At 40.2% G+C, this 111,559-nt stretch overlaps 1 protein-coding gene, 1 non-coding gene and 1 pseudogene across 2 annotated transcripts; 1 reads left to right on the top strand and 2 right to left on the bottom strand.

Annotated features, from left to right (window-relative positions):
- Window positions 1–29,980: 29,980 nt before the first annotated feature.
- DNAI3 (dynein axonemal intermediate chain 3) lies at window positions 29,981–106,574 on the bottom strand. Its single transcript, XM_068965393.1, has 22 exons — window positions 106,511–106,574; window positions 106,073–106,111; window positions 95,005–95,186; window positions 93,554–93,658; window positions 91,028–91,177; window positions 89,461–89,660; window positions 84,374–84,490; window positions 80,535–80,725; window positions 79,647–79,771; window positions 76,625–76,714; window positions 74,907–74,993; window positions 71,492–71,620; window positions 68,673–68,746; window positions 65,817–65,964; window positions 64,437–64,524; window positions 53,471–53,601; window positions 48,124–48,187; window positions 39,836–39,966; window positions 37,821–38,025; window positions 36,723–36,814; window positions 35,382–35,504; window positions 29,981–30,124 (listed from the first exon to the last, which is right to left on the bottom strand). The coding sequence occupies exons 1-22, from the start codon at window positions 106,572–106,574 to the stop codon at window positions 29,981–29,983; spliced, it is 2,679 nt and encodes an 892-aa protein (XP_068821494.1).
- LOC138073569 (heterogeneous nuclear ribonucleoprotein A1-like) lies at window positions 55,675–56,618 on the top strand (annotated as a pseudogene).
- LOC138074778 (small nucleolar RNA U13) lies at window positions 86,241–86,345 on the bottom strand. Its single transcript, XR_011144587.1, has one exon. It is a non-coding gene; the product is annotated as a small nucleolar RNA U13 (small nucleolar RNA).
- Window positions 106,575–111,559: the final 4,985 nt, after the last annotated feature.

The following is a 111,559-nucleotide window of genomic DNA, read 5'->3' on the forward strand; positions in this document are numbered from 1 at the left end:
ACTTCTAAGGTTCATATAAGTTATTAGCCCCTCAAGACTTTTGTACTTTATAGAAACTGCTTTTCTGAAACAGACATTCCTTCCACTGGAAGGAATGCAGCTGCTCCGTCTGATTTGCAGTATGAATCCATGCACACTGCAACATCGTTCCATCACATTTGGTTCATAATGCAAATGCTGCTGTAAGAAAACCTTTTTATAAATTTTTACTTTTTATAAAGTAAAATTATACAAATATTAATGTATTCTGTGTTAACATTCAGTAATTATTTAAACTTAAAAAATAAGTATTTTTGTAATCCCCAATATATGTATATATTTATCAGCACATATATGTATAGACATTAGAATGGGGGGAAGGATTGGCTGCAAAATCACGTGTATCTTTAAAGTATATGTCATGAGGCCAAAATCATTAGCTTAAAAATGTCTTTTTCAGGGAAAGAACATTTAAGTTAAAGGAGGAGTTGCATAGAAACACTTGAACCAAAACACTAGGAACATCTAAATAGAAAAAATAAGACTCATTTTTGACTTACAGAAAGTCACAGTATCCCCAGTGAGAAGTCATCCTTTAAATTGAAATCTTCTAACATTTTAAAGGATTAAGTGCCAAGATTTCTGCACTGGTGACTTAAATTTAAAATTTTTTACCTATTTATGCATTTTTATCGTCTGCTTTTTAAAACAAAGTAATTATACTTAGAACATATTTATTTGTAATAGTACATATATAACTTTGACTTTATAATTACCTTCATTTATTTCTAAAGAAATCTTGCCAGGATACTATGTTATTGATTTTTAAAAATTAACTTATTTTGACTAATTTTATCTACAAGATAGTCATTATAGCAATCACAACAGTGTTTGAAAATGTAAATTTAGAAGTCTTTTTTATTAAATTGGAATGTATTTTTTGTAAACTTTTATACCTACAGAATGTATAATTTAAAATTATTAACAAAATTTGAACTACCAACTTAAAGATGTAGCAACCATTAAAAAAACTGACTTCTTGATGTTTTTTAAAATATTAAAGTATTTAACTTTCTATGCAATATACATTGGTAAATGGAATACCAAGTAATTTAATTTGGAAATTTACTTGTTAAAAGTCAGATAAATAACTATTTTTATATGAAACTTTCATTTTTAAAGCTTTATATAATAATTCAGAAAAATGCCAAAAGAATATGTGACAGATATATATTATTGAGTAAATGGTCAAAAGAAATGTACCCTAAATATTTTGTAAGAAGACTGTCTCAGTCTTCTTTTTTTTTGAGTGCTATATCACATACTTTATATAAATTGGTGCCAGAAATGTAAAAGCTTTATTAAAACATTATAACCTCGGTGTCATGCTATTATTATGATGATTTTTAAGGATCATTTATTTCAAAGTCATTCTTTTTAAATGAACATGTTAAAGTATTGGACCATCATATATTATCCATAAATATATGTAATAACATTTTTTTTCCAAAATTGAGTTTTCCAGAATCTGCAGTACTTTAAGGGCCACACATTATTTTGGATGCCAACAATTTTAAAGTTAATCTCTGCCATCTTAAGTATTAATGGAAAATACTAAACATTTGTTGTTTAAATCAGTCATAATAAACCTCTTTTGTTGACTGTGCTGTTTTAGAAGTACTCCATTAGGTATATACCTTTATTTAAGATGGCCTTTTCAAATCTTTTTTGAGTTTTTATACCTGCTTTTTATAGTCTCCTGGAATCTTCCCATACTGTTAGACAGTCAACTCTCATTCCCCTGCCAGCCCTAATGGTTTTCAGGATTGAAAACAAATTTAATTTTAGTGCAGGTACCTGAACAAAGATTTTAAACAATTCAAGTAGATTGAAAATAAAAAATAAAGTGCTCCTCCCTGCCATCCACATCAATCTTACTTCTCAGAGGTAACAACCACTATTTATTCTTCAGGTAACTGCCTTTGTCACTCTAGGCTTCCTGCTGCTGTTTCTTGATTTGTCATTTAAGCGGTACCTGTTGACTGTCCGTTTTGAGTGATAAGCAATTTATTTCACTCTATTCCTCCTCATTTATTTATTTAATTTTTTGGTTTCTCTTTTGGTTGCTTCTGTGACTTTAATAAGTTATTTCTTGATCCATCAGTTTTAAACAGTATCTCTTGACCTCTTACCATTGTGGAAATGACCAACCCGGTACTTTCTTTCCAGTTCATTACTGCCCTTTACCTCCCCAACTTCTGTGAGTTATACTATTAGTTTATATAATCAATCATTAATAGATGTGTATTATTTGGGGAAACTATATTTTTGATTTTCCTTTAGTATTGATTCTAAAAACTGCTAGTCAATAACAAGCAGTTATGCTAGATTATGCAGAAATATTCATGGGTGATATTACCATGTGATGGTATCTCCAGTCTTACAGTCTTGAAGTCTGTATACTGATTTAAGCAGAATACAAACTAAAGGTCAAATGGATTATTTTATCTTATAGCCATCAGTTTCTCTAAATCATGTATTATTTGCTTCATAATGGCTTTTGAAGATTTTACTGTTTCCTGGAGTAAGTAATTACCTTTATTTTCTTGGAGAGAAGATAAATATTTTCTTTACTATTACACTTCCTTTGTCAGTAAATTACCAAATTCGTTCAGACTACTTTTAGCTTTCATTCTGGATTCCTGAAGGGTATCATTACCTTTATTTTTCTTTGACAGAAGAAAAATATTTTCTTTACTATAACCCAGGGATCATTTTAAGCTTCTTAATTAACTTTATCAAACTTGTGCTTAGCAATTTTTAGCTGTTTCCTGGGATATATTTTCTTTGCACTCCTATGTGCTACTTTTTTTGTTTTTATTCTAAATTTCATTTTTTCCTTTTTGATTTGTTTGCTGAAGTATATTTATAAGTAGCCCTCTGCCCCACCACTTCCCAAAATCAGGCACATGGGAGATAAACTTTGAGTCCTTGCATGTCTGACAAGGTCTTTATTTTCCATACTTCACTTTGATTGGACTTGTCCTAGGTTCAAACTCATTTTCCTTAGAACTTTGAAGACATTTCTCTATTATCTTCTTGCATCCAGCTTTGCAGTAATCCAGGTAAGAATGATGGTGGTTCAGACCAGCAAGGAGACAATAAGGTGGTGAGGAGTGATTGTATTTTCAATACATTTTGAAGTAGGAGCCAAAGAAATCTGTAAGTGGACTGTGAGCAAAAGGAGTAAATCCTGAGCAACTGAAGGATGGAGTTGCTATCAGATAAGATTGACATGACTCCACTGTGTTTTTTAAATGAGTTCCTTGTAGTGGATGCTGCTGTTATAAATACAGTGGTTATGGAAATGCTATATAAAATCCTTATTAACTCTTAAGTACTAATGCTTCTGTACCTGGTGATGGTCCCCGTAGAGTTACTGTAAGAATAAGAATGCAAGAAAGCAAAGTCCCACATGGTAATTGTCTTTGGAAATTTTCAGATTGTGTAGCTTTATATCAGGGACCCTAAAGAAACAGGTTTGGGAGTGATACAGTTCCTGGAAAGAATTTAATTCCAGACCAAAGAATGATTTTGAGGTTTAAGATTTTATAATTTAAGAATATCAAAATTTAGCTACTTGGACAGTGATAAAGCTGTTTTATGTTTAAGTCCTAATTTGAGTCTCACTGACCTGAGGAATTTGGTACTAAGAGGAATGTTCTTTTCTCTTTTCCCTGTCCCATGTTTGCTTTGAATTCAATAAGGCTCAGATATGATAAACATCCCTGACAGAAACATCAAACTGTGCCCCAGCTTCCAGGAGACAGAGAGCAGTTAGCCAGCATTGTTTCTCTGAATCTTACATGAAGGTAAATTCTATGAAAATAAAAAAGGGATTTAAATGCTGAACAGCCTGAGCAACAGTTCCCTAGACTTCATCTCACCCTGTTGTCCCAAACTTGGAATCATTCTCTTAGCCCTTATACACAACCTGTCAGCAGTTCTATGCACTGAATTTTGTGACTACCAACACCCTCGTCCAAGCCACCAGCATCTCTGTCTCTTCCTAGTTCATCTCTTTACTATCACTCTGCACTCCCCACACCCACAATCCATTCCTACCACAGAAGCTAAAGTAAACTTTAGAAAAGATAGCCACACCCTCTCCTGGACCTTTTCCCATGGTCCCTGTGCTTCAGCAACATGGAGGACCTCAGTCCTGTAAGGATCTTTGGACTTGCCATTCCCAGTGTCTAGAAAGCTCTTCACCCAGATCTCACTTGGGTGCCTTTTTTTAATCGTCTCACATCTCTGCTTAAATGTCAACCTAATCAGTAACTGTTTTGAGAATGGGGGAGGAAGAAGACAGAGATTTCTATTTCTTGTAACAAGCCCCAAATAGTTATGCTACTATATGATTAAACTACAGATATTTATAACTTTGGGAAATGTTTCCTGCCTTACTTTCATCAAGACGTTTATCATTGAAATTACCTTCTGTATTTGATCATTATCTGTGCCCACCCTTCTTGAATGTAATTTCCATGGCAACAGGGACCTTGTGTATCTAGTTCTTTGCCATAGGCCTAGGACTTATAACATTGAAGATGTTCAGTTAATTATTAATAAATGAATGAATAAAAAGGGATTCTTAGAGAATGCTTATCTTTTGTCAGGAAAAGACCAAGCACTATGAGGTGCAACGTGTATGTAATTTTTCAAATATTCACTCCTGATCAATAAATAATTTGTGGTTAAGAAAATAATGTTTCCTTTATTTTTTCAATGATTTGTCTTTCTTTTGGAACTAGAATGACATTGGTAAAATTTAGTGACTTAAAAAATAAGGGGGTTGGCAATTTTAGGTAATTTTGTGCTGCAGAGTTCAGTGGAAACAATTATTTAAATGATATGTGTGTGAAAAGGTACATCTCACCATAAGAAAAAAAGATTTCTAAGAAAGCTTTTGTTAAAATGAATCATTTATTTCTTTACAGAAATTGTGATGAAAAATATCCTGTTAATTTTTGTGCACTTTTTAGTAGAACTGGAAAAACCTACTTTTCACTTTGTTAGAAAATATTTTCATAGTTAAATGAATACTATAAACAATTCCTTTTTTCAAAAAAATTAGAATAACAGAGACCATTTTAGGGCGAGGAACTACATTTAGTGTTTTCATTTTTCTCAAATGAATGTTTGTTTTAAACAAGTGAGAAAAATACCTAAATATTGCCCCTGAATTGGGTTAACTTAATCCTTATTTGTTTGATAAGGCCTTTGGTATGCTTTTAAGTCAGTTGAGTTAATCTTTCTTTTTTGGCTTAATGGATGTATTATGTAGTGAAAACTTGGTATTGGCCTCAGTATTCTACATACTTCTTTGACTGGAAATTTTATTCTTCAAAATAAACTCTTCCAAGGAGAGTTTAAAATTCCAGCTTTAGACAAGTACAATGGATATTAAATTAAGAAATGGGAAAGTCCCTCACATCTAAGATGTTTTTGTGAAAGTGATGAGCCTGCAGCTTACATTTTTTCACAGCCACAGATACTGAACAGCGAGTGAACCCCTTGTTCCTGACCTTTGTTCAGGAAAATGGATCTATTTGTGTCTCTTCTTGACTGACTCCCAAACCCCATTCCTCCCCTCCATCCCCACCCCACCGCCTTCCCACCAGTATAAGTGCACATTTTAACCTAAGAGCAACTCTGAATCATGAGATTAATGAAAACAACTTGTCTAAACCTGGGAGATGAAAATTGTCAGAGCATAAAGTGCCATCTGTCCTGGGTTATGAGTCTATGTTTGATCTGTACATAATCTCAAAACTCACCTGTAAAGTCAACCAATCTATACATAAAAGAAGGCCAGTTAATATCTCTTTCCATCAACATTTTATTATAAATACTTTAAAGCATAAAGAAAAGCTGAATATCATATAGTGAACATTCACATATTTCCCACCTAGCTTCTATCACTGTTAAGCATTTTGCTGTATTTGCTTGATCATGTATCCACTCTTTTTTGTCTTGATTCTTAGTACATTTTAAAGTAAGTTGCAGACTTCCAGTACATGTCACAATGTGTCATTTTGGACACCACAAAAATTGAGTTGGAGATAAATTTTGTGTGATTATAATTAACCTCTAAGAGTCATATGTGAATTCACCATAAATCCTAGGTTTCATCATCATTAGAAAAATCCATTGCTATGAAAATCCTCTAAAAATGCATATTTTGGGTATCCTGTGTTCCTTTCCATGTTACTTTTAGTTATCCCAGACCTCCATCATACAGACAACCTTTACAATTTCTGCCATATTCAAGTACCATGTGTAATATTATTTTCTTATGTTCTCTAAACATTTTTCTATTAAATTCATTTATTATTTATTTTATAATTTTAATATAAAATAAAATTAAAATTTATTATTATTATAAACTTCATATTAGTACCATAAAAGGAAAACCAGTGATCATTTGTCATAAGTTAACTTCATATGTTTTTTTCAATACACTAAAACAGATTTATAACATACACCTTGGCATATAACCACACTTGGGGAAATACTGAATGACAGCCCCTGTTCTTTCCAATTTTCCTACCAGAAATACTGGGACACAAGCAGTCAGAATTGCACTGAAAGTTGGACACATAGATAACCCCAGGGAGGGACAAAAACATCACATGCAGATTTGCACAAGTCTCATCTTGATGATGGAGAGAGCTGAAGGGTTTCCCAGCAGCGCTATGGAGGGTCTGTCAGCAGCCTGGCTGAGATATGTCCTGGGTGGGGTCCATTCTTCCTGAGCCCTATGCTGCCAACTCCAGTGGCCCTGCAGGCCCCACACTGGCAGGAACAGAACCAAAGTCAATGCTTGCAGCTGGGGTTCCTACTTTAGGGTCTTCTCAGGGCTGTGGCCCTGACCACAACCACAGTTTTCATTTTGTTTCCTCTTTTAGCCCTCTCCTGCCAGCGTCTCTTCGCAACTATGTCTGTGCTAGCATGTGTTGTAGGAGACCGACACCACGCCCATCTTTCCCTCCTGAAATTAGAGCCTATTACAGGAACCAGACACATGGAGATAAAAATAGCAGGTAAGGTAAGCTGGAGGACTTCCCTAGTGGTCCAGTGGTTAAGTATCTGCCTGCCAACGGGGATCACAAGTTCAATCCCTGGTCTGGGAAGATTTAATATGCTGCAGGACAACTCAGCCCGTGTGCTACAACTACTGTGCTCTGCAACAAGGGAAGCCACTGCAATGAGAAGCCCATGCACCTCAGCAAGAGAAAGCTCACGCAGAGCAACAAAGACCCAACACAGTTAAATAACGTTTTTAAAATTTTTTAATGTATACACACACACACATATATATATTCTAGTATTAGTAAGCTAGAGAATGTGACTTTGGTCTGTGGTGAAATGGGCTTCTTTCTACATCCCTGTGATCTGATCCCCTCAGCCAGTCACTGGCAGCATTGGTAAGAAACAAGCCTCTCCTGGCAGAGGTGGAAGCTGTCAAAGATATAAAAACATATGCATATTACCTACTATCCACAGGCTGGCTGTGTGAGGGAACAGAGAAGGCACCCAGCCAAGCAGGCTCATGTCCTGCTCAATCCCACTCAGATGAGTCTGTCTTCTTGTGACTTCAACAGTAAATTAGGGGCAGAGAGAAACTGAAGCATTCCTCCTGTGCCCTGTTCCCTTGAGAGGTGGGAAAGTTCCCTCCGTTTCATGGAAACAGGAGAAGAACAGGATGTTATTGGCCAACAATTACCTCCTATTGCTTCCTCCTCTAGTGACCAAATGTCACAGGATGAACTTGGGGACCCTTCATTAAATGCAGCAGGAAATAGAAATGCTGAATGGCATGTTGGCAGCCAACAACAATATGCAAAGCTTTCCCAGGCAATTGCTAGGAAATCATTGTCATTCGGCACCCTGGTGGCCAAAACTGGGCATATTCTCGCCTCTCTTGATCAGTCCCTTTCTCCTCAAGCCTCTCAGGCCATGTGTCAGCTCTGGTGCCTCAAGCCTCAGGGGCCCAACCAGTCTTGCCCTCCCCTCCCATACCCAGCACAATCTGCCTCCTTCTCCTCTGCCTCCAGTGTCACCGGAAAGTGTGCAGTCCCCTCGTCTGATTAAAATGCTTTGGTGTTGATGGCAGGGTTATCTGTACTTTATTTTAAAATGAGAGCCTCTATTTTAAAATTAAGCCTCTTTTAAAGAATATGCAAAGAAAATATCAGGGGAACTCTGAGTTTCTCTTGGTTCTTTCTGTTGACTGTGGGCTCCCTTGATGCTGCTGCTACCTTGCAAGGTCACATTCACTTCTGGGAGATTGTCAGCCATTGTATGAGCCATCTCCACTTCCCAAATCTGCTTACATTCTTAGCCACTGCGGAACAGTACTTAAGTCATCATCAGCTCTGTTTTCATGCACTTACACAAGGCCCAAGTCATAAAGGGGCTGAGCTTCTAGGAAATCACTTAATGGAAATTTTATGAAAGCCAGAATTGCATATGTAAATTAATTGCATATGAAAAGCCTAGGCTAGCCAAAACAACACTGGAGAACCAATATTACCTGATTTTAAGGTGACTTATAAAGTGATACTAATTTAGACAGTACAGTATTGGCACCAGGATAGACAAAACACCCATGAAACATAATAGAGGTTTAAGAAAAAGATTCATATGTATACGGACAACTGATTTTTGACAAAGGCAATCCAGGGTAGAAAGAATAGTCTTTTTCAACAAATGTTGCTGGAACAATAGGATATTCATTTGGGAAAAAAGCCTTCAATAATATATCTTATACCATATAAAAATCAACTAGAAATGGATCATAAATCTAAACATAAAGCATAAAAGTACAAAACTTCCAGGAAAAAAAAAACCTTGGGTTATGCAAAAATTTCTCAGGTCACCAAAAATGTGATCCATAAAAAAACAAATTGCTTAATTGAAGTTCATCAAAATTAAAAGCTTCTGCCCTTTGTAAAACACTGTTAAGAGAATAATAAAATAATCCAGAGTGGGACTAAATGTTTGTATATATGTGATAAAGGACTTGTATGCAGAAAACTCACAAATCTGAATAGTAAACAAACAATAAAATCTTCCAAAATAATGAGTAAAATATGTGAACAGACACATATTTTCATGAAAGAAGATATGTAGATGGAAAATAAGCTCAACAGTGTTACTCATTAGGGGAATGCAAATTAAAACTACAGTAAGATACTACTACATCCTAATTAGAATGGCTAATTTTAAAAGACTGACCCTGGTGGTCCACTGGGTAAGAGTCCACGTGCCAATGCAGGGGACACGAGTTTGATCCCTGGACCGAGAAGATTCCACATGTCATGGAGCAACTAAGCCCTTCACAGCTGCTGAGCCTGACCTTCAGAGCCCGAGGCACAACTACTGAAGCCCAGGCAACTAGAGGCTGTGCTCTGCAACAAGAGAAGCCACTGCAATGAGAAGACTTCACATTGCAACTAGAGAGGAGCCCCAACTCCCTGTAACTAGAGAAAGCCTATGTGCAGCCATGAAGACCTAGGGCAACTCTCCCCCCACCCCAGAAAATAGACTGACCCTACTGGTGAGAATGTATAGGACCTAGAACAGCCATCACTGCTGGTGGCAGGGTAAAATGGTTTGTAAACATTTGGCAATATCTTAGAAAGTCAAACATACCCACACCATATGATCCAGCCATTCTACTCCTGTATATTTATAAAAGAGAAATAAAAGCTTATGTCCATTAAAAGGCTTGCACAAGAATGATCATAGGAGACTAATTTGTTATGAGCCCAAACAGGAAATAACCAATTCAAGTGTTCATCTAATAAATTGTGATATATCCATACAATGGAATATATCTCAGCAATAAAAAGTGATGAACTATTTATACCCTCAACATGGATGTATGTCAAAAGCGAAAGAATAAGACAAAAATAAGTACATATCATATGATTCCATTTATATAAAATTCTAGAAAAATACAATCTATTGTAATAGAAATAGCAAATCAGTGATTGGGAATTGAGGGGAAATGCTTAAGGGAACTATTGAAAAACGGCATGAGGAATATTTGGGGGTGATGGATATGTTTATTTCTTGACTTGACATGCCCATATACATATGTCAAGACCTAAAAATTTGTATATTTAAATTATAGACAAGACTTCCCTGCTGGTACAGTGGATAAGAATCTGCCCACAAACTCAGGGGACATGAGCTGGATCCCTGGTCCCGGAAGATACCACATGCCGTGGAGTAACCGAAGCTCTTGCAACACAACTACTGAGCTGGTGCTCTGGATCCCTTGTGCTGCAACTACTGTAGTCCACAAGCCGTAGAGCCTGTGCTCCACAAGAGAGACCACCGCAATGAGAAGCCTGTACACTGCAACGAAGAGTAGCCCACTCACCAAAACTAGGGGCTTCCTGGTGGCTCAGCGGTAAAGAATCCGCCTGCAATGCATGGGCCTCAGAAGATGTAGGTTGGATCCCTGGGTCAGAAAGATCCCCTGGAGGAGGGTATGGCCACCCACCCCAGTATTCTTGCCTGGAGAATCCCACGGACAGAGTAGCCTGACGGGCTACATTCCTTAAGGTCACAAAGAGTCAGACACAGTTGAAGTGACTGAGCCTGCACTCACTGCAATGCATGGAAGATCCAGTGCAGCCAAAATTTAAAAAAAAAATTAATCTTTAAAAGAATAAAATATATACAGTGTATTTCATGTAAATTATACCTTAGTAACACCCTTAAGTGTGTACATGTGCAATTGTGTATTGTACCTATGAGACTCGTGTAGCACAATATTCTAAGATTCACAGTATAACGTTGCCTGTGAGAGCAGGAACTCTGAAGCCAGTCTTGGTTTGTGTCTCACTACATTTCTTGGGCTAGTAACATGATTTTTCTGTCTCAGTTTTCTTAACTGTAGTATGAGGATGCTACTCACTACCTCTCAGAATTGTTGACAGGATTAAAATATATTAAAGCTTTTAGAAGAGTACCTGATGCTGTAGTAAGAGCTCATGAAACGTTAGTTATGATTATTAGTAGTGTGGCATCAATTTATAGTTTTCAGCAGTAAATATAATCACTGTCAAATCATAAAGGCCCCCTATAGAATACTCAAGTAATACAGACCTCTTACAAGTGAATGTCCCTTTGCTTCAAAAAAGTCTCAAGTGATGAATAGAATAGATTCAGGATTAGCCATGTAGTGATGTTCACTAAGAGCTTCCCAGGCGGCACTAGTGGTAAAGAATCTTCCTGCCAATACAGGAAACATAAAAGATGCAGGTTCGATCCCTGGGTTGGGAAGATCCCCTGGAGAAGGAAATGGCAACCCACCCCAGTATTCACGCCTAGAAAATCCCATGGACAGAGAAGCCTGGTGGGGTACAGTCCATGGTGTTATGAAGAGTCAGACACAACGGAAGCAACTTGGCACACAGCACGATCTTCATTAAAGTAGAATGCTAACTCACTTCTTGTCTCCTATTCCACTCCTGAAAAAGATTTGGAATGGGGAGATTTAGGGACCAGACTTATAAAAGGTCAAGGGAGGTTTGACTGCATAAGTAGTGAAGGGCAGTGAGGGTAGGTGGGGCGTCCCCTGTGTCTCAGCGGTAAAGAATCTACTTACCAATGCAGGAGACCCAGGAGATGCAGGTTGGATCCCTGGGTCAGAAAGATTCCCTGCAGAAGGAAATGGCAATCCACTCCAGTTCATGCCTGGGGAATCCCATGGACAGAGGAGTCTTACGTGCTGCGGTCCATGGGGTCACACAGAGTTGGACACAACTGAAGCAACTGAGCACCCAGCACAGCAAAGGTGGGAGAGGGGATGAGTGACGTGCTGTGAAAGAGGGATGCCTGCAGCCTTTCAGAGGAACGAGGAGCAGGATCTCCACTGCATCCAGAAGGAAGCAGCCCTGCCTGGATTTTAGACCACAAGACTCAGTTCTGACTTCTGGCCTCTTGTTCTTTTTGTTATTGAGTTGCCAAGTCGTGTCTGATTCTTTGTTACCCCATGGACTCTAGTCCGCCAGGCTCCTCTGTCCATGGGATTTTCCAGGCAAGAATACTGGGTTTCCATTTCCTTCTCCAGAGGATCATCCTGACCTGTAAAAGAACAAATTTTCATTTTTTTTAAGCTGCTAAATTTGAGAAACCCTCTTTAGCTCCTCAACTTAAACCTGCCTAAATCTTCAGGCCTCAATTCAAAAGGTGCTTGCTCAGAAGCAACTAGAATAGATGCCCTCCTGTAATTGCTTGTTCTCCTATGTCTGCTGCTCTTGACCTATGATTCTTAACCCTGGCTATGCATCTGATCTTTTATAGTCATTGCAGGTCATTGTGACATGCAAGCCAGACTGAGAACCACTGCTCTAGATGTGGGTTCTTCGGCTAGTTGGTAGTAAGAATACAGCAACCTGGGCATGCGTGCATGCATGCTCAGTTGCTTCAATCATGTCTGACTCTGTGACCCTTTGGATTGTAGCCCACCAGGCTCTGCTCTCCAGGGGATTCTCCAGACAAGAGCATTGGAGTAGGTTGCCATGCCCTCCTCCAGGGGATCTTCCCAACCCAAGGACTGAACCCTCGTCTCTTATGTCTCCTGCATTGACAGGCAGGTTCTTTACCACTAGTGATACCTGGGAAGCCCAACCTGGGCATATCCAAGCTTAGAAGATGGTTTTGCAAATGCTTGCAGGTCTTTGTTCCTTTCTAAGACACATTTACTTGAGCAAGAATTTTGATCCTACAAAATAAAATATTCAAAGCCATCAGAAATATTTCTCTAATATCTTTTATTCTTATATATTTGTTTAAAGCTAATAGATTTTTAAAACTTGGCTTTATTTCTTTTAAATGAGACAGTTTTTAAAAATTCAAACAATATGAAAGATACAAAGATGAAAGTAAAAATCAAAACTCTGAACATTCAAAAAGTGGTTTGATAACATATCAGTGACTATCCTTTCAGACATCTCAGACTCTATATAATATTTATGTAGTTTTGTGTATGAAATGCTACAAAAATGAGACTGCATATGTACTATTCTACACCTTGCTTTTTAAACTCAGTATCATATTCTAGGTCTTTCATGGTCAATAAATAAAGTTACACATCATCATTTTAGTGAATTTATAGTATTACTTTTTATAGCTTCTTAATGATGTACATGGTCTTCCCAGGTGGCTCATAGCTAAATAATCTACCTGCCAATGTGGGAGATGCAGGACACACAGGTTTGATCCCTGGGCTGGGAAGATCCCCAGAGTACGAAATGGCAACCCACTCCAGTATTCTTGCCTGGAAAATTCCATGGACAGAGGAGCCTGGCAGGCTACAGTCCATGGGATTGCAAAGTATCGGACACGACTAAGCAACTGAGCATGCACACATGACTGATTTACAAAATCAGTCCTCATTCATGGATATGAAGGTTATTTCCAATGCTCCACTGTTATAAGCAGTACTGGTATGAACAATCTTGAGCACAGAGAGGCTTTTTAAGATTTAAGAGCATAGGGATTCATGTTAGTGAATGAGGGAGTTAAGTCACTCAGTCATGTCTGATTCTTGGTGACCCCGTGGACTGTAGCCCACCAGGCTCCTCCGTTCATGGGATTTTCCAGACAAGAATACTGGAGTGGATTGCCATTTACTTCTCCAGGAGATCCTCCCAACCCAGGGATTGAACCCAGCTCTCCCACATTGTAGGCAGACGCTTTACTGTCTGAGCCACCAGGGAAGTCCACTGGGGATGCATAGGGGAGGGACAAATTGGGAGACTGGGATTGACATTTACACACTGTTATGTATAAAATATGTAACTAATGAGAACCTACTCTATAGCACAGGAAACTCTACTCCAGTTCAGTTCAGTTACACAGTCATGTCCAACTCTTTGCAACCACGTGGACTGCAGCATGCAAGGCCTCCCTGTTCATCACCGACTCCCAGAGTTTACTTAAACTCATGTCCATTGAGTCGGTGATGCCATCCAGCCATCTCATCCTCTGTTGTCCCCTTCTCCTCCTGCCCCCAATCCCTCCCAGCATCAGGGTCTTTTCCAATAAGTCAACTTTTTGCATGAGGTGGCCAAAGTACTGGAGTTTCAGCTTTAGCATCATTCCTTCCAAAGAACACCCAGGGCTGATCTCCTTCAGAATGGACTGGTTGGCTCTCCTTGCAGTCCAAAGGACTCTCAAGAGTCTTCTCCAACACCACAGTTCAAAAGCATCAATTCTTTGGCACTCAGCTTTCTTCACAGTCCAACTCTCACATCCACACATGACCACTGGAAAAACCATAGCCTTGACTAGACAGACCTTTCTTGGCAAAGTAATGTCTCTGTTTTTGAATATGCTGTCTAGGTTGATCATAACTTTCCTTCCAAGGAGTAAGCGTCTTTTAATTTTATGGCTGTACACACAATGGAATATGATTTAAACTTTAAAAGGAAAGAAATTTTAATACATTCCCAGGTAGCTCAGTTGTAAAGAATCTCCCTGCCAGTGCAGGAGATGTAGGAGACACAGGTTTGACACCTGGGTCAGGAATATTCCCTGGAGTAGGAAATGGCAACCCACTCTAGTGTAATTGCCTGGAAAATTCCATGGACAGAGGAACCTGGAGGGCTACAGTCCTGTGGTTTAAAGAGTTGGACATGACTGAGCACGCGTGCCACGCCACACCACAGCAACTAAACAACAACAGCATGGATGAACCTTGAAAACACTATGCTAGGTGAATAGGCCCGTCACAGAAGAACAAATACTGTTTGATTGCAGTCAATTAAGATACTTGTGTAGTAAATTGTAATCAGTTCCAAAGACACAGAAAGTGGAATGGTGGTTGCCAGGGGATGGAGAAGGATGGAATGGCGAATAATTGAGTAAGAGGTTTAGAATTTCAGGTTTGCAAGATGAAAAAAATTCTGGAGATGCATGGTGGTTGTAGTTGCACAACACTGTGAATGTATGCACTGAGCTGTAGACTTTAAATGGTTAAAATGATTCATTTTATGCTATATGTATTTTAACAAATTAAAAATTAATTAATTTAAAAATGGTATATACAATGTGATAATGATCAAGGGATCAATCCAAGAGGAAGACACAACAATCATAAATACCTGTGCACCCAACATAGGAGCACCTCAGTACATAAGACAAACACTAACAGACATAAAAGGAGAAATTGACAATAACACAATAATAGTAGGAGACTTTAACACCCCACTCACACCAATGGACAGATCGTTGGAACAGAAAATTAATTAGGAAACACAAGTCTTAAATGATATATTAGATGAGATGGATCTCATTGATATCTTCAGGACATTCCATCCAAATGCAGAAGAATACACCTTCTTCTCAAGTGCACATGGAACATTCTCCAGTATAGACCACATCTTGGGTTACAAACCAAACCTCAGTAAATTTAAGAAAATTGAAATCTTCTCTGACCACAATACTATGAGACTAGATATTAATTACAAGAAAAAACTGTAAGAAACACAAACACATGGAGATTAAACAACACATTTCTAAATAACCAACATGTTACTGAAGAAATCAAGAGGAAAATAAAAAAATTTTAGAAACAAATGACAATAAAAACATGACAATTCAAAACCTACGGGATGCAGCAAAAGCAGTTCTAAGAGGGAAGTTTATAGCAATACAATCCTACCTCAAGAAACAAGAAAAAAATCAAACAGACAGCCTAACTTTACACCTAAAACAACTGGGAAAAGAAGAACAAAAAACAAAAACCAGAATTAGTAGAAGGAAAGAAATCATAAAGATCTGAGCAGAAGTAAATGAAAAAGAAAGAAACAATAGTAAAGATTAATAAAACTAAAAGCTGGTCCTTTGAGAAGATAAACAAAACTGATAAACCTTTAGCCAGACTCATCAAGAATAAAAGAGAGAAGAATCAAATCAAAAAATTAGAAACGAAAAAGAAGAGATTACAACAGACAATGCAGAAATACAAAGGATTGTGAGAGACTATTATGAACAACTATGTGGCAATAAAATGCATAACCTGGGAGAAATGGACAGGTTCTTAGAAAAGTTCAGTCTTCCAAGACTGAACCAGGAAATGGAAGCTGTGATCAAAACTCCCCCAAAAAACAAAAGCCCAGGACCAGATGGCTTCATAGGAGAATTCTATCAAACATTTAGAGAAGAGCTAATGCCCTTCTTCTAAAACTCTTTCAAAAAATTGCAGAGGAAGGAACACTTCCCAACTCATTTTATGAGGTCATCACCCTGATACCAAAACCAGATAAACACAACACAAAAAAAGAAAACTATAGGCCAACATCACTGATGAACATAGATGCAAAAATCCTCAACAAAATTTTAGCAAACAGAATTCAGCAATACATCAAAAAGCTCATACACCATGATCAAGTTGGGTTTATTCCAGGAATGCAAGGATTCTTCCATATATGCAAATCACTCAATGTGATACACCACATTCACAAATTGTGAGATAAACACCATATGATAATCTCAATAGATGCAAAAAAGCCTTTGACAAAATTCAGCACCCATTTATGATTAAAACTCTTCAAAAAATGGGCATAGAAGGAACCTGCCTCAACATAGTATGATAAGCCTACAGCAAACATTCTCAGTGGTGAAAAACTGAAAGCATTCCCCTCAGATCAGGAACAAGACAAGGGTGTCCACTTTCACCACTATTATTCAACATAGTTCTGGAATTCCTAGCTACAGCAATCAGAGAAGAAAAAGAAACAAAAGGAATCCAGATCAGAAAAGAAGAAGTAAAGCTCTCACTGTTTGCAGATGACATGATACTGTACATAGAAAACCCTAAAGATAGTATCAGAAAATTACTAGAGCTAATCAGTGAATTTAGCAAAGTTGCAGGATACAAAATCAATACACAGAAATCACTTGCATTTCTATATACTAACAATGAAAAAATCAGAAAGAGAAAGAATCAATCCCATTCACCACTGCAACATAATTAAATATCTAGGAATAGACTTACCTAAGGAGACAAAAGAACTGTGTACAGAAAATTATAAGACATTGATGAAAGAAATCAAAGATGACATAAACAGATGGAGAGATATTCCATGTTCCTGGGTAGGAAGACTCAATACTGTGAAAATGACTATACTACCAAACACAATCTACAGATTCAATACAATCCCTATCAAATTACCAATGGCATTTTTCATAGAACTAGAACAAAAAATTTCACAATTCATATGGAAACACAAAAGACTCTAAATAGCCAAGTAATCTTAAAAGTAAAAAATGTAGCCCAGGAATCAACCTTCCTGAATTCACACTACTCTACAAACCTACAGTCATCAAGATAGTGTGGCACTGGCACAAAAACAGAAATATAGACCAATGGAACAAGAGAGAAAGCCCAGAAATAAACCCATGCACCTATGGGTACCTTATTTTTGACAAAGGAGGCAAGAATGGGGCAAAGACAGCCTCTTCAATAAATGGTGCTGGGAAAACTGGACAGCTACAGGACTGGAATGCAAAAGTATGAAGTCAAGAAACACCTGGAGTAACAGGCAGATTTGGCCTTGGAATGTGGAATGAAGCAGGGCAAAGACTAATAGAGTTTTGCCAAGAAAATGCACTGGTCATAGCAAACACCCTCTTCCAACAACACAAGAGAAGACTCTACACATGGACGTCACCAGATAGTCAACACCGAAATCAGATTAATTATATTCTTTGCAGCCAAAGATGGAGAAGCTCTATACAGTCAGCAAAAACAAGACCGAGAGCTGACTGTGGCTCAGATCATGAACTCCTTATTGCCAAATTCAGACTTAAATTGAAGAAAGTGGGGAAAACCGCTAGACCATTTAGGTATGACCTAAATCAAATCCCTTATGATTATACAGTGGAAGTGAGAAATAGATTTAAGGGCCTAGATCTGATAGATAGAGTGCCTGATGAACTATGGAATGAGGTTCGTGACATTGTACAGAAGACAGGGATCAAGACTATCCCCATGGAAAAGAAATGCAAAAAAGCAAAATGGCTGTCTGGGGAGGCTTTACAAATAGCTGTGAAAAGCAAAGGAGAAAAGGAAAGATGTAAGCATCTGAATGCAGAGTTCCAAAGAATAGCAAGGAGAGATAAGAAAGCCTTCCTCAGCAATCAATGCAAAGAAATAGAGGAAAACAACAGAATGGGAAAGACTAGAGATCTCTTCAAGAAAATTAGAGATACCAAGGGAACATTTCATGCAAAGATGGGCTTGATAAAGGACAGAAATGGTATGGACCTAACAGAAGCAGAAAATATTAAGAAGAGGTGGCAAGAATACACAGAACTGTACAAAAAAGATCTTGACAACCCAGATAATCACAATGGTGTGATCACTCACTTAGAGCCAGACATCCTGGAATGTGAAGCCAAGTGGGCCTTAGAAAGCATCACTACGAACAAAGCTAGTGGAGGTGATGGAATTCCAGTTGAGCTATTCAAATCCTGAAAGATGATGCTGTGAAAGTGCTGCACTCAATATGCCAGCAAATTTGGAAAACTCAGCAGGAGCCACAGGACTGGAAAAGGTCAGTTTTCATTCCAATCCCAAAGAAAGGCAATGCCAAAGAATGCTCAAACTACCGAACAATTGCACTCATCTCACACGCTAGTAAAGTAATGCTCAAAATTCTCCAAGCCAGGCTTCAACAATATGTGAACTGTGACCTTCCTGATGTTCAAGCTGGTTCTAGAAAAGGCAGAGGAACAAGAGATCAAATTGCCAACATGCGCTGGATCATGGAAAAAGCAAGAGAGTTCCAGAAAAACATCTATTTCTGCTTTATTGACTATGCCAAAGCCTTTGACTGTGTGGATCACAATAAACTGTGGAAAATTCTGAGAGAGATGGGAATACCAGACCACCTGACCTGCCTCTTGAGAAATCTATATGCAGGTCAGGAAGCAACAGTTAGAACTGGACATGGAACAACAGACTGGTTCCAAATAGGAAAAGGAGTACGTCAAGGCTGTATATTGTCACCCTGCTTATTTAACTTATATGCAGAGTACATCATGAGAAATGCTGGACTGGAAGAAACACAAGCTGGAATCAAGATGCAGGGAGAAATATCAATAACCTCAGATATGCAGATGACGCCACCCTCATGGCAGAAAGTGAAGAGGAGCTAAAAAGCCTCTTGATGAAAGTGAAAGAGGAGAGTGAAAAAGTTGGCTTAAAGCTCAACATTCAGAAAACAAAGATCATGGCATCCGGTCCCATCACTTCAAGGGAAATAGATGGGGAAACAGTGGAAACAGTGGCTGACTTTATTTTTCTGGGCTCCAAAATCACTGCAGATGGTGACTGCAGCCATGAAATTAAAAGATGCTTACTCCTTGGAAGAAAAGTTATGACCAACCTAGATAGCATTTTCAAAGGCAGAGACATTACTTTCCGTCTAGTCAAGGCTATGGTTTTTCCTGTGGTCATGTATGGATGTGAGAGTTGGACTGTGAAGAAGGCTGAGTGCCAAAGAATTGATGCTTTTAAACTGTGGTGCTGGAGAAGACTCTTGAGAGTCCCTTGGACTGCAAGGAGGTCCAACCAGTCCATTCTGAAGGAGATCAGCCCTGGGATTTCTTTGGAAGGAATAATGCTAAAGCTGAAACTCCAGTATTTTGGCCACCTCATGAGAAGTGTTGACTCTTTGGAAAAGACTTTGATGCTGGGAGGGATTAGGGGCAGGAGGAGAAGGGGATGACAGAGGATGAGATGGCTGGATGGCATCACTGACTCAATGGACGTGAGTTTGAGTGAACTCCAGGAGTTGGTGATGGACAAGGAGGCCTGGCGTGCTGTGATTCATGGGGTCGCAAAGAGTCGGACACGACTGAGTGACTGAACTGAATTGAACTAACACCATACACAAAGATAAACTCAAAATGGCTTAAAGACCTAAATATAACACCAGAAACTAGAAAACTCTTAGAGGAAAACATAGGCAGAACACTTGATGACTTAAATCAAAGCAAGATCCTCTATGACCCACCTCCTAGAGTAACAGAAATAAAAACAAAGTAAACAAATGGGATCTGATTAAACTAAAAGGCTTTTGCATAGCAAAGGAAACTATAAGCAAGGTGAAAAGATAACCCATCAGAATGGGAGAAAATAATAGCAAATGAAACTGACAAAGGATTAATTTCTGAAATATACAAGCAGCTCATACAACTCAATGCGAGAAAAACAAACAACCCAATTAAAAAGTGGGGAAAAGACCTAAACAGACATTTCTCCAAAGAAGACATACAGCTGGCTAATAAACACATGAAAAGATGCTCAACATTGCTCATTATTAGAGACATGCAAATCAAAACCACAATGAGATATCACCTCACAATGGTCAGAATGGCCATCATCAAAAAGTCTACAAAGAATAAATGCTGGAGAGGGTGTGGAGAAAAGAAAACTGCACTGTTGGTAGGAATGTAAATTGATACAGCCACGATGGAAGACATATAGAGATTCCTTAAAAGACTAGGAATAAAACCACTATATGACCCAGCAATCCCACTCCTAGGCATATACCCTGAGGAAAACAAATTTGAAAAAGACACATGTAACCCATTATTCACTGCAGCACTATTTACAATAGCTAGAACTTGGAAGCAACCTAGATGTCCATCGGCATATGAATGGATAAAGAAGTTGTGGTACATATACACAGTGGAGTATTACTCTGTCATAAAAAGGAACACATTTGAGTCAGTCCTGATGAGGTGGATGAACCTAGAACCTATTATACAGAGTGAAATAAGTCAGAAAGAGAAAGATAAATATCATCTTCTAGTGCATATATATGGAATCTAGAAAAAGGTACTGAAGAATTTATTTACAGGGCAGCAGTGGAGAAACAGACAGAGACAATAGACTTGTGGAGATGGGGAGAGGAAAGGAGAGGGTGAGATATATGGAAAGAGTAACATGGAAACTTAAATTACCCAATGTAAAGTAAATAGCCAACGGGAATTTGCTGTATGCCTCAGGAAACTCAAACAGGGGCTCCGTATCAACCTAGAGGGGTAGGATGGGGAGGGAGGTGCAAAAGGGAGGGGATCTATGTATACCTATGGCTGATTCATGTTGAGGTTTGACAGAAAACAACAAAATTCTGTAAAGCAATTATCCTCCAATAAAAAATAAATACATTAAAAAAGTGAAAACAGTACATACGATGTGAGATTTAGATTGAGTTTTATATTTTTCTTTATGGATGGTAACTGTTGAACAGAATTTGTTGAAAAAAGCTATCATCCCTTCATTGAACTGCTTTTGCATCTTTGCAAGAAATCAGTTGGACATATTTGTGCGGATGAATTTCTGAGTTCTCTATTCTGTTGTATTGGTCTGCGAGCTTCCCTGATGGCTCAACTGGTAAAAATTCCTCCTGCAATGCAGGAGAAAGAGGGGACACCTTCAATTTTCTCTGAAAAAAATAGTCATGCAGTGCCTTTTCTGCTGTATTCTGTTCTTTGAGGCAACCACAGAGCCCCACCCAATTTCAAGGGAAGGGGAAATAGAGTCTATCTTTTGAGCGGGTGTGCCAAGGGTTTTGAAGAGTTCGTGGGACCAGATATATTGCTGTAGCCATTTTTGAGAAGTCATTCAACCACAGCAGAAGCTTGTCATGGTTAAATCTCTAAAGCTTGTAAGTGGTTCAGAATTCTTTCTGACTCCAAAGCCCTGATTCTGATTCTGATATTCCTCTTACTTTGTGACTGAAAATTATTAACAGCAGATTGTCAATTCCTTTTTAGTCTCTAAACAAGTTCTTATGAGCACTGTTCATTTTCCTATAGGAAGACCACACATGAACTACTATCTTTAAAAGGTATGTAGATACTATCGTTGGAGAAGGAAATGGCAACCCACTCCATCCAGTGTTCTTGACTGGAGAATCCCGGAGATGGGGGAGCCTGGTGGGCTGCCATCTATGGGGTCGCACAGAGTCGGACACGACTGAAGTGACTTAGCAGCAGTAGCAGCAGATACTATTGTGGCTTCCCCAGTGACTCAGCAATAAAGAATCTGCCTGCAATGCAGGAGACACAGGTTCAATCCCTGGGTCAGGAAGATGCCCTGGAGGAGGAAATGGCAACCCACTCCAGTATCCTTGCCTGGAGAATCCCATTGACAGCGGAGCCTAGTGGGCTACATGCATGCAGATACTCATATTGGGCTGCATTAGGTAACGATTCATTTTAAAGCATTTTTGCATTCTTGGTAGCTTTTTTTTTTTTTGTTAAATTTAGCAGTGCCGGTCTTAGTTGCAGCACATGGGATCTTTCATCCTCGTTACAGCTGTGGGACCTTTAGTGGCAGCCTGTGAACTCTTAGTTGCAGCATGTGGGATCTAGTTTCCTGACCAGGGATCAAACCCAGGGCCCCTGCATTGAGAGTGCAGAGCCTTAGCCACTGGACCACCAGGGAAGCCCTTCAGTGGTTTTTACTCCATGGAAGGGGAGTAGCGTTTTCCAGGAAGCAGACATCAGAGAGAACACAGCACAGGAGGAGAACCGCATAGACGGCAATGTCTGGAGGGGAAGATGGGAAGGCAGATCTGTGAGAGATGGGCTTAAAAAGTAAGCAGGGCTGTGCCATAAGCAGGCAAAGAATTTAGACCCTGTCCTGAAGCTGATGAGCACCAACCATCGAAATATTTTAAGTCAGGAAGTGATGGGGTCCAGATTTGGTTGACATGGATGAGGGTGAGAGGAACATATGAAATGTCTTCTGACCTATTATCTCTTTCCCAAGATAAACTCTAATTTTCCTCCTTTTCCTAAATTTCAGACTTTAAGACCCCTTTAATTGCTGTTGTTCATTCGCTAAGTGATGTCTGACTCTATGTGACCCCATGAACTGCAGCACTCCAGGCTTGCCTGTCCTTCACTATCTCCTGGAGTTTGCTCAAACTCATGTCCATTGAGTCGGTGGACTGTTAAACCAAATTAATTGGCTACTAACACAGATAAATTGTTTACATCCAGTGAGGTAACAGAACGGAAATCTTGGCTAGGTGAATGTTAATGAAACACTGTAAAGAGTTATAATGCAATAAAATACACTATAGTAAGCATAAGTGAACTTGTTTTGATGATTCAAAAATCACTTTAAAATCCCAAAATAGTTCACCATCTATTATTATTATTATTCTACATACTCATGTTTAAAGCACTTAAATTTTATAAGGAATTTTCATATGTTTTATCTGACTATAATCTTCACGATCATTCTGTGCAATGGGCATTCTCATCCTTACTTAATAGATGAAGAAATGGAGGGTCAGAAAGGTTATTTGCTCAATATTACAAAGCTTAAGTGTGGCTGAGCTTAAACTCTACATAGCTGTCTCTATACATAATGACAATCAGAAATTATTGTTCAGTCCTAGAGAGACAGCCTGCAGGCTGTATCCTACTGATATTTGAATGAACCTTGAAACTGGTCCCTAATAAGCCTCGGAGAAGGCAATGGCAACCCACTCCAGTACTCTTGCCTGGAGAATCCCAGGGACGGAGGAGCCTGGTGGGCTGCCATCTATGGGGTTGCACAGAGTCGGACATGACTGAAGCAACTCAGCAGCAGCAGCAGCAAACCTCTAATAATAAATCCCTAATAACAAGACTTTTTTCATCTTTTGTTGTCAAAAGTGTTCACTGCAGAACTAGAACGCACTGAAGTTCTAGTTAACGGTTGTTAGGATTCTGGATAACTGAGTTTATTCTGTTTTCTTAATTTGTTATATTTAGATCCATACAGTCAAGAAACTTCATGAAAACTGAAAAATTATTGTCAATCTCAAAGGTTAATTTAGCTTCTTTATTCAGGCTGACATAAAGTGGGCACTTGCCATATATTAGATTTGATTTAGAGTTGTTTTCTTTTTTTAGGGTGGTTTTTTAAAGATAATTGTTTTTCTTAAAAATATGATTTCACAAAAGGACTGGAAATGTATCTTAGTTGACAAGGAATAATATGAAATCTCTTTCACATCTTCTTTCCTTTCCCTCTTTAATAAAAGATTAAAAACAGTTTAGAATATCACATGTACAGGTGACAGAGAAACCTTATTTTTTGGAACATTGGCATTGTTGCAGAAAAACACAACCTCTATTATTTACCACCCATGCTGCATATGTTCTTAATGTCGTGTTTGTGAACAAGAAAGCATTTGGAAGCAATTACACAATTTTTTAAAATCATTATTGTCTCCATATACTTCCATGGCTGGTTTCTTTGATGTCTGGGGTTCTACTCAGTGCGAAGTGGTTTTTCATGAGCCTGTGACCCTCAAACAGCTCAGCAGCTGTGGAAGGAGTGAATTCATCACACAGGGTTTAATTTGCCCTTCACTGAGATATTCAATTTCCGTTGCAAGGGCCTTGTTCAGTCACATAGTATCTGACCTGGCAATGGCAACTTAGCAACCAGGTGGAGAGAGCCTACCCCATGCAGGCTTTGGATGCAGGGCACAGGGAGTGTTAATTATTTACAGTGGTGGATTACCACTGAGGCTGCGGAAGTGGGCCTGGGCCATGGTCTGCTGGAGCCAACGGCCTTTTCATGCGAAGCGCACCCAGACTGTATGTTTATCTGAGGGCCTGAAAATACACTGGATTAATTATGCAACATTTCTTGGTGGGTAAAAAGCAGTTTGTACAGCTGAATGATAATTAAATGTAATCTAATAAATCAATCCTTATTCAAATGATTAATTTTCAGAGTAGTCATAAGCATTTTAAGTTCCACAAAAATAAAGCTACTTTCAAATTTTAAATACTACATGCAATATGTCTGGTCTCCTACTAATATGATCAAAGGCTAATATTAAACTAGGCATGCAGAGCCCCCACTTAAGTCATACTTGAGAGTGAGAGACATTTTCATTATAATTAATAACAAAAATGTTAAAATCAGAGAGTATTACCTAGGACAAAGAGGAAACACTATGGCTTCTCTGGCGCATGAGTGTATGCACCTGAGACTAAGCAAGAAAAAGAGGCAACATTTATTAATCACTAACGACATGCCAGATGTTTTACATCTGTTTACACTGCCTTTGTAGGAGGTAGGTATGATTTTTAGCCCAGTTTTACAGATGATGTAACCCACTCTTGGGGGACAGAACAGCTGGATGATAAAACTGAGTTTAGGACTCAATTTTGCTAGGCTTTCGAGACTCCCTTTCTTTTCACTACACTGTACACTAGATCAAAAGATCTAAGTGCAGAAAAAGAAGACTGGGTTGATCCACAGTGGGGAAGGAAGGGGCAATAGGGGAAAGGGCTGGAGCCGTAAGAACTGGAAGGAGCTACAGCAGGGAACTCCATTTTCACTGACACTCAATATTTCTACACCTTCAGTCAGAGTTCCCAGCTTGGGAACTGAGCCCCAGCTGTATTCTCTGATGGGATTCAGCAGGTCTGACCTTGTCTGCTACGTGGAGAGTCTGAGCCAGAGGTAAAAAGCATTTGCTGGAGAAGTTGAGGAGTCTTGGAGAGAAGGTATCCCCAAAATGAAGAAGGCAGCACAGTGAGTCTGGGCAAATTCCAAAGTCTCAGAGGCAAAGGGAAGAGAGCGTGCTGGGTGGTCTGAGACTCACTCTGTGCATCCTCTTTCCTTCCCTCTCCTCTTCCATGGGTACCAGACCTGCATCGAGCTCTGAAGGTTCTCCCTCGCGTCTCCTGCTCAGCCTCCCAGTAAACCTCTGGCACATCTAGTCTTGCCTTGGTGTTCACTTCTTGCTGGACCTGAACTAACACAGGTCAGTAACCTGAACTAACAATAGGCATTGACCCAGCATTTTCCCCTCTGTCACAGGCCATCAGCATCTCTAGCATATTGGGAGAAGGGAACCTTTCAGGGCCTGGTGGTTGTGAGCTTGTTTTTAAACATACGACTCTACCTTCTTCCCAGGGACTACAGAACACACCTGGAGGGGCTTCACAGAAGGGTGAAATACCTGATAAGCAGGTGGGGCAGGATCCCATGAAAAGTGGGCAATAGCTGTTTATGTGACTCCATTGGAGGCCTTAGGCTGGTGAGATAATGAGATCTGGAAAACTGAGGTTATAAACACACAATAAAAATTTCACATTGAACTGATAATAACTGCTTTCATAGGCAAGATGAACCCCATGTTTAGTTTCAATAGCATGAATATTAATAATCATATTGTATTTAAAAATTAGATAAAATAGTAGCAAAACATTTACTGCTTGCTGTGTGCCCTACCATGCTAAGCTTTTTACTTGATAACCCTAAGGGAGACACTTATTCAGTATCTTCTGTGCTAAGAAAACCCCACTTTTGTTTGAGACAACAATATGCCAGCTCCAGGCAATGGATTTCGTCACGAAACCACGACACTCCTGTTTTCTCTGCAGTCCCACCTTCTTCTTTTGTACTAAGAGGTGACCACAGGAAACTAAAGCAAAAGTCATCTGGGGTTGAAGAGGGGGCTGGGTTAGGAAACACAGTCTAGAAGACTGCAGGGCACAACCCTTCACCGTCTTCAGATCCTTGCTCCAATGTTGCCTTCCCAGTAAGACTTACCCTGAACACTCTGTTCAACTCTATTTGTTGTTTAGTCACTAAATTGTGTGCTACCCCATGGAATATATAACCTGCCCCGCTCCTCTGTCCATAGAATTTCCCAGGCAAGAATACTGGAGCAGATTGTCATTTCCTTCTCCAAGAGACCATCTTGACCTAGGGATCAAACTCACGTCTCCTGCGTTGGCAGGCAGATTTTTTTACCACTAAGCCTCCTGGGAAACCCCTTTCAACCATATACTTCAATTTAAAAAAAATTTTTTTAACGTAGAGCCTGGTACATAGCAAGTACTCAAGATATTTTTTTCCCCCCTTTGAGAGAGCATATGAAAATAAAAATGGAAAATTACTACAGAAAGCACAGACTATTGAGCACAAATACCTGGGTTAGGACCAAGCCTGGCATGTTGGGTGGAAGGAGGCTGCCATGATGGTGGGGTGACGAGGGGAGGAGAAGGAGAGACGAAACCCAGATGATAACAGAAAGTCTGACCACATGAGCACTTGCAGGTCCAGGAAAGCCTTTGGCTCCTACCCTGAGTTAGCTGGGAAGCTGAGGAGGAGCTCTGAACAAAAGAATGACAGCCACTGGCTTCCATTGAAAACCACCACCTGACCACTGTTGAGAGAGATTGAAGAGAGACCTGTTAGGAGATCAGTGCGACAATTCTGCCAGCGATGCAGGTGGCTTGGACCATGGTGGGAACAGTGGGGAAGGAGAGGTGTGATCAGGTTCTGGGCGTATTTTGAAGGTGTGCTTGAAAGAATTTGCCCATGGATTGGCCATGAATTGTGAGAGAAAGAGAGAAATGAAGGATGACATCAAGACTTTTGCCCAAGCAACTAGAAGCAAGGTGACTAGAGGACAGTGGGAAGGAAGCATGGAGTTTGGAGAGAAATTCAGGGACTCAATTTTGGACATGTTTAAATATGAGATGCCTACTATACCCCCAGCCTTCCTCAGTGGCTCAATGGTAAAGAATCTGCCTGCAATGCAGGAGACATGGGTCTAGAAGATCCCCTGGAGGAGGAAATAGAAACCCACACCTGTATTCTTACCTGGAAAATCCCAAGGACAGAGAAGCCTGCTGGGCTACAGTCTGTGGAGTCACCAAGAGTCGAACATGACTGAGCAACTGAGCCTGCACGCATTATACACCTAAGTAGAGACATAAGTACTCAAGTGAATATACAGCTCGATTTTATGGGGAAAGTCCCAGCCAGGTATGGAGGTTGTATGTAAAGCTATGAGACTGGATAGATTCAGCTAAGACCTAAGTGAGGATTAAAAATAAAAATTAAAAAAATGAAAGAAAAAAAATTCAGGCACAAAGCTGAGTCCCTGGGACATTCCAATAACGACACTAACATGTGCTGGACACCATCACTTATATGCAGGTGTTCATTTGCTCTTATAAAATGTTACTCCACAGAAAGAGAATGTTTCACAGCAGTAAGTCATCTGGCCAAAGGCACTCAGACATGTGCTACTACTTACCTGACTTTTGGTAAAAAACTTTTGAGTTTTACTTCCTGTAGCAATTTAACTTATAAACCTTGGCATCATCCTTTGTCTTCCCTACGTCATCCAATCAGCCTTTCATTTTTATTTTAAGCTTTGGGACAAGGTGTCCTAATCTTTTACCTTGAACTATTATGACTGTCTCCTGTTAGGATTTCCTGCCTCAAGGCTCTCCCACTCTAACCTGTTCCTTATTTTCCTGAATATAAAGCTGATCATGTCACCTTCTTGCTTAGCCCTTCCATTAATTCCCCATTATTTGCAAACTCTAATCCAACTTCCTTTGCTTAGTTTAAGGGAGCCTTCACCATCTGGCTCCAAGTCTCAGCTCCAGTCTCATCTCCTGCTATTTTCCCCGCAACCCACCTCCCACGCTGGTCACTTTCCTTTGATGTTGAACCTGTTTTTTTTTTTTTTTTGCAGGGGGAGGGCACTTGGCATGTGGGAATCTTAGTTCCCTGACCAGTTATCAAACCCGTGCCCCTTGCAGTGGAACTGTGGAGTCTTAACCACTAGTGTGTTCAGTCACTCAGTTGTGTCCAACTCTTTGTGACTCCCTGAACTATAACTCGCTAGGCTCCTCTGTCCATGGGATTCTCCAGGCAAGAATACTGGAGTGGGTTGCCATTTCCTCCTCCAGAAGATTTTTCCCACCCAGGGATTGAACCTGCATCTCTTGTGTCTCCTGCATTGGAAGGTGGATTTTTTTTTTACCACTAGTGCCACCTGGGAAGCCCTGGACCACCACAAGGGAAATCCCGTGTGTGTGTGTGTGTGTGTGTGTGTGTGTGTGTGTTGAATCTCTTATTGAGACACATTAAGCTCTTTCACAGCTCAGTTTAACCAGATACTAATTAGAAGACAGGACAGTGCACACCATCTCATTCCACACTTCTGAGGGAAACTTTCAACTTTTCACCATCAAGTATAATGTTTGTTTTAGGATTGTTTTAGATACCCTGCATCCAGTTAAGGAGGTTTCCTTCTTTTTGTAGTTGCAAAGAATTGACTGTTTTATCATGACTGGCTGTTGAATTTTAGTGACTGTTTTACTGCATTTATTTGGTATCATAAATTCTCTCCTTCGGTCAATTGTTGATTTATTTTCTACTGTTACATTGGGCTTCCCAGGTGGTGCTAGCAGTAAGGAACCCATCTGCCAAAGCAAGAGATGTAAGAGACGCAGGTTTGATCCCTGGGTCAGGAAGATCTCCTGGAAAAGGGTATGGTAACCCACTCCAGTGTTCTTGTCAGACATGACCAAAGCAACTGAGCACTACCGTTACACTAACTTCCTATTTCCTAGATAAGCTCAATGTGATCTTCATACGTTACCCTTTTTCAGTGTATATTTCAGGATTCAATTTACTAATATTTTGTTTAGCTCATGGCCTGATAATCTGTGCAGTGGCCCAGTGGGAGCATTTTGTGGAGATGTGACCAAAAACAACCTGATAATTAGAAGCAAAGTTTGATTTCCACTTCTGGTCTGGGATCTGGGCTCTGAATAGATGCTGGCTGAGAATTGAGTGTGGATGTCTTAAGCTCTGTAATACTACAGGAAAATGAAAGCTTCATTATCAACACCTTTTATATTCAGTACAAAGTTTAGTACGTATTCAGTCCCCAAAACTGAAACAGATCTTATTGGCTAATTCAAAAGTTTTAATTGTAGTGAGATAAAAATACGTGCAAGTAAATCTTTTTAATGTTTAGTTTGCTAGTTCACCTTACATGAAAAATAATGAGCAAAAAGAAAAGTCCCACAGACCCCCAAAACACCTCTACAGAAAACTTTTCTATATTAATTCCATGTATGACATTGATTCTTTCTCTTTGTTTAAACCCAGATTGCTGAGGATGTTCTTCTCCAGTTCCAAATAACTCTCGTAGTCCATTTTCAACTCAGCCTCCAATTGTTCTTTTGACTTCTGAAACGTTTTCTGGGGGGGGAAAGCAAATCATTTGTATAAAACTCTGACAGCTAGAGATACCAAAGGCTGGAGGAGGCTCTTTCCTTTTAAGATTTTGATGTAGACTTTTTAAAGCCCTTATTGAAGTTGTTACAATGTTGCTTTTGTTTTACCTTTTGGTTTTTTGGCTGTGAGGCATGTGGGATCTAGCTCTCCAACCAGAGACAGAACCCCACACCTCCCTCCATTGGAAGGCAAAGTCTTAACCACTGGGCCACCAGGGACGTCCCATGGAAGGGACTTCCATTATTTCTGTAGGGCTGGACTGGCTGCTGTTCTCCAGAAGGGCTCTGTGGGGCAGGGGGCAGGAGGGCATCTCTTGCATAGTCGGGGAGAGGGGCTGCTGACCCTGAATAGGAGGGGCACAGCTCAGCAGAGTAGTGTGTGCAGTCTCAAGGTATCTCCTAGTGGTGGGGCTGATCAAATTTTGTGATGGACTGGATGTGGGCTCTCAAGGGCAGAGGGAATCCAGGCTGGCCTATGAGCTCGGCCACCAGGAGAGGGAAGAGCATGTTGAGAGGGGAGGGGAAAAACAACAGAGCATTTATACAGCTAATTTACCCAACACCACTTGCTGAGTAATCTGAGTCATCTGTTTTGTTCTTTGATCTGTCAATGTTTGCATGAGTACTGTTCTGGTTTAGTTAGTATTTTAATTTTAATTTAATTAATTTATTGCAGTATCTGCTAGGGCAGTCATTATGATTTTTAAGATTTTGTTTCTTCTCATCTGTGTCTCCTTTCAGAAGAACTTACAGTTACTTCATATTGTATGTCATCCTGTGATTTTTTAAAAAAAATAATCGTATTTATTTCTTTTTGGCTGTGCTGGGTCTTCATTGCTACACAGGGTTTTCTCTGCTTGTGGCAAGTGGGTGCTGTTTTCTAGCTGCGGTGCCTTCTCTCTAGTCATGGTGGCTTCTCTTGCTGCAGAGCACGGGCTCGAGGGCACAGGGAATTCGTGGTTGTGGTGAGTGGGCTCAGTAGTTGTGGCCCTGGGGCTCGAGGGCACAGGCTCAACAGTTGTGCTTCAGGGCTCAGTCGCTCTGTGACACGTGGGATCTTCCCAGACCCGGGGTCGCACCCGTGTCTCCTGCACTGACAGGCACACTGCCACTGAGCCCCCGCAGAACCCCCCTGTGTTGGCTCTGTTTCTCCTCCTCTTGCCCTCTCCCCACCCTAATGTCTTCCTGTGCCCTCTGCTCTCTTGTCACAAAACTCTGTCTCTGAGGATTCTATCGAGGGCACCACTACCATATTTTATTCCAGTTTCTTGAGAATCATTTGCAAGAGGCATTTTCTTCTTTTCACTGTTCACCATGCCTGAAGTTCCCTTCATCCCCTGCTGTATTTGTGCCTTATGTTTGCTTTTTCCCTCTCTTAATATCTCTGCTTCCTCAGATTGTTTGAAGATCTAGCCCAGCCCAGTATTTAAGTGAAGAACTGCAATGCCCACTGCGCACTTCCATGGGTTGCCTCCACAGGTTGCCTCACTCCGTTCAGAAAGTCCTTTGAGGCATCTGATTTGAGCCTAGCCACTTTCAAGTTTCCACCTGACCCCAGGACAACTCATCCCCTCACTCTGCCATTAGTACAAGTTCTTTGCTCACTGGTCCTCTCTCCACTAGTCTGTCAGAGCTGTTCAAGCCAACCTCTTGCTTGCAGACTTTCCAGCCATAGGGCTCAGGTCCCTGTCCCTGGGTTTCCTATATTCTCCCTGGACAGTCTGCTCTGGTCCCTTGGCAGTTTCGGGCCCTTGGATTTCTGTGGCTCAGTGAGCCTCCTGACAGGGGTATGAGGCCAATTGTCCATCCTCACCAGCAACCTGTCTCCCACAGTGCTTCCCTTGAAGGTCTCCTCCCAGAGTCTGGGTGGTATTGCAGGAGTAGGAATGGGGAACACACAGCCCTCCAATGCTTCTCTCCAAAAGAAAAATTCTCTCTTCCAACCTCTTTCCCCGTAACCCTTGCCTCCCTTGTGCAGCCTGGAGTGTGGGTCCTTGACTAAGGGCTGCAGAATTGTTTTGAATTCTGAATGAATCACATGGAAACTACTGCTTGTTTTCTGCTTCGAGTCTCCAGCTGAAATTCCAGTTAAGAAAATTCCCATTTTGTGTGCTGTGAGAGCTGTAATTACTATTATTTTTCAATAAGTGAGTGGTATCCAGATTCAATGTTTGCAAAGAGATGGGTATATGATTACCCTTATATCTGTGGGTTGAAGTGCATAGCCTAATCTCTGCCAGCTGAGGGGGGCGCTCATGAAAACTGGCCTTGCTGGACGGATGTGTGATTATCCCCTGCCCTCTGTAATAATACTAATAGTAGACACATTAGCACTTCCCATCTGTCAGTTACTGGCTAAGTGCTGTAAATATTTAACTCACTTAATCCCCACGGCAATTATCTGAGGTTGTTACAGTTTGTTCCCATTTCTCCCATCATCAGCCATTGCTTATAAGGAGATACTTCTGATGAACATTAGCTGTTTTTCCTTGGTAATTCTATTCATGTTCTGAATGTGACAAAGGAGCCCCTTTCAGTTCAGTTCAGTCGCTCAGTCGTGTCCAACTCTTTGCGACCCCATGAATCGCAGCACGCCAGGCCTCCCTGTTCATCACCAACTCCCGGAGTTCACTCAGACTCACGTCCATCGAGTCGGTGATGCCATCCAGCCATCTCATCCTCTGTTGTCCCCTTCTCCTCCTGCTCCCAATCCCTCCCAGCATCAAAGTCTTTTCCAATGAGTCAACTCTTCACATGAGGTGGCCAAAGTACTGGAGTTTCAGCTTTAGCATCATTCCTTCCAAAGAACACCCAGGATTGATCTCCTTCAGAATGGACTGGTTGGATCTCCTTGCAGTCCAAGGGACTCTCAAGAGTCTTCTCCAACACCACAGTTCAAAAGCATCAATTCTTCGGCACCCAGCCTTCTTCACAGTCCAACTCTCACATCTGAGACACTTTAAATGTACTCATTTATCCGCAGTCTAGTTCCAGAGAAAACTTGAGACATGGACGCTCTACTTTAAGGAGGGTACTATGTCAGATGAAAATGAAGTTACAAGAAGGAGGTGGAAAAGTTTTGGAAACTCAGTTCCAAGATATGCTTATTACAATATTTGAGTGTTTTAAAAGTACTTCACATGCAAATTACTATTATCGTATATGGATAATTAGCTGTCACTGTGCTATTTAAACACTCCTAGGGGCTTCCCTGGTGGCTCGGTGGTAAAGAATCTTCCAGCCAGTGCAGGAGACATGGGTTCATCCCCAGTCCAGGAAGATCCCACATGCTGCGGAGCAACTAGCCGTGTGTGCTGTGTGCCGCAACCATTGAGCCTGCGCTCGAGAGCCCAGGAACTGCAGCTACTGAAGCCCTGGTGCCCTAGAGCCTACGCTCCACCACAGGAGAAGCCACTGCAATGACAAGCCCACCCTGCAACTGGAGAGTAGCCGCTGCTCCCAGCAGAGCCTCCCCAAATTTTTAAATGAATAAATAAAGTAAAATGATAAAAAATAAGTAAGTAAACACTCCTAGTAATTGTGGATGATTGCTGGTGTGGGGAAAGGTGGCAGGTAATCTCCCCTGGCAGAAGTTCATCCAATGTTTGTGATCGTGTAGAAGAGCAGACCACGACCATTTTCTTTTTGGTAGTAAACAAGGTCAATTAACTGGCTTTTTTTATACCTCATCACCACTAAACAATGTTTTGAAATGATGCTTCATCTGCTTTTGTTACACTAATTTGTATCTAACAGTATGATAATGTTAACCTATTTGCTAATGCAATACATGAAAATATTTCCATATGTTTGTATTTTTAATTGAGACCTAGGGTCTCACATGAGTAATTACATTGGGGGAGGCTATATATTTGGCTATAAGGAAACAGCAGGCAGTGATGAAATTGTTGGTGCCAAAAGGGCAAGGAAGGGAATGAGCAAGAGACAAGCAGAAATATGGACTGAGATGACCTCAAGTGGGAAAGAAAGAAGAGATGAATTCACAGACTATTTAAAGCCCCCAATTCCACTGGTCAAGGGAAGACCAAGAAAGTAAAATCACATCAGAGAGATTGAGAAAGAGGAGGGTGGGGGCTTCAGAGCTTTAGGTTCCTTTTTGGTAGAGTTCAAGAAGGATGTGTCCTACACCAAATTATCCTCAATCGCAAATTTCACAGTTCTAGTCTGTTACAGTAAAATTTATATCTATTCGTTTATCTGTCTCTATATACTGTGCTGTGCTGTGCTGTGCTAAACTGCTTCAGTCGTGTCTGAATCTTTGCAACCCTATGGACCATAGCCCACTAGGAGACCGTAGCATACCAAGAGTACTAGAGAGGCTTGCCACGCCCTCTTCCAGGGGATCTTCCAGACTCAAGGATAGAGCCCATGTCCCTTACCTCTCCTGCACTGGCAGGTGGGTTCTGAGCCCCAGTGGCTCAGGGGAAAAGAATCCACCTGCAATTCAGGAGACTCAGGAGATGAAGGTTCAGTCTCTGGGTTGGGAAGATCCCCTGGAGGAGGAAATGACAACTCACTCCAATAATCTTGCCTGGAGAATCCCATGGACAGAGAGACCTGGTGGGCTACAGTCCATGGGGTCGCTAAGAGTCTGATGGGACTGAGCAACAACTAGCAGCTATTATGCCCTCTATATACTAGCTCCCTCTTAATGACAGTTTATTATTTGTCAGGGTACCTAACTGAAATCCTCACAGTAATCCTAAAAGGTTGTTACTATATTCCTATTTTAAAAACAAGAGAATCCAAACTCAGCACAGATGCAAACCTTGCTCTGGATCTCACGGCTAGTAAGTGGTAGACATGAGACGTGAGCCCACATGCCCTAATTCATATTCCACTCTTTTTTTACACTGTTTTAATGCATTTTCACTAAATGTTAAGTTTCTATGAAATGAAAGCATTCAGATTTTGAATCTCTGTATCCATATTGGTATTTAGATACCACCTAATCTAAAGGACTTGAAATATAGAAAATTTCAGAAACTAAATTGGATAGAATCTCACTAGGTATCCAACTGGCAGTTTGACTCACACTAAGCTAGGAAATCAGAGAACTGCCCTCTTGACTCCCATGGGAAGAAGAGAACAATGTGAAAAGGCATATTTTTTTTTCTTTTGAATCTGTGGAATAAGCCAAACAAATATAATCCTACTAGTGTTAGAGGAAAGCAATTTTGGTTTTCTGAAATTTAACTTACGACTTTTTTCTTCTCCAGTTCCAGCTCCATTTCTCTCTTTTCCTGTTCACGAATTTTTCTGCGCTGTTCTACATATTCCAGATGTTTGACTTCTCTTTCAAAGTAGTGGCTTATGCTTGATACCTGTTAGAAATACAGGCCCATGAGAGGGGGGCTCACACAGAAGCCCCCATGTTCTTGACAAGGCTCTGGAAGAACATCTGCTGCTTATAAGTTATTAGCTAGATTGCTTGCTTTGGGATAAGGCCCAAAGCCCACTACCAGAGGAGCTAATTCATGGGCTCCTGGGCTAAGGTTTAGGGACCTGCGAATTGGGGGATGGCAGAAAAGGAGTGGGATTGGAAGGAGAGAGCTGCAAAAAATTGCAATTTTGTAAGAGAAATATCCCTGGATGCCTCTTTTCCCTCCTTTCTCTCCTTCTCACTTTTAAGGCTGAGGGAAGTTTTGCATTATCAGTCAAACTTGGAAAACCCAGACGAGGATGTCAGTGGAGACCCTAAAGGGACTGGAAGCAGAGTTGAGTTCCTGGTCCCCTGGAGAGCTTAGCATGTGTGGGCAGAAGAATAGAAGCAGGGAAGGCATCAGAGACCTTGGGCGAGGTGACCAAAGGGAGAGTTTTTTGCCTGCAAGTAACTAGGTTGACGTTGTTGGAACTTGCAACAGATTGCAATCTATATATTTAATGTTTACTGTATCCATATTTATGTACTATTTATGAATCTTCTTTTTATAACGTATTAACACTGCTTGAAACGAAACCCCTGGGTGGTATGCATGGAGGGGCAGAACACTGCCACTTCAGACCTGCTGCCTGCAGTACACCAAGTTGGGGAAGGAGGGATGGAGGCTAGCAATGGAGAGATGCAAAAAAATGTCAGCTGGGTCCTCCGGGATATCACCAAAATAAGGGTCCCATGCTTGGGTTACAATCTGAAAATAACTTCCTATGATTATGAATCCCCAAATCAATTCTTCTCTGAATCTAGGCTTCACTTACTGGGCCTTTCTCTCATCGCATGCTTTTCTTCCCCTCTAGCTTTAAATCATTTATCTCATACAACAGGAATACATCCCCTCATTATTTTATTTTATATTGGAGCATAGTTGATTAACAATGTCGTGTTACTTTCAGATGCATAGCAAAGTGATTCAGCTACACGTATACATGTATTTATTCTTTTTCAAATTCTTTTCCCATTTAGGTTAATATCCCCTTATTTTTGACTGCATGATTCTTTTATTTTCTTACAGAGCAAAAATGCTGTCATTTCTGAACATACTTCTAAAACATGTCTCAGCTGTATCTGATCACATAAATCCTCAAAGCCAAAAGTTACTAACCTCATTGGTTGAAGGGTGACTTAATGTCCAAGGAATTTCCAATATATGCAGTGTTCCATAATAATCAGCTATGGCTATAAATTGCTGCTTTGCTAAAAGTTTCAAAATATGGGGAGAAAAAACAGCTCTGCAATCAGAAAGTCATCTTAGAGGTTAAACACATACTGCATTTTTGCTTTGTGATTTCCCAAAGGGCCTGTTGTGGTTACAATAATCTTGGCATCTTCATCAGACCTTCATGACTGGAGATCATAATAACACATGAAAGACATTTTCCAGTTGGTGAAATGAAGGCTGAGACGTTGAACCTTTCTCAGCCACCCTGCTCATCCCCAATCATGTTTTCTTAGCCTCTACTTAAGGACTGTGACTCCCAGGTGAGGTTGACCTTCTCTGACTGGATCCATGGCAGATTTGAGAAGGAAGCAGGTACAATACATGGAAGATTTTCACAGAAAAATCATGATGCCAATTTTCACCAAAGACAGTAAGGGCTAAAGGATGCCATTATCCAGATGAATTTCAAATACAGCCAAAACCAGTTTTGTTATTACAGAAACAAATTGCTCCTTTTGGTCATTTTAAATGGGTATAAAACACAAGTGTATTTGAGAATTTAAATTTCTTATCTCAACTTTTTTCTCCTCCTTTTCAGAAGGTCTGGTTCACATTGCTAAATAATAGAATCGTAATCCCTGTAGGTATGCAAAAGCAATGTTTTGCAGCAAATATGGGAAAACACATTTTCATGGCATATACGGTCAAGTAGTAGCCAGACTCTGACACTCTAGAAATTCTGAAGACTGTGTTTCTAAACCTCATGTTTCTTCTGAGAAAATGATAATTTTATGCCTGTGCATCTCTGGAAACAAAGGGAAACTTCTTTTAAATGAGGCAAATATATACTTAGTCTGGGCTGTAACCAAAATTTGAGTAGAAGTGGGAAGGGAAAGGAAGTGCAGTGATGGGAAGGGAGGAGGTGGCATGGGGAGAAAAAACTTGAGAAGCAACATCAGAGGCTTTCCAGATGAATGTCAAAATGTCCCCTGCCCAAAAAAAGGCAAAATAACTTTGCTCCTTTAATCAGAGCTAACATACCAGAAAAAGTCCAGGGTTTGATGTACGTGATCATAGTTATACAGATGTTTTGGGACTGGGCTGGTTCATGAGTTTTCTCAAGAAGGTCCCAAATATCGATGTACCCATCTTCTCGGCCAATGTAGAAGACCCCAGGCCTGGTCAGGGACCAGTGCCCCGAGGTATACCTTTTTGGTGCACAGCAAGACTGAAGGAGGGGTCCGGTCTAAAAGTAAAAACAAAACGTTTTGTTATTATCTGAAGGATAGTCCCAAGGTTTTTTTTTGTTTGTTTGCTTTTAGAATAAAACTCAGATGGCTATGATCATATAACAGCAGAATTATGCCTACTCAGAAGTCTTCTTTGTTTTCCTCCCACATTGCAGACAGACACTTTACTGTCTGAGCCATCAGGGAAGTCAGTGTTTTCCTTATAGGGTTTTTATATATGCATGCTCTTTTCTTTCTTGTATATTTTTATAGCATTTTTTTCTTATTTTAGTGACTTTTTAAAAAAGATCAAATTTTCTAATTGAGCTATTGGTGGTTCTAATTCAACTGTTCCTAAAGCCCATTGCTATTTGTTTGAAGACTGGTGGACACTGGATGAGTAAAGATTATAAGATTATAAATCTTGCTTATACCTTTATTTTCCTGTCAGGTGCCTACTCACCATGGAAACAGCTCTGGTGTTCAGAAAAAGGAATGAACAGTCAGTTCTGTGAGCTGCATCTAGTAGTATTTTGGGGGAGAAATTTTGGACCACCAATGCAACATAATAAGATCATTTCTCTTCTCTGCTGTGGGGTACTTTGCCTTCTTCGGGAGGTTTTCATAAAGACAGAAGATCAAAATGCATTCTCTTCCCACCATCATGCTCTACCTGGCAACCAGGTGGACCCCTTTACCTACTTATATCTTCCGGGACTAGCCTAAGCTATGGAGCTGCCTCCTACCCTCCCAAACATGCAAACAAAGGCTTCTTGTGGGAACAAACACCACTAACTCATGGACTCCTTACAGGAGACACTGCAATCTGTTCTTACTCAGTTACTTCGGTTTCTGTGGCTAACCAGGTTCTTGACCCCTGCAGTCTTTGGACAATCTTGGCTTAATTTCTTTTTATTTTAACTGAAAAACTAATACTTGCTTGTTGTAAAGAAAAGAAAAAAATCATACCAAAGTACATTGGTATGAAGTAGAAGTCCTTTTCTGGAAGGACACTTGAGGAGATCCCAACTTTTTTCAATGACAAACTTGTACATATATCACACACAGTTTTTTTGAGTATTCATGTAAGTTAGACTCCCAGAAATAAAAGGGAAAAGTGTTAGGTCAAAGAATATATATATTACAGATATGAAACTCATATATATATATATATATATTTTTTTTTTTTTTTCCCCAGATTTTGATAATTCTCTTAAGTAGCTCATGAAAGGGACACATCATACTGATTTTCCCACACTCCTCCTTCACTCAATTTTACCAATCTTTCTAGGTTCTGGCAGTTTAGCTTCTGACTATCTGGATCCAGGCCCTGTCCTAAATCCTGACCACCAGATTCTTGGCACTGCCTCAACCTGACCTCTGCATGTCTCTGCCTGGTGATAGATCCCTTAAATTTCCTACTCCCACTTTCTGGTGACAAGCTGCCTGGTGCAGGAGCAAAGATGATAGACCCATTGCTTCTCTTTGGGCTTCATACAGTAATCGGTACACCATCTTGTATTTTAAGGGGAAGGGGAAAACATAAACCAAGTGAACAGCTCACAACATATATTTAGAAGACAACACTGGCTTCAGAGAACAAAAGACTTGTAAATGTTTCCTGCCCTCAGGGAAGAAAAGCAAACAGTTGTGTTTTCCAAAGGCTTGTATTGGTTCTGCTGACAGGCTGGGGCCCAGGCCATCTGTTCCAATATTTCTAAAAAGTGTCCCAAAGGCATTGTTATGTCAGAGCAGTCTGTTGTTCCTATTGTTTTTCTCAGTAATAAAGGACCACACACCTACTCCTCCATTTTGCAGGCAACTTACCATAATACCTTCTTTCCAGATGGCTACGTTCCAACCCCCAACAGTGAGGATAATGTCCTTGTAGAAAGGTGACCTCTGAACGGTGTGGACAGCTCCATCATGGACTGTGTAGAGGCTCACGGGCTTCTTTGCTGTTGGAATGGAAAAGGCCATTTCATCTTTCATAACACTGTTTACATTCCTACAATGAAGAATGGGCAGATCTCCGATGGACAGATAGGTCCTGATTAATGAGGTCTGAGAGTGGAGAACCAGAGGTCAGCTGGGGTGAATCAATCTGTCAAGGGACAGCTCCTCTTCTTTCTATGGAAAAGACCAGGCAAATTCCCATCGAAGCCACTTGGCAGGCTCAAAGGAACACTTTCCATTCTTATTCATTTGTGAAGTGAAGTCGCTCAGTCGTGTCCGACTCTTTGTGACCCCATAGACTATAGCCTACCAAGCTCCTCTGTCCATGGGATTTTCCAGACAATAGTACTGGAGTGGGTTTCCATTTCCTTCTCCAGGGGATCTTCCTGACCCAGGGATTGAACCCGGGTCTCTTGCATTGTAGACAGACGCTTTACTGTCTGAGCCACCAGGGAAGCCATTTACTCATTTATTAATCCATCACTTAGTCAGTGTTATAGATTGTTAGTCAATAAATATTTATGGATTGTTTGTAAGTACCAGCTACTATGGATGGCTGGGTAAAAAATGGTTAATAAACAAACATGATCTGCCCTCTCAGAACTTAAAATCCAGTGGAAAGACAGATACTCCACAAACAAATCCCAAGATATATAATAAGAAAATGTGAAATTTATTATGAAGGAAAAAAATATCACAAGAAAAAATAACAAGGGACATTTCAAAAGGATTCTCTGAAGGTGAGTCATTTAGGCCTGAGTTCGGCACGGGAAGATTTTGGTGTGGAGCAGCATTCCAGACAGATGGAATAATACACAACAGAGTCCTGGGAAGTGTTTAGAGCATCTATAATTTTGAGGAAGGCAATAGGACTGGAGTCTGATAATCCAGAAAGTGAAGAGGAACTAAAGAGCCTCTTGATGAATGTGAAAGAGGAGAGTGAAAAAGCTGGCTTAAAACTCAAGATTCAAAAAATGAAGATCATGGCATTCAGTCCCATCACTTCATGGCAAATAGATGGGGAAAAAATGGAAACAGTGACAGACTTTCTCTTGGGCTACAAAATCACTGCAGACAATGACTGCGGCTATGAAATTAGAAGACGCTTGCTCCTTGGAAGGAAAGCTATGAGAAACATAGACAGTGTATTGAAAAACAGAGACATCACTTTGCTGACAAATGTCTGTCTAATCAAAGCTATGATTTTTCCATTAGTCATGTACGGATGTGAGAGTTGGACCATAAAGAAGGCTGAAAGTGAAAGTAAAGTCGCTCAGTCATGTCTGCCTCTTTGCTACCCCGTGGACTATAGCCCACCAGGCTCCTCTGTCCATGGGATTCTTCAGGCAAGAGTACTGAAGTGGGCTGCCATTTTCTTCTCCAGGGATCTTCCTGACCCAGGGATCAAACCCAGGTCTCCCGCATTGCAGGCAGACACTTTAACCTCTGATCCACCAGGGAACGCTGAAGAATTGATGCTTTCAAACTGTGGTGCTAGAGAAGACTTTTGAGAGTCCCTTGGACAGCAAGGAGACCAAACCAGTCAGTCCTAAAGGAAATCAATCCTGAATATTTGTTGGAAGGACTGATACTGAAGCTGAAGTTCCAGTACTTTGGCCAGCTGATGCAAAGAGCTGACTGATGGAAAAGACTCTGATGCTGAGAAAGATTGAAAGCAGGAGGAGAAGAGGGTGTCAGAGGATGAGATGGTTGGATGGCATCACCAACTCAATGGACATGAGTTTGAGTAAACTCCAGGAGATAGTGAAGAACAGGGAAGCCTGGCGAGTTACAGTCCACAGGGTCACAAAGAGTTGGAGACAACTGAGCAACTGAACAACAGCAACTGATAATCCCAGGGTGAAGCATAGGAAACCAGTGAAGACCTGGTGAGTCCCGGTGCTGCAGAGCTTATTAGGAAAAGTGTTTAGGTTACATTCTAAGTATAATGTGATTTAATGAGTCTGTTAGGGCTAGAAGACGATCTGATTGATACATGAAACGATTCTCTGACTGCTGTGGGAAGACTAGATCAGAGGAGATAAAAGCAAGGAGGGGACACTATGGGAGGCGGCTGCTGCAATTATGGTGAGAAAGGATGATGACTTGAATGAAGATGCAAGGGAGGAGTGGATAATCAAGAAATATTTGTGAGCTAGAGTTGACATGCGGGGTGAAAGAGATGAAGTGCTGAGAACAACAGCCAGGTTTCTGGTAAAAGCAATGGGCTCATTGTACCTTCCATTTATTGCCACTGGGAAGACTAGAGGATGAGCTGGTTTTGATATTAAAATGATGACTCCCCTTTGTCTCTGTCTTGGGCACCAGGGTACTCCTGCTCCCCTAGTCTGTCTACTCTGCTGTGGCTTGGTTTCCTCTCGCCTGGCCTGGCTTTGGAGCCGCCTTGCTCCTCCTGCCTTGCTGCCCACACCCACAAGTCCCAGGGATGGCCCTAAAAATATGTGCCTGTCTAGGTCAAACTACACTGTGTGGCTACTTTGTACTAAAACCACCAACTTACTCAGAATCTCAACATATTAATAGCTATGTGAAGGTTCAATTTTTTTTTCCTCAGAACACCAACATAACATTAAGCAGAAAAAAGAGCCACCATAATCTTTCAAAAAGCTGATACAATGTCAAAGAGATTTTTGTCCACGCATGTTCACAGAAGCATTATTTGCAATACTGAAAAGGTAGAAGCAACCCAAATGTCCATTAATGGATGAATGGATAAGCAGAATGTGGTATACCCATACAGTGGAGTATTATCCATCTTTAAAAGCAAGGGAATTCTGACATATGCTGCAACATGAATGAAAATTGAGTATATTATTTTAAGGGAAGTAAGCCAGTCACAAAGAGGCAAATACTGTATGATTCCACTGACATGAGGTACTTATGACAGTCACATTCGCGGGGATAGAAAGCATAAAGTTGGTGGCCAGGGGCTGAGAGGAAAGAGGAGTGGGAGCTAGTGTTTAACCAGAACAGAGTTTCAGTTCCACAAGGTGAAAAGAGTTCTGGAGACTAGTTGCACAACAGTGTAAATATACTTGACACCATGGAACTATACTTAAAAAATGGTTAACGTTAAATTTCCATGTATATTTTTATCTCAATTTGAAAATTATTTGAAAAACCTTATAAAGTATAAATTTAACTGTAGCTCTTCTACGTTAAAAACAAACAAACAAAAAGGCCAGTTTTCCTCTAATCAAAGCTCCATCTTGAAGACAGCAGACAAGACTTATTTCTAAGGCCATCTTGAAGTGATCTGGAAGATTCCTGGGAAGGCAGGAGGTCCCTGGAAACCAGCAGCTTTCTTCTTGGTGATGCTGTATTTTTCAGATCCTGGTTTTGTCCTTGTTGAGCTGGGATTTCCTATACCATCTCACTCTATGAACAGGGCTATCCAGGAGTCTAGAAGCCCTCTGCAAAATTTAATGATCACTAGGTATAGGAATATAGATAACCATCAAGACTGGTGCTTTAACAGGTTGAATGTTCTCAGCCCATATAACTTTTCCTTCCTTTTGTCCTTTGAAAGACCTTAGTGTCATTCAGCAGTAAATGGAGCTATCCTTAAGTTATTCAATGAAATGCCAGAGCCCCCAGTCAGGTAAGAAACTTAAACAAAACAGTAGTTCCCAGAGTCATTATCTAAAGAAGGATTTAGCATCCTGATGTGGTTAAGAGCACAGACGGCCTGGGTTCAAATCCACAGTGTTGCTGTGAAGATTAAATGAGTTAATCCATGGAAAGTACTGGGAAGAGTGCCTGACATATGACATGTGCCAACTTGAGAGTTGAGTACATGAGATGATTATGTCAATTGTCATCATCATCAAATACATCAGCCTGTATTTCTTGGGTCATCTGGAAGCCTTGTTTGATTATGACTTTTTCATCACACATAGCTCAGGTAGGGTAATCCATCTTTCAGAAGTTTCTTCTTAGAAGAAGAAACTCTCCTTTTTGCCTTGCACATTTGAACTTGGGGCAGATCAAGAGAAAATGGGTCCTAGTAATTGCCTCATCTTTACTCAGAAAATGTCCATGCTGTTTATGAATGCCTTTGGGCGGGTAACTCCCAAGGAAAACACTGCCAGTTCACAGAATGTAAGTAAGCCGTACAATTTACAGTTCAACACCTCTACACATTGACAGTCCCTGAACTTCAACCATTATCCAATGGGAATAAGTGTCATTTGGCTTTCCATGTTACAAAATCCTCGATTGGTAATTTTAAAGTATTAAAGCAAGAAGATGATTTAAAAATGCCCTTTAAGTAGGTGGTTAGAGCTATTTCTCTCTCTCTTTGTTTTGGAAGGAACTAAATGCCAAGAAATTAAAAGCAGTTTCTCTTACTTTTCCACTCATATCCCACTGGTCACAAAGCCCTGGCATGTTTATCTCTAAATCTCTCCCTCTTGAATTTCCTCTTTATCCATCCTCATCACCCTGCCTGCACATCAGTCCTCCCCATTCTTCATCTAGGCTATTGCAACTGGTCATCCTGCTTCCATTGTAAGACCCACCAATAAATTAATCCAACCCCTGCTCTCCTGACAGAGTGATTTTCTGATCATACTCATGGTACTAGGATGAGGTCCATGGCTTAGGGAGGCACTCATGGGTCTTTGCCATCTAGACCCAATTATCCTTCCTGGGGCCTTTCCTGCTGCTGTAGTCGTCTCTACTGCTATGCTTTGGCCAGGAGGTCTCCCTGTTTCCTACTTGTCCACTGCTCTTTTGAGCTGTGTTTTTGCGTTTGTTCTTCTTTCTACTTGGAATGTCTTTCTCCATCTGAAAATTTGAAATGTACCCTTTAAGACTCAGCTCAACTGTATCTCTCTATGGTGGGCCTTTTCTTTTTTTTCAAACTTTATATTTTGTATTCTGGTATAGCCAATTAGGGCTTCCCCAGTGGCTCAGCGGTAAAGAATCTGCCTGCAATACAAGGAGATGCAGGTGATGTGGGTTTCATCCCTGGGAGCTTGGGAAGCTCCCCTGAAGGAGGAAATGGCAATCTACTCCAGTATTCTTGGCAGGAAAATTCCATGGTCAGAGGAGCCTGGCGGGCTGTGGTCCAAGGGGTCGCAAGAGTCGGACATGACTGAAGCAACAGAGCATGCGTAGCCAATTAGCAAGGTTGCAACAGTTTTAGTGAACAGCAAAGGGATCCAGCCATACATACACACCTATCTGTTCTCCCGCAAACTCCCTGTGGGGCCTTTTCTTAACCACCCAAGAGAGGTGGTCCCTTTGTGGGATTCCATGTCACTTTGTGTTTGCTGCCAGCCACAGCACCAATGACAGTGTAATGTCTTCATTTGTTTATGTGGCTGACTTCCAATAAATCAGCAATCTCCTTTGGGGAGAAATTATCTTGTTTATCTTTGTATCCCTAGTGCCTGGCACATAGTAGATACTCAGTAATGATTTGATGAATGAATGAAAGTAAGAACAAACATCAAAGAGGTATAAACATTAATCTTTTGGTTTTTAAGTTTATTGTCACTGGCTCTGTAGATGGAATACAATTCATTTAAAATAAATAGCTCAATCTGTTTGCCATCAGTTCAGTTCAGTCACTCAGTCATGTCCGATTCTTTGCGACCCCATGAATTGCAGCACATCAGGCCTCCCTGTCCATCACCAACTCCTGGAGTTCACTCAGACTCACGTCGAGTCCGTGATGCCATCCAGCCATCTCATCCTCTGTCGTCCCCTTCTCCTGCCCCCAATCCCTCCCAGCATCAGAGTCTTTTCCAATGAGTCAACTCTTCTCATGAGATAGCCAAAGTACTGGAGTTTCAGCTTTAGCATCATTTCTTCCAAAGAACACCCAGGACTGATCTCCTTTAGAATGGACTGGTTGGATCTCCTTGCAGTCCAAGGGACTCTCAAGAGTCTTCTCCAACACCACAGTTCAAAAGCATAAATTCTCTGGTGCTCAGCTTTCTTCACAGTCTAACTCTCACATCCATACATGACCACTGGAAAAACCACAGCCATGGATTACCTTAAAAGCAGTTTAGGATAAGCCTCCAAGAAAATCTGAGACCAGGAGGAACCCATGTCCATCTGTGCACAACCAAGTCATGGTGTCACAAACTGAGTCATTGCCTCAGCTTGCAGCCCAGGGGTGTGGAGGAGACTGTTATCATGTACTAATGCGCCTGGCTGGCAGCACATGCACTACTAACATTCATGAATTATTAAATAAATAGAAACATGAATCAGCCTAAAAGCAGTGAAGGTAATTCACTATGTTATATTATACTCAGTATATAATGTTGAATTCAACTTTAATCACGGAATTGAAAATGACTGGAAAATGGGAAATCAGTCTTGGTCCTACATGCACTTGACTCTTTTTTAAGTCATATCCAATCCTCTCTCAATGCCCATTAATGCTCTTATTAATAACACATACTTAGGTCTCTAGGCAGGAGACTTGTGTAAGAAAAGTAGGAATGACCACCCTGGAGGCAATGCTGATAAAGCTGATTTCACAGGTCTAAGGCAGACACTGGTCTGCAGAACCAGACTCAGAAGTGAAGATTAAGTGTAAGGCAGAGATCTGAGCGCCAACAGCTGTCCCCTGCAGGCGGTGGCTCTGACCTCTGAACCTCAATCACTCGCACATAGGTCCATCTGCTCCAACCACCCATAGGACTGACTAGATCACCTTCTGCAAACCAAGCCTCATTGCTTCTTCTCACTGCTCCATAGGGTTCAAGTGGTTCCGGGAGCTGCCTCTTCCTTATCTCATGGTTATTCCACACTCTGAAAAGTAGGTCGAATATATGTTCATGCCATGATAAAATCCAAAGCATTAAAGCAAGTGGTTGTAATTGTAGTGTGCCCCAAGGCTCTGAGCTTTGACGGGGAACTTGGCTTATTGGTGGTGGTGGTTTAGCCGCTAAGCCATGTGCAACCCTTGCGACCCCATGGACTGTAGTCTGCCATGCTCCTCGGTCCATGGGATTTCCAGGCAAGAATACTGGAGTGGGTTGCCATTTCCTTCTCCAGGGGATCTTCCCAACCCAGGGATTGAACCAGTCTCTTGCGTTTCCTGCATTTGGCAGGCAGATTCTTGAGCCAGCAAGGAAGCCTGAATCATTGACTCTGATTCTTGTTCATACCTGGGTGTGACCCTCATACCTCTGTTCGGCTACCCAGCATCCGGGCCTAGGACCAGGGGAACCCATGGACACCAACCAGTCCCAGCCCCTAGAGTTACTTCTCCCTTACAGTGCTGAGGTCTTCAAGATCATGGTGAATTTAGCTTATAATTTCACCTTGACTCAGGTTTTCCACACTGCTGAGCTACTGGGTTGTTGAAATATTGAAACAGCATTGTTATTTTAAAATTGAATTGTCCAAGCGTCTCCATAAGCACCAACAGATTAGTGCTCCTCAAATTCTGGTGTGAAAACAAATCACCTGGAGAATTTTATTAAAATCTGTATTTAGATTCAGTAGGCCTGGGGTAGCATCCTGTTTTTCTAACAAGCTCCTAGGTGACAATGGTGCGGCTTATCTGAAGCCCTCACTTTAACAGCAAGTGTAGGGTCAGAACCTCACATGCCTTCCCTCCCATAAGGCAGGCCAGGGCTCCTCAGTGCTTTGGAAAAAAGAAACAGCTTATTAATAATGGAGCAATCATAAAAACTTACTCACAGGATGAACCTAGAACATATTATAAAGAGTGAAGTTGTCAGAAACAAATATTGTATATTAACACATATATATGGAATCTAGAAAGACAGTATTGATCAACCTATTTGCAGGGCAGCAGTGGAGACAGACATACAGAACAGACATGGTGAGGGGGAGGAAGAAGAGGGTGGAATGTTTGGAGAGAATAACATGGAAACATGTACATTACCATATGTAAAATACGTAGCCAATGAGAATTTGCTGTGTGACTCTTTAACAACCTAGACGGGAGGTGTGGGGAGGGAGGTGGGAGGGAGGTTCAAGAGGGAAGGGACATAGGTATGCCTATGGCTGATTCATGTTGATGTTTGGCAGAAACCAACACAATATTGTTGACCAATTATCTTTCAACTAAAAATAAATGAATTGAATTATTGAAAAATTATAGGAAACATATAGAAACAATAAAGAAGGAAAAAAAACCTTACCCATAAATCGGCCAGTTTCAGGGTCTCTTTCCATTTTCCAATCTGTGTATATCACTTCACCTTCCTAAAAACATGACAGGTTCCTGATGAGTACACTGACAACTTAAAGAGACAGAAAACCTCACATTCAAATGCTAAGACTGACTGCAACCCAAACACAAAGCAACAGGTTGATTTAATCAAATGACAGTTGGGTGCAGTGAGGGTGACGGGGGAAGGTTCAAAAATGATTACTTGATTTTATATTAAACAAGCAAATGAATTTGTTGAGTTTTTATCTGCACACAGTGATTGGGAGAACACAGGCAATTATGAAAATAATCCAGCTACACAAAGACCAACTGCTGGGTTTCCAGAGTCTGTTGTTAACAGAAAATTGTCCCAGTGGACGGAAAGCTCCTGAAGGGGAGGGATCTCGTCTGGTTTATTCAGTGATTTGTTCTCAGCATGGTACAAAATAATCGTGCAATAAGAGCGAAGGAGGAAATACATATTCATCATATAGTACTCATCAACTTTGAATGCTGAGAACAGGAAACAGAGTTCCAGCCAAACCACATGACAAGTACTATATATTTCAGTTCTATTTATGGCCATTTTAAGGAGAGGAGAAGACAAAGGAACCTGTAAATAAAACGCAGAAATTACCACTCAGAGGAGAAAGACAGAGAGAACCAGTGAATGACAGAGATGGAGAGAGGTTTAGAGAAAAAATTGAGTCTCATGCCACTATCCTATAGATGCAAAACCCAGACATAATCACCTAATCTCATTTTTTTTTTTCACCAGATAATAAGAGGAAAACACAGAGAAGGGTGTATCAAAAAATGAGTTAAGAGGACTCAGAGAAGGGGATGGATTGGGATTACAGGGGACGGAGGGGAGATGGAAAAACATTTGACTTATGCGAAGTGTAGGACAATCTCAAGCAACCGAGGCCACTCTTTCACTCATCCACGTCAACTCACTTGACAGACAAAGACTGTGTTTGGTGCTGAAAATTCAGAGTCTGAGGACAAGTCTTCCCTCCCCTCTGTGTACACAGTCTAAGGGAACAGGCACCTGGGATATGTCTACTGTACACGTCACCTTGCGGCTATGATTTACTCCAACACCATAAACTGTGGTGTTGGAGAAGACTCTGGAGAGTCCCTTGGACAGCAAAGAGATCCAACCAGTCCATCCTAAAGGAAATCAATCCTGAATATTCATTGGAAGGACTGATGCTGAAGCTGAAACTCCAATACTTTGGCCACCTGATGCGAAGAACTGACTCATTAGAAAAGACCCTGATGCTGGGAAAGATTGAATGTGGGAGGAGAAGGGGACGACAGAGGATGAGATGGTTGGATGGCATCACCGACTCAAAGGACATGAGTTTGAGTAAACTCCGGGACTTGGTGATGGACAGGGAGGCCTGGCGTGCTGTAGTCCATGGGGTCACAAAGAGTCGGACACAACTGAGCAACTGAACTGAACTGACAGTGCTTGCTGGAATTGTCAGGAGCTTTACGTATGTGACCTCAGCCTTTACCAAAATCCTCTAAGAGAGGCTCTCATAGCTGAAATGAGGAACTTTGACATTGAACTGAGTCAAAGGAATAATTTGTACCCAGTTAATAAATATTTATTGAGAGCCCATTATATTGGGCTTCCTAGGTGAAGAATCCACCTGCAAATCAGGAGATACGGGGCAGACATTAGTTGGGTCCCTGGCAGGCAGGGGCGGTGGGCATCCTCTGGAGGAGGGCATGGCAACCCACTCCAGTATTCTTGCCTGGAGAATCCCATGGACAGAGGAACCTGGTGGGCTACAGTCCATAGGATCACAAGGAGTTGGACGTGGCTGAAGTGACTTAGCACACATGCACACACATCCATTATATTGCCAGATACCTGGCTGGAAACCTTCACATCCCTCTCCATCTGGTTACTTAGTTCTGACACTTCCACTCCCCCTACACATATGTGACATTCTCATCCCCACTGCTCAGGCTCTCTTCACCCCTGGGTGGGCCCACCTGAGATCACCGTCAACCTGGCCTCTGCTTCCAGGGCTCCACTCCCTCCTGATTCAGCCCTCTGCCCCCCTTACACTCCCTTAAATTCTCTGTCCAAAGTAGAAGGATCAGTCAGCCATATCAAGGGCTGGTAGAAGAGTGTCCCACTGGAATGTCAGCCCTTAGAAGGCAGGGAATTCTAGCTGTTCTGTTCACTGCTATATTCCCTGGGCGAAGAACAGTACCCAGCTTATATTAAATGATCAATAAATAACTGCTGAATGATGAATGTCATTCATTCCAAGGAGTGCAGGGACCTGAAAGGCAGGAAAGAGTTTGGTACAAAAAATGAGAGAGAAAAAAATCAGAGCAGACAGAGTGAGGAGATTGGTACAGATGAGGTAGAGAGAGAGAAAGGAGGCAACTTATGCAGAAACTTACAGGCCTTGGTGTAAGGAGTTTGCATTTTTCGTGTATCATGAAGAAGTCACTGAAGAGGAGTTAAAGCCAAGGGTGTCATGCTTTCAGTTTGTTCAGTTCAGTCGCTCAGTCGTGTCCAACTCTTTGCGACCCCATGAACCGCAGCACGCCAGGCCTCCCTGTCTATCACCAACTCCCAGAGTTTACCGAAATTCATGTCCATTGAGTCGGTGATGCCATTCAACCGTCTCATCGTCTGTCATCCCCTTCTCCTCCTGCCTTCAATCTTTCCCAGCATCAGGGTCTTTTCAAATGAGTCAGCTTTTTGCATCAGGTGGCCAAAGTATTACAGTTTCAGCTTCAATATCAGTCCTTCCAATGAACACCCAGGACTGATCTCCTTTAGAATGGACTGGTTGGATCTCCTTGCAGTCCAAGGGACTCTCAAGAGTCTTCTCCAACACCACAGTTCAAAAGCATCAGTTCTTCTGTGCTCAGCTCTCTTTATAGTCCAACTCTCACATCCATACATGACTACTGGAAAAACCATAGCTTTGACTAGAGGGACCTTTGTTGGCAAAGTAATGTCTCTGCTTTTTAATATGCTGTCTAGGTTGGTCATAACTTTCCTTCCAAGGAGTAATTTAATTTCATGGCTGCAATCACCATCTGCAGTGATTTTGGAGCCCCCAAAAATAAAGTCTGACACTGTTTCCCCTTCTATTTGCCGTGAAGTGATGGGACCAGATGCCATGATCTTCATTTTCTGAATGTTGAGCTTTAAGCCAACTTTTACACTCTCCTCTTTCACTTTCATCAAGAGGCTCTTTAGTTCTTCACTTTCTGCCATAAGGGTGGTGTCATCTGCATATCTGAGGTTACTGATATTTCTCCCAGCAATCTTGATTCCACCTCGTGCTTCCTCCAGCCCAGCATTTTTCATGATGTACTCTGCATAGAAGTTAAATAAGCAGGGTGACAATATACAGCCTGACGTAATCCTTTTCCTATTTGGAACCAGTCTGTTGTTCCCTGTCCAGTTCTAACTGTTGCTTCCTGATCTGCATATAGATTTCTTAAGAGGCAGGTTAGATGGTCTGGTATTCCCATCTCTTTCAGAATTTTCCACAGTTTATTGTGATCCACACAGTCAAAGGCTTTGGCATAGTCAATAAAGCAGAAATAGATGTTTTTCTGGAACTCTCTTGCTTTTTCCATGATCCAGAGGATGTTGGCAATTTGATCTCTGGTTCCTCTGCCTTTTCTAAAACCAGCTTGAACATTTGGAAGTTCACGGTTCACGTATTGTTGAAGCCTGGCTTGGAGAATTTTGAGCATTACTTTACTAGCATGTGAGATGAGTGCAATTGTGCGGTAGTTTGAGTATTCTTTGGCACTGCCTTTCTTTGGGCTTGGAATGAAAACTGACCTTTTCCAGTCCTGTGGCTCCTGCTGAGTTTTCCAAATTTGCTGGCATATTGAGTGCAGCACTTTCACAGCATCATCTTTCAGGATTTGAAATAGCTCAACTGGAATTCCATCACCTCCACTGGCTTTGTTCATAGTGATGTTTCCTAAGGCCCACTTGACTTCACATTCCAGGATGTTTGGCTCTAGGTGAGTGATAACACTGTTGTGATTATCTGGGTCATGAAGCTCTTTTTTTGTATAGTTTTTCTGTGTATTCTTGCTACCTCTTCTTAATATTTTCTGCTTCTATTAGGTCCATACCATTTCTGTTCTTTATTGAGCCCATCTTTGCATGAAATGTTTCCTCGGTATCTCTACTTTTCTTGAAGAGATCTCTAGTCTTCCCTATTCTATCGTTTTCCTCTATTTCTTTGCATTGATCACCAAGGAAGGCTTTCTTATCTCTCCTTGCTATTCTTTAGAACTCTGCATTCAAATGGGTATATCTTTCCTTTTTGCTTCTCTTTTCACAGCTGTTTGTAAGGCCTCCTCAGACAGCCATTTTACTTTTTTGCATTTCTTTTTCTTGGGGATGGTCTTGATCCCTGTACAATGTCAGGAACCTCTGTCCATAGTTCATCTTAAAGATTTTCTTTCTAAAGCTGTCATCCCTGGCTTATAAAACTTCACTGTGCACAGAGACAAATATTATATGATTCCACTTACATTTGACTACTAAAATAGTCAAATTCTTTGAGAAAGTAAGTAGAATTGTGGTTGCCAGGAGCTGGAGTCAGTAGGGAATGCAGAATTACTGGTTCAACTGGGACAAAACTTTAATTTGGAATAATGAAATAGTTCTCAAGATGGATGGTGGTGAGTTACTCAACGATATGAATGTACTTAGTACCACTGAATGGTATACACAAAAATGGTTAAGAGGTAAATTTTATGTTTATGCATATTTTGTCATTATTACTATATCCAATTGCTATTTAACTTTTGAATTGAGTGACTTTTTCACTCTCCTACTAGATTGTAACTGGCCTAACAAAACAATATATTTTCTTAGTAAATCTGAAACACTTAGCATGGTTTTTCCATATGGCATGTGTTTGATAAATATTTGTAAGTTGATAATTTATTAGTAAAAAGAGTCATACCTACTTTTATAGTCTTTGATTAGTAAAGAGTCATACCTCATTTAATAGACTTTTATTAGTAAAAAGTCATATCTAATTTTATAGACTGTTCACATTTATGAATTTAAAGACATCTAAGAACTTGAGAACTTGATTGACTATTCAAATATGAATCTATGAGACATTGAGGTTAAAATTTTTTAATTTCAGCAAGCATATAAAATTATGAAAATAGGATAAATATTGTAAGCCAAAAGATAGAAGACGAAAAAAAGTATTATAAGCCCTCATAAGACAAACATACTATAGAGGTCATAATCATATATTTAAATGTAACTTAAATGCTAATTTTAGAAGCAGGTAATTGCAACTCACCTCTGTTCCCACAAAGAACTTGGTGCAGAAGTCATCTATTGGCTTGAGAATATTGCTCAATGCATTCTCCAGATTCTGGTATGGGTTCATTTCTCCTGCCTTCACTGCTTTGCTCTGGGCTGATATTTTTTCTTTTCGAGACATTTGGATAGAAGAAGCACATATTTACATTGAAAGATCTTCTAAAATATAATTAGTTTATATTCTCTGTCCTTTGTCACACATATCCACCCTACTTCCTCCCCAGTGTGGTGGGCATAAGTCCAAGAATTTTTAGAGTTCTAATTTAGCAGTAGAATGCCTTTTTCAAGCCACAGTTTATATGGAATCCCTTGCCTATGAATCTGATCAAATCCACACTGCTCTGGTTGAAGTGTTTCCTGGGTGAGAAAGGGAAGACTCCTCTGCCCACTTTTTAGGGGCTCTAAAAGTTTTCATGGCACGGTCTGAAAGTCACTTCTACGATGTCTATATTATCTCAGAATTATTGACAGTATACTGGACACAAAATACATCCTCTAGGTTATATAACACCCTTGGATTTTCTCAATAAGAGATATCATTGATATTTCCCTTGAATTAACACCCTTGACAATCTCCAATGAGCAATTCATATCATTTTTATACAGTTGGCATCATATAGCAATTTAAAAAAATAATTCAAGGTTAGCCTTTTACGTGCAAATTTTTTTAACTGCTAAAAACTAAATCCATCTAACGTGTTATTTGTGTTTGTCATAAATACAGCATGTTGAACATTATTTAATGCTGGCTGATTATTTCAGGTTTATTATTTATGAACATCAGTGATTATACTATATCATAGCTCTCCATGTAAACAGTTTAAGAGCACAGTTAAACTAGGGGGTGAAATTCAAATGTTATCTGTAACTTTTATCTTTTTAAAAGCATCTGATTAATTTTAATTAATCTAAAATTAATACATGCTATTTTTGAGATCTTAAATTAGTAAATGTTAATTGAAGCTTTCGAAAAGAGAGAAAAGCATGAATAAAAGAGCAAAAATCATTCATTATCACATTTCCCAGAGGTATCACTATTAAAATATTGGTCTATTTTCCTCTATTACTTTTTGGTGATTATATATAGACAATTTATTTTTTAAGTGGGTTTTCTAGCTTTTTATCCTTCTTTTCTATTCTCTTAAAGATATATCTTGGACATTTTTCCAAATCACTTATTTTTTTTAATGTGATATTATATTCCTGGGGAAGATCATAAAGAAATGTAAGCTCACAATACTTTACTCATCACACACACCCTTAATATATCCTCTGGGTTATATCAACCATGGAAAAACCAACAAAAGCATAAACGAAAACTAAGTAGGAGAAGAAAACTTCAACTATAATAAAAAGACAAAAGTAAAAGATAATCATCATGATTCAGTAAGCATAGTCAACTAACACTTCGTTTGGGATCTACACACTTTGAGCAATCCCATTTCATACTAGGTAAGACATTAAAAACAAGTACCAAAGTAAGCAAAACATGGAATCTTTAACTAGCTGTATTACACAGTGTCATCAACATTTCAAGAAATAACTGGAAACAGTCAACCACTGTTCTTGCTGCTACTGCTGCTAAGTCACTTCAGTCGTGTCCAACTCTGTGCGACCCCGTAGACGGCAGCCCACCAGGCTCCCCCGCCCCTGGGATTCTCCAGGCAACAACACTGGAGTGGGTTGCCATCTCCTTCTCCAATGCATGAAAGTGAAACGTGAAAGTGAAGTGGCTCAGTCGTGTCCAACTCAGCGACCCCATGGACTGCAGCCTACCAGGCTCCTCCATCCATGGGATTTTCCAGGCAAGAGTACTGGAGTAGGGTGCCATTGCCTTCTCCGACACTGTTCTAACTAAAAGATATTATTCACAATGCATTTAGCAAGAGCAAAAAAGGCATTTCATATCTATTTAATACATAAAATTAAAATCATTAAAATATTTATTTGAAATTCTTCACTCTCATCTTTATCTGTTTTTCTCTTTTTAAAACAATGTACATAAATATATTACCAGAGTAGAACATACATAAATACAATGTAAATAAATACATGTTCATTGGGAATATGTGCTTAACAAAAATGTTTCTTGACATATGTTCATTAGGTTACTCCTTTCTGCCTGTGTACGCCGCCGAGAAAGCATCGCTGAAGCTCCCCCATCCCGCCTCCACTGCTTCCATGTCTGAGTCAGAGTCTCCCAAAGAGCCTGAACAGCTGCGGGAGCTCTTCATCAGAGGACTGAGCTTTGAAACAACTGATGAGGGTCTGAGGAGCCGTTTTGAGCAATGGGGAGCTCTCACAGACTGTGTGGTAATGAGCGATCCAAACGCCAAGCGCCCCAGAGGCTTCGGGTTTGTCACACACGCCTTGGAGGAGGCGAAAGGAAGGCCGCACAAGGCGGACGGAAGAGTTGTGGAACCCAAGAGGGCCGTCTCGAGAGAGCATTTTCAAAGACCTGGTGCCCACTTACCTGTGAAAGAGGTTTTTGTTGGTGGCATTAAAGACGCTGAAGAGCATCACCTGAGAGATTATTTTGAGCAGTATGGGAAACTGACGTGACTGAAATCACGACTGACCGAGGCAGTGGCAAAAAGAGAGGCTGTGCTGTCGTGCTCTTTGATGACCGTGACTCTGTAGGCAAGACTGTCACTCAGAAACACCGCACTGCGAACGGCCACGGCTGTGAAGTGAGAAAGGCCCTGTCTGAGCAAGCGATGGCTACTGCTTCAGCCAGCCAGAGAGGTCGAAGTGGTTCTGAAGACTTCAGTGGCGGTCGTGGAGGTGGTTTGGATGGGAGCGACAACTTTGGTCGTGGGGGAAACGTCAGCGGTCGAGGTGGCTTTGGTGGCAGCTGTGGTGGTGGCAGATATGGTGGCAGTGGGGATGGATATAATGGATTTGGTAATGACGGAAGCAGTTTTGGAGGTGGAGGAAGCTACAATGATTTTGGCAGTTACAACAATCAATCTTCAAATTTTGGACCCATGAAAGGAGGAAACTTTGGAGGGAGAACTTCTGGCCCCTATGGTGGTGGAGGTCAATACTTTGCCAAACCATAAAATGAAGGTGGCTGTGGTGGTTTCAGCAGTGGCAGGAGCTATGGCAGTGGCAGAAGGTTTTAATTACTGCCAGGAAACAAAGCTTAGCAGGAGAGGAGAGCCAGAGAAGTGACAGGGCAGCTACAGGTTACAACAGATTTGTGAACTCAGCCAAGCACAGTGGTGGCAGGGCCTAGCTGCTACAAAGAAGACACGTTTTAGACAACACTCATGTGTATGGGCAAAAAACTCAAGGACTGTACTTGTGACTAATTGTATAACACGTTATTTTAGTTTCTGTTCTGTGGAAAGTATAAACCATTCCAACAAAGGGTTTTAATGTAGATTTTGTTCTTGTACCCATGCTGTTGATTGCTAAATGTAATAGACTGATCATGATACTGAATTAAATCTTTTTTTTTTTAATGTGCTGTGTAAAGTTAGTCTACTCTGAAGCCATTTTGGTAAACTACTGTGTGAAGTTAGAATTCCTTCAGGGTGATGCCAGGTTCCATTTGAAATTTATTTACAACCTGCTTTGGTGGAGAAGCTGTTGTCTTCAGAACCTTGGTGTAGTTGAACTGACAGTTACTGTGTTGTGACCTGGAGTTTAAATGGGTGACCATTTAAAGGGTCACCCATGCAAAGTCATGGAGTTTTTTTTTTTTTTATTATTAATGATTGTTGGCACATCCTATGCAATATATCTACATTGAATTATGGTACCAGATGAAGTTTTAGATGGGAATGAAGCTTGTGTATCATCCATTATCATGTGTAATCAATAAAAGATTTAATACCCTCAAAAAAAAATGTTTCCTGAGGGAGTGCTCCCCTGGTCTAACAAGGGGAACGAAGTGCCTCATCCAAGGGTCACTGCTGATAATGCAAAGGAAAAGGAAAATGTGCGAAAAGGAAAAGGCATTGTGGACACAGATTTAGTTATCCTCTGTGAGAGACTGGGCACGGGGGCCTGAGGAGAGAGGCAGGGGTAACTCATGTTATGAGTTCTATTCTAGATGCACTGATGTTGTATGGGTAGAGTGGATTCAGTGCAAAGAGACAGTGAGAGACAAGATTTAAGGATTCTCAGCACAGGTGGGAGAGCACACTATGTTATCAAAGGGAGAGTGTGCAACAGGGAAAACACACAGCTGAAGTACATTCCTGATGAGAGGGCAGCAAGGTGAAATGCAGCCAGGAAAAAGATCAGAGGAGGGAAACTAAAGAGGGACCAGGAAAATCTCAGAATCCAAGGTGGGAGCTCCAAGAAGATGGGCTTAGTCAATAGCATTTAATTTGCTGGTCAAAGAGGATGAGGCCTGAGAAAAATGTTATCATCAGCTGCATTTATTCAGACTTGCCTGGAATAACTTGGATATGTATTGAATTCAACATCATCCACAGTTCAGTTCAGTTCAGTCACTCAGTCGTGTCTGACTCTTTGCGACCCCATGAATCACAGCACGCCAGGCCTCCCTGTTCATCACCATCTCCCAGAGTTCACTCAGACTCACGTCCATCGAGTCAGTGATGCCACCCAGCCATCTCATCCTGTCGTCCCCTTCTCCTCCTACCCCCAATACCTCCCAGCATCAGAGTCTTTTCCAATGAGTCAACTCTTCACATGAGGTAGCCAAAGTACTGGAGTTTCAGCTTTAGCATTATTCCTTCCAAAGAAATCCCAGGGCTGATCTCTTTCAGAATGGACTGGTTGGATCTCCTTGCAGTCCAAGGGACTCTCAAGAGTCTTCTCCAACAACACAGTTCAAAAGCATCAATTCTTCGGCGCTCAGCCTTCTTCACAGTCCAACTCTCACATCCATGCATGACCACAGGAAAAACCATAGCCTTGACTAGACAGACCTTAGTCGGCAAAGTAATGTCTCTGCTTTTGAATATACTATCTAGGTTGGTCATAACTTTTCTTCCAAGGAGTAAGCGTCTTTTAATTTCATGGCTGCAGTCACCATCTGCTGTGATTTTGGAGCCGCCAAAAATAAAGTCTGACACTGTTTCCACTGTTTCCCCATCTATTTCCCATGAAATGATGGGACCGGATGCCATGATCTTCGTTTTCTGAATGTTGAGCTTTAAACCAACTTTTTCGTTCTCCTCTTTCACTTTCATCAAGAGGCTTTTTAGCTCCTCTTCACTTTCTGCCATAAGGGTGGTGTCATCTGCATATCTGAGGTTACTGATATTTCTTCCTGCAATCTTGATTCCAGCTTGTGTTTCTTCCAGTCCAGTGTTTCTCATGATGTACTCTGCATAGAAGTTAAATAAGCAGGGTGACAATATACAGCCTTGATGCACTCCTTTTCCTATTTGGAAACAGTCTGTTGTTCCATGTCCAGTTCTAACTGTTGCTTCTTGACCTGCACACAGATTTCTCAAGAGGCAGGTCAGGTGGTCTGGTATTCCCATCTCTTTCAGAATTTTCCACAGTTTCTTGTGATCCACACAGTCAAAGGCTTTGGCATAGTCAATAAAGCAGAAATAGATGTTTTTCTGGAACTCTCTTGCTTTTTCCATGATCCAGAGGATGCTGGCAATTTGATCTCTGGTTCCTCTGCCTTTTCTAAAACCAGCTTGAACATTATGGAGTTCACGGTTCACGTATTGCTGAAGCCTGGCTTGGAGAATTTTGAGCATTACTTTACTAGCATGTGAGATGAGTGCAATTGTGCAGTAGTTTGAGCATTCTTTTGCATTTCCTTTCTTTGGAATTGGAATGAAAACTGACCTTTTCCAGTCCTGTGGCCACTGCTGAGTTTTCGGTCATGAATTTTCCATCAGCAGCTGCTAATAGTTGCTAACATTTACTGAGTGCTGACTACATACCAGGCACTAAGCTGTGTGCACTAAACCATATCATTCCATTCTCACAATAATTCCCAAGGTGTTGAAGTGTTAATCCTCCTTCAAGGGTGAGTAAACTGAGGGTCAGAGAGATTAAGTAGCTTGCCCAAGGTCTCACAGATGGTAGCTAATGCTGATTGTGAGTTGATGATAGGCAGTTCTTACAGCTTACATGCATTAGCTCATTTTATCTTCATAACACTCTAGGAGGTAGTTACTGCTATTATTTACTCCCCTTAGTTTCATCTCTCTCCTTTCAAACACATGGTGGGGAAAAAGGCACAGACAGATCTGTTCAAATAATAAATTGTGGCTTTTGAATTTAAACCCAGCCTCCAAAATCCACATCCTATTGCTTACAAGAATATAAAGACAGCACCTCATAAAGCTCTGAAAAATTACTCCAAAGACACAGGGGGGAAAGGTCAGTATATATGTGATTTTGGTGAAAAGGGGATATATTCAATTAAGCACACATTTTTCCAGAAGGTTTCTACTAGTCCCGTGAAGCTTTTGGTATCATGAGGAATCGTCATCACCATGAAGGACTTTAGTGCTTTTCTTGATAAGAGGAGATACGACAATTGGGCTCATAAAATCGGTTCCTAAAAATACCTTTCTGAAGGTCACTGTTTGTTAAAAGAACAGTAGAAAAAACTTACCATGAAAGAAATGGATAGAAAGGACAAAGTGAATAGGATTCACAGTTGCTTTCAAAGAAAACTCAAGAGAATCTCTAGATAAACTAAAAGATTTAGGCAAGTTAGTCGGTTTGAAATCAGCATTGTCTTATACTTAATATAAATTCAAAATTATAATTTTAAAAAAGAATCCCCGTTCAGAACAGCAAGAGAAGTTTGAAGAAATATAGAAAGAATTCTTTTTTAAGAAAGGAGATTCAGACTGATTGCAAAAATTAAAAAATCCTACCGAAAAGTTACTATTTAGAAGATCACTGACTTATGGCTCTGACATGGCAGGCAATGGCACCCCACTCCAGTACTCTTGCGTGGAGAATGCCAGGGCCGGAGGAGCCCGGTGGGCTGCCCTCTATGGGGTCGCACAGAGTCGGACACGACTGAAGCGACTTAGCAGCAGCAGCATGGCAGGCCTGTGGCCACTAGATGGCAATAGAGTACCAGACACAAACTGAAGGCGTACTCAGGAAAATGATGGTAGAACAGCATGAACCTGTGATTCCTAGTCAGTGAACCCATCATAACAAGCAGAATGTGATACAGAAGCCTATGAGTGTGTTCTAGTCAACAGGTCCAAATCTGGCCAGAGTAGGTGGATAGATCCAGTGTGTGCAAGAAAGATCTCAAAATTCCATAGGTAGATCTCCAACTCCTGAAAGGTGACCGGTGACAGGAGGCAGGACATGGTCATGCCTTGAGATAACAGGCATATGTTAGAAAGATCCAGGGGATCACCAGGTGAAAGTTAAGTCTTTTTCTGATTTGTGGTGCTGTTGACATATCAGCTTAATACAGGTAAGAGGACATGGCCAACTATAGTCTCAGGTGAGAATTAAAAACATATGTCCATATCTCCTTTCTGAGCTGATTTAGTCAAATATGCCTTTTTCTAAGAAATCTCCCAGGGCCATAAGAAGTATATGTTAGAAAGATCCAGGGGCTCACATGAAAGACTTAACTTGGTGATCCCCTGGATCTTTCTAACACATGCCTCTTATCTCTAAAGGCATTACTATGCCCATCTTCTGCCTCCTGTTGCTGGTCAGCTATCAGGAGTTGGAGATCTAACTATGGTGTCTGAGAGTCAAACATGACTGACTTTGGGCTTCCCTGGTGGTTCAGTTGGTAAGGAGTCTGCCTACAATGCAGGAGACATGGGTTTGATCCCTCGGTCAGGAAGATCCCCTGGGAAAGGAAATGGCAACCCACTCCAGTATTCTTGCCTGGAAAATCCCATGGATAGAAGAGCCTGGTGGGCTACAGTTCATGGGATCATGAGTCAGACACAACTTCGTGACTAAACCAAAAAGTTCTCAACAACACGATTTTGTCTGGAAAGAGAACATTCCTTTGATGAAGCTCCTGTTTGATGGCATTCGGGGCGTGCTTCAGGTTTACTTTACATAGGCCCTTCCTTAAGCAGATGCGGGTATGTATTTGTCGTTTATTTTAGTGTGTGTCCCACCAGAATGTAAGCTCCTTGAAAGCAGGGGCTTGTCTATGCACAGATATATCCTCAGACACCGGCACTTTGTAGGAATGTAATAAATGTTTTGAATAGACATAGATATGAAGATAATAACAATGAGAAAATTACCCTTTAAAAGTTAAAGGATGACAGCATTTCTAAATAATGCTCTTACCACATTGAGCTTTATGTGCCCATTCCCTATTGTTAGCTGTGCCTATACTAAAATGAAATATGACGTTCTCTAAGGAAAAAAAGGTTTCTGTCTTCTGAGACGGTAACATATTTAGGCAATCTTCAGAAAGAGATGCGCTAAGAGTCCAATGTAAAGAAATGAAGGATCAATAGAAATTATACTCATTTGAGGAATGTTAAAGTTACAATTCACCTGTTTTCTTAAAAAATAAGTAGTCATATCTCATAATGCATTTTAAAAAGCACACTTTAGAAAGACCTCTGCTTTGGGTCAAGAAGGAGCATAAATTAGCTTTCTTAAAGTTAAAAACTTCTGCTTTTCAAAGGAAATGTTAGGAGAATAACACAATGATTTATTAGAGTATAAATCACAGGCTGAGAGAAAATATTTGCAAATCATATATTTGATAAAGGACTAGTATGCAGATTATATTAGGAACTCATAAGGCTCAATAATAAGAAATCAAACAATACAACTGAAAAACTGACAAAAGTTTTGGACACTTCACCAAAGAAGATATACAGGTGGCAAACAAATACATGAAAATATGGTCAACATCTTTAGCCATTAGATAAAGGCAAATAAGATATCAATAACATATTTTAGTATTCTTGCCTGGAAAATTCCATGGGCAGAGGAGCCTAGTGGGCTACAGTCCATGGGGTTGCAAGGAGTTGGACAGAACTGAGTGGCAGAGCACACAGGCACACACCACATTTCAGAATGATTAAATTAAAAGGACCAATCACACCAACTGTTTGTGAGGATGCAGGAGCACAGGAAACTCTCATATACTGCCAGGGGGAAATGTAAAAGGGTACAGACACTTTGGAAAACACTGGTGGTTTGTTTAAAAGTTAAACATACATCTGCCATATGATCTAATCAGTCCATTCCTAGATATTTACCCAAGACAAATGAAAGCCTATGTCCATACAAAGACTTGCATATGAACATTCACAGAAGCTTTATTTATGTCCTAGCTGAAAACAACCCAAATGCCCATCAACAGTGGAATGAATAAACATCTGTGGTATATCCATGCAATGAAATACTACTCTGGAATAAAAAGGAATAAACTACTGATACGCACAACAGCATGGATGAATCCCCAAATAATGAGCTGATTGAAAGCAGACAGACCCAAAAAGTATAACTGTGTGATTTACATAAAACTCTAGAAAAGGCAAACTCTTAGTGACATAAAGTGGATCAGTGGTGGCTTGGGAGTGGAGGTAGGAGAGGTCCTGGATTGCAAAGAGAGTCCCTACAGGAGTTAACTTTTTGAAGTGATGGATAAGCCCGTTATCTTGATTACAATGAGGGTTTCACGGGTTTTTAATGTCAGAATATATCAGATTGAATATTTTAACATGTGCATTTTATTGTATGTTGACTATACCTCAACAAAGTGGTTAAAAGGAAAAAACCCCACACTTTAAAGGCCATAATTGTACCCTTACTATAAACTGGATAAAAGCACTAATACCCTGATGATCATCTTTTTTCATTAGGTTAAAAAAATAAGACTAGGACATTGATAACTTTTTACAAGTTACAGTCTTGGTTTCCTTAATTTTACGTTGATAATGATAACTCCTGGCTTGTAGGACTGTTCTGATTACTAGTGTCTATTTTACTCACCATTGCACTCCCAGGGCCTAGCATAAAATAAACACTTCATAAATATGTTAAATTAATAAAAGCATGTGCAATATTAGCACAGTACCTGACCCATGGCTGGAATTCAATATATGGAAACCAATAATGGAATACAAAGAGGAGAAGTTGGAGGAGGCAGCTCTCCTTACTTACCCTCTGGAATGAAGGAGGCCCGAATACATAAAACACATGCAATGTGTTAATATTGCTTTGAAAATGTCTCTAAAATTCTGATTCCATTTTTTTTCTTTTCAGCATGAGATATTGGGTTGTTTCTATGAAAAATACACCTTCAAGGTGAATTTTGCTCAAGCTTGATATTAGTTATATGTTTGTCTTATGTGTCTTATTACTTAACAATGAACAATTTATAAATGTAAATCCTTTTGATAAGGCAAATGTTTGGAAAATACTTCAGATGCTAGTGATTCCAGTATACTTTCATTATGTGTTGCTCTCCAGGTAGGATATTAATCCACACCTTTGTTTTGACAGCTTATAAGCACACCCTTCAATTACTTCCAAAAGGGTATACAGGTTGCGATATCTTTAAAAATCAATTGTTCTTTCTCTACTGTTTTATTATGGTGCTATATAAACACTAATTTTTTCTATTCTGATTGAGAATGGTGGTTTGTTTCTGAGTACTCCATAATTTAGTTTGCTAGACTTGAGATGCATTCCATTCTGTGGAATTATTCTTTGAGCACATACATATTCATTAAGTGATCTTCATTAAATTTTTTAGTATAATGAGCTTTCAAAAATATATGAATGTGCTCAATAACTATGAAACTGAACGTAACTGAGTTCTAGCAAGTCTTTTGGTGTATACAGGAAGTTTTAATGTGCATGCTGTCGCTATCACAGCCATTGTAAAATTCCATACTGCAGGATTTGCTTTTCTGTATTTTTTTCACAAATTAGACTATCCCAGCAAGTAGTCACCTTAGACATAAGAAACTACTAACTCTGGAATCTTATTAAATGCCCTTTTAATAAGCAAAGGCAGTTACCTTGTGCTTTGAAAAGGAGATTGTCTTCACTCAGGCTTAACTTGGTTGGGCAGTGGTCTAAAGTTGTTTCACCTTTAGACAGCCTTATCTTTTGAGAGAACATATAGGAATGATTATTACCATATTTCCTTAAACTGTCCATGGCTGATTTATTCTTGCCTTTCCCTCTGTCCCCACATGGCTATGTCCCTACTTCCCTCTCTTCCTCCCTTCTCCATTCTTGCTCAGATTTTGGTTGCTTTTCCCCACAGAAAGCACCTAAACCACAGTTTCTAAAACTGGGCTACTGAGGGGGGCTCATTTCCAAATCCCAAAGTTGTATATGTTGTTAAATTTCTCAAACTGTTTTGTCTTCTGTTTCATAATGTCTTCTTGTTAGTTTTAATGTAAAATAATGGCCTGTTTCCCTGTTCCCTAAATCTTTCAGCTAAAGAAAGCTCTGAACAGTTGTGCAGGGACCTTGCACCTCCCTGGAGCTGTCAAGTCCCTTCAGGGACATACAAGCCCTTGAATTCCGCCAGTGGCCCGGGTCTGCTCCAGAATGGGAAACCGTCACACACAACGTTTTCCCCTCATGGCTCCCTCCCCATTTTTCTCCGTTAGAATTTTTGTCCGCATGCTATACAACTAGTCTCAGGTGAACTTTCTTTACTTGTTCCTTTTAAAACTATGTACAGCTTTATAAATCCTGCCCAGAACATTTCTAATCCTAGTTACTTCATGAATATTCTCACCCCTCTTGCTCTCTCTTCCACAGGGAACAAATGCATGATAATGTAATTTTAGTGATACTTGTAAATCAAAGGAAAATAAAAATATTAAATTTGGAAATAGAATTAGACATTTCAAAGAAAGAGAGCCATCGATGTCAGAAGTTTCTTCATACTTCTCACATGCATCTCATTCACAGCCATACTTTTCTTAAATTAAAATTACTTTTCTTTAAGCTCTGCCATTGAAGACAACTACAAATAATTCTTCTTTCAGCTACCTTCAGTTTTATTTGGTCATAAGTATTGTGATACAATTCTACTATTGATGGGTAAAACATGTAGAATTTTGGCATTAAGACTGATAAAATTAGCTTTTCTGGGCTAACCTAAGCGCTTACTAATTTTTAAGTAATAATGAATAATTGTTAAAAAAAAAAAACATTGGTAAGTTGCTGCTTGCTTATACATGAACAAATATCCATCTTGAGTTCATGGTAACTGTGATTTCTGTCTTGACCTAGGCAGACATAATACCTCTCAATGAAAGAATGTATTGGTTGAATGAATACATGAGTTGTAATGCCCTGTGTTAATCTGAGGGGCTCTACTTTTAAACCATATAGTGTATATAAGCAAATAAAATGGACTAAATCCCATGCTAACTTACCTTTGAGAGAGGTTTCCAGCTGAGATCTAGATGCAAAAAAGTAGATGGTATATCAAAAGGAATTTCAATACTTTCTTCTTTCTTTTTCTCTGCCTGTGGTTGAGGGGTTAAGGCTTTCTGTGGTCTGATATCCCAAAAGCATATTGTGCTTAAAAAAAAGTTTACAGTTTATTTTTTAACTAAGTACAAAGAAGAGGTATAACCTCAAGACTACCATTCTTGCTGCTATACATTAACATTGTGATTATGGCTATATTTGATATCTCCAAAATTAAGATTTCAATGAAATGGGACTATTTTACATTTCATATTTTAGAGAATTATAAAGTTTATAGGATTATTTAATGATTTTGCTAGTATTGAGACTAATATTATCATACATGGCAATTGAATTTGGCAACTGATGATCTTTTTCGTGATGCAATCTTTTTTGAAAAAACTTCACAACTTTATTGAAATATAACTCATATGCTGCAAAATTCACCCACTTAAAGTACACTTAAAGTGCTTCCCTGATGGCTCAGTGGTAAAGAATCTGCCTACAATGCAAGAGATGTGGGTTTGATCCCTGGGTGGGGAAGATCCCCTGGAGAAAGGGATGGCAACCAACTCCAGTATTCTTATCTGGAGAATTCCATGGACAGAGGAACCTGGTGGGCTATAGTCCATGGGGTCGCAAGGAGTTGGACACAACTGAGTGACTAATACTTTCACTTCACTTTCTTTCACTTAAAGTACAGAATTAAGTGGTTTTTAATATACTCATTGAACTGTGCAAACCATTACCGAAATCAATTTTAGAAGATTTTATATCACCTCTCCCCCAAGAATTTGTGTACAGATTACCAGTCATTCCCCAAGTCCTTCAGTCCCTCCCACTAGCCCTGAGCAGCCACTAATCTCCTTAGTGTCTCTACAAATTTGTCTATTTTGGACATTTCATATAAATGGAATCATACAGTATGTGGTCTTTTGTGACTGGCTTCTTTCACTTAGCATGTTTTTGAAGGTCATTCATGTTGTAGTATATATCAGTACATCATTCCTTTTTATTGTCAAATAATATTCCATTGTGTGGACTATACTATACTTTATTTACCCCTTCATCATTTGATGCACTGATGAATGAATAAATAAAACTGGGTTACTTCCCTTTTTGCTATTATGAATAATCCTGCTATGAACATTTGTTGATAAGTTCTGTGTGGGTGTGGGTTTTCATCTGTCTTGGATATATACTGGGGACTTGAATTGCTGGTTTACATGGTAGCACCTAAGTTTAATCTTTTGAGAAGCTGTTAAGATTGTTTTCCAAAGCAACTGAATCATTTTTGAGAATTCCAATTTCTCTACATGCTTACCAGATGTATTATTTCTTTTGTCTTGAAGATCCCAATTTCTCTACATTGTCAACAACACTCACTATTTTTTTGGTCTTTTTTATTTTGGCTATCTAGTCTGTGTGAAGTGGCATCTAATCAAAAGTGATTCTGATTTGCATTTCCTTTGTTGGTGTAATATCTAGGAAATCATTACCTAATCCAAGGTCATAAACACTTATATTTATGTGTGTCCATGTTTTTTTCTAAGAGCTGTTTAGTTTTAACTCTTACATTTAGCTCTTTATTTCATTTTCAATTAATTTTTTAATATAAATTTATTTTAATTGGAGGCTAATTACTTTACAATATTGTATTGGTTTCGCCATACATTAACATGAATCAATTAACTTTTATATAGAGTGTGAGGTAATTCTTTTGCAGGTGAATACCCATTTCTCCTAGCACCATTTGTTGAAACACTATTTTCCTCCACTAAATTGCCTTGGTACCCTTGTTGAAAATCAGTTGACCACATATGTATGGGTTTATTTCTGGGTTTACCTCTTCTCTGAATCTTGAACAGTTATACAGTTGTTGGAACCAATCCCTTCTGATGGAAGAGGCTGGCCATTCATTCTGGCTATTCACTATATACATAGTGAGCTATAGATAGATGATGTATTTGCCTTCAAAGCCTCATTTCCTTGATCCATTAAGTATTTTTTCAGGGTTATTGACAATATAAAAAGAGTTAACCTGCTAAAGCATGTATTACAGCATTGGCATAAACTTCCAATAAATTAAGTTTGTTCACTTAAGGTAACTATAGCCAATTTCTGTTGCTTGTAATCACAGAACTGTACCCAATACATGACCACAGGGTTAATTAATTCAATTATTTATGCCTTCATCTGCCATTCCATAGCTGCTTCTGCTGCAATCAGTGCCTAAAGCTTAAGGTGTTGTGATTTCTATTTGGAATTGTAAAGTTTTGCTAGTATCTGGATGTAGATAATACTATTCCCATTCATATGTCCTACTTCACTATGAATTTCCAGTTCCATAAATTGAAGGATATAAGTTTTAAAAATAAATATTTTCAACATAGTTACTGAATTATTTATAAAAACACTTGTAATAAATGTTCAATAAAAAATGCAAGACTCTTTCACCTTCTAAAAGAAACTTTCCCAATTAAATGTTGTCATCTTCATAATTGTAAGATAAAATTGAATATAAACAAACATTGCAAAATTTCAAATATGTGACTGTGAAGAACCAGAATAATTATGGATAATGTTTATACAATATTGCCAATCAGGAAATCTAGTTCTTTCTTCTTTTTACAATATATTCGTATCCATAAGAAGATTTTTTTAAAACCAGCAACAATGTAAAATTCTGTCCTTGAGTTAATTAGGCTTAATTGCTGCAACAAAGATTATTTAAGGAACAGAAGAGCACAACAATCTAATAAGCATCAGATAAAGATATTGTTTGAAAACAAATAGGTAATGATTAAAATAAGACATACCAGTCTGCCGAACAAGTGACAAGTTGACAGGATATTCCACTTCGATTTTCAAAGACGTTTCCCAATCTGTTAATCTATTTTTAAAAATGCTAGAAATAAGTTCTGTGTACCTAGAACAGTGATGACTTTTTTCTCAAAGCTTTTTATGTTAAAATTTTTTCTTCTTTAACATTTTTTAAAAGAACATAATACAAACACAGAATTTGGGAACTGGAAGGTTTTGAAATCAAGTATAATTCTGACATACATCTTTTCCAGTCCTTTTTCACAGAAACATTTTTACATTTTAAAATTAGTTTTAGTTAGTATGAATATAAATTTCCATCCTAAGATTTTTCAGTTACTGCAATTTGAAAACTTACCTATGTAGTCATAAACCATTCTGGTTTTTAATATACAGATGATATGCCATAACTTCATTACTATTATTATTAGAAATGTAATAGAAATGTATTAGAAATGCAGAATGTAATAGAAAAGCAGAAATGCATTCTGTTTTTCACTGTTAATTATGGAGCTGAACATAGATGCTTCTATGAGATTGTTAAGCAGGTAAGATCAATAGCTAAGAGGCTTGGTGTTAAATTAGAGACAGCATGCAGTGAATGCTGGGCACCTGCATTCTTTCAGTAAGTAGTGGCACAACTCTGCTAGCACACAGAGGAGTCCAAGGAGGGTTAGTGGCTTAGAGTCCTGACGGTCCACGTTTCCAACCAGCCAGCTCTCAAAGGAGGTTAAAGATTTTTTGTGGCAACCTATGACAGCGCTACTCTCAAATCAACAGGAAAAAATGACTTTTCCCAATACCCTATCTACCCGATAGAACTGATGGGCAACACGGCAAAGGTGGAGGGTTCCGGCAGCAAATAAACAGTAAAAGTAGGGGTGGGAGAAGAATGCAGGTGCTGCAGTGGTAGGGCCTGCTGGCGTCACAGGAGCGAGGACCCTGGAAACCTGGCTGACTCTGCTGTGTGGCCTGAGCCCAGTCAGGTTCGGTTACAGCTGTCACCTTCCACTGAGATTGATAAACAAGCAGGAACCCATGTTTCCTTTCCCTCTAATAAGGCTTCCCTCTTGTAGGAACCTCAAGACTCCAGACTTTCACTTACTCTGACGCTTTATGCATTAATGATTGAAAAAAAAAAACAAAATATAATCATATTATGAAAGTTTGGGAAATAGAAGTTTTTAAAATCAAATATAATTCTACCTTATATCCTTTTCCAATCTTTTTCATGGATATACTTTGACATGATTTGTCAAGATACATATGTGACTGTGTATCTTAGGATATAAATTGGATTTCTTTGTATAAATTGTATTATTCATATAAATTCCCCCAATTTTGTATTAATTGTCAAAAACTTTGAAAATGTGAATGATTTAAGAACCACATTGGCTAATTTTATTCTAAAACCTTTATATTGAAACCAGTAATGTTAGAGTTTATTGATTTCACCATTTCATCTTTTCTAACACAAGGTAATGCTTGAAAGTCTCATTTAAGAATTAAATAGGTCCAAAAGAATACATTATTGTTGCTTTATGATTAATTTCTTTGATTATTAGAAACTCTGAATGATTTTCCTGTTTATCTGCGAATTGTTTTTCAGTATATGTCTTTGGCTTATTTACTGGAAATTTGTATTTACCATATTTGGGGCAAATGTTTTTCTTCATTTTGCTACTTGCTCTTAATTTTTTAATTAAAAAAATTACATGTGCATATTTTAAATTTCTTTCAATATAATTTAGCTTAGAAAACTATAGAATCCAGGCTTATGATATTCTGATTCATTGTATTTATTTTGGCCCATTAGAACTTTGAAAAGTAATTGTATTTTTGCAAAATCCACTTGAATACCCTGAAGGGCTAATCACCGTTCATAACTCTGCTGCTGCTGCTAAGCCACTTCAGTCGTGTCCGACTCTGTGCGACCCCATAGACGGCAGCCCACCAGGCTCCCCCATCCCTGGGATTCTCCAGGCAAAACACTGAAGTGGGTTGCCATTTCCTTCTCCAATGCATGAAAGTGAAAAGTGAAAGTGAAGTTGCTCAGTCGTGTCCGACTCTTTGCGACCCCATGGACTGCAGCCTACCAGGCTCCTCCATCCATGGGATTTTCCCGGCAAGAGTACTGGAGTGGGGTGCCATTGCCTTCTACCTTCAAAACTCTAAGTTTTTAGAATATTCTTCAATATTCTTATCTTTTAATTTTTCAAAATACATAATAGACCCCTAGTTCCTTGAGGGAAACATTTGGGAGGTTTATTTGTTTTCAGGTTCACAAACACCAGCCTTTGCAGGTAAAGCACAGAACTACAAAGTGAAACTGCAGCACAAATGCTGGGCAGTCAGCCAGACTCACTCACAGCGCAAGTGTCGAGAGTTTTCACCTATCAGCCTCACGGTGCACTCAATTCAAGACCACCTTGCAAAATGACACATTATCACGTGTCACAGATCTTCAGAGTTGCCTGCTCTAAACAGCTGAAATCATAAAATTTAAATTCGCGAAGGTGTAAAATATTTGTTTCTATTTTTACAACCTCCATTTTCTCCATTATTGTATTATATTAGTGTTGACACTACCTACATTTTTTAGTGGTTTATAAAACATGGAAGTTGAAACCCTGGCCTTCTTCTCATCCCCAAATCAGATCTTGGTTTGTCAACAGTGACAGTGTGTGATGTTTAGTTCCTGGTAATCCACAATTTAAATGCAGATAAATTGTTGACTTGAAACATCCTCTTTGAATAAAATTTTCCAAAAACCTACAAGTCAGCAGGAGAAAAGTATGAAGCCATCAAGACTCACCTCAAATGTATCAGGCAGCCAATGTATATCTGTAATTACTTTCCTATGTCCACTTTCTATTGAGGAGACTGCACAGTGTCTGATATACATTGCTTCTTTATTATTCTCTGGTTCAAGGAGAAACATAGGCTGTAAAATGTTACAAGAAAGTTATGTGCTGATTTCAGAGAGCTGATGAAGGAACTCATATTAATGTATCATTCCAATTAAAATCAATAATCTGAAGAAATACCAGTTCAAAGAAAAACATAAATTAGTATTTCTATGTATTATATAGTTAGGTAATTAGATTATCTTCTTTCCGCTTCAGTTCCCAGGGAGCTTTTACAAGTAATAATACTGGAACAGGCAGTGGAAGTGATTCTCTGTGATGTTCTAGAAGAAAGCCTGAAGTAGTCATGTGAAGACACCACCAGGAGCCACCATGTGGTGCACCTGTACCCGTCAACAGCCTGGGGAAGCCTGGGTCAAAAGCCAGCATCACCCCTCAAGTATGTGAGCGAAGATGCCTTCGGATGATCCCACCCCAAGTTATCAAGCAGCCCCCTTCTTCAAGACACCAGTCTCCCCAGATGAGGCACCAAAGAGAGTGGAACAGAAACAAGCCAACCCATTAAGCCCATTCTAAAAGCCTCCCCACTGAATCCATGAGCATAATAAATATTTGTTTTAAAGTATACATGTACACACACACAAGAATACTGTAGTGGGTTGCAATTTCCTACACCAGGGGATTTTTCCAACCCAGGGATCATCTCTGCCATCTCCTGCATTGGCAGGTGGGTTCTTTACCACTGCCCCACCTGGGAAGCCCCTAATTAGATTTGCTTCTTTCCACTTCAGTTTAGTCTAAGATTTTACCTCTAAACTTTTTACAAGAATGAATGACCCATACCCAAAAGAACCAATGAGATCCCATTTTTGAAGGAGTATTTTTTTTAAGTGCACAGAAGACAACATCCATGGTTTCTTGGTTGGAGATCCGTGACGCTCAGGTTGAAGGACTGGGGATGGGAATGTACAAATGGTAGGTGAGTACTGAGCTGGGAGCTGAGGCATCTCTTCCCAGACCTCTTGGCAGAATCCATGGCTTCACAAGTCAGAGCATATTGTTACCAAGAAGGATTGTAACTCATTTTATATGCAAGAAAATCAATGCTTGGGGGTATTCGGGGGTAGGGGAACATACCCAAACTCATGAAACTTTGATCTAGAGCCTGGATACGTGGAGTTTCTCTCCAGTGCTTTTTCAACTGCATCACTTTAGAGAATCCCTTGGCTCCTTTATTTAACAACAGTGACCACAAAAAAGAACTCCTGGGATAGACAGTACACTCTGTTTGTGGTGTTTTTTTTAATCAAGGGCCTCAGTTCAGTTCAGTTGCTCAGTCATGTCTGACTCTTTACAACCCATCAATTGCAGCATACCAGGCTTCCTTGTCCATCACCAGCTTCTGGAGCTTATTCAAACTCATGTCCATTGAGTCAGTGATGCCATCCAACCATCTCATCCTCTGTCGTCCCCTTCTCCTCCCACATTCAATCTTTCCCAACATTAGGGTCTTCTCCAATGAGTCAGTTCTTCGCGTCAGGTGGCCAAAGTATTAGAGTTTCAGCTTCAGCATCAGTCCTTCCAATGAATACTCAGGACTGATTTAATTTAGGATGGACTGGTTGGATCTCCTTGCAGTCCAAGGGACTCTCAAGAGTCTTCTTCAACACCACAGTTCAAAAGCATCAATTCTTTGGTGCTCAGTTTTCTTTATAGTTCAACTCTCACATCCATGTTGGAGAAGGAAATGGCAACCCACTCCAGTGTTCTGGCCTGAGGAATCCCAGGGATGGAGGAGCCTGGTAGGCTGCTGTCTATGGGGTTGCACAGAGTCAGACACTACTGACGCGACTTAGCAGCAGCAGCAGTTCACATCCATACCTGACTACTGGAAAAACCATAGCTTTGACTAGACGGACCTTTGTTGACAAAGTAATGTCTCTGCTTTTTAATATGCTATCTAGGTTGGTCATAACTTTCCTTCCAAGGAGTAAGCATCTTTTAATTTCATGGCTGCAGTCACCATCTGCAGTGATTTTGGAGCCCCCCAAAATAAAGTCTGTCACTGTTTCCATTGTTTCCCCATCTATTTGCAGCGAGGTGACGGGACAAGATGCCATGATCTTCGTTTTCTGAATGTTGAGCTTTAAGCCAACTTTTTCACTCTTCTTTTTCACTTTCATCAAGAGGCTCTTTAGTTCTTCTTCACTTTCTGCCATAAGGGTGGTACCATCTGCATATCTGAGGTTATTGATATTTCTCCTGGAAATCTTGATTCCAGTTTGTGTTTCAACCAGCCCAGCGTTTCTCATGATGTACTCTGCATAGAAGTTAAATAAGCAGGGTGACAATATACAGCCTTGACATACTCCTTTCCTTATTTGGAACAAGTCTGTTATTCCATGTCCAGTTCTAACTGTTACTTCTTGACCTGCATACAGATTGCTCAGAAGGCAGGTTAGGTGGTCTGGTATTCCCATCTCTTTCAGAATTTTCCACAATTTATTGTGATCCACACAGTCAAAGGCTTTGGCATAGTCAATAAAGCAGAAATAGATATTCTTCTGGAACTCTCTTGCTTTTTGATGATCCAATGGATGTTGGCAGTTTGATCTCTGGTTCCTCTGCCTTTTCTAAATCCACCTTGGACATCTGGAAGTTCATGGTTCACATATTGCTGAAGCCTGGCTTGGAGAATTCTGAGCATTACTTTACTAGTGTGTGAGATGAGCGCAAATGTGCAGTAGTTTGAGCATTCTTTGGCATTGCCTTTCTTTGGGCTTGGAATGAAAACTGACCTTTTCCAGTCCCATGGCCACTGCTGAGTTTTCCAAATTTGCTGGTACTGAGTGCAGCACTTTCATAGCATCATCTTTCAGGATTTGAAATAGCTCAACTGGAATTCCATCACCTCCACTAGCTTTGTTCGTAGTGATGCTTCCTAAGGCCCACTTGACTTTGCATTGCAGGATGTGTGGCTCTAGGTGAGTGATCACACCATCATGATTATCTGGGTCATGAAGATCTTTTCTGTATAGTTTTTCTGTGGATTCTTGCCACCTTTTCTTAATATCTTCTGCCTCTGTTAGGTCTATACCATTTCTGTCCCTTATTGTACCCATCTTTGCATGAAATGTTCCCTTGGTACCTCTAATTTTCTTGAAGGTATCTCTAGTCTTTCCCATTCTATTGTTTCAAGGACCTACATAAAAGGAACACAAAATGTGTCTGCAGCAGATGTGAAGACAGGAAATAATACTTTTTTTCTGTTGAATCTTTGTTTAGCTTGGCAACCTTGTCATATACTTTTTGATAAACTCCTGAATGGAATAAACTTGCAGGTGAAAAGTTATAAAAACTAACCTTGAGAGTGACTTTTTTACTTCTACTACCACCTGCTTTGATATTTTCTATTCGATCTGCATGTGCAGTAATATCCCACATGACAACCTAAAAGAGAAATAAATATTATTATAACATAGTTTTAGGAATTAGCAAATTGAGTCTTGAACATTTTAAAAAACCTATTGCTACTGTATGCACTCTGAGAAATCAATCACCTTGGGAGGATAATAAAAAATAGCCTATATCCTAAGTCAGCAACTTTTAAAGGTAATATAGAAAAGTTTTGTTCTCTATAAAAGCATTTTCAGCTCTTTTTTGTGCTTGTGTTAACAAATGCCAAAATTTTTTAATCCAAGATACCCATCATGCAATTCTCTCTGCTTTGGAGGAATGTACTGATTATGGGGATAACTGCTTTAGACCCAGGAGAAAAGTCTGTTCTCCAGAATTAATTACTAACACTCAAAATTGACTGAAAGGCTAGGAAATGATGATTTCTATTTCACTGAATATCATGGCCAATTCCAGGGCTTCCCAGGTGGTTCAGTGGTAAAGAATCCACCTGCCAAGCAGGAGACCTGGGTTTGATCCCTAGGTCAGGAAGATCCCCCTGGAGAATGAAATGGTTACCTACTCCAGTATTCTTGCCTGGAGAATTCCATGGACAGAGGAGTCTGGTGGGCTACAGTCCACGGGGTTGCAGAGTCAGACACAACTTAACGACTATACAGCAGTAGCGGCAGCACGGCCAGCTATGAATTTGCATATACATTGATGGTCATTTTTTTGAAAAATCAGAACAAAGTAGAATGTGCAATGCTAGAATAATTTTCAATGATTAAAAGTCATTTCCATACACTAAAAGATCAGGATTACAAAATTGTGGCTGATTTTATTCTCATCATTTGCTTTTCTAAAATATTCTGAAAAGTTGTGTCACATTCTCAATCAGTAAAGAGGGCAGTATTTGCGGGGCTTGGAGGATGTGCTCTGGATTCTCATAACCACCAGTTATTGTTGAACAAAACCATGGAAGAAAATTAGTTTACTTAGATGTTTTGCTTCTCGATAAATGAGCATGGATGATGCAGTCATTTACATTTCAACCATAAAAAAGCTTTCCTAGCCACATGATAAAAAGTCATTACACCCTTGTAATGGTCAAATTCACTATATCACAATGAACTTAAACTCTGATCATAAAATAGCCATAAGCTTTTTGTTTTGTTTTGTTGGATAAACAGGCAATTGGAAGAGAGAATTTAAGTTTTATACAAATTACATAATTTTTAAAAGGTGTCAAATTATATACACATAAATTCAGTGATATAGGTATGTTTTCCAGAGAATTTTGTTTAAATCCTGGATCATTCCCTAACTCCTAGCCCTAGAGAAATTTCAGAAGAGGCCTCCTGGCCAAGAGGTATTATGCCTATGGTTTTTGTTCTTCCCTGGAATCTTACACAATGTATGGTTCTAGTTCAGCAACACAAATAGATCTGACCTGGTTTTCTTCCAGTTACCATTTAACTGGGTTATCCTGTGGACATCTTGAGCCCAGATGCCATATCTACCACATTTTTATACCCCGGTTCCTGGTATGGTGATTGGTATGCAATTGGCATGCCTTTCCTCTGCTGAATTGAACCCTTAAGTTCAAAAAAATAACCAGTCAAAATGTATAACAGAATTCTGCCTAAATTAATAAAGAGCTGAAAAATAACACCCAGATGTACCTGCCCATTTATGCAGCCGCCAGCAATGATATTAGGGTCAGTCGGACAGAACTGGAAGCAGAAGATGTCATCTGGGCTTTCCAGCATTAACTAAGGTAAATCCCCAAATTCAAGAGAGAATGACAAAAACTATTATGATCATAGCAAGAAAACAATATTAATAAAGTCAAAAGTCTAATTTTATAGTTATTTTTAAAAACATGCACATGGAGTCCATTCCCAGAATTCTACCTGCGGAGCGGAAGCTGCTTTTGCTGAATTTTATTCTGGACGTTGATCAAGCACATGAGAGCAGAGTTCTTAAGGAGACCTGGTCTCCCCTCCTCCACCCCCTGTGGATCAGTGTTATTATTTTTTTTAATAAATAAAGACTATGAAGTCAGTGCTTCTGAAAAGTGTGGAGAGCAAGCTATGGGAGGTCAGGATATTTGTACGATTTATTTCCATCTGTATATACTAGAATGGCACAGAATGAGCACTCAAAAATAAGACGTATGAACAAAAATAGATGATGGTGTTGCCAGTGATATTATTTCAAATTTTAAAATAATACAGAACCCATAAACAAAATCAAGTGACTGGGGGGTAGGGAGGAAGCTCTGCAACCAATACAGCAGTGGGAGGAAATAGATACACTAACCATAGTTAGCATCTGTGCTACTGTCACCACCAAGCTCAACACCTGCATGGGTATCATTCTTCTTTAAACATTAATGACCAAAAATATAGGTTTCAAAGGTCACTGGTTTACCAGCACTGAGCTAAAGATTTCAAATTGGAATTGGGGTAGATTATCTTGGTTTATTTGGTATTTTGTGAATTCTAGAGAAAACTCTACTTTTGAAAATAAAATCTTTTAATACTTTCTTATAGTTTTGATTAGAACAAAGACAAAATCACTTGCATTATATCATTAAGAAATTATTTGCATATCTCTTAAAAAACTATTCTTCAAAATAGAGGAAAGGAGAGTGTTTCTTTGCTCTTCCTATTTGCCAGGAGGTTCAGCCACACTTCCATGGTATGGGATGGAGAGTAGTTCTACACTACTGGAAAATGCTAGAAAACCCCAGTGAGAGATGGCACCATTTTTGTGGTAAGAAGGCCAAGGAGGAAGAATGACAGAACTGTTGTTTTGATCTCAGTATCTATAATAATTAAAGCATCTAGACTCTCTAGCAGTAAAAACTGTCTCTATTCAGATGAATTAAGGAAGAAGGAATAGGGGAGGCTAAGGCTGGAAAATTCTGAAAGTGATGGGAATACCAGACCACCTGACCTGCTTCTTGAGAAACCTGCATGCAGATTAGGAAGCAACAGTTAGAACTGGACATGGAACAACAGACTGGTTCCAAATAGGAAAAGGAGTACGTCAAGGCTGTATATTGTCACCCTGCTTATTTAACTTCTATGCAGGGTACATCATGAGAAACACTGAGCTGGAGGAAGTACAAGCCAGAATGAAGATTGTCGGGAGAAATATCAATAACCTCAGATATGCAGATGACATCACCCTTATGGCAGAAAGTGAAGAACTAAAGGGCCTCTTGGTGAAAGTGAAAGAGGAGAGTGAAAAAGTTGGCTTAAAGCTCAACATTCAGAAAACTAAGATCACGGCATCTGGTTCCATCACTTCATGGCAAATAGATGGGGAAACAGTGGAAACAGTGTCAGACTTTATTTTGAAGGGCTCCAAAATCACGGCAGATGGTGATTGCAGCCATGAAATTAAAAGACACTTACTCCTTGGAAGGAAAGTTATGACCAATCTAGACAGCATATTAAAAAGCAGAGACATTACTTTGTCAACAAAGGTCTGTCTAGTCAAGACTACAGTTTTTCCAATGGTCATATATGGATATGAGAGTTGGACTATAAAGAAAGCTGAGTGCCGAAGAATTGATGCTTTTGAACTGTGGTGTTGGAGAAGACTCTTGAGAGCCCCTTGGACTGCAAGGAGATCCAGCCAGTCCATCCTAAAGGAGATCAGTCCTGGGTGTTCATTGGAAGGACTGATGTTGAAGCTGACACTCCAATACTTTGGGCCCCTGATGCAAAGAGTGACTCATTTGAAAAGACCCTGATGCTGGGAAAGATTGGGGGCAGGAGGAGAAGGGGACGACAGAGGATGAGATGGTTGGATGGCATCACTGACTCAATGAACATGAGTTTGGGTGGACTCTGGGAGCAGGTGATGGACAGGGAGGCCTGGCATGCTGCGGTTCATGGGGTCACAAAGAGTTACACGACTAAGCAACTGAACTGAACTGAAGGCTTATTAGGGAAACTTTAGTTATACAATGCTTTATAGAAACAAAATATTAATATATTTAAGTATGTTGAAAAAACTTAATTTAATACTATAAACTCCCTCCCCCTAAACAGAACTCATCTTGAGCAGACATTGGAAATTGAACACTGTGGGGGTTAAACCCAGCCATCAGCCCGTTTTATTTGGATTGCTGTGTGTTTTGGTTTAGTTTTAGCTAAGGCATTTAAAACTTGGGAGATCTCACACAAAATTGCTGGATTCTGTCGACAAGTGGGACCACTTGACAGCAACAGCTGAAGAGTACTGTCCCCACAGATGGGCTGTGCACTCTCCAGAGCCACAGTCCCCACCACTCCCCACCATCCCCCACACAGTTATCTTTACTCATTACTACCTCCTGCTGGTGATCCTTGGAATTGACAGAGTTCATGGGAAACTAAAGTCTCTGCATTTGAACAATTAGTATTGAAATAAAGCCCATAAAAGAGTTTGCTCTTTTAAAATCAATTGAACATTTCTCTTATAATATTTTTTTAAATAATATTTTTATTTGTTCAATAAATTTTTCAATAAGCTGAGTGTAAACTTGAGTTTTGCTCAAATTGAATGAAAAAAATTCCGAAGAAAGCCTAGCTTTATAGGGGTTTACAACCTTAAGTGATTATAAAATGATTTGCAATTAAAACTGCTAAAGATATGTGAAAGTAGTATTTGAAATTTTTAGACCATATGATGACTCTCCTGTATTACCTGAGGATGTATGGGATCGGAGAAACTCCAGAAAAGAATCAGTGATGGTTGCAGCAATAATTTACCAGAAAAGTGGACCCTCTCTTCAAAGGACAGTCGTACAGCCACTGACACAGCTATTAGCCCTGTTTGGAACACAACTGGGAATTAAAATCTGCAGCCATTGTGCACAGAGAAGTGTTTTTAGGTTTTGATTTTCTACGTAGTCACTGTTCATTTCCATTTAATGGAACCTGTGTAAAAATATTCTACAGGAGACCAAGAGTATTGTTAGAGCTGTACTGTCTAATAATACATTGGTTGCCAGTAGCCACTGTTGCTTATTAGCACTTGACTGTGGCTGGTCCAAACTGAGATGGACTGTTGATATAAAATCAATGGTGCACTTTGAAGACTTAGTAAGAACAAAAGATGTTTGTTTTTGTGAGGAGAGGGCCAACACTGGGCAGGAAAGGAGGAAGAAAGAGAGCAAGGCTGGCTCTGTCCATCGTTCCGCCCTCACACATTCCTACCCACTTAGCTGCTAAGCACTTTAAAGGAGCTGCGTCTCTTATCTTGCCCAGTAATCAGAGAGGCAGAGTGTTGCAGGGAGTGAAGCTAGCCTTGGGAGCCCAACAAGTCCCAGTCAAATCCAGATTTGGCATTACACCAGCTGGGCAACGTGGGAGCTCTGGTCCTCTCCTTATAAAGTACAGACCACAGTGTGGTCCCAAAAGGTAGCTGGGAGAAGAGATGAAGGGAGGGTGAAGAAAGTTCTTGGCAGGTGCAGGCACTCAGGAATAGAGACTGTCTTATTGGAAGTGAGCCAGCTTGCAACTTTACATATAAAAGCAACAGGTTATTCTGATGTCATCCCAGGAGGGAATCCCAGTCAAGACTCTGCCTCACCGTAGATGACCGGATGCCAGGAGACGCAGGTGATCATCTTCTCGGTTAGGCTGTGAAGGTCAGTAAAAGACTGGTACTCTTTCAGATGGGTATCCGTCTTATCCCCAAAGGTGCCTTCTTCTTCTGCCAGGCATTTCCAGTCATGAATAAATGTATTCATGATTTCATTTTGCTGTAGGGCGATTTCCACACTATTTTGTAAATGAGAAAAGAAGAATTAAGAGGTTGAATTTTAGTATTCAGTGATACCTCTTCCAGCAGCTCCTCCTGCTTCATTTATACTGAAAGAAAAAAATGTTCTCTGTTGTATTTCATAATTAATGATTAACACCTGTGTAAGATATTCAATGATTTAAACGAAAAAAAATTCATGGCAGTGTGCTACTCAGAGCTTCTAGTGCCAGGGTACGTTAGCTGACAGCCTCTGCGTGCTCAGTTGCTTCAGTCATGCCTGACTCTTTACAACCCCATGGACTGTAGCCCACTAGGCTCCTCTGTCCATGGGTTCCTCTAGGCAAGAATACTGAAGTGGATTGCCGTGCCCCTCCAGGGGATTTCCCGACCCAGGGCTCAAACTCACGTCTCCTGCACGGTGGGCAGATTCTTTACACTGAGCCACTGGGGAAACCCACAGTAGCCTCTAACAGCATCACAATCTGCCTCAGCTTTCCGGCCAAGGTCATGCTCTCTGTGGGTCAATGAGAGCTCGGGGGCTGCAGGCTCCAGGGCTGCCGACTCTGCCCCGGGCAGGACTCCTCCAACAGGCCGTCTTCCTCTGCAGCCCTCTGTTGGGTTGGCTGAGACTTTGTCTGCAGCTCTTCCTGCTCAATCATGCTTCCTCTTCCTTTATTTTTCACAGTGAACTTCTCAGTAAATGTCTACCTTGAACTTGATTCATCTGCTTTTGGAAAACTCCAAATTGACAGAAAGAGCAAATTCTTTTAGCCATATTCAATACCAAATGATCATGTATGCTAATTGTTGTATTTATATATAATTATTATACTGGTATATATAATAATTATACTATATGTATAATTCAAAACAACAAATGAGAGTTTCTCAAGGGAAGATTTGGAGTTTAGAAATGTGTGTATATGCTTGTGTGTGTGTGGTGGTTTTAGCTGTCACAGCGTCTGGGAAGTGCTAGTGTGTTTAATTCGATTTCTAATCTTCCCACAGGGCATGAGACTGTCCCTAAAAATGAAAAATTATCCTGCTAAAAGTACTAATAGTGCTCCTTTGAAAAACAATCTGAGTGCTCTTCTTCATTTAAGGAACTCAGCTTGACAAGTTCCTGTCTTATAAGTTGCTATCATGTCTATTGTCCCTTTATGTGCTTAGGGTTGAAAACTCAGCCCACTCCCAAGGCCTCTAGGAGCTTTCCCACAATTAGAATGCCACCCAAGGTTTTACCCTGATGATCAAAAGTCCAAATAACTTGATTTTTAAAAAATAAATACAGTAAGTTGAAAGAGTGATTTTTCAATTATGAATTTCCTAAAGAAAAAAAAAACCCTTTAGTTAGATGATTAAATATAAGCAGTAAGTATCATAATAGATATTCCTAGCACATTAAACAAGGGTACCATTTAACGCCTCTGTCATTAATCATTCACTACTGTTCACTGTGGGCTTCCCTGGTAGCACATTGGTAAAGAATCTGCGGGCCAATATAGGAGACGTGGGTTTGATCCCTGGGTCGATAAAATATCCCAGAGAAGAAAATGGTAACTCACTTCAATATTCTTGCCTGGGAAATCCCATGGACAAAGGAGCCTGGCAGGCTACAGTCCCCACAAAAGAGTCGGACAGGACTTAGCAACTAAACAACAACAGCCATTCACTGCACAACTGAATATTCTGGGCCAAATTCTTTTTGTACTTCATCTTTCAAACTAGATGCATTTCCTTGGACCAGCAGCATCACCATGACCTGGAGCTATTAGAAATGCAGAGTGACAGGTTCCACCCCAGATCTACTGAGTCAGAACCTGCATTTTAACAAGATGCCCAGGAGGTTCATATGCACATTAAAGTTTGAATCACCCTGTGTAGGGCAGGTTCACACCCAGAGCTTCAGGGTTTAAACTCAGTCTCAAGTAGAAGCATTTGTTATTAATAGCATTTTCAAAATCATATCTTTCTGTTTCAGCCTGCACTGGGAAGAAATTCACAGGGGAGACGTGAAGACAACACCTTTTCTCTGGTTTCCTGTTTCTTGATTTCCCTGCACTGTACTGCGTGGTTCCTGAGCGTGATGAATCTGAGGCTTGCAAAGCTTGTAGTCTGAGTAAAAGCCCATGGGTATTGTTTTTTTCTTTTTCTTAACCTCAAGATGAATGTTTCTCAGTTGCTTTGAACTCCCTTGAAGTTTCTCACTTTCCTCTCAGATCATTTTCTTCTTTTGCAAATAATGCTTGCTTTAGTTTGTTCTAGACAAAATTCTATGACAAGGAAGGAACTCATTTGTAAAATAGTTCTCTTCCAGAACAAAACAAGTTTTATTTTAATTTTAAAAAATTAACCAAACCTTAAAACAGTTCTAGAGTGGGAAGCATGGCTGTGATGGTTATGAGGGTTTCTTTTTTATTTTTGGCCAGGGCTGTTAAAATTCCTGTACCAATTTCCCCTCTTTCTTCTTATAGTTCTGACTCCTCCATCCCACATCTTATGGAAGGAATTATGAAGTTCCTCACTATCCCTTTCTTTATAAGTACGGCAGCTGAAAGGGAAGGATAAAAGTCCAAGTCTAAAGATAATACACAGTGTAGATAATTGAGAATTGGCTATAGGGCATTTATTCCCTCAAAATTGATTGTATATAGACAGACTTCTCATTTTTAGTGTTCTTAGGAAATTTTTCAATAATTATTGAATTTTTGTGTGGAAAGGAAAAGAAACCTCAGATATTCTGGTTTCTTTCTAATTGTCCACCTAGGAAACACTATAGCATACTTGTTGTGAGTGAGTGGCAAATAGTTAATAAGCTCTTTCTGAATAATCATACTGAAAATTTGAACCAGATTCTCTCTAGGTAACAACTTTTTGAGGGTTGTTGGAATTTTCAAGACATTTACTCTTAAAATGTTTCCTTAAAAATAAAAAAAGTTTAACTTAGGCTATGTATGAATTTGTCTAGCAAATCTTTAATTTTGGGAAAAAATGGAACCCAACCTTTTGGCACAGCTGGCAGAGTTGTCCACCATTGGTTTCACTCATTTGAACTCTGATATCACCTTGATGAGACCTTCAAACTTTTTCTCTGGTTTAGAAGTCCTCAGGGTCTGCCTAGGGCCCTGGTATGAGTGAAGGGGGCATTCTGAAGACACTTCTCTTTCAGAGCCAATAAGAGTGCAGCAACATAGGAATTAGAGATAAGGATGGCACATCCAAAAATTATATCTGAGCTGAATTCAGATTCTCATTTAAAATATATTTTTATAAATTCCTAACATGGTGATGATCATCCCCAACATCCACAACATCCCCATCTTTGTAATCCTATGAAAAATCAGGAAAAAGACTTAAATAATAGAAACCATGGTAAATAAACGGTAACTTACTGTTAGGAAAACATCCTCACAGGTTCAACAGTATATACCTTCCAGGTTCATGCCGTTTGGTGTGGCCCTAGCTTGGAAGGTCTAGGATGTTGCTTAGCAATAGAACGGAAAGGAAGACAGAATCTATAGAAAGTATCACATGTTCATGGGTGTCTAAGAACTGTCTTCACAATTTCTACCTGTACATCGGGTATGGAGTTGTTTTCTAAGGTCTCTTATTATAAGTAAACAAACACATTTTATGTTTTTTTTAATTTGATACACAATTTTTACCTTGTGGACACACTGTTAAGAAACTCAGTCAAAGTCTTTGATTGTCCCAATGCCTCTTTTTCTTCTTCCAAAAATTCTCTTGGATAATACTGCGTAGTAGCATTTTTGGGACGTGTCCTAATAAATTAAAAGAAATTGAATACCAAAAATTAGGTCAAAGACAAATACAGGTCATGGCAGGTCAAAGATTTTTCTCTGTGACCATATTAAGATATTATTTTATGTTTAAATTCTATATATTGAATTTTTTCTTTACCTTACATACCAACTGCCATTCAAAGTATTTGTGAATTTCTCCCTGATGTAATCAGCAAGTTCTTTATTTTAAAAAATTTAGATACCATTTTAAACTTACAGAAAAGTTTTAAGAAGGGTATAAGAAATTCCCATACACTCTTCACCCAGATTCATCAGTTATTAACATTTCTAAAAGCTTTTAATTGGAAGATAATTGCTTCACAATGTTGTGTTAGTTTTTGCCATACAACAACATGAATCAGCCATATATATATCCCCTCCCTCCTACTGCCTCCCTATCCTGCCTCTCTAGGTCATAACAGAGCTGCCAGGCTGGGTCCCTATATTATATATTCATAGCAGCTTCCCATTAGCTACTTATTTCACATATGCTAGTATGTATATATCAATGCCACTCTCTCAATTAGTCCCCCCTCTCCTTCCCACATTGTGTCCACAAGTCTCTTCTCAATTATTAACATTTTGTTACATTTATTTTTCATTCTTTCTTCATTTCATTAAATCAGAGTTTCTCAACCAGTGAGATCCTATCCCATCGTCTCAATCCAGGAATATTTGGTAATGTCTGGAAACAATTTTGGTTGTCGCAACTGGAAGTGCTTTTGGCACCTAGTGCATAGAGCCCAGAGATGTCGTTAAACACCCTAGAGAGTGCAAGACGGCACTGCCCCCCAACCCACAACAGAGAATTATCCAGACAGTGGTGTTGAGGTTGAGAAACTGCTCTAAATGTATAAAACCAGAAATAATTTACATTTTGGCAGTAATGACAGCAGGATTCTGGGAGAAATTATTCCAGCCAGTTTGCTCTCAGTATTCACCGCTACCCTTGGACATTATACATTGTATTATACCTCTGGGCTTTGTCAGTCTCACCCACTAGACTGGGTGAGATTCTTGATTTTAGGGTATGGGGCTGTAGAAAGATCATATGATACAATCCTTAAGAGAGTGCACTCTGGTGACAGGCTGCCTGGCTTTGAAGCCGGGTTCTGTCACTTACTAGCTATGTGACCCTGAGCTAATTAATTACATGTTGGCCGAAAAGTTTGTTTGGGTTTTTCTGTTACATCATATGGAAAAACCCAAATGAACTTTTTTTTTGCCAACCCAATATTGAACCTCTCTGTGCCTGTTTTTTAATCTCTAACTGAAGTTCTTAATGTCCCCTAGCTCACAGCGTCATGGTAAGTATTGAATGTGTTAATAGATGCAAAGCTTGTAAAACAGTGCCTAGCACATTTTAAGTGCTCCAAAAATTTAGGTTGTATGTAATCTGTGTTTGTCGAACAAATGTCAGTAACATGTCTCTGAAAGGCAAGTATATTAATGGATAGCAATCAAAAAGAGTGCTAAAGAGAGTTTTGCTCATATTTAATGGAACAGTAACTTCTTTTTTCCCTGCCTAGATCAGTGTCCACAGGAGAAGACAAGATGATGGAGAGAAAGAATGTTGGTGTTGGAACCAGAGACTTGGGTTCAGATCTTAGCTTTACCTTTTGGTTTCTGTCCACACTAGGACCCTCTGGGTAGGATTATGTGGCTCCTGGTGGTTTCATCAAAGTAGCAACATGACTGAGTCACTCTCACTTTTTTATTTTTTCCTTCACGTCAGACGGGTAATGTGCCGGTGTCCTAACAAGGTTTGCGGGGAGGCACATGTCACGCAGCAGCGTGAACACCCAATCATCACGCTCATGAACTACAAAAGGATCGCACTCTCACTTTTTAACATGTGATTTGTTTTGTTGTTTCTCAGCAAATCTATGCATTACTGCTTAAAATTTAAATTATGTTATAAACATTGTGCGTTCATTTTTAACCTCTTTGCTTTAGTTTCTTTATTTGTAAAATGGAAATAGTGTCTACCTCAGATGACAGTTGTGAGAATTAACTGAGTTGTATGTGCAAAGTACTTAGAAAAATGTGTGGTATGTCATAAGAACACTGTAAATGTTTGTTTTCATAGTCATTAATCTTTGAGCCTCATCTCTGATTTTTTTTTTACTTCTTCCATCACAATCATATATCCCATCTTTTCCACCTAATTTCTGATCTTAGTAAATGGCACCAGCATTCTCCTAAGTTACATAGATGTGAACTATTTGAATTCCTTTTGATTCACTCCTCCAACTTTCCTCCACTCTGTGGGTCAAGATCTGCAGCTATTTCTCATTTTTTCTCTCCATCTACACAGAAACACCTGTCCATCATAATCACTCAACATGCACGGAGAACCTACTAAATCTAAAGTCCTGTGGTTAGGGTCCCTGCTGTCCAAAGTTCCTTCCTGAGTCTACCCTGGCTGACTCATTCTTTTTATTTTTTTGGAGTATTCTTGTTTTACAATGTTGCATTAGTTTCTTCTGTACAATGAAGTGGATCAGCTATATGTATACATATATCCCCTCCGTTTTGGACCTCCTCTCACTCCACCCACATCCCACCCATCTAGGTCATCGCAGGGCCCCGAGATGAGCTTCCTGTTCTTTATAGCAGGGTCCCACTATTTATCTATTTTACACATGGTAGTGTCTATATGTCAGTCCTAATCCCCCAATTCCTTCCTTCCTTCCCTTCCACTGCTCTGTCCACAAGTCCGTTTCTATGTTTGCCGCCCTGGAAATAGGTTCATCTGTACCATTTTTCTAGATTCCACATATATGCGTTAATGTACAGTATTTGTTTTTCTATTTCTGACTTACTTTACTCTGTATGACAGACTCTAGGTCCATCCACATCTCTACAAATGACCCAATTTCATTCCTTTTTATGGCTGAGTAAACAGAAATCTCTAGTTGGCTTGACTAAGAAATTTGTCTCAAAATCCAAGTTTCTTTTGTACTAATGAATCACAACTCTCCTTCCGGTCTTACCCCTTACTTGTCAGTGTTTAATGATTCTTGATGTCCTAATTCTCTGCCAAGACTTGACTACCAGTCCTTGTCTACCAATCCTTGTCTTTCTCTTCATCTCTTTTGGTTTGGCCTGTCTGTCCATGTTTCTCCCTGGCTTCTGACTTATGTTTTGTCCTGACCCCTGATATCTATGTACATGTGCTCTAACTTAAAAGATTCACCCAAGGATTAAGTGTAGTTAGAAAAAACATCAAAAGGAGTTAGATTTAGGGGTCCTTTAATATTTAGAAGTTGGGAGGACAAGGATCCAGTAAAAGAGATTGAGAAGGAGCTGCCAGTGAGTTAGAAAGAGCACACTGAATATTGCTCAGAAGCCAAGAAGAAACAGCCAACCATGTTAAATACTGCTGAGCAATGGAGAGAGAGGGTATCTGAAAACTGGATTAGGCAATCAGACCACTGCAGGTCTTTGGTGACCCTCTTAAGACTAGAGTGGGCTTAAGACAGAATGGAAGAAGAAAAGGTAGAATTAGAAAATGTGGAAAACTTCTGTGAAGACTTTTGTTGTTAAGAAAAAAAAAAAGCAGAGAAATTAGCTAATTGTTTGTTGGTTCTAATGATGGGAGTTTTAGGATTTTGTATTTACACATGTCTCCTTTTCACTCTTTCTTGGTTTACTGCCACCACTTTATTTAGACACTGGTCATTTTACCTGTGACCAGGTTTAATTACAGAAGACTCTTATCTGGGCTTCCCAGGTGGTACAGAATCTGCCTGCAGTGCAGGAGACAGGGGCTTGATCCCTGGGTCAGGAAGATCCCCTGAAGGAAGGCATGGCAATTCACTTCAGTATTCTTGCCTGGAGAATCCCATGGACAGAGCTGCCTGGCAGGCTACAGTCCATAGGGTCGCAAAGAGTCAGACATGACTAAGCAACTCACACACACACACACACACACACACACACACACACACACACACACACAGACTCTGGCCAATCTCCTCAATTACAGGCTTTTTTTCCCTCTGTGCTCCAATACATACTGCCTTGCTCATCTTTTTTTTTTTTTTAATTTAAATTTTTTAATTTACAAAAGTATGATAACACATTTACAGGAGACTTGGAAAATACAGGATAAGGTTACATATAGTTCCATTATATATTCCAATTTTTTTAAAAGTAGATAAATTAAGATTTTTAGTTGGAGTTTCAATACTAAGCTCTCAAAAATTAATCTGGCTCAACTTATTTAATAGCTCTAATCTTTCGTCTTCGTTGCTTCAGAACTTGGAAAGAAATGCCTTCCTGCCTGCCACAGAGAATCTGCTTGCCTTCTGCCTCTGCTACTCCATCCACCCAACCTGGGCTAGTCCTTTGCGAACTCTGCTTATACCACCCTCTGGAACTGTTCAGGTCATTAAAAAAATTCTCTTTCTCTAGGTCTCAAAATCATATCCACCATTTGTGGCTTATCTTCTATAGATCTAAAATCATTTCAAAATAAAAGTTTTTTAATCCTAAAAATAAGCCTGTGTATGCGCTGAGTTGCTTTAGTTGTGTCTGACTCTTTGGGAGCCCATAGACTGTAGCCTGCCAGGGTCCCCTGTCCATGAAATTCTCCAGGCAAGAATACGGGAGTGGGTTTCCATACCCTACTCCAGGCGATCTTCCTAACCCAGGGATTGAACTCGCATCTCCTGCTTTACAGGCCCATTCTTTACCGCTGAGTCACTGGGGAAGCCCCTTTGCACAGTCATATATATACTTGTATTTCATTTTCCTAGTAAGATTTTTAAAAAGCATGGGTGATAATTAGTTTTTCTTGAGCTGGATTACTCTGTGGAGATGAGGCATCACTGTCAATTAGTTTCTAATATAAAGCTCTCTCACAATAATCACAGATACTGCTAGGTTTTACCATAGTTGCTTTTGAAAAAAAAAATATATATATATATTCATTTCATACTTACCATCTTGTCTGAGTACTTGTTTCCTTGCTTTGGGGGACGACTTGCATGCCAACATCTCTCTCAAGTTGCTTAAGGGTGAAATTTTTATCTGGGTAGGCTGCACATTCAATATAGGCATCTTTCACACTGGAAGCGTTCTGGTCACTGAACTTAATGGGGGCGCCAAATTCACTTCGTTTTCGAGAAATCATATATGTGATCTGCAACACAGGTGAGAGGTAAAGGAGACAAAAGTCTCTGGAGAAGAACAGATCTGTGGTTGACAGCACTGGTGCTCTGCCCACATCCTCTTGGATGTGATTTCTGTGCACCTTTCCAGGTCCTGCGCTCTCGGTTCCCAAAGCCACCACCTATTGCTCCTCCATGGAGGATGCTCTAGGGCTACCAGGCCACTTTGCCTGATGGTACAAGGAACAGGAAGTGAGTGGCAGTTTATATCCTGACCAGGGATAGACAGTAGGAGACACAGGTAAGCCCATCTCTTTTGCTTCTGTTTGGAACAACTCTGAGGTATAACTTACACTCCAGAGTTCCCTAGGGGTGCAGGCTGAAGCTTCCCTCTGCTAGACTTTGGCCTAAGAGTGCACCCTTGCAAGGCTTCTGCCATGTCTCTGTCCTGCTGCTCCCCCCATTCTTTTCTGAGACACTTTAATCACTTGTACACAATTGCTCCTCACAAGGGCTGCTCTGGGAACGCCCTAGTTTCCTAGGGCTGCCGTAATCACAGACCACAGACTAGGTGGCTTAAAGCAACAGGAATTTATTCTCACTTGTTTGTGGAGGCTAGAAGTCTGTAATAAGGATGGATGTGTGTATATATAGTTGATTCCTTTCCTTGTACAGCAGAAACCGACACAATATGGTACAGCAACAATACCCCAACTTAAAAAAAAAAAGGGAAAGAGCTGTTAGAGGGTTGGTTCCTTCTGAAGACTCTGCAGGAGAATGGGCTCCCTGCCTCTTTCCTTGCTTCTGCTGTCTTGGCCAGCAATCCTAGGTGTTCCCTGGGGCAGATCCATCACTCCAACCTCTGCCCCCACCTTCCATGGTGTTCTCCGGGTGTCTCTGTCTTCACAACACCATCTTCTTATAAAGACCCCTGCCATATTGGATAAAACTCCCCTTATTTCCTTTCTGAAGTACTGGAGGGTAGGACTTGAACTTATCTTTCAGGAGGAGATATAATTCAACCCATAAAGTGAAGTGAAGTTGCTCAGTCGTGTCTGACTCTGCAACCCCATGGACAACAGGATCCTCCGTCCATGGGATTTTCCAGGCAAGAGTAGTGGAGTGGGTTGCCATTTCCTTCTCCAGGGAACTTCCCCACCCAGGGATCGAACCCAGGTCTCCCACATTGTAGACAGATGCTTTACCATCTGAACCACCAGGGAAGTCATGAAGGCGGTCTAACCCTTGTTATTCAACCCATAACATCCACCTAAGACAGTGACCATTCTTCTATCAAAAGAAAAACCATAACCCCACAGCAAACATAGCAAGGCATATGGATTCCTCAGGAATAAGTGTTGCTCAGCTCTAGGCAGGTGACCGTATTCAAGCTGCTGACCTGTTTTGTAGAGTCCTTAACTGACTCTTCTTCGATTTCTTTTTCACTGCCCAAAGAAATCCATGGTTTAGAAATAGGTGGCTTATAAATATATGTTTCTTCAGGAATATGATCTTTGTGTTCTTCTTGTTCTTCTGGTAGTTCTGGGGCCTGGAATAAAATAAATAGCATTCTAAAATGTATTACCAGAAAACAAACTTATAGTTACCAAAGAGGAAAAGGGAAGAGAAATCAGTTAGAAGTTTGGGGTTAACATGTACATACTAATGTACATGAATGTGTGTGAACTCGCTCAGTTGTGTCCAATTCTTTGCGACCCTTTGGACTGTAGCCCACCAGGTTCCTCTGTCCATGGGATTTTCCAGGCAAGAATACTGGAGTGGGTTGCCATTTGCTTCTCCAGGGGATCTTCCCAACCCAGGGATCAAACCCATGTCTCCTGTGTCTCCTGTATTGGCAGGTGGATTCTTTACCACTAGCACCACCTGGGAAGCCCCATATACAAACTACTATATATAAAATAGAGAACCAACAAGACCTACTGTATAGCACAGGAAACTACACTCAATATTTTGTTATAATCTATAAGGGAAAAGAATCTGAAAAAGAATCTATATGTAAGTATATGTGTGTATATATATATATATGTGTGTGTGTGTGTTTATATATGTCTGAATCACTTTGCTGTACACCTGAAACTAACACAACATTGTAAATCAACTATACTTCAATTTTTTAAAAGAGGTAAGTTCAGCAAAAAATATACATATATATATAACCAAATTTAGGTTATAATTATACATGTATATTTTGCAACAACCTTTACTTTTATATAAATTCATTAAGCTCTCCCTTCTTGTTTTTCTTCTTTGTTGGTTCATGCTGCTCGGTTATGAAAAGGAAACTAAGCGAAAAAGGGAAGAATAAAGGGCAAAAAAGAAAGAATTTAAGGACAAAAAAAGGAAGCTGAAAAAAGAAAAAGATGGGAGAATAAAGGGAAAAGATGTGTGATAAGAATTGAAGAATATGGAATGCTAAAACTTGATAAAATACAAAACTAATTTTCTCTGATTTAATAATGCTTTTTGATAAGAGGATTACATGTATGAATAAACATGATATCCACTAAATTATAAAGAGTGAATGTTTTTTTAAACCAAGATTTCCGCAAGGAAGAGGTGCAGAGAAATACAGGTATGGATATAAACACAGATATAGACGTATAGATGTTTATTGCTACCTTATTCATAATAGTGAAAAAAATGGGCAATTAAATGAATGTTAGTAGGGGAAGGGTTGATACACTGTGGAATAATCAGAAAATAAAATCTCATAAAACAGTTGGAATGAACAAACTCAATCTGTGTGTATACGATGTCTAAATGTATCAAAATAAATAGATCCTAGAATTTTACAATTCAGTGACAAACAGAAGCTGCAAAACAAGTTGTATAATTTTATGTAAATTTTAAGCAATAAGATATATTATCTGTAGAACATACATACATGGTGACAGTATCAAACCATGGACAAAAGACGACAACAACCTTAGAGCAATACTTCCTTATAGAGATGTTTGAAAAATTGAATTAAGAAGGATGTGTAAGAGGGAGTGAAACGTTATCTGTTATATTTTGTTTCAAAAGACTTTAAAGTAAACATGATAAAATATCAATATTAACATTTGTTAATTCTGCATAGGTATTTGTTTCATCATGTATACCTTTCTATACACTGGAAATATTCCACCATAATAAAAAACTATAACACAGAGAAAAACAACCATAAAAATGAAATTGAAAATGTTGACTAACAAATATATCAAATTTAAAAAGTCTAGGTATTTTAAAACTCTATGGCGTTCTTTTATTTTTCTTGCTACTGGGCAACCATGCAAACTCCTCTGTCTCCCTCACTTTGAATACACTTCCTCATGAGGATGCTAGACCGGAAGGCAACTTGTTACCTTTCATGACCACTTTGAACGCAACACCCCAAAGGTGAATTGACTTCTTTTCCTTGGAAACTACCATTCTTTTATTTTTTGCTTATCTTTGACACCCCGTTCCCTTCAACTGCCCACTGACCAAGTTGTCCTTTCAAATTTTTGCTTTTGAATAATCATAGCAAACATGTATGAAGCCCCAGCTTTGTGTCAGGCACTGTACAAAGGGCTTTTCCTGTTTTGGCTTATTTAATCTTCACGACAGCTCTACTGGTACCACCATTTTGCAGGTGAGAGGTTCAGTAACTTACCTGAAGTCATGGAGATGGCAGGACAAGAACCAGGAATATAGGCCAACGAATGGCTGAGAGCAGATTCACTGTTTCCACTCTCGCTGGGTAAGTGAAGGGCAAAGAAGGAGATGTCTTAGCTACCTCACTGCACACTTACTGCTCACCTCCTCCAGGCCCCAGGGAATCAGAGCCGAACGAGAATAATCAGGAACATGTCTGCTCCCCACCCCCAGAGGCAGTGCTTCCTTCTGACAATCAACAGGTTGCACTGACTTAGGGTGGGCTTACATTGAAATAGTTTTCCTTGCCCTCTTCAGTTCCAATAAGATAAAAGTTAAGTCCATACTTGAAGTCTCTATCGTAAACAAGGAGAAGCTCATCTCCAGGATATTCCTACAAAAACATAATCAAAAGAGAAGGTTAATGTTCAGCAGTCATTCAGCTTATTCAGATATTGACACAAAATTAATATTTCTTTAATCAATCCATCATAGAAGATAACCATAGTGCTAATCTATTGTTAATAACCCCAAATTGCAAAGTTATTTTATTAACTTACAAAAGCTCTTGAAACACAATGGGTGGATAATTGGCTATCAGTTCAGTTCAGTTCAGTCGGTCAGTCATGTCTGACTCTTTGTGACCCCATGAATCGCAGCACGCCAGGCCTCCCTGTCCATCACCAACTCCCGGAGTTCACTCAGACTCACGTCCATCGAGTCCCTGATGCCATCCAGCCATCTTATCCTCTGTTGTCCCCTTCTCTTCCTGCCCCCAATCCCTCCCAACATCAGAGTCTTTTCCAATGAGTCAACTCTTTGCATGAGGTGGCCAAAGTACTGGAGCTTCAGCTTTAGCATCATTCCTTCCAAAGAAATCCCAGGGCTGATCTCCTTCAGAATGGACTGGTTGGATCTCCTTGCAGTCCAAGGGACTCTCAAGAGTCTTCTCCAACACCACAGTTCAAAAGCATCAATTCTTCGGCACTCAGCCTTCTTCACAGTCCAACTCTCACATCCATACATGACCACAGGAAAAACCATAGCCTTGACTAGACAGACCTTAGTCGGCAAAGTAATGTCTCTGCTTTTGAATATACTATCTAGGTTGGTCATAACTTTCCTTCCAAGGAGTAAGCGTCTTTGAATTTCATGGCTGCAATCACCATCTGCAGTGATTTTGGAGCCCCCCAAAATAAAGTCAGCCACCGTTTCCACTGTTTCCCCATCTACTTCCCATGAAGTGATGCCATGATCTTCGTTTTCTGAATGTTGAGCTTTAAGCCAACTTTAATAACCCAATACAAAATAAAAAGTTTAAAAAAGAAAGGAAAAAAATAAAAAGCACAATGGGTTCAGGGAAATTTACCATGCAATTTTATTTCTAACAAGGAAAAAAAGGAGTATTCCTTTTATCTGGTGTTGTACCCTTTAGCATGTTTGCTGACAAATTAGGACTAAAATTATGAATGTTTACAATCAAAGCAGTATGGGAAAATAGAGTAGGTTCCCTTTCTAGTTAAAACAGGGCAAGAACGAGCTTTTCTGGGTGTGGAATAAGACAATCTGTCACTGATAGGAGTTTGTTTTTCACAAAGGGTCATTGAGAAGGATTCCCAAAGAGACATGGACAAGATATCAAAGTCAGATTTGAGCTCAAGAATCTCTTCAAATTTTGCGATTATGTATCAGGAACCTCTTGAGGTAAGGCTGAAAAATAAAGAGGGGTGACATACTTACCTGAACAATGTTTTTGACTGGGTAGAAATCAGATACTGCAGCTCTGTTTGCAAAGTCTGCAAAAATATCTTCTTTTTTGATAAGTTTGTAAGGTTGTTCTTCTGTGACATCTTCTTCTACTCTGCAGTTAAATATTTCCTGGGTCTTGGTAGTTAACACTAAAGGATAAATTTCTGGATGACCTGGGAAAGGCAAAGTGAATTTAGACATTAAATATAACCATTTAAAATATGAACACTAGGAAATATGCAGTTGTTTGCTTTAAATAATTGTCTTGGTTAAAATTTTAAAAGACTTTAAAATCATTGTTCATATTTTAAAAGTAAGTTTGTCCATTATAAGAAATGTCAGCAAATAAATTTATTTATAAAACAGAAACAGACTCACAGACTTAGAAAACAAACTTATGGTAACCAAAGGGGAAATGTGGTGGGGGAGAGTGGGAAATTGGGAGTTTGGGATTGATATATACTCACTATTATATTTAAAATAGATAATAAATAAGGACCTACTGATTAGCACAGGGAACACTACTCAATGTTCTGTAAAAACCTAATAGGAAAGAATCTGAAAAACAATAAATATATGGATGTGTGTAACTGAATCACTTCTTTGTACAGAAGAAACTAACACAACATTGTAAATCAACTATACTCGAAAATGAAATAAAATTTTTTAAATCTCAAAAAAGAGAAAAAGGCAGAAATAACAATTACCCATAATACTATCTCTCAAGAGAGAACCTATATTGTTTGTTTCATTTTAGTCACTCCATACATATTAATAGTATCTTAAATGAAATTCTAAATCCTGCCTTTCGTACTTACCATTATGTCAGTAGAATTTTACTATAACATTATATAATTTTTCTAATGCATCATTTCAAACTAGTGTAATTCTGTAGCATAGTTTTTAATCACTCTGTTGTTGGTAAGCATTACTTTTATTTTTCTAATTTGTTTTTAATGATTATAAACAATTCTTTGGCCACCTCATGCGAAGAGTTGACTCATTGGAAAAGACTCTGATGCTGGGAGGGATTGGGGGCAGGAGAAGAAGGGGACGACAGAGGATGAGATGGCTGGATGGCATCAGGGACTCGATGGACGTGAGTCTGAGTGAACTCCGGGAGTTGGTGATGGACAGGGAGGCCTGGCGTGCTGCGATTCATGGGGTCGCAAAGAGTCGGACACGACTGAGCGACTGAACTGAACTGAACTGACAAACAAATATCTAGTTTATAAAGTTTTATCACATTTCAAATTCTTTTCTTAGGATAGGTTTTAAAAGTGAAATTTTGGTTCGAAGGTATTATCGCCCTTTTAGGCTCTAACCTAAACCTGTATTGCCTTCCTAAAACACCCCCTCCCTCACTGTTCACCTGCTGGTCTCTCTCACCAGGTGACCCCGTTTGCCCTCACAGAGAAAATTCTGACTGTACAGCAAAGAATCCTGCGACAGCCTGCAGCCCTGCCCACCAGCTGATCAGCGCAAGCCCTGACCTTCTGCCTTCCCCTCCAGTCTGAAGACCTGCCTGCCCCTCTTCGCCCTTCCCTGCCCATCAATGCTCCCTCCCTACTGACATTCCTACCTCTGTGCTGTTTGCCCTTAGTAGGCCCTTCAATAGGTACCTCTGCTCCCCAGGGCTCTTTTTCACAGTCAAACTTGTTATTCAGTTCTTCACATCTTAAAGCTACTGACTTTCCAATTAGGTCATATTGGTAAACCTGGCAGTGAGGAGGAAGGTGGGATAGGGAGTTCCTTTTCCCTCCTCTGGTTCCCCAGTCCCAGAACTGCCCTCAGAAGAGGAGGAGGGGAGGTTCAGGAGGCTTCCATTCCTCTTCTTCCTGTCCTTTTGCCCCCACCCCAGGTCAGTGCTGGGCAGCAGCAGGCCCTAGGACAGTGGACGGAAGGGAACAAGGTATCATTTTGCCTGTTGCCATCTCCTCTCTCAAGCCTTCTTCTCCTTTTCTTTTTCTTTTTATATCATTAGCTTCTACCACCCCAGTCTCAGTTCTGCGTTTACCCCCCAGAACTCTGTCCCCTAACTACAAGCTCCCAGAGTCCCAGAACCCACTCTCATCCTCTCCAGGCCCCACACCTGGGTGTCTGACACCCTCCCTCCACTGTTCAACAAGAGCATCATCGAGAGGAGAAGTGCATGTGGCCTTTCAAGTAGGAATTGTAACCTTATTTTCCCACAGAAACCCTGACTTCTAGCCCTCGTGGCTCAATGATATAATTATTCAGGTAATTTGGGGGTTTTTAGTCTCTACAGGCATAACACTGATTATATATGGAAATATATTGCAAAGTACAATCAGTTGGCATAATAAGCAAACATTTGGAATGTAAGTTGTTGACAAATTAGAAACAGACTGCCAGTTTTTATCTTCTGAAAAATACTAATCCTAACACCTGGCATACAGGAGGTGCTCAAAAAACAACTGTTGACTTGATTCACATGCAAGTTATCCTTTAAAATCATACTGCTAGCTATAATTTGCAGTGTCCAACGCCTAGTACATTTAACTCAGATGACCATTATATCTACTACTGCGGGCAGGAATCCCTTAGAAGAAATGGAGTAGCCATCATAGTCAACAAACAGTCCGAAATGCAGTACTTGGATGCAATCTCAAAAATGACAGAATGATCTCTGTTCATTTCCAAGGCAAACCATTCAATATCATAGTAATCCATGTCTATGCCCTGAACAGTAATGCTGAAAAAGCTGAAGTTGAACAGTTCTATGAAGACCTACAAGACCTTCTAGAACTAACACCCAAAAAAAGATGTCCTTTCCATTATAGGGGACTGGAATGCAAAAGTAGGAAGTCAAGAAACACCTGGAGTAACAGGCAAATTTGGCCTTGGAGTACAGAACGAAGCAGGGCAAATGCTAATAGAGTTCTTCCAAGAGAATGCACTGGTCATAGCAAACACCCTCTTCCAACAACACAAGAGAAGACCCTACACATGGACATCACCAGGTGCTCGACAGCAAAATCAGATTGATTATATTCTTTGCAGCCAAAGATGGAGAAGCTCTATACAGTCAGCAAAAACAAGACCGAGAGCTGACTGTGGCTCAGATCATGAACTCCTTATTGCCAAATTCAGACTGAAATTGAAGAAAGTGGAGAAAACCACTAGAACATTCAGGTATGACCTAAATCAAATCCCTTATCACTATACAGTGGAAGTGAGAAATAGATTTAAGGGACTAGATCTGATAGAGTGCCTGATGAACTATGGACGGAGGTTCATGACATTGTACAGGAGACAGAAATCAAGACCATCCCCAAAGAAGAAATGCAAAAAAGCAAAATGGCTGTTTGAGGACGCCTTCCCTGGTGGTGAAGAGGTTAAAGCATCTGACTGCAATGTGGGAGATCTGGGTTCGATCCCTGGGTCAGGAAGATCCCCTGGAGAAGGAAATGGCACCCCACTCCAGTATTCTTGCCTGCAGAATCCCATGGACGGAGGAGCTTGGTGGCCTACAGTCCACGGGTCGCAAAGAGTCAGACACGACTGAGTGACTTCATTTTCACTTTTCACTTTACAAATAGCTGTGAAAAGGGAAGTGAAAAGCAAAGGGGAAAAGGAAAGATATACCCATTTTAATGAAGAGTTCCAAAGAATAGCAAGGAGAGATAAGAAAGCCTTCCTCAGTGACCAATGCAAAGAAATAGAGGAAGACAACAGAACAGGAAAGACTAGAGATCTCTTCAAGAAAATTAGAGATACCAAAGGAACATTTTGTGCAAAGATGGGCTCAATAAAGGACAGAAATGGTATGGACCCAATAGAAGCAGAAGATATTAAGAATAGGTGGCAAGAATACACAGAAGAATTGTACAAAAAAGAGCTTCACAACCAAGATAACCACGATGGTGTGATCACTCACCTAGAGCCAGACATCCTGGAATGTGAAGTCAAGTGGGCCTTAGAAAGCATCACTATGAACAAAGCTAGTGGAGGTGATGGAATTCCATTTGAGCTATTTCAAATCCTGAAAGATGATGCTATGAATGTGCTGCACTCAATATGTCAGCAAATTTGGAAAACTCGGCAGGGGCCACAGGACTGGAAAAGGTCAGTTTTCATTCCAAGCCCAAAGAAAGGCAATGCCAAAAAATGCTCCAACTGCTGCACAATTGCACTCATCTCACATGCTAGTAAAGTAATGCTCAAAATTCTCCAAGTTAGGCTTCAGCAATACGTGAGCCATGAAATTCCAGATGTTCAAGCTGGTTTTAGAAAAGGCAGAGGAACCAGAGATCAAATTGCCAACATCCTCTGGATCATGGAAAAAGCACGAGAGTTCCAGAAAAACACCTATTTCTGCTTTATTGACTATGCCAAAGCCTTTGACTGTGTGGATCACAACAAACTGTGGAAAATTCTGAAAGAGATGGGAATACCAGACCACCTGACCTGCCTCTTGAGAAACCTGCATGCAGGTCAGGAAGCAACAGTTAGAACTGGACATGGAGCAACAGACTGGTTCCAAATAAGAAAAGGATTACGTCAGGCTGTATATTGTCACTCTGCTTATTTAACTTATATGCACAGTACATCATGAAAAACGCTGGGCTGGAGGAAGCACAAGGTGGAATCAAGATTTCCAGGAGAAATATTAATAACCTCAGATATTCAGATGACACCACCCTTATGGCAGAAAGTGAAGAGGAACTAAAGAGCCTCTTGATGAAAGTGAAAGAGGAGAGTGAAAAAGTTGGCTTAAAGCTCAACATTTAGAAAACTAAGATCATGGCATCCAGTCCCATCATTTCATGGGAAATAGATGGGGAAACAGTGGAAACATTGGCTGACTTTATTTTGGGGGGCTCCAAAATCACTGCAGATGGTGATTGCAGCCATGAAATTAAAAGACGCTTACTCCTTGGAAGGAAAGTTATGACCAACCTAGATAGCATATTAAAAAGCAGAGACATAACTTTGCCAACAAAGGTCCATCTAGTCAAGGCTATGGTTTTTCCAGTGGTCATGAACGGATGTGAGAGTTGGACCATAAAGAAAGCTGAGCGCCGAAGAATTGATGTTTTGAACTGTGGTGTTGGAGAAGACTCTTGAGAATCCCTTGGACTGCAAGGAGATCCAACCAGTCCATCCTAAAGGAGATCAGTCCTGGGTGTTCATTGAAAGGACTGATGTTGAAGCTGAAACTCCAGTACTTTGGCCAACTGATGCAAAGAGCTGACTCATTTGAAAAGACCCTGATGTTGGGAAAGATTGAGGGCAGGAGAAGGGGACGACAGAGGATGAGATGATTGGATGGCATCAGCGACTCAATGGACGTGGGTTTGGGTGGACTCTGGGAGTTGGTGATGGACAGGGAGGCCTGGCGTGCTGCAGTTCATGGGGTCGCAAAGAGTTGGACACAACTGAGTGACTGAACTGTACTGAGCTGAATGCCTAGTAAGAGTTCTTGCAGTTTTGCCTTAGAAAACCACTAGGTGGAACCGTGAGACCCACACAGAGCTAGAGCTGGAAAGGACAGCCACCTGGCTGTCTTTCATGAACAGAGGTGCTCACAAAGGCCAGAAAAGCTTCCTACCACCCAAGAAACTGGAAGGGCAGAGACCAAGATGTGTTCTATGTCACCCACTGTCACTAAACATACTTCAAATCCTACTGGGAGATTTCGTCATAAAAATAATCCTTTCACACTAACTGAGCATTAAAAAAATATTTATTTAGCTGCCCTGGGTCTTAGTTGCAGCATATGGGATCTAGTACCCTGACCAGGGGTTGAACCTGGGCTTCCCTGCGTGGGAGAGCAGAGTCAGCCACTGGATCCCCAGGGAAGTCACTAACTTGTTTTTTTCAAGGCAACTTTAATATAGGATCTTACATTCCTTTATCTAGAAGGTAGTAGTATTACTAGCCTGTTTCTGGCTGGGATCTACAATCAGTAATAACTGTAGGCAACTAGTAGCCAGTAGACCACACAGAACTACTATAGTCTAGTACCTCCATGCCCTATCTGAACAACAGCCAAACTAAACAGAGCAAGGCCTGACACTTTTGGACACCCCAAGGATCTCTGGCTAAATTTAATGAAAGAATTGCTGTTATTTAGGCTTTGAGACCTGCACTGAAGACAGCACTGTAAGTGCATAACAACGAGGCGCTGGTGATTTGTGGTGAGATGGGCTCTGGGCTCTGCTGTGCCTCTAGCAGAGTGGGAAACTGGCTGGTCCAGGAGGGTGAGAAAGACGCTGGAGCAGAGTAGAAGGCATGCAGGGCCTCCTGAAGCTTGGAGAGGTCAGAAGTGCTTCCACGGGGGCAAGACCTGCTGGGCATTTTACCAGCCCACTGCAGTGAGTGAATGACAGCATCAGTGAAAAACAGCCTGCTGTATAGAAGCTTCTGGGAAGCACCTACTGCCAGGCACTGTGCCAAGCACATTACACAGATTATTAATTTATTTACTGTTTATAACAACATTCTGAAGACATTACTGAAACTGCCTGCATTTTTTAGCTGAGAAAACTGAGGCCCTCAGAGCACAAGTAGAGTATCCAAGGTCAGGGGCTAGGAATTAGATAGAGGGGACCTAGGTTCCAAACCAAATTCCCTGCACTGTATCTAGCATGCTGTACTTTCTCTCAAATGTGTGAACACAGAGTAGCACAGGAGAGGGTCCTGCTCCTCTTCACACACAGTCAGGGAGGTAACAAAGGTACATTGCACAGGATGTGGTGAGTGCAGTTATTCACCTAGTAGCTTGGTAGAGCAGGGGCTCAAGACAGACTCAAGCTCTCCACAACTAACTCGCTGGGAATCCTATGTGCACAAGGATGCAGGCTGTGCAGTACAAATCATAGGCCACACGGCAATTAGGCCAATCCTGCATACCGAACCAGTATGTACATAAGTCCCATGCATTCATCCATATCTTTCTTTTAACACTTTGGTTTACTCTTCTAAAAATAGTTCTAGTAAACCGTAGATATTTAAAGTGTACAAATTGATAAATATATGCATTGACCCATGAAACTATCACCACAATCAAGATAAAGAACACAACCATAATGCACAAAAATTTCTTTCTGCCCCTTCTCCCAGCACCCCTCCTTATTCCCAGGCAATCAGTGATCTGCTTTCCATTTCTATAGATCAGTAGTTTGTTTTTTATGGACTATTTATCAGTTCAGTTCAGTTCAGTTCAGTCGCTCAGTCGTGTCTGACACTTTGCGACCCCATGAACAGCACGCCAGGCCTCCCTGTCCATCACCATCTCCCGGAGTTCACTCAAACTCATGTCCATCGAGTCTGGGATGCCATCCAGCCATCCCATCCTCGGTCGCCCCCTTCTCCTCCTGCTCCCAATCCCTCCCAGCATCAGAGTCTTTTCCAGTGAGTCAACTCTTTGCATGAGGTAGCCAAAGTACTGGAGTTTCAGCTTCAGCATCATTCCCTCCAAAGAAATCCCAGGGTTGATCTCCTTCAGAATGGACTGGTTGGATCTCCTTGCAGTTCAAGAGACTCTCAAGAGTCTTCTCCAACACCACAGTTCACAAGCATCAATTCTTCGACGCTCAGCCTTCTTCACAGTCCAACTCTCACATCCATACATGACCACTGGAAAGACCATAGCCTTGACTAGACGGACCTGCACGTTATATGCTTTTGTTTACCTTCTTCTGCTTAGCACGATTATTTTGAAATTCATTTATATTGTTGCACATAGCAAGAGCTCATTCTTTAGCTCATTCTGACTAGAATTTCATAAAAGAGAAAACCAGTTAGGCAAAGACTTCTTAGGATTCACAGTTTTGGGTGTTTTTTTCTAGGAAATTTTTGCCTAATCCAAGGTCACAAATATTTTTCTCCTATGTTTTCTTCCAGAAGTTTTATAATATCTGGTTTTACATTTAGGTCTATGATCCATTTTGAGATAATTTTTGTATATGATGTGCAGTATGGTTTGAAGTTCACTTTTTTGCCTGTAGATATCCAATTGTTTCAAAATCGTTTATTGAAAAGACTGTCTCTTCTCCACTGAATTGCCTTTGCACTTTTGTTGAAAATCAATCTACCATATATATGTGAGATTATTTTTGGACTCTTCATTCTCATTCATTAATCTATTTCCCTACCGTTATAGTAACAACAGTTAATGCAAACCTTCTCTGTGACCGCCTTGTGTAAGGAAGCGTGCATGTACTACCTAATTTCCCTTCTGCCTCATGCTCATGAGATGAGTGTCACTACCTCATTCTTCAGATGGGGAAGAAGCTCAAAAAAGGTGAAGTCATTTGTGGCCACACAGTCTTTAAGTGGCAGAATTATGATTCAAACCACATCTGTCTAATTCCAAAAGCTGTGCTCTTAATTTCTTGTGGTAAACAGAATAATGCTTCCCCCAAAGACAGCCATATCCTAATTCCTGAAACCTGTGAACGTGTTGCCTTACCTGACAAAAGAGACTTGCAGTTGTGATTAAGTTCAGGATCTTGAGATGAGAAGGTTATTGGGCTTCTGAGGTGGGTCACGTGAAATCACAAGGGTCCTTATAAGAGGAAGGCTGGAGGGTCAATATCAAGGAGGAGAAGTGACAGGGAGGCAGAGGTCAAAGTCAGAGAAAGATTAGAAGATGATACGCTGCTGGTTTTGAAGACAGAGGAAGGGGCCAAGAGTCAGTTAACACTGGGAGCCTTTAGGTGGGAAAGGTAAGAAAACAGACTATCCCTTCAGAGACTCCAGAAGAACCAGCCCTACGAGCAATTTGATTTTACCCCAGGGAAAGCCATTTCAGATTCAATATAATACAGTACAATAATAAATTTGTGATGACTTGTTATATTGGCCATAAGCCATTAATATACCATGGATGTTCTAACCCGTATTAAAGTGTGACCCATAATTTGGGTAAATTATTTAACTTTTGGGAGTCACAGCACCTCCATCTTCTAATGGCCACAGTAACGCTAACTTCCTAGGGCTAAAGCGATTAGAGAAGTATTCCTGACACAAAGCTCGATAAATGTTAATTATGTGGAAAAATCACACGTCATCTCTAGAAACCTCCAGACACTGACTGTTAGGGCCTTGGTGGTGGTGATTTAGTTGGTAAGTAGTGTCCAACTCTTGCAACCCCATGGATTGTAGCCTGTCAAGCTCCTCTGTCCATGAGATTCTCCAGGCAAGAGTACTGGAGTGGCTTGCCATTTCCTTCTTCAGGGCCTCTTCCCCACCCAAGGAATGAACCTGTGTCTCCTGCATTGCAAGCAGATTCTTTACTGTCTGAGCCACCAAGGAAGGCTGTTAGAGCCTTAGGAGACATTGTTTTTAGCTAGTCTGTTGATTCCTTGGTCCTTGGTAGGAAACGGAATCCTACTCTCAAGCAGCATGACAGCCCCAAGCCTTGAGTGACAGTTGGCAATTACAGGAGCCCACAGCAAGGGAGTCTGGGAGTAGAGAGTAGAGACAGAGGTTGTAGGACAAAGGGATGCTGAATCAAACCCCTCAACTCTCACTACAAAGTGCTGAAATTTCTTTTTTCTTCCTTAAAGAAACATGCATGCATGCATACTAAGTCATGGATCTGCTTACTCGTTATTTAGTCAGAAAATATTTACTGAGCACCTACTACGCGAAAAACATGGTGCTAGTGTAGGGTATACAATCTAGAGGGGGAGACAGATGTTAAGCCTATAAATACCCTCAGAAACAAATAAGGACAAATGGTGACAAGTGCTACCTAGGAGAAAACTGGGTGAGAGATAGAACATAGAATGAAGCAGGGCGGAGTGCTGCTGGTCTATTTAGAAAGGAAGAATAGGGAAAGCAATTTATTCATTCACTCACTCAATCAACAAATATTTATTGTTTATTCTGTATCAAGATGGGCATTGGGGTACAGGGGTAAACAAGAGTTTCTGTTCCCCTGAAGCTTGTGTGTGTGCAAGAAAGAAACAGAGAGAGAGAAAGAAAGGGAGAGAGGGAGGAGAGAAGTGTAGGAGGGAGAGAGAGAAGAGAGAGGGTGAGAGGTAGCGAGCACACACAAGGGCGAGTCAGCATGGGTGTGTGTGTGAATAGGATATAAATGCACAAACAAATAAATATGCTCCCTCCTCATTATTCACAAATTTTGTACTTGCAAACTCACTTTCTAAAATGCATTTGTAACCCAAGATCAATAGTTGTGGCACTTTCACGTTCACTAGTGGACGTGCTTTAAGGCGGCAAAAAATGTGAGTTACCCAATGTACATGTGGCCAAGGAGGCTCTACCATCTTCTACTTGCTGTCAAACTTCAGTGTCCTTTCTACTGTTGATGTGGTGCCACATTTCTTGTGCTTTGTGTTGATGATTTGCCTGTTTAAAATGGTCCCTGAGCTTACAGCTAAAGTGCTGTCTAGTGTCCCTACGTGCAAGAAGGCTGTGATGTACTTTATAAGAACACATGTGTATTATTAGATAAACACGCCAGGCCTGACTTACAGTGTTGTTGGCTGTGAGTTCAATGTTAGTGAATCAACAATATATGTGTTTCCCTGTTTCTAAACATGAACTGCATCATCTAAGAAAACTCGAAGAGAAAGTTTCAACAACGACAAAAATAAAAGTTGTTAGAATAAGATTATTTAGTCTCTAAAAGTAGGAACATCATCAGTTTGGTTGTTTAAGTTCTAGTTTATTTGCTTAAAAATCAGCTTCTTTCCTTGAAATAATAGAACCCTAACATGACGTACAGATATATGTTGCCCATGAGCCAGAGTTTGAAAAACATTTTTATAAAAAAGCAACAACTTTATTGTTACAAAATAAACAACACACTCTATAGTTACAAAAGGTCTCTCAACATTCATAGGATGTTAGATTTTTAAGAGACTGTTTAGTTTGAAATTCTCTCTTCTACTCTTATAATCTTTCTTCAAAATTTTTATTTTATATTCTAAATAACATGATATACTTTTAGTACATGCATATTTTGTTCAATCATTTCAATTTATAGTATTCTCCCTTGCTTGTTGCATATTAAAATGTTGCAGAACTGGGGACATGGATTCTGAATTGTATTTCCACTTACCCATGCTCTCCATATTCAAGGGTTCTGCTTCTTCACTAACTAGAATATAATAATAAAATGATGTTAAATTTACATTTTTGAATCAGATATGTATCTTAGTCTTCTACCAAGTCTTAAAACATAAAACATAAAAGCAAATATACAATGAAGATTTAAGCTATTTATTAATAATCAAATAGAAACTGAATAATTGTCTTTCTCACATAATCTCATAATGATATATTTGCTATAACACTTATGTCATTTATTACATGATATTTAGTTGATATTATAATGATATGAATAAAAATAATAAATCCCCATATTTTGAATTCCACTTGCATTTGACTTTATGACAGCAAAAACTGTTTGAGAGATAATACCATGGTTGTTTTGGCTGCTAACAGATGTACAAATACTAAATCCATAAAAATTTCATAAATGAAAAAACAGTCCTACCAGGTAGTGTCATTTTGGTTTTGGCATGTTTTGTTTTCTTTCGTTTTTGAGGTTTTGGAGCCATGGCTCAGATTTTCAGCTGCATAAAGAGAGGATATCATTAGCATCATTTATAGTTTCAAATAATAAGTATTATCATCTAATAAACATAAGAAAATATTTCCTAAGTTTTGCCTTTGGCTAAATCATCATGTGGGTTTCCCTAGTGGTTCACTAGTAAAGAATCTGCCTGCCAGTGCAGGAGACACAGATTCAATCTCTGGGTGGGGAAGATACCCTGGAGAAAGAAATGTCAACCCACTGCAGTATTCTTGCTTGGAGGACTCCAAGGACAGAGGATCCTGGTGGGCTACAGTCCATGGGGTCACAAGAACTGGACATGACTTAGCAACTGAACAACAGCAAATCAACATGTATCTTCACAAATGGGTGTTTTGTGACCAAAAGTTTATTGCAACAACAGTCTTCCTTGTGAGATCTTGCCATTCCAGAGGAGCCATTCAGCTGAAGCTGAAGTTTTGGCAAGAGACACGTCAAGGTTTCCGCCACAGATCCTGCCACGGAAGCACAAAAGAGGACGCTGGATCCCCTGCCTGCTGCTACTGTTTCCATTTCAGGAAGCTGCTCTGTGCTCCCCTGCGCCCGGCAGGTGTCCCAGCTACAAACACAGGCCTAAAGTCCATAGGCAGGCACAGACTCACAATGTGTATATATATGCATGATTTTTGAATGATATAAATAAACTTAGCATATTAAAAAGCAGAGATGTCACTTTGCTGTCAAAGATCCATATAGTCAAACCTATGATTTTTCCAGTAGTCAAGTATGGATGTAAGAGATGAACCATAAAGAAGGCTGAGCACTGAAGAATTGATACTTTTCAACTGTGGTGTTGATGAAGACTCTTGAGAGTCCCTTGAACTGCAAGGAGAGAAAGCCAGTTAATCCTAAAGGAAATCAACCCTGAATATTCATTGGAAGGACCGATGTTAAAACTGAAGCTCCAATACTTTGGCCACCTGATGTGAAAAGACAACTCATTGGAAAAAACTCTGATGCTGGGAAAGATTGAGGGCAGGAGGGGAAAGGGGAGAGAGAGGATGAGATCATTGGATGGCATCATTGACTCAATGGACGTGAGACTGAGCAAACTCTGGGAGATGGTGAAGCCTGGCATGCTGCAGTCTATGGGGCTGCAAAGTGCAGACACCACTTAGAGTGAAAAACAACCAAATTTAAGTAGTACTTTTGTCCTAGAATGTGTACATTTAACCATTGTGTCTTTATTTGCACTCTCAGAGAATACCTCCAAAAGTTTTCTGTGGAATCACTCAACAATTTTGACAGGATATAACATGTCCAAGGTCATTGCCATGACACTAAATCCCTGTCATCTCAATAATCAGCTCTGATCCATCTTGTTAGATGGGTAAGATGTGATTTCAGGAGTTTGACCAGCAGGGATTAAAAATAGACCCTTGTACCAGCTTAGTGGCCTTAGGCTAATTATTGTGCAATGGATGGCTCTGACCCACTGTTTCAGCCTGCTGAGCCTCCTCCATCCTACTTCCCAGCCTTAGTGCAATTTCACATCTTGGACCTAGTCTTCTTCTCAGAAGATTCTTATCAATGTACCCATCTCTATATTCTATCCCAGCTATATTCGACTTAAAATACACAGAAACCTTGTGAAGGTCACCCAAACTCACCTGACGTGCACACACACACCCCCCCACACACTGTTTATTTCACAAATATTTACTGAGTGACTATAATGTGCCAGATGCTTTCCTAAGTATTAGGAATATAGCTGTGAAGAAATAGGCAAAACCCCTGCCCTGATAGAGCTTGTGTTCTAGTGGGGAAAGAGACAGCAAAGAAAGGAACAAAATAATCAGTCCCTCAAATGATGATAACTATTAAGGAGAAAAGGAAAAGCAGCGGGGGGTGTAGGAGGAGAGAGAGTGCAAGCAGGGAGACCTCACGTAAGCAACATTGAAGCAAAGTCCCAAGAGAAGGGAGGGAGCCGGAAATGCAGGTATCTCGGGAAGGAAAGGGTATTTCCAGGCGGAGGGAATGGTAGGTGTAATGATTCTGGGGCAAGTGTTTGTGTGGCGCTTTAGGAAAACGCAAGAAGGTCGTGATGGTTGGAGCAGAGAGACTCAGGGGAAGACTAGGACCTGAAGTTGGTTGGAGAGGTAATGCAGCTATATTAACAGTCAGTTTTGCTGTAGAAACAAATGCCCTTTACTGCTCAGTAACATGCAACAGCAAACATTTCTTTCTTCCCATGTTCTTTATTATGGCTGTGGGTGAGATGTTGGTTCCAGTCTTTTTCTGTGACACAGGCTGAAGGAGCAGTGCCTATTTGACACATACTACTTTTGCGGCAGAAGAAAAAGTGAGAGCTAATAAAATCGAGTAATGCTTTCTAACTCTTCTCCTTGGCACTGGTGCACTGTCCTTTTTTCTGCTTACATTCCATTGGCTCAACCAAATCACACAGTCAATCCCGATAAGGGGATAAGAATGTATGCTTGCCTAGGAATGGGTCGGAATGATGATCCTCCTACAAGGGAGGTGGATAGTTGGGGGCAATTATATAATGTACCACAAGAGGGCTAGGTCATGGAGAAAGAAGGACTTTGGGTTTCACTGTGAACGAAGTGGGGAGCTTTGGATGGTTTTGAGCTGGGGAGTTACTTCACTTGACTTGATTCACATTTTGAGAATCACTGTGGCTGCTGTGATGCCAAGACTACAGCAAGGAAAGAACTGAAGTAGAGAATCCAGTTAAAAGACAGTCAATTATCCAAGAAAGAGATAGTGGCAGTTTAGATCAGGGAGGTGAGAGTGGGATGGAAAAACTGACTGGATTCAGGATAGATTTTGTAGAACCCACAGTATTTGCTGATGACTTGGATGCAGGTTCTGAGAGAAAGAAAGAGATCAAGGATGACTTTAGTGAGTTTGCCTCAAGAACTGAAAGCATAGGTTTGCTGTTTATTGAGATGGGAATTCCCCAGGAAGAATCGTTTTGAAAGGGAAGATTGGGAGCTCAATTGGGGGCATGTGAAATAGACTATATACTGAGAGGATGGAGGTTCATTTTCTTTCCTATTATTGTGACCTCTGTAACTGGCACAGCATATGTACCAATAAAAATTGTTAATGATTCCTTGGTCCTTCTTCCCCTTCTTCTATTCTTAGCTTATGAAATTCCAATCTAAAAAAAAAGGCTTCTGCCTAAACTGTGAATAACTTCCCTGGTGGCTCAGATGGTAAAGAATCTGCTTGTAAAGCAGGAGACCCATGTTTCATCCCTGGGTTGGGAAGATCCCTTGGAGAAGGGAATAGATATTCACTCCAGTATTCTTGCCTGGAGAATTCCATGGACAGAGGAGCCTTTCGGGCTACTCTCAATGGGGTGCACATGACTGAGCGACTAACGGCTTCGCTCTTCTTTTCTTCTGTGAATAAGCAATATGCATGCTGTATTAGTGTTCTATTGCTGCTAAAACAGTTATCACAAACTTCGTGTCTTAAAACAGTAAAAATTTATCTCACGGTTCTATAGTTTCAAAGTCTGGTTAAAATCAATGTATCAACAAGGAAATGCATCAACATTTCCATCCTTTCTAGAGGTTCTAGGGGAGAATTCATCTCCTTGCCTTTTCCTACTATTGGAGGACCTCAGCATTCCTTGGCTTGTGGGCACTCTGGCTCTATCTTCAAAACCAGTGATGGTGGGTTTAAGTCCTTCTTGCATAGAATATTCTTACCTTCTCTTCCTCCTCCCTCTTCCACTTTTAAGAACCCTGGTGATTACCTTGGACTCACCTCAATAATAAAGGATGATCTTTCTCTTTTAAGGTCAACCAATTAGCAATTTTAAGTTCACCTACAAATTTAATTCTTCTTTGCCACATGAAGTAAAATAATCACAGGTTCCAGGCAGGTGCTACTTGAATGTATAGGTCTCAGCTTAACATAAACCATCCCAAGAAACGTCAGATCAATTATATGCACCCAGTTCTTTTCAAATGTTGCTATTAAATGTGCATGGGTGTCCTCAGTCGCTCAGTCATGTCCAACTCTTTGTGACTCCATGGACTGTAGCCTTCCAGGCTCCTCTGTACCTGGGACTTCCCAGGCAAGAATACTGGAGTGGGTTGCCGTTTCCTTGTCCAGGGGATTTTCCTGAACCAGGAACTGAACCTGTGTCTTCTGCATTGTAAGCAGATTCTTTACTGTCTGAGCCACCAGAGAAGCCTGTTAGGGCCTTAGGAAACATTTTTTAGCTAGTCTGTTGCTCCCTTGCATCCTTGGTAGGAAAGGGAATACTAGTCTTTTGTATCTCCTGCATTGGCAGGTGGGTTCTTTACCACTGAGCCATCTGGGAAGCCCTTAATCACAGCAGGTCTTACTAAAATTTTTCATAAAACCAACAGCATATTTTGTGTAGTGAATGTGCTATATTATATTTTCCAAAATTCTCTCATTAAATCGACTACTTCAAGGTCACAAAAAACTTTCAATACAGATATCATTTTATCAAAATTACTCTGAAATGCTCACCATATTTTTCCTGTTCCCAACAGAAGTAAATCCATCATGATTAAGAGTAGCAGAAGAGATATTCATCTATTCCTAAAATAAAGATTATGTCTACCCCGGAGGCTTGTGCTAGAATTGGTTTTCAAAGCCACCATAGCTGATGGAATTTAAAAACAGAATTTATGAAAGATAATACTTATAAATATTTAAGAATTCCATTTAAGTATTTTTGATAGTAAAATTGATAGTTTAACTATCAATTTTCTTTGTAAATTAACTCACTCATTCCAGAATGCCTTTTTGCTACCAGTGCACCAAAGGACACATTTTCTACCTTCCATAATGACAGCAAAAGACAATCGGGAGTGACAAAAGAAGTGAGTACAGTGGACCCTCCTCCATAACTGCGGGTTCCACAATCTTGGATTCAACCCAACTCAGATCAACAACATTGAGGAAAGAAATTCCATAAAGTTTCAAAAAGCAAAACTT

This window comes from Capricornis sumatraensis, chromosome 2 (assembly GCF_032405125.1).
Source record: "Capricornis sumatraensis isolate serow.1 chromosome 2, serow.2, whole genome shotgun sequence".
Classification (NCBI taxonomy): domain Eukaryota; kingdom Metazoa; phylum Chordata; class Mammalia; order Artiodactyla; family Bovidae; genus Capricornis; species Capricornis sumatraensis.

Bases quoted from the DNA above. Each gene is read 5' to 3' on its own strand.
- DNAI3 (XM_068965393.1), bottom strand. From the start codon at position 106,574: ATGGCTCCAAAACCTCAAAAACGAAAGAAAACAAAACATGCCAAAACC. The intron at 91,178-93,553 runs GTAAGCCCACCC...ATTTTATTCCAG, and splicing joins GCAAGGAAAACTATTTCAAT to GCCCCAGAACTACCAGAAGA. The intron at 30,125-35,381 runs GTAAGTTAAATT...TTCCCCCCCCAG, and splicing joins AACTGGAGAAGAAAAAAGTC to AAAACGTTTCAGAAGTCAAA.